This window comes from Lutjanus erythropterus, chromosome 16 (assembly GCF_056507025.1).
Source record: "Lutjanus erythropterus isolate fLutEry1 chromosome 16, fLutEry1.hap2, whole genome shotgun sequence".
Lineage (NCBI taxonomy): Eukaryota > Metazoa > Chordata > Actinopteri > Lutjaniformes > Lutjanidae > Lutjanus > Lutjanus erythropterus.
The window spans coordinates 33,761,437-33,901,746 of NC_139332.1; the positions used below are offsets into that span (position 1 = coordinate 33,761,437).

At 40.2% G+C, this 140,310-nt stretch overlaps 3 protein-coding genes across 4 annotated transcripts in view; 1 reads left to right on the forward strand and 2 right to left on the reverse strand.

The window, feature by feature from the left end:
- LOC146313464 (voltage-dependent calcium channel gamma-6 subunit-like) overlaps positions 1-6,375 on the forward strand; it is an 18,162-nt gene extending 11,787 nt beyond the window's left edge. For both annotated transcript variants that reach the window (XM_084739858.1, XM_084739859.1), the window contains exons 5-7: positions 2,516-2,590; positions 5,442-5,579; positions 5,669-6,375. In XM_084739858.1, the coding sequence (XP_084595984.1) occupies positions 2,516-2,590; positions 5,442-5,579; positions 5,669-5,892 (437 nt within the window). In that variant the 3' untranslated portion in view covers positions 5,893-6,375. The remainder of the gene's footprint in view (positions 1-2,515; positions 2,591-5,441; positions 5,580-5,668) is intronic.
- An 18,199-nt stretch (positions 6,376-24,574) lies between these two features.
- LOC146313465 (voltage-dependent calcium channel gamma-4 subunit-like) lies at positions 24,575-44,773 on the reverse strand. The gene is made up of 5 exons (XM_084738711.1): positions 44,415-44,773; positions 37,195-37,446; positions 32,137-32,220; positions 27,711-27,851; positions 24,575-27,236 (listed from the first exon to the last, which is right to left on the reverse strand). The coding sequence occupies exons 1-5, from the start codon at positions 44,443-44,445 to the stop codon at positions 26,395-26,397; spliced, it is 1,350 nt and encodes a 449-aa protein (XP_084594837.1). The 5' UTR covers positions 44,446-44,773; the 3' UTR covers positions 24,575-26,394.
- Positions 44,774-69,167: 24,394 nt separating this feature from the next.
- cacng7a (calcium channel, voltage-dependent, gamma subunit 7a) lies at positions 69,168-115,996 on the reverse strand. Its single transcript, XM_084739082.1, has 6 exons — positions 115,788-115,996; positions 91,918-92,113; positions 87,373-87,459; positions 84,682-84,822; positions 72,501-72,646; positions 69,168-69,780 (listed from the first exon to the last, which is right to left on the reverse strand). Exons 2-6 carry the CDS (start codon positions 92,111-92,113, stop codon positions 69,268-69,270), a joined length of 1,083 nt encoding a protein of 360 aa, XP_084595208.1. The 5' UTR covers positions 115,788-115,996; the 3' UTR covers positions 69,168-69,267.
- Positions 115,997-140,310: the final 24,314 nt, after the last annotated feature.

Genomic DNA, 140,310 nt, shown 5'->3' on the forward strand with positions numbered 1-140,310 from the left:
TCTACAAACAGGTCAGTGCATCATTCGGTGGTTTCACAGAGTTACAAGGTTCTCTAAATGCACTGTAAACACAATACAGCAATGTACTGATATTAGAAAATGTATTTTGTAATTTGTACTTTTGAATACTTAGTTCTCTAGTACTTTAACTGGGGTAAAATTTTGACTGAGCAACTTTCATGTGTTGTTGAGTCTCTTTGTCCACCACTGCCTACACCTAACCAAATCACACAAACCTGTAATGTTCCCCAGCAAGCTTTATTTAATTAAAATAAAAACCCGTGTGATGTGATATTAAGATGGGTTGTATTGGACGATAAAGTAATTAAATCATTATGCCAGTGCTCCAGCTGCACACCATCATATTCCAGTTGTAAATTTTTAAAGTCAAGTTTCTTATTACAGGTGCAGGAACAGCTAATGGAAATAGTTTTTTCTTGGTAGACTGTGGTGAATGATTGCTAAAGCTATTTGCTCGCTTTTTCCATGACTCACCTGTATTAACTTCCCTTTTGAAGAGTGACTCATGCGAAAAGCAAAATAGAGCCCGACTGAGAAAAGTCCATCGTGTTCATCATCAGTGTCAGACAGGAAACCTCTCTGATTGTCATCAAAACAAGAGAGAGTTTCACAGGACTGCCGGCTGAGTGGTTTTCTTTTAGTTTGCTGACCAGGCTGCATTTAACCGTCTCTCTCCTGCTGTCACCATTATTAATTAAATTCAAATCACTTTATTTATCCAAAAGGACCAATTACAGAGGAACGAAGAGAAGCATTTGACAATGCATATTATGTTATCTAGAAAAAATGTTCGTTTATAAAACCTGTTTTCTACAAAGTGCTGTAAGAATAAAGTTCATATTAAGTATTATTGTTAATATTATTGTCACCATCTTTAGACGGGATTGGCAAATGGAAGACTTGTCATACACAAGGGAAGGAATGAGGTTCTGCCCAGAACCATTTGTTTTGTAGAAAGGGTTAGTCAAAGGTTCTTTGTAAGATAAGGGGTCCCATTAAGAACCCTTTTCTCCTATAAAGGGTTCTTTAAGGATTTTTGAAATCCTTGAAGAACTCTTCCATCAAGACTTCTGTGTGGGCTCTAGATGAAACCCTTGGAATATGGAAAGGTTCTCAGTAGAACCCCCTGGTTGGGTTCTTGTCGGCACCCTTAAGGGGCATTCACATGATAAAAAATCTGTTCTGGACTCACTTTGAGGTAGGGTGCAGAGAGGCAAAGCACAGCGCTACAACCACTCCATCCTGTCTGTCTGGTATACAGACAGCTGAGCAACGTTTAGCTCTCAATTTTAGCTAAGTTCCTAAATTATATAACTCACAAATCTTCCAGCCCGACAGGAATTACGTGTACTGGCAAGACTGTTTTTAACATTTGATTTGATTTGCGAAACTCCTGCAAGATTTTTGTATGTTGTTCCTTCCTTCATTGTGACATTAAAATGATCACTCTTGCGAGATCTTCCACGGGTCTGGGGTTCCCTTCAAGACTCGACCATCAGGTTCTCCCTCCTCTGCTTGTGTCCCTTCCACACATCTGTGGTCTCTTCTGTTATCTCATTGGTTGCGCTTTGAAAGGTCAGCAGCAAACGAGGTCAAAGTTCAAGTAATCTGAACTTTGAGCGCAGCGGTGAGCAGCAGAGCCGAGCGGTGCCACTTGGTCAGGCGCTAACAGCCAGCACAAAGCGTTTTTACCACTGATCATGTGTTGGGGCCTTAAGAAGGTGTAAGGGTTCTGGACGTCAGTGTTGTGCAGGTTCACAGTTAAAGAGTTCAGTTTACACACATTAAGATGAACTAGTTCATCTATCTATCTAATTTTAAATATTTTTCATCTAATCTTAAATAGAACCTCCTCCTGGAGTCTTTATAATGATGTCATACTTGTTTCTGCAGGTGTGATGATAGAACAACATTTTCCTTAATGGATTAAGGTGTACACATGTTCTGTGGTCAGCGAGAGGAACGTCTAATTAATGCCTGACTGGCCGGTTGCAGAGTCACGTCAACCTTTATTTGTTGATTGATGAGTTTTGTCGATGGGATTTGAGAACGGCTCCTCGCTGTAACCCCGATAACCGTTGTGGTGGGGAGAGGGACAACGAGCCAGAACACTCTGCAGATTTGGCTTTGATCACGCTAATTAAGAGTGATGTGTGTGCGTGTTGTGCTTGCTTGTGTGAGGGGAACAGATAGAGGTGTCACATGCTATTTGACGGCCAAACTCTAATTACTGTAACACATCATCAGGACGGCAGAATGCTAATTGTGCAGGAAGCATTGGATTGTCACCTTGAGCTCGTCATTGACGTTCACGGCTGATTACGTTTGATGGAGCGTTATTGAAAACTAAAGTGTGCGGGGCTGAGGGAGGGATGTGGCTCCTTGAATTTCAATAAGATGTTCATCAAGATTTGTCTGCGGATTACCTGTCAGTGTTTGTGCTCCTCTCATTTACAGTAGCTGTGTCTCTGCCTCCATCTTTCTCCTCCTGCAGAATCAAACTGCACCTACTTCAAGTTTTTCACCACGGGGGAAAATGCTGTGTTGTTCCAGAAGACAACGCGGAAGAGTGAGTCACACGCCTCTCTCAGCTCTCTTGGCCTCTCTCAACTGCTGTCCCACCTTACCCGCCCACTCCCTCCCTCTCGCTGCCTCCCTCTCTCCCTGTGCCCTCTTTGCCCCTTCATCTTACGCTCTCTTTATTTTTTAGTCCTCTGTCTTTCATCTCCCTCATGATCCATCTGTCTAGCTCTCTGTCCTTTCCTCTTCCCTCCGTCTCCCTTCACCTCCTCACCGCACTCTTCCAGGTTGGCCATTGTCTGCTCTGTGAGTGTTTGAAATCTATTCCGCCTACGCTGCGTTCAAGTGTCTCCGAGCTGCCGTCTAACCTCTCATTTCACTGGCAGTTCCATAATGTATTAAGATCACACAGTGCCATACGCTGAATGAAGAAAGACAGACGTACATTAAAATCTCTTTGTGCACTGGTGCCACATCACTTTCATGCTGTGAGCCTCAATGTAGTAATTTAATAAATACAGCCAGGAGTGTATGAAATACTGTCACTTCTTGTAAATCTTCTTTTAAGATTAAAATTATTATGAAGTGTGATCAGAAAATCAGCCCAGATATGAGAGATAGTCAAAGTTTTTTTTTTCCTTACATTGAATAATCTTAAATTTCTTTAGCAGGATGATCTTTTCAAAAACCTGCACACCCAGTTTGTCACAGTTCAGTCCAGTGTGACATCATGATCAGTTATAAAGGAAATATTAAACCATGAATTTGGAGTGTAAGCAAACATGCATGGATTTGTTTAGGGAGGTTGGAGGTTTTCTTTCATACCTTTTGTACGGATTTTAGATTTAATCTGTCTGGCTGCAGATCTAGACAGGTTTTAAAACAAGAACCCTATGAAAGTGTAAATGTAAAGTTAGCTGTGTGCATGATATACTATTAATGCTAAAAGACTGATGCTAAAGCTAGCTTACATCTCAGTACACACTGGATGGATGGTGAAATATTGCAGGTATATCTAGATGACACATGACAGAAATACACTCATTAATGTGGAAAAAGGAAGCGCAGCAGACTTTGGCCCAGCCAAACTGTGATTGCAGCAGCTAATTGCAGAAGATAAGAGCTAAGCTAATTCAGTTTAAACCTGAGACGGCGAGCCAGAGAGAGATGCATCATCATCAGCCCACTTTGATTCTGCATCAGCCCACATCTTCCTTCTCAAACCCCCACAGAACAAATGCAGATGCAGTGAGATCTAACAAGTTTGTCTGGAGGTTAAGTTACTGCAGCTAGTACGCTAGCGTTAATTAACTAGACATGCTAATGTTCGCAGGTTATGTTAGAGCAGATCAAGAGTTTAATCCATTCACCAGACGTGTGTGTCATGAAATGCTGAGTATGAGTATAAGCTATGATTGGACAGTTGTTGTTTGGAGGTGGGGCTTAGCGAAGGGTCAATTGCGAAATCTGTCAAAAAGAATCACAATATGTTTTTTTACCTTCTTGTGCAGCCATAAAAAAAAAATTGTTAATTGAAAGTGCACAGTGGTTTATAATGACTGCTTTTACTAATAAAATCTTTTTAATGTTTCTGGAACAATCAGAGACTCAGATGCAGAGAAATACAGGACATGGTGTAGAATTCAATCAGCAGCAGTCAATATCAGTCCAAACAAGCAAACAGATCCAAGAAGAATGGCAAAATACAAAAACCAAAGAACAAGGCAAAGTACAAAAAGTCAGAGTGACTAACAGGAAAACACACGAGGTAAACCAAGGACAGTCTGGCAAGGAGCAGAGAAACAAGGGGAGTATATATACACAGGGGGTGAACTAAGGGCAAAGCCGGGGGCAAGTGATGAATGTGGTTGACTGTTGGCAAAACCCAGGGGCAGCACAGGTGTGGATAATGAGAGCAGGAACTGAAATGACAGGAGATGTTACCAGAATAAACCAGGACATCCAATAAAAAAGACAAACAGGATGTTAGACTCTTGTGTTATCGCGTCCTACTTCTGAAATGTCCATCTCAACAATTGCGAGGTCAACAGAAGTCTGAACCCACTGTGACCTCACCCACTGGCTTGCAGACTGCTGTTTTGAAGCCTCGAGTTTGGCATTATGGGGGTCTGGTTTTTTGAAACCAGAGCAGATGCCGGTACTGACAAGAGCGTGGAGCTGGTGGGTGGCGTGCTATGACTGAGGCGGTGTTTGGTTTTGGTTTCCAGCAACAAATACTGGTGGCCTGCCTGATCACATGGTTTCTAGTGTAGTAAGAGAATATTGATCCACATTTGATCAACACTGCCTAGTTTGACAGTTTGATCCGAGCTTTGTGAGCCGTGACTTCACTCACATGGTAGCACCACCCTAAAGCATACTCTGCTTCATGATCTGTTTTACTCTAAATAGGATCATAATTTACAAAATGAACACCATGTTGTGTTGAAGGAGGCTTGAAATTACTGATTGAGACCATAAATTCATTAGGAAACTGTTTACTGCGGTGATAAATCAAGTGAGAAGCAGAGTCGTTTTCTCATAAGATTACATACAAGCAGGCTTCTTTTTGCGACCAGTGGAGTCGCCCCCTGCAGGCCATTAGAAAGAATGCAGATTTAAGGCACTTCTACATTTTGCTTCATTTCTTTTCGACCTGGAAGCATCATTTACTATTTAATATTTGGTCTATAGGTTGTTTAAACCCAAATCACAATCTTTTCCTAAACCTAGCCAAGTAATTTTGTGCCTTTATTTTGAAGTCTACCTGTAGTTTGCATATTTGCTATTGCTAACTTGATCATGAGCCCTGCGCATGCAAAACTGATGTTTGAGGGATATCAGGTATACAGATGTGGTTAGAGTTTATGATAACAGCACTGTCCTCCCTCCCTGTGCAGATCTGAATGTAGCGGCAGCCATGTTGGCCCTGTTCAGCCTCTTCCTGATGGTGATGGGGGCCATATGCATCACCATGTCTCTCAGTAAAGAGATCCTCTTCTTCCTCAAGCCAGCGTCAGTCTGCTTTATTCTGTCAGGTCAGTAGAGGTGTCTAAAGGCTGACAACTGTGGTCTCATGTGTAAAGATTAGGACGGTGTCTGTAATCGTCCACTGTCTCCTCCACAGGTATCATGGTGCTTCTGTCTCTGACGGTCTTCCACCAGTCCGTCCTGGCCTTCCTGGCCAGCGACCACACCGTTCCTCTCCACCACGAGCTCTCGTGGTCGGTGTCGTGCATTGGCTGCGCGGGCGCCGTCCTCATCGTGGGTGGGATCCTCTTCCTGCTGCTGGCGCTGCCCTGCAGCCCCTGGCAGAGGTGTCTCCCTCAGAAGGACAGCAGCAGCAGCTAGTGGCCTGGAGGCGGTGTCGCACTTTATCTGCCCTTTCTGTTTGTGAGGAGGGAGGGTGCAGAGGGGGCGAGGAGGTTTCCCAAAGACGTCTCAGCAAAGAGATTGTTTTTTTTTTTTCTGTGAACTTAAATAATTAGGATTGTGGGAGAGTGATGGGAGATTCACAGATTCATTCACCTGTTTACCTTTCAGATGTTTTTGTTTAAAATGAAATATCTTTTTTTTCCTCACTGTTTCCCAGTTACTCATTCTGGATTTCTGACTGTTGATTAACACACCTGGAGTTATGACCTCATAATCTGACATAATATTGAGAAATTTATCCAGTTCTAGGTGCTTGAATCTAATTTCAGTGTTATCAGACATGGTGATCTTAATGCTCAGATGTGTTTGGGAAACACTCTCATATTGTCTTACTAATCATCCTGCAGGGTTTGGAGGCAATTAATTGTTAGTTCATTCAATACATTAATTAATTCTTAGCGTAATGCTAACTATTCTCATCTTTGATATACCGTTTAATACAATAAAGTAGCAGTCTCAAAGATTTCAGTCCAGGTTGATTTGATGGCACCTGTAGTTAGTTGTAGTCACAGAATGCAGCAAAACAAAATTTTGTCATTTAATAAAGAAGTTGGGCAATAATTGTCCTCTTTGAATCAATCCATGAGCAAATGTGATCTAACCGAGTCTGTGAACACGGTACAGTGGGAGGAGTTGGTCACATGGCTCAGAAGTTGTAGAAGTGTGTAGTCTGCCACCTGCAGCTCTTCATCTAACAGCTCACTGTGGCTGCTCCTTCTTGTTCCTTTGCTCCCTGCAATATTTCAAACTGATCCACTGTCAAAAAAATGCAAAAATCAACTGTTTTCTTCAATAGCAGTGCTAATATCACTAACATGCATACTGCATTTTCTGACTACTTCAAAATAAAAAATAAAGTCCTGTTTCGACAGTTAAATGCTGTTAGTGTGAAGCTGCAGCAGGAGAGATAGCTCAGTTTGTATTAGCAACAGACTCGAAACCCATCCGCAGCACCCTCAAAAACAAAAACTGCAGCGAATGAACAGAACAGTTTATTGACCTCCAATCTGAGAAGCTCGTTAAAGAAACTCGTTTTTTCTCAGTGATGTGTGAAAAAAGAAACTGTTTGTCCTCAGATACCTTCCTGTCTGCAAAGCCGCCTTTCTACTGTCTACGTGGGATGTTCTGTTGTTGTTCTGTTGTTCACCAATTAACACTGAGACAGACATTAATCAGAAATACATTTCCTGCACAGTCATGTGACAGGACTCTAACTTTGTAATAGTACAAATACATTTAGATTTTTTTCACGCTATATTTTTATTATGTGTGTTTGGTCAAAGTGCAGCAATGAACACAACTCGTCTTTGTATCATTACTAGAATTCACATGCATCATATAGTGGATCTCACATCCACTGTAAGAAGAGTATATATGTCATATTTTAAATCAAGTGCTACACTGTTTAATAAGCAGATAGAACAAGAAAACACTAGATTTATAGTGGCATAGAAGGTACACAGTGTTAAATCAAATTTAAATGTGAGACGCTGCCATGTTTTTACCTTCAGTGTCGATTTATGTCTGAACAAAGTGCTTTCTGTGTCTGAATGGAAGGTGAACCGTTTCTGCAACTTTTTTTTTTGAACTGAATCGATTGAGTATGAATGACTTCATTTTATTATTAAACATGACATGAATATTTAATATCATCCTCTCTCAGGTTTCATTTCTCTCTTATTCTGCACTCTGAACACGTTCTCGGCTCGGTCGCTGCCTCCTCAGTAGCCGTTTTTATGAACCCTCTCACTTTACACCTCATGATAGAAATGACTGCACTAACTGGACAGATATTTGATATGTCCTCTGCGGGATTTTGCTGCAATTTCATCAGTTTTAAATGTAAAACATAAAATGTAACATATGATACTTCTACTCAGAACAATTAGTTATCATTAAGAATAGTTTTCATATTCTTAAATATCTACATATAGAAGAGAATACCCTTAATAAAGTGGGCTTAGAGTCAAACAGCAGTAGTCAGTGATGTCCAACTTTAACAGCACAGCACTGCAAAAATGACATTTAAATATTACAAGTCAGATTAAATAATGGTGGCAGATACATAATGTGGTAAAGTGTATAGAGACAGAGCACATTTAAGCCCAGCCCACACCAGAGAGGAAAACAATCCATGGTTCTCCATTGACTTGTATTGTGTGCCGGTGCTGACACCGTGCCCCGACTGCTGTGGAAGACCAGGGGCTGCAGCACGAGCAGCCCCGGGCTCTGTGGTCGGGTCATGATGCTCTCTGACTCACAAACAATATTTTCGTGCTAGATAACACCATCTTCTTCTTCTGCTGCTCAATTCCAGTGATTCCCTTCTTCCTAAAGCAACAAATGTTTGTCAGATGTCGTGTCACAACGTCCCCTAACGCCTCACAGTGAAAACAGCAATTGACAAGATACCTCATCATTGGCGGGGAAGTGTTGTGGCTTAAATGATGAGATTTCTTGTTAATGCCAGGGAAAGAGTCAGAAGATAAAAGTGGTTATAGACGTGAGGTGTCAGCAGGATGAACGGGAAACTGTGGGATCCTGACACTCAGTAAAGTCATGCCAGGATTACAGTTTAATTTGACCAGACAAATTGAGGAGATTTCAGAAAACTCAGCCATAAAGAAGAGTGTTTTTGATCTTTGTTAGGTTAAATGATGATCAAATAATTGCTCATATTAAAGTATTTCATCTCTGGCTGCTCAGTGTGATCATTTCTCACAGAAAAGCAAGGTAGGGAGAAGGAAGATTTACTGAAATTTCCTGGATATATTGAGTTTGTCAGTTTAACTTCCTCTCTGGTAGAAACAGGGTACTAAAATAATCTGCTGATGTGCTGCAGTCTAATGTTTTTAGCGAGCCACAGTCACTTTATTAGTGTTGCAGCACTTGGTTTCATATCGTGGTGTCAGTCTTTTCCTCCCTGTGGACATGGTTTTCAGAGTGTGACACACTGTGATCTGTCTCTATAGTGACCACCATGCTAATTACATTACCATCAAACATAATCGCCATCATCAGCAGCACAGACAATGTCGATATCCTCACCAACATGTCATATCAACTCTTTGCATAACGGATCACTAAAGCCTATAACACAGCTATAATAATACATGATCAAATAAGTCTAAAGGGCACAGAAACAACATTAGATGAAGTGCAGGTGGCGCTGATTCTTTATCAAATGATAAGATAGTATATGTGCTGTGGTAAACTTTAATTAGAACTTTTTATGTTTTCTATTAACATAACAAGGAAAATGTTGTTAGTTAATGAACCTGGCAAGTCCCAAAAATGTTCATACTGAACATATCAATATTAGTGAAGTTAAGAAGAAGAAGTTAGACACAGAAAAGGCAGGGAGAATCTGCTTAATTTTCAAAATAAAAGACTTGCGCTCATAAAGACAGACAGAAAAGAAAGTATTTAACCATGTATCCTTGGTAGAAGCACAAAGGGCAAGGAAAGAGGACCTAATCAACAAAATCTGAGCAAGGTGGGCAAAATGCTCTGCTGCTAAAATGTTACTGAAACACTGCTAGTGGGTTTGCAGCTGTGTGAAGGATGAATCAGAACTGTGGCACAGACCTGCCATGCTTGGTGGAATGAACCGATAACGTTCCTCAGTGGCAGCTGTGGGATCAGTTCTGGACTGCAGCCCTTCGCTGCATGTCTTCCCCCTTACTGTCCTCTATTTCCTGTCTGTCTTAAGCTGTCCTATCAAACAAAAGCTAGAAAAGACCAAAAATAATCTTATAAAAAAAACAATCTTGCAATCAACTATCTACTCACAGTGACTACAGAGTTTTTAAACTTTTTAATGGTTATGTTTTTGTTCTGGCACTGCTAGAGAAAGTGTCAGCAGTGACTAAGACTTACAAGTCAGTTTCAAAACACTTCACTCAATAGAGACTGAGGAGAATCCCCCAGCTTTTGTCACTAAAACTGTGTGGAAACAATTCGGGAGTTTAAAAGAGTCGTCATTGCAATTTTCTTCAGAAAATGTAAGGGAGATAGATTTGTTAGCAGGTGTTCTTGCCATCATTCAAGCATTGTTCAAGCATTATTGAAGCATTACCATCATACTGTATGGTGGTATTATGTGTCTAGCAATGACCTGAGACATCAAGTCAGCATGTAACCAAAAATCACAATCTCTCCCTAACTTTAATGAGTGTTTTTGTTGCTTCATCACAGACAAAAGTCAGGAGTAGGACCCTGGATTCTGGTGTCACAGTCCTGCACTGTATGCCTGCCATCCATCCCAACACACAGAAACGTCTGTGAAAATAATCCAGGCAGCGATTAGGCTGGTCGGTTTAGAGAACAGCAGCTCTTATTGATGCCATTGGTACATATAGTGCAAGCAAGACCCAACAGCTTCAAACTGGCACTGTGCTGGTTAGGTAAAGATGATGAAAATTATGAAAAAAAGGATCTGTCATTAGGTTATAACAGTCGATCTGCTCTCTGCCCATAAAAAAACCCTTAAATTCCCACTTCCCTCACATTATCCTTTTTTTGGATATTAGATTTGTGCCATTTTCCCCCTTTACGACAGCGAAGAGCAGCAGGAAATAAGAGGTCTGTGACATACAACAAAGGTCCTGGCTAAATTTGAACTCAGGATGTTGCAGTTGCATGTTACATGCTGTTACATGATACAGTACTTAAGAGTGCCAGACCACCAGCATGGTCCTTTTACCTTCTTACTTAAACATCGTCATTAATGCTCAAGTTATGAATCTGATATTTCCGACAGCGTCTGATGGCAGCATAAAAAGTAGATTACAGACATGTGGTAAGTTAATATAATCACGTTACATCCTGAGTCGAATCATCTTGCATCATTCCTTTCAAAAAAATCAACCTTTTTATGGTCACCTTTTGGGATGCTTGCATGACAGTGAGGACCACTTAGGTAAATAGAGTTACAAACTTTCAGGTGTGTGATTTCATGTTTGGATTGCTCTGACTCGTGCTTTCTGCCCCTCTTCGATCCCCTCTCCCTCCGCTAACGTTACCGCCGACTCGGTTCTTGCTATCCTGCTCACAGCACATCTCAGTCAGCATGTTGACCTCCTTCCAGGCTCACGTCTCTCTGAAGCGTCTCCCATGCTGTTTGGCAGCGACCTCCTGGCTAAATATAGACCGTGGCCAATAGGACTGACGTGGCAGGAGAAACACAAACCTGGAAACAAGCTGTGCACACAAACACACTCTCAAATTGTTCAGATACACATGTGTGCGCTCATGTTCGTTTACACACAGTATCTGTGCCCCGAGTGCGCAGGAACACACATGATGCACACAGCGTGAGCACAGGCTGAGCCTACTTTAGACCTAACCACTGACGTCAAACATTCCCAACGTCATCCAATCTACTTTACTGCACCGCAGAGAATCAAATGATCCTCCTCAAATTAAAATGAGAAGTCATGAAGTGAAGTGAGCGCAGATATTAAGTTGTTAAAGATACAACTTTTCTTTTTGAGTCAGCAAAGTGATCCCCCACCCTCCCCCTGTTAGGTAGGGTTTTACTCACAGCACCTGTCACCAGTGTTGAGAGAGTTACTTTAAAATGTATTATGATACAATTACTAATTACCTGTTTAAAAATGTAGCCAGTAACCTAAACCAAATGTCACAATATTGAGCAACTTGATTACTTTCTGCTGCTTTTGGATTATCTCAACACCAAATATGGTGATATTGTTGGTAAAACTTTATTTGAAAGGCATAAGACTGTAATTACACTGTCATAATCATGACACGACACCTGTCATGAACATGAAGGAGTCTTTACGAATGTTTATGACAGTTGCCATTTGGTCAATTGTGCAATTTTTAACTCATATTAAGACTGTTTGAGATGTCTCTGTCTCTGACAACTTGACATTATCAAACTTTAGCGGTTAGCTAGTTTTTGCTTAAGTAAGCTAACACCTGTCTGCTGTCATCTGTAGCTGGCGTTAGCTAGTTAGCTCAGTTCGCTGTGGAGCCAGGTGCCTGAAAATCTCACCCCAGGGGTGCCAGGAGCCAGACCAAGCCAAGAAAGCCTCACCTAACCTTAACCCTGTATTTGGTTCTTGTCTGGCCAGGGTCTCCAGTTCGGCCGACTCAACTAGATGCTGACAACACTAGGATGGCAGGGGACTGTGGCGAATGATACTGTGCATGTACATTTCTCAACAGAGATGAGAAGGAAGGGAGATGTGCCACTCCTTAGTCACTTATATCATCAGCTCCAGAATAAAACATCATGTTTAATTATCCCTGCCAGGCTAAAGCCTTGAAGCCTCAGTGTATGTATGTGTGTGTGTGAGTGAGTGTGTGCATGATCATGAGATCTTGCATCTGGAGCTAATCTTGAATACTACTACATACTTCACACAACCGTTCAGGGAATTTCTTCAAACTTGGCTCAAGCGTCCATTTGGATGCAAGGATGAGCTGGTGGTCAGAGGTTACGGTAACCTCAATAAACACATTTTTGGCCTTAACTCAAGAATTCATATGCTAATCATGACAATCAGTCCTCTTTACTCCTCTGCAAAATAATATCCAAGTGAAGAGAGCATGTTTCTCACTGGAAATTAATCGCCGGAATTCTATTTTTTGACTGCTCTGTTTTATACGACCATTGACAGCTGACTTCTCACTCTTCTTAACCTGCCGCCACAAGTGATCAACAACTGCGTCAGTCTTGTTTCAGCTCAGGACAGCGTATGCGGGGATCATGTTAATGTTGGGAGAACAGCTGGTTCTCTGCTGGTTGCATCTGGCGGTTGTGGTGGCATTGCAGCAGGTGCTTCACCATCTGTTGCCTTGTAGATCTTTCCTGAACCTTAACCAAGTGTTTTAGTTGCCCAACCCTAACCAAACCTTCAACCATACTTAATTTGCCATAACCACACTCTTTCCTCATCCATACCATAATTGCTATGTGTAGAAGAAGAATACATTTAAAAAAAAATTGGCAATAAAAAGTATCATTCTGGGAGTTGCAGAATTGTCCAGTATAACTGCTGTTTTTGGCCACAGGGTTGAAATACCAGAGAGAGAAGGAAAAATTCTGAACAGATGGAAGTGAAGTGGATGGTCACAGTCCCAAAAAATATTCTGAGACATATGCAGACTGTCAAAAAGCCTTTTGTCGCTGATGCATCTGTATTTTGGGTACACATGGTTTGGATGATGGAGGACAGACTCCGTAGCCTGTCTCATGTTGCTTATATACTTCACATATCAAGGTGCTAAGTGCCAGATCTCTACTATGCCGCACCCCCAAAAGCCATTCACTCTCGATGCTACCCAATCCACCGGAAAGAAAATACACTCCTCCAGGAGTGTACTCGACGAAAACTGATCTTAAGTCCTTAAATATTTGCAGCTTTATTGGCTCAGACCCAGAACAGAAGTGTGTGGGAGAAGTTGGTCGGACATTCCTAATTGGTCTCTCTATGGTTACACCAGCGAACGTACACTTAGACAGAAATTTAAACTGTGTCCACAGAGCGGTGTCCAGCTCCAACACACCACTGTGCATGACAGAGACATTAAATTAAGAGCTCTAGAATGTCACACATGTCTAGACAACTGTCATAAATTTAAAGCAAAGTGAGCAATGAGCTAAAAAACAGACTTGTGGTGGTCAGTAAGCAAATATAAGATATCTTTACAGTCTTTTGGAATAGCTGCCTCCTTTATTACATCAATCAAACAGTAAATCCTCCTTCAAATGCCATTTAAAGATGTATTACTTATGCAGCTGATTAATAGTCCAGTGTTGCTCATGTCTAATGGTTTGTTGTGTTCATGACACTAATTCCTCCTGACTTAACCCTCCTCTCACCGAATAAACAGTCTGAGATAAATGTTCTTTGGAATGAATGGATTAAAAAAACTGTATGACCAGTTTCTTAACGTACCGCAGTTGACATGCACGTGATGAACATAATATAACACTAATGTGATGCTGTATATTCATATGATGGATATGATCAGACCTGGAGAAACTGCCACTGAAAGGTTTCATGTGGCCCATGAAGCCGTCATGGAAATATTGAAAATGAAAAGTCTAGTAAAGACAGTCAATAGCATTTTGCTTAAACTGTTATTAAACCCTTATTTTGAAAGGTGTCAGTGGTGTACAACCATGTTGTTTATGTTGTTCTTCTTCTACTGTAGCTGCTACTATCGTTGCAACCTGTATACAGCATGCAAAGTATACTGTGAAATAACAAGTTTAGGACATTGCCATTAAAATATTTGCTCACATTTCAACGTGACACTTCAGAAAGGGTGGACAACAGTAGAAGCACCCTATACAGAACACTTCTGACTTTCATTATTAGAGATTTGGCCATCATTAGGACCTTATATCATTTGTATCTGACCACCGGCAGCCCGATCAATTTCTCATGTGCCCCCCCCACCATGAAAAATAATTGCCCACCGCTGGATATGATGAATTAAATTTTGGACCTCAGGAAGACTAGCTGGTCTCATGGGCATTAACTAATTGGGATCCTTTTAAATAAATAAAGAAAGATCCTTTCCTGCATCCTGCATGTTTGCACACACTCACCAACAACGTTAGACCAACGATACACAACAAAAATCACACAGGTCATGATAATGTTGGGAGGTAAACAGGTAAATGTTCCTGATTTTGGGTTCAGAAATGGATTCATAGTATTAATTATTATTCATACCATTAATTATTATTTTTTTTAGAATTATTTTGCATGTTTCATGTCACTTCTGCTAATTTTCATGCAGTTTTATTTGAGTAGAATGTGTCCTGGTACTACATGAATTACACTTAGGTGAAAACCTAAAGCCCCAACTCCTCAACCTTAAAACTAAATGTTTCACCTTGTGGGATCCACCTAATTTGTAACCAGCTTGCAGGTGAGTCACCACAATGAAGAGATTTTTGGAATTTGTGATACACACAAATACATGAAACACAGCTCTGAAAATAAAGCTTGCTAATGTATCTATCTGGCCTTTAAATGTTTTTTTTCTCTGTTACTGACTCACTCAGGGCCCTCTGCAGATAATTAGTGGGAGAAAACCTTCACAGTGCACAAAACACTGGCCCTCCTCCATTTTCCTGCAGAGCAGAAAAAACAGGCCAACCGGTTTGTTGTCTTCCAAAACCTTTTATACCCGGTCACCTGCTGTCTGCGGCCAATCAGGGAGGGTCTCTGGAATTAATGCCACTTTGACACAGGTGGCATCAATCTCCCCTCACTCGGTGCTCAATTGTTGTACTTTGACAAAAAATAGTCATCAAATTTATCTTCTCAAGAGGGCATAATCAAAATAATGACACCTCAAAGTGCCTCACAAAAACAAAAAAAGGAAATTAGAGGCTGAGCAACAAACGTTAAACATTAAAAAGCAGGCAACCATCTAAAAACAAAAAGAGCAGAGATGAGAGGATGGAGGAGCTGAAGCTGCCAAATGAGAAATCCTGGTTCCATAGTGTCAATCTACAACTACAGCGTAGGATACACTTGTGTTTCCTCGCTCTAAGCTCCTACAGAAACCTCTCTGGTTCACTTCAGGGATTGGAATATATATATAATATATAATATATTTTTTAGTTTTACCAAATTAAAAATGTTTTTGAATTTGCCATGACACGTCTCCTTGGCTGCACCAAGTCAAACTTTGCGGTGCCGATTTGCACCGACTTTTAACACACCGAGCTGTCCAAAGTCAAGACAGACTTGAGCTAAGCTCGACATTAGTTCAAGACACACCCTGAGGCAGGTAGCTTTTGCAATGGAAATGGAAATCCTTGCCTTGCAGAGTCAAACCGAGTCTGGCCGAGAAATCACAAGAGAATGGAAAAGGGGTATCAGTCTCAAACCCACCCTCCAGCCTGCGCCCCTGCTCTCTGCTACCCCTCCTCATGTCTCCCTCACAACACCTGCTATAGAGCTACGATGACACCAATCTATCACCACTAAATGCAACTAATTCAGTCAGTGCCAGTGCTAATTTTGTCAGTTTACTTTGAAGATTCTGTGTTAAAGAGTTGTTTTTACATGTGCTTAACACCTCTAATGTCAGACAGCATGAAGAACAGCGTTGGCCGAATCAGCTCATGCACATAAACTATTTTACCCATGTTTGAACTTAATCTTGAACTAAAGAGAGAATAAAAGGATCATTTGAATAATTCTTGCTTTGTCATTTATTAAAAATCAGAAATCCACATGAAATTGTTTGACCTTTAAATATACAATATCTGATTACACCCTTGTTGAGAAATTGATCAGTAATATAATGAACGCCCCCCGGGATGCCTTTTACCTTGATTGACTCTGGTGTGATCTTTGACTCTGAAATACCTGCAGTTTTCTAATTTTATAAGATGAAGCTTGAGTCTGGACCCTGTCTGTTCAGTTCAGCGTGCGTTTGAGTTTTCGCGATTGAGACAGCGTCGCTCAGACAGCCCAGGTTTCCTGTCGCGGGATCTCCCTCTCCGGGAGTGAGGAAGGATTTGAGGACCGGAGGAAATGAGAGTGTAATCTTGACTGACAGACCTCCCCGCCGGCATACGGCCGTCTGTCAGCGAGCCCGCAGCCGTTATCAGTGACTGCAGGCATGCGCTCTTCACCGGCAAAGAGCCCCGGGAAGGAGAGACAGCCGGTCAGCGAGCGTCGGGCTGAACGAGGAGAGGAAATTAAAATGCAGAATGTGTTCACAGGTGGCAGACTCCTGTTGACTCATGAAAGCTGACACAAGGCGGCAGCTATTATCATATCGTGCTGTATGTACGACAACTGTGCTGCTAGCTGCAGACATAATACAGGAGAGCCAGGTGCACCATGGGAGAGCTCCAGTGTAGACACCAGCCTGCTGTGAAGGGTTGCAGTAAATTAGGCTTTTATTAAATGCTGGACATTTGCCATACAATGGTGATGTTATGAAGGTTACACCTGACAGAAAACTGTCTGCCTCGGGGAAACATGCAATTATGTAGTTTTTTTTTCCCCACATATCCACTAATCCATGTGTCTGGGTTGTGGGCCGCGGATTATGAGAACTCCAAGACAGCACCCAGTAATCCATCAAAAGTGGCTTACCCAGCGCACACACCAAAAAAAAAAAAAATAATAATAATAACACGAGGAACAGTTCTCAGGTTAACAACACAAGAGAAGCCTGAAGTGCATAACTAAGCGCAGTGGTAGAGAAAACGATCCGGCACTGGACAGATGAAGAGCTGGAGCTGAAGTACTGCAAGGCAGATGAGCTGATGGGAGGCAGGTGTGGAGGCTTGGAGAGGCGGCGAGCCGATTGCTGGCAGGTGTGCAGGATGAGCAGAGCCGGGAGCCAGGACGGTGAAGTGAGGGAGGGGAGTCCGCGCCATCACACGCAAACACTGACGGAGGGCGCTTTTCACTGGGCAAATTCATCTCCTTCGCTCGCTTCCTGTCTCCTCCACTCGCTTCCTGTCCTTGCTAGCTGCGAGGACGGAGAAGTTGAAGCTGCCAAATGAGAGTCCCTCCGTTCCACAGTGTCCATATACAGTATATAATATATCCACATGCCCTTAATATTGTTTCTGGTATTCTCTAGTGATTTGTTTTAATATTCCTTCTTGAATATGTTCATAATATTAGTTTATTTACTTTTTTAAAATACCTTTAATGTTTATTTTTTGCCTCTAAAGTTCAATAATTTATGAATTCTCTATATAGTGTGTTCAAAATCATCAACAAAAAGCCAGTTAGACATTTTTGTTTTTTGCTTTGCCCCTTCCTGTGTTTTGAAATGCTATCATGACAGGGGTGTTTCTAAAGGGGGAGGGGGCAAGGGGGGCCATTGTGACCCCTGAAATCTGATTGGCCACCTCAAGTGCGATTGGCTCTGTCCAGCAGGAGGCGGGACCTATGATTGAACCAACTGTTTGACAGTTATTTATAAATGTATATTATGTTCATTTGTGTGTTGCCTACTTTTAATTTTTTATAAAGTTAATTGTTGATTGATTTAATGAGATGTTAGTTTGTAGTTTTTCTTTAGGCAACTCACAGAAACAAACAAAAAAACTTTATACAGCAAATGAGTGAGTAAATAATAAATCATAGAAATTAAACTGTATCATGGTGGAATGCTGAGGATAGAAGTACAAAGGAAGTACAATCTCTTCATGATGACTTAAACAATAAAGTTTACAAGCTTTATATTTCCTTTGTGTGATGATACTCGGTGGTTTTGTTGTTTATCTTTTAAATTAATCCACTTTGGTGCACATTATGATGCCAGTTAGTAAAAAAACAAGTGATGTTCTTTGTCATAAAAGAGATCAAGTGAACATAATTTGAAGGAACTTTGAAAAAACAATTAAACTTTCATGTTACTTTAAAGCGACCATTGTGGTAAGGAATGAAAGAGGAGAACTATTGTTTAAAGTTTTAAGAACATTTTTAACAATAAAAAATATCCAGCCGCCTCACCAGTTTAAAACGTATGCCATTAGAAATTGAAAAACATTAAAAACCATCTCTTTTCAAAACCAGGTACATTAGCTTTTTAATGAGAACGGTGACTCACCCTAACCACATGAGTTCAGCTTAACCTCAAGGGATCCTTTCACATTAGATCAATCGACCTTTGACTCTGAAAACAAACTGCTGAGTCGAGAAAGCAGCAAGAGTCGCGAATCCATGTCCCTAATTCTGCCTTTGCATTAAATAGCATTTCTGATCAAAAACAAAGCTCACATTTTACAAGCGCTGTAAAATTTATCGGTCCAGGCGAGACTCAAAACGTTTCTGCAGGACAACAGTGGTGAAATAAAGTGGTTGCACTGAGGAGAATGAGCAGGTGTTCTTCAGAGAATCAGTAAGTGAAGTGAACCCGCAGAAATATTAGGCTTCTAATGTATCAGTATTGTTAGAAAGGTACAATAAGAATGCAGAAACACAGAGACGACTCCTCACTTTGTAGAAGCTGTCGATGCAGAGCCGCCGCTCCCGTTCCCGCTGTGCAAAGACGTGAAGACGGCGCCGTATCGTCTGGAGGATTCCAGACAGAGAGGCCAACTAATTAAAACTTTGACACCAAATCACATTCGTCGCCGCTTCAACCAAACACATCTCAGTCTCCAGTGTGCTCCGCCAGCAGATCTATTGTCAGCGGGATTAAAAACTGTCACATTTCCCCTGGGCTGACAGTCCCTCCCTGTGTTTTTCTCCAGAGGAGATGTCTCAGCATTATTAAGAAGCCGCACCGTCTTAATTACCGCCTGTCATCGTCTGTACTGCTTCTTTTTTTAGGTCAGATTTGTCTAATTATTCTTTTTCACAGTACTCTATCTATCTATCTATCTATCTATCTATCTATCTATCTATCTATCTATCTATGTTTTTTTCTGGCATGCATGTGTGAATAATGACTCTTTTCTGTCAGTGGTAAAGGTAGAAGCAGTGTGATGTTGTTAAACCACTGCAGCACCTGCAGACAGCACAGTAAAAGGACAGGAGCAGTGATCAAGGGACTGTGGTCTTGATGTGCTGATCCACGTAGTGGAAATGATAAATTTGGAGCTTTTATGGACAGTAGCAGATCCTAACACATTAATGTGTGTCCTCGAGCGATGTCTCAGTGGATTCAACTGAATCCCAGGACAGCACTTCTTGCATGTTACCAGGTGTGTTTCCCAACACATCCTCATATGCATATTACTATGCAGAAATAGGGCTACCAGACCTTAACTACACCGTGACATAACTCATGTAACATTACACGAGGTTAATGTTGTAAAATGGTCACAGTTGGTTTAGCTTTAGGCATAAAAACTACTTGGTTAGGTTTACCAGTTGATTCCACCAAGCACGACACGTCTGCACTACGGTTCTGATCCGTCCTCTGCACGGCTGCATGCGTTTCAGAAGCATTTCAAAGCAGTTTGTCCACCTGATTACTTGCTCAGATTTTGTTGATTAGGTCCTCTTTCCTTGCTCTTTGTGCTTCTACCATGGATAAACAGGCTAGGTGGTTAAATACTTTCTTTTCTGTCTGTCTATGATCGTGAGTCTGCACGAGGTCTTTTATTTTGAAAGTTATCCAGATTCTCCCTGCCTTCTCTATGTCTGACTTCCTGCCTGTCCGATCTGCTCTGTGCTCTGTAATTGATGCGGCATCCGTCAAAAATACACGATCTCTAACCTTCGCCAAGTAGCTTTAGTTGCCTAAACATTCATTTTATGTAGCAGATCAGAAAACGCTAAAACAAAACATGTCATTTGCACTCAGTAATTCACATGACAAGCAAATTTTCATATAGAACTTTATTGAATATATCTATAGATTTATATATATGTATATACTGTATACCTTATATTTTTTGTCTTTTCCAGTGAGGATCAGTATATTGTATTGCTTCCCCTTTTCCTTATTGTTCTTTACATGTATCGGTCTGAGTGGAGATAAACCAGTTTTCCTTTTGAAGAGCTGTAGGTTTGACTCAAACCAGTCAAACCAGTGGCCAGTAGTCACCAGTTGTCAGTAGCCTAAGTGTTGGGAAATGGAGCTGGTGACTTAACGCCGCCTTTAAAATGGCTTCCACGTCAGGATATGACTTAAAAAACGAAGAAACAGGACGTTCGCCTTCGACCATGTTCTCACAAACACTTTACAGAAAGGTAAAAAATGCATGTTTTTGATGCATGTGGGTGTTCATTTGGTGATTCTGTAACAATTCACATATTTCTCAGAAGGATGAGGCTGATTTATGTTGGCGTACTTATTGTTTACCATGTAAAAACCACTGACAAACCACTGACAACACAGACCACATTTAGCCCACTCTCCCAACACCCAGGCTACTGACACTATGTCACAGGCAGGCGTGAAGCCTCCATAGCCCAAAGTTACCGGTGTAGGAACTCTGAAACAATATAACATTAAGAATATCTATACATACCACCACGAAAATAAATAGATTAATATAAATTCTATCGCCTACAGTTATACACTAGTCAGAACATTAAAAAACACTGATTATTAGGCTACGTTGGTAATGTTTAGAAAATAAAACAAAATCAATAGCCTGCAAGGAAAATGATAATGGAAGAGCGACAGTGGACGATGAATATTAACAATCAAAAATTTTAAGAAAAAAGTAAGATGTAAAAAACAAAGGAGGGGAATAAATACATAAAAATATAACAGAAACAGAAACGGTGCAACAACAACATCTACATTAGAAAATAATGTACACAGTAAAATTTAGAGTGATATTTAAAAAAGGAAAGTGCACTAGAAGGACCAACAACCAATATGGAGGAATAAAAAATGACACTTTTGCCTTCTTTAGCAACTATCAGTGTGCCCTTGAGGAAGGCACGTAGCCCCCAGTCGACCCTTCTGAAGTCCCGCCCCTTTTTTCTCTGTGTTCTGGTTAACCAGCAGAACCACATTAAACTTCATCCTTTCCTGTTTCCCGTACTTACATTTGCTATATGCTGGAAAAAACAAACTTTGAAGATGGTTAAAAGATTTTGCTTTGGGACCTGTAAAAGCAACATAGCTTATAAAGTCACATCTTAACTTAGCTAATGTTAGCAAAATGACTGATAATGTGTAATAGAATCTAAATATGGCATTGCAACTCAGACTTGCTTTCAATTTTTCCCAGTGGCCACTCACTGTATTGCAGCAAAAAAATTATCTGTGGCCCAAAAAGCATTTTCTCCATAAGCCACCACTATAAGACAGACAACTGAAAAACTGTTAGCAGGGCACTTCAAACTGCAAACAATTCAATTATGGCTCTTTCTGTGTTTATATTTGTAAAACTTTCCTCAAGCTAAGAAAAGCAACATAAAAAATCTGTGAAGTCATCATATGTAAAGTTTATGGGCTGAGCAGGAACTCATTGGCGGTCCAGCGGGATTTTTGCTAGGCTGCACACTGTGGAAAAAAACCCAGAAGCTATAAACTTTTTTTCATGTATGCACCAGGAATTGAACTGAATGGGTGCCATCTTTGTGTCCAGTACCCATTTGATAATAAACTGATAGCTATTGTTAGCAAAACACAAGCTAATTAGCTAGATAGACCACATCATTTTTTAGCTTGTTACTTAGCTAGCATTTTGCTTAACATTAGCAAACTTTTGAAGTGACCAGTCCTGGAATTTCATCAATTTAGGCACAAGGTCTCTTGGCCTTGGGGCAAAGGCCTAATTCCAGAGCAGCAAGGCCAACAAATAAGCCAATGATTTTACCAAACTCCCTCTTCTGACACATAGCACAAAAATAGTCAGATTTTCCAGCTGTTCATACCAGGGTTACTTAATGTTGAGTCCCAACAACAAAAACTGATGTCTAAAAGCTATAATGACACAGGAGAAAATGGCGACATCAACTGGGGCAATGTGGGCAGGACATCAAGGCCACTGTGGCTGCAGGGCATATCATGCTTTGAAGGGCAAAAGGCCAAAATGAGGGGGCACAGCGGCTAAATACCTGCCCAGGATGTGACCATATATACATATATAACCATCTTCGTAGATAAGCCTGGGATGTAGCTAATCTAAGTACAGGAAAGAGAAGAGGAAGTGTCCGTGGTTCTGATGGATGCTTCCTCAACTGATATTGGCACATAGAGCAAAAAGGGCGGGACTTAGGAAGGGTCAGTTGTTCTAGGGAAGCCGCTCAGTAGCCAGCATCAGACTGGTTTTACTGGGCGGGTGTCTGTGTGAATGTGTGAGTACGGATGACGCAGGGTGTTACTGAAAAAGAGCATGCATGCTCAGTCAACTCTCCCTGTACAAATACATTTATGAAAATAATGAAAATGAAGATGATCCACAGATGAATTTACACGTTATCACCCTCTCACTTTTGTGCACATGCTTTCCACGTGACACCACTGACTTTAGTGTACATAAGCAAGAGAAAGAAAAAATTAAAAAGTCCTTCAAAGGAATATAAAAAAATTACAAAAAGAAAAGATTTCAAAATGTATAAATACCCTGCAATAACCATTACGATCATAGAAACACCAGCAACATGATATTAATACTCAAAGAGTTACAATCTCATGTAACCTAGAGATGATCAATCACTCTGATGAAAAGACAACCCAAAGATTACCATTTACAGACATTATGTGCTTCTGAAGTGAATGGACCGATAATATACTCAATAATACATTTATTATTCTAGTTTGTCAAATAGTATATAGTTATAGCTAAAAGAGAGACGGAGGGAAGGGGAACTGAAGCTAGCTGTTGTGCTCTTTTCTCTTTCCCTCCTCCTCCGACTTGTCGTCAACCAGGGTCGGGTTGAATTCATTTGCTGATTCAGAAGTGCATTAAGAGTTCAGTATATCTGTCCAATAGTCCGATTTAGTACATGTGCACGGTTTCAGTCCAAAATGTTATGCAGTACATCCATTAAGGAAATGTTTTTCCCCCCTCGTATCACCTCAATCTCAAAAATATACTGCGCTCAAAATCTGATTGGTTCTTTAGAAACTCTATTAAGATATTTTATAACTTCTTTAATACTAAATAATGTGCTTCAGTTTGTGTTATTTTTTAAGAATAAGTGAGGATAAAATGGTCGATATCTTATATTGGAGTAACACATGATTTTAATTTTTAGCTTTTGATCTAAGTTCTAACTAAAGCTCCACCCCCTGAGTGTAAACTGAATTGACCCCCACCCTGTTGCCTGTGGTTGCAGCCCTTTGCAGGAACACTCGACGGATGACTGCCCCGTAGCCTTCGGTATCGAATCATCATCGTAAACAGTCATACAAAACCCCGGAGCCAATTTTGGCAATTAAACATCACATAAAGTGCTTGAAAGTCCATCTTCACAAGTACTTTCATCGACTTTGAGAGTGCAGTTAGCAACTTTTCTACTATCTGATGGCACAAAATGAGCATAATTCATGAGAAAGCTGTTGAAAGTGCTTGATCAATAGTAATAGGCCTAATTAAAGAATTACTTGAGCATCTGCTGACATTTCTGAGTTCAAAACCATTTTCCCAGAAAGACTAAATAATCATTCTGTTGTTTTTGAATCTGTGCCCTTTTTTCACACATTTTTAAAAATGTTTTGGAATTGGTGCAGTAGATTTCCTCAGCCAGCAGCCATGAAACCAGCTGCAACGGCTGCAATGTTGCACAATGTTAAGCAGCGTATTCCTGATCCAACCTAACCCTCTAAAACACCAAAGTCAAACAATAACACAGACAACCTATGGCTGCCTCCTGATAGTTAACTAAACCAGTAGTCAATGAGAGACGCCTTAGTTGAAGTTTTCATTAATCAACAAACAAAACAACTCCTCAGAGAGTTGCCCCTTGCCATTTTTTCTCTTGTAACATGGAAGTCACCAGCGCGCTGCTTTCAACTGTAGTTTCCCACCAGCTAGTAAGTTCAGTTAGCGGTCCTATTAGACTGGGATAAATCTTCAGAGACCAATAGAAGCCAGTTTGATGAATGGGAATACAGTACCAAGGTGATTTAACGTTACAGTGGCTCCGACCAGGACTCCAGGGATGATGGGGACCTGGTAAGTCCAAGTGGGGACAGGAGGTGTGAGGCGGGTGACGAAAGAGTTTGTAGTGAGTTAATTTATAAGTTTGCAGCATCCTTAAGTTCATGAGTAGCTGTTTTTGTGAAGTTGGAAGTTATTTATTCTGATGTTTTGAACAAGACCGATTCTGTCTTCTTGCACATTCAGAATCACTATAACTTTTTCCATTAGCATTTAACAGGAGGCTGGATTTGTCGACTAATGGCTTGTACCAATGACTACTGGTCAACTGGGAAAAATCTTTACTTGGAGGCAGCAATAAGATAAACTAACCAATCAAGTTAGTGGTGGATTAGCAACTCCCATGTTCTGCAAAGTAAAATTACTGTTTTTGTTCCTAAATGTTTTTTTAATTTAAAAGCAACTGGCTTCATAAAGAGTTTTGGAAGTTCTTGATGGCTGGATGTCCGGATTTATCCAAGAATAAAACAGGAAATCAGAATTTGTGAGGTCACAGACTTGCAGCAGACTGTCCGAAATCAATATTCTTGTCTGGCTACAGGTTTGGATAAATTAACTCAGTGCTCAATAATGGGCTTAAATCAAGTCCCGCAGATTGAAATGCTGAACATTTTTGTTGGTGTGATTTCAGAAACAAGACACCAGGGAAAGAATCCTGAAACAAGACGAACAGTCTTGTTCCATTTGGACCGAATTCAGCAAACATTTCACACATCCGAACAATGACTCTAGGGACTTAACGTCAGACGAAGTTACTTGTTCAGATGGACATTTGTCGCAGTGTTTAACCAAACTGTGACAACTGGCAGTGGTGTAATGGAGGCGTACAGGGTGAAGCTTAAAGTCTATGGCTGTACTGTTCTGCTGGAGAATGCCCATCTGTCACTGTAATTACCTTTGACACACAATGAAAAATAAATAGGCTCACAGTGTGTCAGCCTCCTCTGGCGCGTATGTGTGTGTCAGTAGGTTAGATATGGCTGAGGTCACTCTCTTAGGACCAGAGGTTAAGTAGCTACTGTTGACCTTGAATTGGCAGTCAACTCGTCACTGAGCAGCTTGTTACTTGGCTGAATGTACCCGTCTGTGGCTCTCTGTTCTTTAAAAAACAGAAATGGAACAGAGAATTGTGGCTTGCACCATCTGGACACTTTTTTTTTTTTTTAAATTTTATTATTTATGATGTTTCAAAGTGATTTACTGTTTAAAGCACTGACTTTGGTGGTTTGTAGGTGAAGAAGACACCACCATGTTTAAAAGTCTCACTTTTAAACCAGATTCAGGTCAGTTTGAACCTCGCGGCTTAGAAATCACAAAATCAATGCTCGGCAGGTTCTTGTCGTTAAAGTGAAGTCGCAGTTTAAATCTCCGTAGCAGCTGATGAAATGTGGAATTAGAGAATAAATTACTGCTGAGCTCCCCTGCCTCCTCAGCAAGGCACTTAACCCCCAACTGCTGCACTGGGAGACTGGTTTTACTGGGAAGCTCCCAGTTGTGCATGGGACAACAATGCGAAATGGTGTGACGCTGAAGTTAAATGTAAAGAAAAAAAAATAAACACTGCGTTGAGGCCTCCACTGCACCACTGCTGCATAATTAACAAAGCTGAAGTCATGACCATTTTAAGGCAGTCGTCATGAATATGCGGATAATATCAGGTGTGTTATGACTGTTTATGATGTTGGTAAGTAATTATGGCAGCTAGATACCTCAGGCTCAAGGACAAAAACATTACCATCTAAGTGTCACCCACACATTTTCAGCCCTACTCATCTTCTCTTTCAACTCAGATATCTCTAACATCTCTCTAATGTCACATAACCTCTGTTTTCTTTCAACACTCTCTCCCTCCTCTCTGAGGTTTAGTTTTAAACTGGCGTAGTTTTCCTGTTGAGTGTATCTGAGTTGCTATCCCTGTCCCTTTTGGCCGTCAGTCGATCCAGGGTTCCCACGTTGCCCCTGTCCCTCTCCCTCTCCATGGTGGCTGTAGATATCGGTGCCGTCTGGGCCGTTGTGGCGGATGACGTGGAGGTGTTCAGCGGTGCCGAATTCTGGGCTACCGCCGCTGCCGCCGCCAAGTTGGACTTGGAGTGAGACGGGAGCGTACCGCTGCTGACCACGGCTCCTCCTCCGCCACTGCCGCTGGAATCTTTCGGGAAGTAGTTGTGGAGCTGGTACAGCGTGGCGCGGTCCACCGTGCCGTAGAGAGGCGGGGCGCCACCTCCCAGGCTGCCCAGCTTGGAGTCCCTTGACAGGGTGTACATGGAGATGTCGCCGCCCCCTCCGCTTCCGCCACTGCTGCTGTGGTGCGGGTTGGGCAGAGTGGCCACAGAGAAGGGCGGGGCAGAGGGTGGCAGGCTGAAGGTCTTGGAGGCACCAATGGGCGAGGTCTCCTGCGAGTGAGGCGGGTCGGTGGAGCGCGAGCTGGAGCGAGAGCGCCGCCTGAAACGGTAGCTGGGCAGTCGCAGCATGGCGTGCGTGGTGCTCTTGAAGAGGTCGGTGCGGGAGCGACAGCGCAGCTCCTTGTTCTTCTCGATGTAGATGTTGACGGCGAGGACGCCCACCATCTCAGCCAGGATGAAGGACAGGCCGCCAAAGTAGAAGGACCAGCCGTAGGAGTAGTGCCACTTCTTGTCCTCGTCTTTCTTGGGGGAGATGTCGCTCAGTGCTGCTGAGATGTAGACGATCACTCCAATGATGTTGCTGAGCCCTGAAGAAATATACAAGACTTGTACTGTAAGTGCTCCTCTGAGACAAATTAACCTGCAGCTTCATTAAATTGTTTTCCAGGCAGGGCACTGGAACTGTTTCCTTTCAATTATACAAAGAAGAGGCGGCATAATATGAAAATCAATCTGCATATCATGCATAAGAATTTCTTATTATGTCTGTATTTGACTGATAGATCTGAAACTGAAGGCGAAATAGCACAGTATAATTTCAGCTTTGAGAGGAATAAGACAGATTGAAAGGACAAAGACGTGCATTAAAGATTGTAAAGCAGCAGACACAACTGGAGCTAAAACGCTAAAGCGCATTGCACATTATGAATTCCTCTTTTAATAAAATTCTAACCCACATTTGCTCTAAACAGTAAGCACATCCTCAAGAAACTCTATCTCCAAACTAGGAATGAAAGAACAAAGTTGTCTCTGTCAAAGCCACGACAAAGCTGTAGTCTTACCTGCAGCTACAAAGAGAATCCCTCCGCCGAGAATGATGTTTCTTTTGCTCTTGTAGAAGCCGCTGGAAGCGACACAGACTCCACCCAGCAGGAGCAGTATGGCACTGAGGATGGGGAAGATGCTGGAGGCTCGCACCACACCTGCAGACGAGGACGCCGACAGAAACACATCACCTCGTGTACTGAAATGTTTCTCAGCTTTCCCTGGATTTTGCTATGTCTAATAAATATGAATAATTCTTTACTTTCCATAGTGTGGTAGAATAAGTGAAGGTTTTTTTTTTTGAGGTTCGACACCATTTGAAGGCGCAAAGTTAACAGCCTTGTGACACTCTTGGGAGAAAAAGTGTTACCACGACGTGCTATAGCTGACACTACAACTTGGCTCTGGAAAATCAGCTATGTATTTATATAAGTTTACTACGTAATATTTAGTACATATGTCTCTTGTGGCTCAGGGTGAGCCTGCCTTACAAACTGGAGCGTATAATCTTAAAGACATGGGTTTTATCAGGCAAGGACAATAGAAATTAAGGATTCAGTGTTTTCAGAGATTGACTAAAAGCCAGAATACCCTCGCTTCTTTAACTATTCATCATCTGTGTCTTGGAAGTCCCTAATCTCTAATCTCTGAAACTGCAAAACTAAACCACTGCAACACTCTAAAAACAATGTTTGAGTTGATATATTTTATAATAGACTGGAGCATGGCCATCACCCTGCTCAACATGGGGCTAAAACAGCAGCCGAAATGGTTTTGAGTTCAAGTACCACTAATTATGAAATGTTTGTTGCCAAAGGGAGCTTCAGACTGTCAGGCAGAAGGTTTTTGTTCCACTGAGCGGACATCACAGTATGCAAGCACATTTCTGCCAATATGATGAAAAAAAAAGACCCCGAAGTCATTATGATGAGAAATAATGACTTAGTATCTAAAAAAAAAGACTTATAATCTAGAAATAATGACTTAATGCATTAATCTTTCTGTGTTTTTATGAATAGCAATCTATAACGATGACATTGCCCAGGCTTTAAATGCCTGTACCATTCATTTGTATGCTGATGATATTATTTTCTATTATTGCACTGATTCCATATAATTGGCTACTGATAATGTGCCTTTTGACTGATGTCTTTTAATATTCTTCAGAGGGAACTAACTGATCTCAAACTTATTTAACAGAAGTTTACTCTGAATAGCTTTAAACGCATTAAATATCGGGGGCATCTGGTTTGAGGATAAATTCAGTTTTAAAGTTCAGACTGATAATCTGGATAAACAGCTGCAGAAAAAAAAAACCTTTCCCCTGTTAAGTAGAATAACAATTGTTTAAATTGTATTACTCCCTGTATTGGATCATGGTGTGTAATATATAGACATGCAGCTGTTACCACTCTTAAGCCTCTGGATGCTATATATCACTCTGCTTTTAGATTCATTGCTGGTGAAACCTACAGTACCCACCATTGTACCCTCTGTAAAAAACAGTCTCTCTATGTAAGATGAGGCCAACACCGGTATATATTTATCTACAAAGTGCTCATAAACAAAATTAACAACTTCTATTACCTCACTGTTAGACCTTGTGACAGGAGCTTATCAAACCCGCTCTTAGGACTGGATTACACTTTATGTTTCTCGGATCAGTGCCAAACACGGAAAGACTACTTTTAGGTTTCGTGCTCCGGACCTGTGGAATATCCTACAGCACACTTTAAATACTGATTGTCTGATAGCTTTAAAAACATGCACAGAAATCTTTGTGTTTTTACAAGTAATTGCTTTAATTAGGAATTAGGAATTTTTTGTTTCTGCTTCGTTAATATTGTATATTCTGCTTTTCTTTCTGAATGAAATCTCAACGTCACTGAAAATCAGGGTCAGTGTTTTCCTGAGAAATAACTAAAGGTTGAATGAACTTTTTATTTTACTGGAAATCAGCTGGAATCAAGGCACCAGGCAAAACATGAAATCAATTCTGTTTATTAGCAACAAAATCATAATTTTCTTTGTTTATCTATTGAAGCCTGAGCTGAAACGTCTGCACACGGTTGCATTACATCACCTAAAGCCCGTCTACAGTATATCCCTCTGCAGACACTTCAAACCTATAAGCAGAAGTGATAACGCAGAGAGACATTATAGAAGATTAAAATGCTGAGTAGCTCCATCTCTGGAATAGCAGAGCCTTCAAGTTTTCAAGGTGACTTTTTGAGCTGCACGAGCTTCTGTTTGCCTCTGAAGGAAGAGATAATGCTATGATAAGCATATATTCATAGAAGCATCTGTCAGATATGTCAAACAGTGACTGCAAATGATTCTATGAATTTGTTTTTAACAGGAAAAGGGTCTATGTGGGTGGTGTTTGCATCTTCAGCACAACTGATTGATTATCTGATAAATTCTGACCTTTGGGTTGCGGGTGATAAACTAAATTTTGTGTTACCACAACAGGATAGGCTTAATTAAGTAATTAGTAATTACTAGTGTTGTTGTAGCGGCCTACTTGAGTTTAGTCTTGGTCTCGAGACCACTCTTTGAAGGTCTCATCTTGAATCGACCAGATTTTTACTCTCAAAGGGTTTTATTTCTATCTCTATTTCTATCTGTTATTTCTTAGCATCATTACAGACTGAATGTAAAAGTTCCAGCTTCAAATGCAACCAATAACTTGATTCATTTCTAATTTGAATGTGGGGGACAGGAGAAGCTGTGGCTGTCTGGGAGAAGATGTCAGCCATTAAATCTTCTGTAATAAGATTTGGCCTAATTTCCAGGGAGTGCTTCAGTCCAAAGAGTTCATCTCCTAAACAACGTCCAAAGAAAAACACTCAGCAGTGTGCAAATTCTGTACTTCAACACTTACCGAGAAAACTGGGATCATGTCAAACTTATGCTAGCACTTAAAAAAGAGGCATAAAGAAAGGTAAGCTGAGTGTAAGGGATGCTATCAAAGCTAACTAGCCAAATTATGCATTTGCTTGTGATAAACAATGACATTACAGGGCCACACAACGTAACTAAAGTAAAGTAAGTTACATCAACGTTAGCTAAAGTCAGCTCAAACATTAACTGTGGTACCACTCACTCATTTGGTAGAGACAGCTAGAGATGTAACAGCACTTTATCTTGAATTGGGTGGCATCACTTTCATACCTTCATACCATCCTGAAGTATACAGTATTATGACAGTATTTCTATAAAATCTGTGTAAAATGGCTCGACTCCACTGTACCGCAGTACTTCCTTAATATAGGTGGAGACGATCGTCATAGCGATGCGATTTCCACAGTTTGGAAACAACACACACCTACACAAAGGAGCTCTGCCTCCACTTTGAGAAGCTGAAGCTTTTATTCACTGACAAACTCAAACCCAAACTGTACATTTACTGCCAGATTGAAAACTGCTCACCTTTTCCTCTGCTCAGCGTGCTTTTACCCTCACTCTCTGCCTGCATAGAGATTAATCGCTGCACCACTCTCATGCTTGCTAAAGTTATGCATGCTGTTGTTTTCATGTTTGTCAGAGATGTTACATGTTATACCTTTAAATTAAAATATCTGTTAGTTGCATCTCATAAACTTATAAAATCAATAGAAGGACCTTTAGATTTGAGGCCGATACATTATAAAAGATTTCTTAATTTTAGCCTTTGCAAGATAAACATTATCACTGTTTTCTTCGACCACGACTTGAATTTAAAAATATCTGGAGCATGTATCCACGATTGCCTGTTACTCTAAATTTTCAACATTTTCTATTATTAAAACAAATCGAATGGACTCTGCAGGCCTTGAGGAGGTAAAAGCTTGCTTGCTCAGTCAAGGTTGCACTGCAAAGCAGACACAAGAAGTCTAAGATAGGATCACAGCCTCCTTCGCAGAAATAGATATTTTTATATAATATATGGATGGAACATATACTTTTCAAACCACAAGGTTCAGGGCTGTACGAACAGAATTCGCTACCACAATGGAGGCAGGATGTGAAACCTGAATCCTGAGCTGAAAATAATCCATTAGTGAAGGCTGTTCTTTCAATCCATCTGTGGAAAAAAAGCTTTCTGTACACCCCCAGACTCCCAACCCCATGCACCTGGGCATTTAAACACACATACACACACTGCAGACACACACACACACACACACACACACACACACACACACACACACACACACACACACACACCTCCAGAAACGCTTTGCTTGAATCTGACATCCGTGCATTGATGTCCGCCCACCATCCCCTTCTGTCCTTTCTGTATCCGCGTGTGATGGAGACTGTAGTGTGTGTGTTGCGTTCTGTTGAGATGTGTGCATGCACACCATGTGTGCTAGGCCCACAGGCTGAATGTGTGTGTGTTTGTTTCTGTGTGCGTTTGTCGTTCAATTGTAAATGTGTGTGTGTGTGTGTGTCACTCACGCAGCAGATACTCTGCAGCATCTTGGTCGTAGTCTGCGTCATCTGGGAAATGGTTGATCTGGGAACACACACCTCGCTTCAAGCCTGTAAAAAGACAGAGAGGAAGAGGAGGAGAGGGTGAGGAAGGAGGTAGAAGAAAGTAGAGGTCACAAGGAAGAGAGAAGGAGAGGGAAAGTGACAGAATGGCAAGGGACAAGAGCAAAATTATGCAGAGAGAAAGCGATGGGGAACACAGTGAAGACAAACACAGGAACAACCAATAAATATGGAAAGAAAAATTAAAAAATGGTGAGGGCAGAAATAAAAGTAACAGGGGGAGGAAGAGATGTGAAAGAAAAATGAGAGAAATGATAGGGGAGAAGGAACAGAGGTAAACAAGCTAACAGATGTAAAGACAAGAGACAGATGAACGGATGATGAGAAAACGAAACAATAGACACAGAAAGTGGAAGAGAGCAAGAAAGATCTGATCTGTAAGTGTCTGGGAGAAAAGGCAGTGTGATTGCATAACACAGAGTGATTGCAGAATTCACTGTGATGCCTCGGCACAGTCACCATGAGCCAATCAGACAAACATCTGATGAATAGTTGCGGTCGAAGAGCGTACAGCCATGCTACTGACTCTCTCACCCCATTTACACCTGGTATTAAAATGTGATCTCTATTCTGACACGTTATCCAGATGAGGAGAAACACATGAGCACGAGGCAAGGGTGGATATTTCATCTCACTGTTGAGGGGTAAAATGAACAGAAAAAATTAGGATGATTTTCATTGCAGATGGACATCCTGCCTTCATAAGCATACACGCATTAGGAGAAATATGGCAGCAGGCGTTGATGCACTTACCCAGGTAGCATATCCAAATACAAATTCTATTTTATTACCATGTCTGAGGCTGTGTGTTGAGCTAAATGCCAAAGTCATCATGGTAACATATTAACACCAACATGTTGACATGTTAACATGCTAATGTTTAGAATGAATAATGTTCACAATGTTTAGTTTAGTATAATAGCATGCTAATTAGCAAGTAGGTGGGGCTGATGGGAATGTATTTTTTTCAGAATCTAATTTTTCTCTTAAACACAAGTACTGTGCCGCTTTCCTCCTCTCCTCTGTGTGGGAATATACAGTTTTCATTTCATACCTTCCACCAGGAGCCATTACTTGACTTTTTGAAAGTTTTAGCTGTGGAATAGCTGCAGCCTCCCTCTGTTTTGTCTTGCAAATCGTAACCGAAATTGCATCTGTGCGCTTAGATTTATTACTGAGAGGGAATATTTGTTTACCTTGATAGCTATTTGTGCATCTCATGGACAAAATACACATAAAGAGAGAAGAGAGATCCCATGTTTCTCTGGCAATAAAATGAAAGACAAGAAAAAAAAAGAATAATAAAAGGACAATTCAGGCACACACACACTTGTGCAAATAAATAAAAGTCAGTCAAAACAACCTGAAACAAAATCAAGACAGACTATAACATGCATCAATGGGACAGAATTATTAATCTAACGGGACGGGAACCAGTTTAAAGAGGGGATATAAATCCACAAATGGACCCAGGAGACAGCAGATTAAAAGACAGAGTATCTGTCTAACACCTTAGATGATTCCTCAAAAAGCTGCCAGGCAACAACAAAAGTCAATATTTTGTCACATCTTAACAACAAAAGGTCTTTTCATATGAAATAGGTTGCAAAAACTAACTATTAAACTTGATGAACTCATTCTGGATGAACAAATTTTCCTTCCATGTCAGATTTGATCACACACACTGAAAAACGCAGTGTTCTCTTTGCCGTTCTTTTGTTTATGATAATTATACTAATACCTGTAAGTGAATGTGGTAATTTAGTGGTGTTAAAATGCAACATGTCAAACCTTTAACTGGGTTCCTTTATAATAAATAGTTGCCTCTGTGTGTGTGTGTGTGTGTGTGTGTGTGTGTGTGTGTGTGTGTGTGTGAGGGTGTTTGTTCTGTGTGTGTCCTCTCCTATTAAACCTGTCTGTCAGCTGCAGCAAAGCAGGAAAACTACTTCATCAGTCACAGAATGAGTCACCGCTCATATCTGAGCTCTGGGGCATTATGATGAGCTTTATGTTGAATGCATAGTACTGCATGAGTGTATATATGTAAGTGTTTGTGTGTCTGTCCATGAAAGTAAAAGAACAAGAGCAGCAGGGGAACAATGAGGCAAAGCTCAGCTCTATACATCTGCAAATCCTCTTATCGGAATTATGCAACAATGCCAAAATGTAGCAAAACAGGAAACACAGGGGGTCACAGCAGCTTTATAACATCCCATTATCATGTTTACAGCATGTCATGTCATCATTATGCATTCTAAATATAGCTCCGACTACAGATACATGGACGGTGTGAAATCCTAATGTTTGCCATCTGTTCGGAGCAAAGGAATTTCGTTACAGTAGGTTTTCGGTGCTTTTAGACGGAGAGCTGCTGCTGCGTCTGCTGCTCTGTGACGTTGGTGTTCTGTGATTTGATTGGGCAGCGGCAGGGTGCAATGCTGTCCAATCAAAGGCCTTCTTGATGACCTGTGCTGTGCAGCGGAGGTGTTAACTCCAGTCACATGACTTCTAGTTGAGTCAGATTCAGCCTGCCTTTACTGTGTCAGACTTCCTGCCCGTTTGATCTGCTCTTTGCTAATTGATTGGTCAACATCGGGAAAATGTCATTTTAACCTGAGTACCTGACCAGTCCCATGTTGAGAGTTTCTCCCACAGCCCCCAGGATACAGAAACCATACTTTAATAGCAATGACTCGTGACTTGAATTTGACCTGAGCCTTTTGACTTGAAAATGCTTGACACCCCTGAGCCCAAAGATGAAAATATATGCTATTTAAAAAACAGGAACTAATTTCTCTACATTTCCCGAAGTGACTAACAGGGTCCAAAATTAACACCCACCAAGCGCAAAAAGTGGGTAGATTTCCCGTTCGGCAAGTAAATCTTGGAAGTCATTCCAAAACACTGATGGGTAAATGTTCGCGCCAAAATAGTCATGCAAAAAAAAAACTGTAAACAGCCTCAGCCACATTTTAGTGCAATTTACAGACACACTGCTTCTGTCCTCTGCTGTCTGTGTCGGAGTTTGACACACACAGAGGGACAGGGACTTCATACACTCATCAATCTATTCTTGAAATAATTTACATAGTTCTACATCTGCCTTTTTTGTTCTTTCTGCAGCATTTTAATTAATTAGATGCTTAAATCATAACATCCCATTCATTTTTATATCAGCAAATCCAACCATACTTTCGTACAAAACCAAAAACCAATTTGCTTTAAAAAAGTGTGGTCAACAGAGTAAAATCACAGCATGGTTGAAAATTAGACTGAGACTCAACAACTTGCAACTTTGTGCGAAATTTGAAGTTGCACAAAGAACGTTGAGTCGAGGATCTGCTGTTGAAATGACATTACATTTGGTGAAGAACGCATAATGACTTGCTTAAGTGTCATAAGTCAAAGTTTAGTACTCGTCAGTCTTGACTTGAAAAGTCTTTCTTGTAGAGTTTCTTGTGACTTGCAAAACACTGACTTGGTCCCACCACTGACAGACAGTATCACATGCTAAATACGGTAAATGTAGAGAGAATGTTTATATAGCAAGTTTAGCTACAGTTTTATCAACGTAACTTATTTTATTGACTTCTTTGTTCACTGTGAAAGCTTCATTTCAGAGAACTCAGATACCAATCACATTCTCTAAGGTTCTGAAGAAAACATTATGCAGACCAGATTCTGTTTTCTGTTAACTGACTGTATCAGTAAAATTTTCTCTGACAATATATTTTATCTGTTTTCCAGTTCAGTGCACAACACTTAATTCCTTTATCAGTCTTGTAAGATTTGCCTCCTCCTGTAGTTCAGTTGTAAAATTAAGGGTTTAACTCAACCAGACTAGAGCTGGTGATTGTTGGAAAAGTGAAAAGACAGACTAAGAAGTTTTTGGTGAGTTTTATTTTGTTTCTGTTGAGTTTGATTGGAGCTGAAGATGATGTTAAAATTATATTCTGATGAGTCTGGCAGGGTCAATAAAACAGCTATTTCTGGCTGATTTTACTCTGATTTTATGGGGATAAACTTGCTTTTAACTATGTGGTTGCATCTATATGCATCATGGCTGCCTTGTGTATCCTGTGCGCATCCTCAGAAACGCTATGCATATGCAAATGAAAAAAACATGCTCAAGCAAGCTTCACCTGCAGTAAGTGCTCCGTGGTGCACTGTTGAAGTGGCATGACAACATGATTATTGAACGTGTTTATTGTTGTGTGTAGACTCTTGCAGCACCTGGTTAAGGTTGGGAAAAGATCACGATCTGGTTTAGGGCAGAAAAAGTCTGCAGCGACATGAGTCACAACATGTTTGACTTTCTGGAACCTCAATCAAAGTGCTTTTATCGTCTAAAACTAACCACAGACTGGATTTTGGATGTGAACCCTGGACTCCGGTGTCAGAGCCCTGTTGTTTGCACGCCCACCATCCACCCACCTGCCTCTGACTCCGGTGTGGTACAAAAGACATGCCTCAAAGCATAATCCAGGAAATGATTACGTTAGTAATTTAGTACTATATCCGGTCAAATTAGGCCCTGCATTGTTTGCCATTGTTCCCATTGTCGTCATGGTGACAAGACGTACAGGCGGCGACAATCTGAGGCGGCAACAGCAGCTTTTGTTTTACCAATCGAGAGACGACATGGTCTTAACTGACCTCATAATGACTCCAAAAGGTTAAAGAGCAGATCAGCAAAGCAGACAAATAAACACAAGTGGAGCAATATATCTAAGTGGTTGTGCGTGTGTGTGTGTGTGTGTGTGATGGTGAGTCAGAGAACACCTATTTATGTCTGTTCTGATTACAATGATGAGCACACTGACCTCAGCAAGACCCTCCAGTGACCAGCGCATAAGAAGACATGCAATCGACCCCCAACGCACGCAACGTTTCCGCAGCCTTGAACACACACACTCAAACACACACACACGTGCGTTTGAACATGAGTACGACCAGCTGTACCTTCAAGGCAGCAGATCCTCCAGAGGCCGGAGTGGGTGAGCGCCCCGGGGTCCTTCTTGTCCTTGTTGTTGGAGTCCTCCTGGGACGAGTTGGCGGTGCTGTTGCAGATGAAGGCGCGGGCGTACAGCCAGTAGTCTGTGCCGATGGCCACTGTCATCAGGGCAAAAGCGGCGAACGCTCCCATGGTGGTCAGCAGCACCTGGATGCCCCGCTCGCACCACACCATCGCGGGGCGGGGAAGGAAACTGATGTCTGAGAAGAACAGAGACACCAACATCCTTCTTCAATAAAAAGCAGAGCACCTGATAATACTTCAGTTCAAACTAAAGGTGTTTTCATATTAGGTACAACTGCTTCATCCTGTTCCTGAGTATGTCTGCCCTCGCTCTCCACTGGTCAGCTTTCACATTAGCAATGTTCTGTACCTGAGTACACTTGCACCATCACCATTTGTTTATGTTGTTGCTATGGTGTAGAAAAGCCTGCCAGTCGGTCCTTGTTTTGGTATGGTTAGTTTTCACACCTGATGTGAACAGCACCGGAGACCACCTTTCCAAGTCGACTCAACCGAATCATTTATGGTACATTCACACTAACCAAACAAACTGGACTCAAGTGTACTCCTCTCCTCACCCAGTCCCTGATGTGAAAGCCCCCTAAATAACTGTAGGTGTGCAATTAATTGCAATAACAATAAAATAGCAATATGGCCAAGTGAAATTGCAGGACCAAATCACACTTTTTGAAAAAGGAAAAGGTGTGAGAAAACAGGATTATTATGAGGTATTGTAGTGCTGCAGAGATGACCTGGCCTAAAACTCTTGTCCTCCAGATGAAGGAAAACATGATTGTTTGGTACAGACCTCTATAAATATCACATCATCACAATTTTATTCATTTTTTTTAAGTGAACATGAAAATCGTAAAACCGATCGTTTCCACTAATCATATCGCATATTGCAATTGCAACATGTTTTATAATTTTTTACCAAATTGCACAGTCAAATAATTTTATCCCCATTTAGGTCGACATTAACGGTCACACTGTATTGACTGCTGACACTTCCTGTTCGCCCTCTCATGGAGGCACCAACAAAAATAAACTGCTTTATGTCATTATGATTATGTTTGATGCAGAAGAAAAACATGATAATAATCATAAGTTCTAAGGTTTAAAGCTTCAGATGACTAAGAGCACTATTTACAGCTCTCACCTTGTTGTAACTGTTAGCAGATGAAAAGTTTGACAGTTACACCTAATCTGCACGGTACAATCACAGTCTCATATTTCTCGTCACTTCAGGCTGCACTTCTTTGCTCGATGGCGCTGGATCGGCTGTGACGAGCGATCTTCTGCTCACAAGCCTGACCTTTATCAGCCTGTGCGAAGGTTATGGTCACTATACCAATCACAATATCTGTCTACACGTTACTGACTGATTTTAAGAAAGAAAAAACTACATTCAATATGAAACTTAATAGACTCTTAATGGGTAATTTATTTCTATAAAGGTTGAAAAATGCCCTAAGTGGCTGAACACCCATGAAATTAAAAATGAGATGCTAAAAATAAGACATGTAACCACTTTTGCATTCCACCCTGTTCACAATTCATTGAATTGTCAAATATTTATGCATTAATAGAATTAGTGTCCCCCATGGGCTTCTGTGGGTGACTGGTTGGAGCTGCTGATGGGGTTCAGTCTTTCTGTTGCATGCTGGGTGAGCACACTGGAGCTGGTTTTAATAATAATAATGATAATAATAAAAAAAAACAAAAAACAAACAGCGTACACAGCCTGAAGCAGTGAAGAAATGTTGGCAGCAGGCGGCCGGCAGGAGAACAAAATGCCGACCCCGCTGCATCAACAAAAATATAAAACATCAAATATCGTTACAGAAATGAAGAGTGGGAGATGGACTGCTGGGAGACACAGAGAGAACGAGCATTCTGCGTCTGCGAGTTTCCCCAAGAACATTTAAATAAAGTTTGAAAATTCATTATTTCATAGGTCAATTGATTCTCTCAGCAGGTAGGCACATTTAAATTCTGACCTTCCCGTCAGAACTTGGATTTCACAAAGACTCGTTTTAAGAGGTGTCAATATCAACAGAGTTTGCAGCTACACTCTTAGAGACGAGGGTTCCAAAAGGGTTCTGAAGGGCTGAGGTTCTGAGGTTCCTTCTGACAAACGCTTTTTTGAAGACAGGGTTCAACAGGGGATATTTGAGGGATTATGGGTTTTACTAAGAACACTTTTCATCCACAGGGCGCTATTTTGAAGAAAAGGTTTGTAAAAGGTTCTTTGTGAGACTATGGGTTAAGAACCCTTTTCATCCAAAAAAACGTTTTTGAAAGAAAGAGTTCTTGAAGGATTGCTGGAAAGCATGGGTGTAGTTGTAACAGAGATCCTTAAAATCTGTCCAATCTGTAGAACATAATATGCTTCTTCGTAGAACCCTCTGAGTCATAGAGGGAACTTAAATATATTCTTAGATCTCAGTGGAACCTTTGGGTGGGTTATACATGAATCTCTTGGAATATAAAAGGGTTCTCTGTAGATACATTAGTTGGGTTCTACATAAAAGGGTTCTTCGTAGAACCCTTGGGTGGGATTTCACATGAAACCCTTGGAATATAAACGGTTCTTGGCAGAACCCCTTGGCTAGTTTCTAGATGACAACTCTTGGAATAAAAAAGGGTTCTTGGTAGAACCCCTTGGGCAGGTTGTAGATGACAACTCTTGGAATTTGAAAGGGTTCTCGATAGAATAACCTGGGTGGGATTTCACATGAAAGCCTTGGAATATAAAAGGGTTCTTGGTAGAACCCCTAGGTTGTTTTCTAGATTAAACCCTTGGAATTTAAGAGGGTTCTTTGTAGATCCTGTGGTGGGTTCTACATGAAACCCTTGGTATATAAAAGGGTTCTTGGTAGAACAACCTGGGTGGGTTCTACTCAAAACCCCTGGAATAGAGAAGGGTTTACCTCCAAACCCCCTTCTGAGGTTCTTGTTAGCACCCTTAGAAGGTAGAAAGATTCTCAATAGAACAATAGAAGCTGTGTTCCAGTTCAAGCAACTAATTTTGAACAGCTCTAAGTATTTCCAGTAAAAATAAACCAGTTTGGAACCTGGAACAAAAAAACATAGCAGGTTCCAAGTATCGGTTCAAGAACCGGAGCTAATTTGGTGAAAAAGGGCTCCCCGAGAGAGTTCTGGGTAGAACCATTACATCATACAGGGGTTTCCTGTAGAACCCAGGGAGTTCTGGGTGGAACCTTTCACAGACTGTTCTAGATATAAATGGTTGGTTGTTATAGATATATGGTTCTAATTAGCACTTTTATTTCTAAGAGTGTTTGGAATCTTGTTGCTGATAAGATCAAAAAACTGTTAAGCTCAAGCAGAAAAGACACTGAAGGGCAACTGCAGAGGAGCGTGACAGAAAAGGAAGCAGCGTTCAGAGGTTTACGTACATGTTGATAAAAAAAGGAGGCAAAAAGAGACAAGAGACGAGTGGATGATGAGACGAAAAGAGACGAGTGGAGAGGAGAGGAAAGACAAGATGAGAGACATGAATCGAAGCTGAGAGGTGAGCAGTGAGAGGGACGACGAGAGGGAAATTGAGATACAACACATCTGTTGTGCTTCAGGAAACATAAATGAAACATCCAAGGAGCATGGAAGGGGAGGGAGGTGGTGCTGGTGCTGGTGGGGGGGGGGATCTGCGGGTCTGCGTAGGTTCTGTTTAACCATTTAGTTCCTCAGTAAGATGTGAATGAAAATGGTGGACAAATGCAGGAAAGACCACCGCGTCCGCTCACCCGATCACAAATGGGAGGTCAATGTAAACAATCGATCGGACGGAGAACATCACTCCCACTGTGGGCTTTTAAACTATTTGGCTAATTCAGCTGGCCTGAGGGGTGTTTCCATGGCAACGCAAATCCCAAAATAACAGCTGGACCACTGGTACTCTGACCCTGAAAATGACCCGCCTGCTGGAATATTCATAAGGTAAGTCCCAAAATGACTGCAGGAAGACATCACTGCACCGGGCGGTGAAGTAACACCGACCCGATCAACCCCAACGGGGGGAGAAATATTCAGACCTTTTGCTCAAGTAAAAGCAGAAATACCACAAAGCAGAAATGTGTTCACAATTCTACAAAAGTATTATCATCAAAATATACTTCAAGAACCAAACCAAAGCTTCTCACCATGTAGAATTGTTGATTTAAATCTAAATTACGGATGTATTAATATGTATGTATGTGACTTTATTGTTGCAGCTGGTAAAGGTGGGGCTAATATGAAAAAGAAGAAATAAATAAGAGAGAAGCTGGTTACTGGTTGTTTGTGTTGTTAATCAGAGAGATGCTCATCTTATTAAAAAATTTAAAGGGAATTTAGGAGAGTCAAGCTGAATGAAAAAAGGTTAAATGCAATTTTATTTTTATTCACAACATGAAGGAACTTTTAATATTTCTAGTCTAGAATTGCAAAGGTGCTGTTTTTCCTGCACTTTTGTACATATTGCTTCTTTTCTACTAAAATTAGTGAAAAGGACTGTTTTACACATTTAAATTACTAAATTTACAGGTCAGACAAATGAACTTAAACACTAGGTCCCTCAGTACTGAACTTTTTAAAATCTGGCCTGAAAAATCACTGAACAAATCAGTTAGAAAGAATAAAGTGGCACAAAATGAAAATACCAAAGTAAAGTATAAATACTTCAAAACTGTAGTTAAGTACGGTTCTTGAGGAACCAATCAGGATCAGTAATGCCGATGTCCAGAATTATTGAGATGAATCATGTTCTGTTGGTGATATTACAGCGATAATGGTTATTTTTCCAGGTAATGCTGACAATATTTAATGTCCATTATATTATTACAGGACCTGTGGGTTACACGCTGGACACTTATTTTATTAGCCTGCTCCACAGAAAGTGAATGACTCACTGTGCATAAGTGTAAGTCACTGCTGTATGTTTCTCTGTTATATTGTGTGCTTTTTTTAAAAAATGTTTAGTTTTATGTTTTTTGCCAACAAATAACACAAACTGCCTGGAGCAAAGAATAAAACTGAATGGAAACTGAATTTGATTTTTTTTTATATTCATTTCGCACTTAATGCATTATGTTTTAAGTGTTTATTTTGTATCTATTATATTTTTTTGTGAGTTGCTTGTGAGTAAGACTTGGAAAATTTACATTTCTGTCTGAATCTTTACCTTTTTTTTAGCCATTTGTGGAAAGAAATACTCATAACGTGGAACCTGAAAGTTGTTTGTGTGATGCTAATATCCAGAATCTCTGTATTTGATTTAAGAAAACCAATGAATTCATTTAAAAAAGATTCAGTGCCCATGTAGAATACCAAAAAAAATCACAGCAACGTTGAAACTGGCATCATATTGATATGTTTGAAAAGAGTGAGAGAGGGACTGAAACTTCCTGCAGTGTCTCTGAACAAAAAATATCTAATTGCTTAATTGTTTAATTGAGTTAAAATGTAAAGTTAAATTAAAAGTCACAATATCAGTTATACTAAGTGACATTATTTATGTACAGTACAGGACTTTTTTCTCTGCTTGTCAACATGTGCAGCCACAGTTTTTGTCAACATGACAATAATTTTGAAATTGTTTAAAAAAGTATTATCACAATTTGCCTCAAGTGTACCACATCCACTATCCTGAGACACTGAGCAGATTAATTTCAATAAATCTTGAATGTCAGTGTACTTAAAAATATATCAGAGGACCAGAGTGTAGGATTTAGTGTCATCAAGCGATGAGACTGCAACCAGCTGAATACCCCTCGCCTCACCCTCCCCTTCCAAATGTGTACACTGAAAAATGAAAAAGTTGGGGAAACTCAAAATTTCAAGGCAAAAGGTTTTTGACTGAGCCCTGAGTTTTTGAGTTTAAGAAATCCCCAAAGATGTGTATTTCAAAAATTACTGAGTGAACTCACTGAAGTGAAAGTACTGGTTAATGTTTTTTATTTAATGTGTTCAGTTAAAACCGTTTAGACTTCAGGCACCACTCACTATATGCAATTTTTGAAATGCATTTTTTTGAGTTTCTAAATCTTAAAGATTCATGTTTATCTAAAGAAAGAAGTTTCAACCAAACATTATAGTTTGGAAAAACTTAAAAAAACAACAAAAAAACTTAAAAATCTATCACAGTAAGTTGCCTTCAAATTTTGAGTTGTCACAACTTTATTTTACAGTGAAGGAGAAACTACGGTGGCCATGAGAGTTGCAAAAAAACGTCGGCCGTTGTCTGGTCAGGGCTACTGTAGAAACATGGCGGTGTAAACATGGTGGCCCACACCTTCTGTAGCTGTTAACTGCTCATTCTAAGATTAAGAAAACACAACAATTCTCTTTTTCAGGTGATTATACACTAATAAAAACATACTTATATTCAATTTGTACCATATTTTGCAGAGAGATACATTTTACAGACTGGACCTTTAAACCAAAATCTGTTAAATTCAAGCATGCCAATAGTAAAAATGTACTAACTGTGCAGAATTGCTTCAGGTTGCAGTGACAAAACTAGTTCTGGCAACAGTGTCAATTTAAATAAAACATTTTCTGCTCTTACACATAAAAACAAAACTCAGTGTAGACAATAAAAGTGGTGACACAGCGCTTTGCATCCTGGCTGTGCTTGATCCTGATTGGTTAGTCTTATCGGATAATGTATGGGATCCAACAAACCAAGGCTGCTTTTTGCATTTGAAAAAATAAAAAATAAAAAATAAAAATCTGTAGTCCAAAGACAAGCTAATGAAAACTGAATGACATCTCAAGTTTCAGGCAGGTCATGTCAGCACTGCAGAAGATGTTTCAATTAATTTGTCTTACAGCATGTTCCCTGAATGTGTCTGCACTCCCTTCATTCATCTCTGCTCCAACAAACGTTTAGCTTGGTTACACAAATGCCAGCGCAGATTAATCAGAACCACTTGCCTCCTGAATCTAGACCTCTGTACACACCCCATCGTGTGTGTGTTCCTGCATTATGTTTGTCCATGTTTGTTTGTGTGTTTAAATGTTGCTTGAATATGTATATACATGTAGTGTCATGTGTGTGTGTGTGTGCATGCATACACATGTGCATCTGGTTGTTTGCATGTATGCCTCTGTGTGTGTGTGTGTGTGTGTGTCAGTGTGTGTGTGAGTGTGTAAGTGTTACCTGGGGGCATGTTTCTGCCTTTCGCCTCCATCTCCTCTCCCCCCCGCTGCTGCTGCTGCTGCTGCTGCTGTTCTTCTTCTTCTTCGTCTGTGAAGAGCGCTCCGTAGCCCCGGTCCGAGCCGCCTCCATCCACCGTTTATCCTTCACTTTCTCTCCCCTTCCCTTTCCCTCGCTCCTCTGCCTTCTTTCTTCCTCTTCTTCCTCTTCTTCTTCTTCTTCTTCTTCTTCTCCCTCTCCTCTCTTTACCTTGAGCGCTCCTTCTCTCTTCAGCGAGCGGGGGATGCTTCACTTGGCGTCCTCTCCTCTCATTGAATTGTCATGGCAGTCATCTTCACTGCTGAGAGAAGGAAGGAAGAAAGGAAGGGAGGGAGGGTAAAGAGCAGATGAGAAAGAGAGTGAGAGGAAAGACTGAAAGAGAAGGAGAGGAGCAAAGGACAAAGAGAAGATGAGGGAAGAGTGAGAGGAGGAGATGAGAAGATAGAGGAGGGGGGAGAAAGGATGGATTCGATTAACGAACGTGACATGAGTCCTGAAACCGGGGGGGGGGGGGGGTACTCCTGTACAGAAGCATCTCCCAAACAAACATGTTTTCTACATGAGAATGGTGATGTGTCATTAAAAAACAAACAAACAAACAAACAAATAAACATCCAAAACCTGATGCTGACGGCAGAAAACGAGCCCCCCTGTCAAACACGAGAAGCTGGTCTGCTTCTACACAGAGAGAGGGAGATATAAAGCAATAGAAAAGAACAGGCGATGCGAGAGAGCGTGCTCTATTCCATCGCCATGGCAACAGTGAATTCCAAAGTCTATGGTGGAGCTGGCGAGCGAGCGTGTATGTGTGTGTGTATATATGTGTTTGTGTGTGCATGTGTGTGTGTGTGTGTGTGTGTGTGTGTGTGTGTGTGTGTTGGAGGAGTAGAGGGATGGATGTAACAGCTGAGAGGATTTTGTTGAGATTAAAAAAAAAAAAAGTGTGTGAATTCCATCAGTGTGTGAGGAGCCTGGATGTCATACATGACAGATGCAAACACACACGCGCACACACACACACACACACACACACACACACACACACACACACACACACACACACACACACACACACACACACACACACGTTTGTGTTCCGGACATGCACGGTTGCATATAGCACATGAAGAATGAACATTCACAGAGAGATGACAGACTTGTGAGTCATTAGCACTGTGCTGACAGTGTCTCGGCATGTTTCATCCATCCAACTTTCGTCCGACAAGCGTTTACTTGCCGTTTCGGGCTTTGAAATGCAGATTTCTCAAAGCCAGAAGATCCAGAGCATGTGGGAATATGATGCCTTGCTCAAGGGCGTTTCAGCAGAGAGGCTGCTTTCCAGCTCAATCTCACAGCCAACATTTCAACAAGCAGAGTTCCTGAAGAGAGAATCCCTGTCAGCGCTGACACCGGGTCAGGTTTTGCTAGTCTTTTTTTTTTTTTTTTTAGCAAACTGTTGCCAAAGCTGCAGGGCACCCAAAATCCACATGAAAGGTATCAGCAGCAACACAGCAGGGGATCCCGATTTTTTTTTTTTTTTTTTACATCAGCAGCACATTCAGAGACGCTTCTGACCAGAAAACCTCCCTTTGGAGACTCCCAAGAAACATGACAGCATTCAAACACCTAAACACGACAGATGTTTGCATTTATTAAAGGACCAGTGTATAAGATTTAAAGGGATCTCTTGGGAGAATATGGCAGAAATTTAATACAATAATCATAATCACCTGAAAATACAAATCATTGTGTTTTTGTTGCAGTAGAATGATGTGTTTATATTCAGAGGGTTTAGGTCAGGCTGCACGATATGCTAAAGAAATCATATAACAATTATTCAAAAGATATTGTTATTGTGATATGATTCACAGTGGGAATGATCATTTTTGTGACAGTTTTAATTTTCACTGGAAAAACCATTAAATCAGGATAATGTGACATTTGTTGGGGTCTATATAAATGAAACATGTTTCCTTACATCTGGAAAATAAGATTTATGGACCAGGGCGTCTCTGCAGCACTATAGTACTTCATACAATCCTCCTCTGTCACACATTTTAACTTTATCAAAAAAAAAAAAAAAAAAATGCAGTTTCTGTGATTTGGTTATTGCATTTGATCAAATAATTGTGCAGCCTTGACTTTTTCTCTACCCTTATCTCAGTAGGTTTTTAAACCCAAAACTATGATCTTTCCATAACCCTCGTCTGACTCTCTGGATTCACACTGAGGATAAAAGTCTGCAATTGTTTGCTTGTTTCAAGAGGCATCGCAGAGTCTGCTATCTACGTTTTCAAAGTCCCAAACAAGAACAACCTCCAAGCTACAACATACACGCTGAAAACAGCAAATTAGTGTTGGGACGCTAAAGGTACAAATAAAACAAGGTAATAGCTGTTACCTTTCTTTTGCAGCGATGCAGTCATTTTAAGTCCAGAGCTCACCTCCCGATGAGCAAAACAATTTCCTCCTCTATGCTATTTTGCAGCGGCACCGTCGCTGCATCCTGCACTTACCACCGCCCAAGATGTGGTTTAAAGAAATGTAAACCTTTCGCCAGACCCTTCTACAAGCGGTCTGGCTATGGGTGACCATAATGAAGTTGTTTTTGTGCCAAAAGCCTGACCAAACCACAGTGTCAAAATAAAACATACTTTAACTGATCTTTTGTAATATGTATTTCTATTTTAGAGGGACAAGACTGCTGTCAGATATGAAAAAGCTATGGGTCACTAGCCTGGCATCAGCAGACTAATTCACAAACAATGCAGCGAATCAGAGCGATGAAATGTGATGTAGTAACACATGCAAGTTGGGGCATTGCTTGGTTGATTTTCAAGCAGAGAAAAAAACATGGCAGCCTGGTTGCAAAGCAGTAACAGAATCTTGATTCATGTTTGATCAGCACAGCCTGGATTGACAGTGAGATCTGAGCTCTGTGAGCCTGGCGTGTTGTGCTTGAAACATGCGACATGAAACTTCTCACACCTGACAAGTGACGCTCTTCTGTTAGTCACTGTGTCAAACAGGCCCCATACTGAGTAAAAAGTTGTGAGGATGAGTAGAAATCTAAATGGGAGGGGTGCGAGATCAAGTCCAACATGATCTTTCTGATGCATGTGGCTCCTAATCTAATGGACCACTTGAAGGTAATTACAAACAGCCTATGTTGTCTTTTAGTTGGGAGGACATTTGGTGAACTTTTTTACCCCCAAGTTTTTTTGTCTGACTTGAAATCTTCACGGGATCTGACACAATACAGATCTGTGGAGAACCTATCCCAGCATGGCATGCATAAGTTCGGACCTGAGAACCATCAGGATCTGTCCGAAGAGATAATTAAGCCAATTAATGTGATCAGAGCCGATGGGTGACACACAGACCTAAAACGACCTGATTAGGTGATGACCTAGGATCTGGGTTGGGTCTTGGTTACTGCAAACCACAAGGACCCATGAAAAACCTTCAAGTCTGTGCTGCTGGTGAAAGAACAGCAAGAAAGGTGTGACATCTGGAATCATTCTCTGCCAGCGCAGCTGTCTCTCCTTTGATGAAATATTAACACAAATGCTGCCGCAGGCAAGACTTGAGATTTGAATAATTTCAACCAAAATTGCTTAGCATGCACCGTAATCGCTTTTTCACTGTTGAAATGATCAGAAATATGGTCATAAATATAAAACATCCCAATTCAATATCACTGATGAAGGATGTTGACGGCAGATTATTTTGTTAGCAGAGGTGTCACTTCTTCTCATTCTGGAATAAAACTCGTGCGTGCCAAGCTTATTAGTCAAACTGGGGGTTGCAACAGAGAAGAGTCTCCAATCACATCCCTTTTACATGAGACCAAGCAGATTTTGCTGTTAAAGAGTCATTAACAGGAACATGTTCTCAGTGAAAAGAAAGTAATGAATCCAAATTACAGGCAGAAATCAAAGCTTTTTATGGCAGCAAGTGAGCAAGGAGTCCATCCAGAGAAAACTGTACACACTAACGCTGGCTGAAAGTCTTCAACACCTCCACCCCCACCAGAGAATAACGAGAAGACATTTTTAATGTTGCCCTGCATGGGTTTTGGCCAGTGAAACCCTTAAAACTTTCAAAAAGTCCTGCCAAGTGCCAAGTGCAAGTGTGAAGTTTGCTCATGTAGCATTTAAATATTTCCTTTTCTTGGGACCCACAGAAAAAAAACCAAAAAAAAAAACACTGACGTACCATCTGAAACGTCACTGTCAGGTTTCTTAAGAGAAGACTGAATGTGGTTTCCTGTTCAGGATTGAGTCTCTTTGAAGAAAAATGTGGGATGAGCAAGCAACACAGCATCACACTGTCCGAATCTTGTCAATTAAATAAACACGCGCTATAATATCCACATGTACATCTCTGAAAGCTTTGCCATTTTCAACAGATTAACTACAAACTACTTTTTATGGTGATCATTACAAGCTAGAAAATAATCACTTTGGATGTTTTCACCTTAATTGGTTGAATTCTGACTCATACTTAATAAAACATAAACCTTGAAGTTCTATGAGGTTGAAGTTCTATGATGCACGTATCCATAGTTCGTGTAGATGGCGGTCAACAAGCCTCCAGTTTGGAGAAGCAGCACAGAAGATAAGCAATTAACTGCTGTGGACAGGGTCAGCGTACACTATATTTAGAATATTTTCTCTGCTTTACTCTGCTGTCAGACAGCCTTTTCTGATGGAACAATACGCCAAATGCCACTGGCAAATAAGTAATTTTACCTCACAGAAAACACGGAGTTGCTGGTTGACTGCTGCCTGTATCAGTTCATTTTCGTTCGTGTTATTCTGTGATTTTGGAGAATCTGTACTAACCTTTTAGAACACTGAAGTCATGCAGTAACACAAACAAACTAACTGATCGAGGGAGCGGTGGACCAGCAGGTCTCATGTACTACGAGGTAAAATAACTTTTTTTTCCATTGGGGTTTTGTAGGTTCAGAGAGAGTGATATTTGGTTTAATTAATGGCGGTTTCCGGTTGTGAAAATCTATCTGACAGTAAGGCAAAGTGCTGAAAATATTCTAAGTATAGCGTACACCTGAACTGATATTTTTTAGGTGGCTAAAATTCAGTTGCTGCTGACCTTGTCCTCAGCAGTACATTGTTTTAGCTTCCTGCACCAGTACTCCTGCAACCGGGCGCGAGCCAACCACTATCTACTGCAGGAAATACACTGACAATGGATAAGTACCTCATATAACCCCACTTCAAAAATCTAAACTATCCCTTTAACTGCAGCGTTCCACAATAAGCTATTCACACGTTATTTCTAGACTAATACAAGTTCTTCTATCAACAGTACAGACAAACTATTGTTACCCTTTTCAAAATGGTGCTGAAATGAGAAGATTTCTGAAAAATATCTAAATCCTGTCAGGGATTATGAGGCCTTTTAACAAGAATGAACTCATGATCATTGATAAATGTATTGTTTTGCTGCAAACCTAATTACTTTACATTTAGATTTGACAGCGACTGCATTTTGTGTTGCAAAGTTATGGCAGTTGTGTCACATGTCTAATAGAACATGCCTGTGACCATTAATTACAGGAAACCTTAACTGAACATCAAAGTAAACAAAAGAATGCAATCAATTGTTGAAGTCATAGAATCTTGTGGAAAAAATTGCTATTCAAAAGAAAATTTCAGGGTTTTGTCAATAGAGTAACACAATCTGAGTTTTATTGTATGGCCCATCTAGTGGTCATTCGATGAACTGCAGGTGAAAACAGCTCAGTCTTGCACTCAGCATTTGTCTGATTGCAGCTTTTTGGGACCCCTCAAAAGCCCCGGAGGACCCCTGGGAGGCCCTGCAATTAGTATCAACAAACAAAACAAAAAGAGTAACCCTGACGTTGTTGTTTTGTGCTCAAAAGTCCTAAAATAAATCTGCTTTTCAGGCTGACAGCGTGGATTATGAGGAAGGCTCCTGCGGCACGACATGGAACAAACACACGCTGGAAGGGTTCGCCGGCGGCAGCACAGACGCACAATGCAGAGAATAAAAGTTCAAGGACAAATCAGCCATGCTCTGCATCATGAATGCAGCGGTGGTATGAATCCTGATGTGAATACAGAGCAGTGGCACAACATGGACCGAGTGGAGCTGAGCTGGTTAGCCATGATTATAATACACTGTAGTGGAGACCACAGCCGTGGTGAGAACAGAGGCATGATGGGATAAATGGTCCAGTGTGTGAAAAGATTGTTTACATGTTAGAAATACACCATCATACTTTAAAATACAAAATGTACATCTACAGAAAAGATTTTATGTACGCTTCATCGAAAAACACATCATGAGAACATTTTTCAGATTTGTTCTCTTTGATTGTGTGTGTTTGTGTGTGTGTTTAAAAATATACAATACTGCAGTATTTTAAGTAAAGTAAAATACCATATTAGTGGATGTTTATGGAGGACAAAAACTTCTGAAATAAAAAATAAATAAATGTCCCAGTAAATCAATTAATATGCCACTAAATGCACCAAAAATGATATTAAATAAATTTACATTTCTGTTTTAATCTGCTTCTGTATTTATTTACCTCTGTATTAATCATGGGTCATGGGGTCAACTTTTGACCTGTGGGTTGATTGACATCAGAGTTCACATGTAGGCAAATTAATACAACAGTAAATAAAAAAAATGACATTTTAAAAAATAATTATTGCATACATTTATTTATTCAGGTACATTTAATGGAATATTAATTAAGTTGTTTAATCATATATTTAATTTATTTATTTTTGATTTAGGCAGTCTAGGTGCTCCAAAGATTTTAAGGGGGACTTCAGTATTATTTTAGTAAAGTATTGAGTTTTACACACACACATTGCTGCAGTATGAGTATTAGACATACAGAAAAAAATCAGCTCCTTTGCAGCTGTATTGTACTGCAGTTATTTTTCTATATAGGTTCACAGGAGTAATAAAGTAAAAGGGACTTGAGAGAAAGAGAAGTGAAACTTTTTCTCCTGTACTTTTGTTATGAATCAAAGATATCGATATTGTGCACAAACTCCAGCAGAGTGAAACTGGATAGGCAGCAGGGAGCAGGATCAGTAATATTCAATAGTCAGACAGAGAAATCTAAATCCAGACTCCTGCTGGAGCCCACACTCTGCACAGCCTGTCCTACACATACTATAACAAAGACTGTTCTCACACAGACAAAGGACAGAACAAATGAAACACGGCAGACAAGTTGATGCTGTCGTGTTAATATTATTCTCATTATCTTTAGAATTAATAGGCCTACTGATTAAACGTTTTCTTCATACACTGTATATTAGTTATCATCGTATATTAATAATTCATACTGTGCATAAACGATCTGTGATGATGAGTTTATTCTATGTGATGTTTTTATCTCTTCTTCTTCTTCTGAAACATCTTCACACACTGCACAGTTTTGCTGTGATATTGTGTTGTTGCATTTCTCACATATTTGCTTTTTTCCCTCTAAGGTTTGTCTTACCTCACAGAACGTCTTCACACACACACACACACACACACACACACACACACACACACACACACACACAGGTCTTCTTCACTGTGTCCCACAATATGCAGCTGTTTGATAAAAGCAGGATTGAAACAGTTTTAAATAAAGACAAACGCAGCGCGGTGGTTCCCGGCTGATTGTATCAGAGTACAGTGTGTACATGTACATGTGCTGCTCTCAGCTCTATGCGTACACCGCTCCGATCAATACGCTGCTCTGTCATCAATGCATTGGAATAACGCAGTGGGTTATTGGCGATCGGTTTGATAAATACATCGATCAGTTAGAAGCTTACCTTTGCATGAACAACTTTTGCAGCCGGTGCTGATGCAGGTGGCGGCGCGGCGCGTGACTGAGGCGGTGAGGCGCGCGCGCGCGCATGTGTGTATGAGAGAGAGAGAGAAAGATAAAGAGAGAAAGTGAAAGAGAGAGAGAAGAGTGATGGATTAGGAGGTGGGAAGGAAAGATGTCAAGTTTGGATGAATGTGTTTTTGTGGGCAGGTGTGTGTTGAGGGAAAATGAAATGTGATCAGTGGTGGACTCAAGGGGGGTTGAGGTGGAGGTGTCCCCATATTTGCAGCAATAATACTTTCTTGGATTCCCTGTGATAAAACATCATAAATGCCCAATGTCCAAAGCCCAGGACAATGTCATAAAGTCCCTCAATGGTACACTTTCAATGGACAAAACAACTCAAAGCTCCCTCTAAAGTGGCCCACTGTCCACGGCCCCCTAGGGTACCTTTCTAGTGGACAAATTCTGATAAAGTGCCCTCTAGGATGCCCTTCCAGTGGAGAAAATGTGGTATAATGCACGCTAGCATCCCCTTCCCATGGACAAACTGTGAAAAAATGCTCTCTATGGCGTCCCTCCAGTGGATAAAACATGACAAAGTTCCCTCATGTGTGGCCCAGTGGCCCATGGCAACATGATAGTGCCCTCTAGCATGCACTTCCAGTGGAAAAAAATATGACAAAGTGACCTCTAGGGTGCCCCTCTAGTGGAGAAAATGCGTAAAAGGGTCATCTAGGGTGCCTTTCTAATGGATAAAACATTTGAGTTTTGTCTTAACAGCTGTTGCAAACATTCACACCAGTACAGAGAGTCCATTACATCATTTTTCTACCCTGCTCTGCACCTGTGAAGATGTGAATGTGAGGCTGCGGCACACTGAAGGGTACAGGTGCTTTAATATTAGTTCCAGACAGAGGTGTGACCAAATCATTTTAATGTCTTCAGACAAAAGTCATAAGATCTGACAAATCCATCTCAAAATGTGTCTCAGGTCTAAATGTGGAAAACCGGGTCAAATCAGAACACAACAGCAGGAGGCCTGATAGAAGATTCTCTCCGGCTCCCCTGGAAACCGGCCCGGTCTCGCCAAATCAAGTATGAATGAAGCGCCAATGTCTAAAGTCATTTCACGTGTTATCAAGACGCCTATTTTCCTTTTCACAAGTAATTTCACACAACTAAGTCTGTAATGACTTATGCAGAGACAGCGTGTCAATTTATGCCCAAATGTCATCAGGAAAGAAATCTCAGATGACGTACGTGGGATGAATGAAAGGGTCAGACAAACACAGGACTTTCACCCAGGAGGCAAAGTTAGATACTTACTTTAACTTTAGTACGTAAGTAAACTATGTACTTAACTAAGCAAACATACTTGTTTTAAAGGGATAGTTCACCCCAAAATGAAAGTTCAGTCATTATCTACTCACCCTCATGCTGATTGAAGGTCCAGTTTATTTTGTTAACCTGCAAAAAAAAAAAAAAAAAAAAAAAACATAAAATGCCTCCATACAGCTTGTCTGGCATCATCCAAGTCTCCAACAGTCCTGATATGTTGTTTGCACGCCGTCTCACACACACATTCAGTTCAGACAGTATGCATTTGCACATGAACGTGGCTCCAAGCTGAAGGATCTACAGTGAAGATTCAGGCTAAAACCATGGTGTAAATCAGTGTTCTCCAACCCTGGTCCTCAGGGCCCACTGTCCTGCATGTTTTAGATGTTTCCCTGCTCCAACACACCTGATTCAAATGATCAGGTTGTTGTCAGGCTTCTGCAGAGGCTTGATGACGAGCTGATCATGTGAATCAGGTGTGCTGGAGCAGGGAAACATCTAAAACATGCAGGACAGTGGGCCCTGAGGACCAGGGTTGGGGAACACTGGTGTAAATAACTTATTTTTATAACTTACTTAATTTCTTTTACTCAGCTTGGCATGTTGAGGGTGTAGGAGACTTGGATTATACCAGACGAGCAGTATGAAGGCATTTTATATTTTTTCTCTGTTGTTTTTTTTTTTTTTTTACATTTGAAAACTGGTCACCTTTACTTCTGCAATACTTTTTTTCTGTGAAACTCCAGCAGTGTTTTGTGGACTAAAAAACTAAACCTGACCTTCAAACGGCATGAGGGTGAGTAGATACTAACTGAATTTTCATTTTTTGATGATCTATCCCTTTTTGCCAACCCACAATGTTTTTTTTAAACCTAGCCAAATAGTTTTGTTGCCAGACGTTACCAAACTGTGACTGTTTCACAATTTTAACTACAACGAAAATCGCCATGATGTCAAAAGTCACCTGACTATTATTACCATGTCTATAACTCATAAAACATGCTGAACTAAATGTTGTTACGTGACGTAAAATGTTCTTAAACGTGGTTTGTTATTTAGGCTTTATGTCAGGCCTGTTCAACTGGTTGCCAGTGGGCTAAATCTGACTCTTTAATGACTTTTGATCATTTCATTTAAGTATGACAAACATATTAAATGTAACATTAATATAACAAACTGTTTCTAAGTTTGTAACTTCATGTGTAAATGAAGTGAATGTGACTTGTAAATTAGCATAATTAACGCCCTAATGATACCATATAAAGCTATGCCTCCTGCCCCACATGTCAGGAAGTGTTCATGAAAACAGCATTGAAGAGTAAAAAGAAGAACTTCACAAGTTCAGAGTTTGGAGTCCAACTTTCAGAGATTCATAAAGGAAAGTCTGTCATTTTAACAGCGTGGAATTAAGTGTCCAGCTAAAGCCAATAACGGGAAGATCAAGTGCTGTTAATGCCGCGTTACCTGAGGGTCGGACTGTCGCTGAAATAAAGAAGAAATATGTAGATATGAAAATGACTTAAGAGAAAAATAAACACCTCACTGCAGCAAGGGGCGATCGATGTCTGCAGCGGGAGGAAGAGGAGGTCAAGTGTGATCTGCACACTATGATGGGGCAGGGCAGGGGCAGTGATGAAGATGAGGAGGTGGGTAACTTTTGTTTTAAAGTCCTCTTGACAATCAAGATGAGTATTGAGCACAGTGGGGTGAAACTCAAAAGTAGGTAGGAGTGCCTAATGTTTTAAGAGTGTCTACGGGGGGTTGATGATCACTGAGTCACTGCTGGGGCAGCTGCTCAGATTTTGACTTTCAAAAAAAACCTCAACAAACTTTCTTTGCGATTTTAGGTCACAAACTTTATTTGGTTATTTAATGTAAAAACAAAAGTCAGATATGAAAACAAATGTTTCAGCCTTCACACCTTTTGTTGAGTCGGTTATGGACTATCCACTCTCAACCACTTCAATAACTGCAATTTTTAAAATGTTAAAATTTTAAGGTTTTGTTCACACATCAAAACAAACTCAAAACAAAAGTGTCTTTATTAATACCTTCATCTTCATGTAACTGGAACAACATTACTGTGGATTATATCATGAAATTATAGCAGTGGTATTAAATTACTTCATACCTCGCTGTGCATGTAGGTACACAGCTTTTCAACAAACTAACAAAAATATATATTATAATTCTATTGTTTTCTAGCTATCTAAAAGTCAACTAAACTTTATATTGTTTGCTAGCTAGCTAAAAAGTTAGTTAGCCTAATTAGCCTAGTGATGATGGCTGGCCCCCCCTTTTTTTTTCGCTGACCATCTAAAAAAAGATAGTCATTTTAAAAGTTTGACCCCCTCAAGTGCATTTCAAAAAGGAGTTTAAAGTTTTGGTACAACAGAATTAAATTTAATCCAGGTTTAGGATAAAAACTGAGGTTTAAATTTAATCTTTTTTTTATTTAAGCTAGGTTAAAAGCTTGGTCATTTAAAGTTTTAAAAAAGACTCCTTGTTGGTCCAACCCAACACACTTAACAGTTAATTAACAGTTACTTGATGTGAATAAAATATTTTTGGCAATGTTTGAAGAGGGGAATCGAACATTCTGACAATATAAATGGATATAAAGATGTCAGTTAAACTGCATAGAAGTCTGCCGTTGCTGTAGCAACAGAATTCTCAACATGGAGAACCTCGGACGGCCACAGAACTCATGAAAGAGACTTGTTAATGCTTTGATCAAGTGCACACCTACTGTAAATCCAACACATTCATTACCAGCTTTATCAGCTGTAGCTGCGTTGTTTACGTCATGATTTTTATTCCAAAAAAAATTGCAAACTCACAGACAGGTCTGCTGTTAATATGTACTTTAATATTCAAAGTAATGGCCATTCACTGTGTGCATGAACATGACATCGCTTCAGTCAGACAACTCACGTTTAAGGATGTTTATTGCAGCTGCAGAACATAGTTAGAGTTTGGCGTCTAGGCTCCGACTTCATCACTCCTCTGCAGATTATGTTTACACAGAGATATTGAGGAGTGATGAACACATATCTGGGACCCCCTGTCGGAGCCTGCAGGAGGATGCTGGGGAGGTGATGAGGTTGAATGAACAGGCAGTGATGCTGTTGGGAGGTTTTAGCGGTTTAAACAGACGGCCAGATTGGAAGGTATGTATATGATGTCTCAGACTATCAGCGATGGTGTCAGGATAGTGGCTGATCCAAGTCTTTTTGACTGATTGGTATTTGGTACCTGAAGCATAGTCAATTCCTCCACGTCTGTCATAAAGCATGTGTGCATTATGTGCAGTAAAAAAAAAAAAATGAATTAATACTGAATTGGACTCATCATGAATGCGTAACAATTTAATTCCCCCGTCAGGTGCAGATTGTTGTGATGGTCTTTTTTCTTCTTCCAGCAGAAGAGACAAGACAGGGTGGCTACAGAACTTGGAAAGAAAGAATAAAGGCAGACAAGAAGAATGAGCGCAGAAAGGAGAACAGACAGGTAGAACAAGACAGCCTTTACAGGTTTAATAAGGAACAGTGAGGGAGCTAAACTAAGACGGATAGTCAATATGGATCACAAGGCTACCAGGAGGAGGAGAGAGTGAAGACATTTGTGTGTATGTGTGTGTGTGTGTGTGTGTGGTGGGGGTTATACACGGGAGGGGAGCCAGAGTAATAAAGACAGACAGAAGAAATCAATGGCCAGGCCAGAAAGACAAACATTTAGAAATGAAGTGCAGTCTCCCTCTGTAGCGACAGTAAAAGCCGGTCGGCCAGAACTTCACTGACATTCACAGTCCAGTCACACAGCGGGCAGCAGCAGATTACACAAGACTGCGGACACTGTCATAATGTGGCAAGCACTGAAAAACTTTTCACTTAGGTAAATGCAAACAAACATCGGAAGCAGAACGTGCCAAAGTACCTAAAAGTAAAAGACCGCCTGTTCTGAGGATGAGAGGAGTGTGTTTGCACAGCTTCCTGTTAGTGCATCAGTTTCTTTTGTAGCAGGGAAAGCTACGATGAGCATGACCTCGGTCACATGGGACATGCATGACTTGATTTGATAGGGTGCTTCTACTAAAATGTAAAGTTCAACTGCAGCTTCCAAACTTAAATAAGAATACTAAAATTCCTCATGAGTATAATTATTTGTATAATTACTTCATGCTGCTGGTACGATATGCAAAAACCTGAGCTGCATTCTGCAGAGTTGAGGTTACAGCTTTCGTAACACTGCGGCTGGATTCGGTTGAGCTCATGGTGCCGGAGCAGCTTGTGCACATCCCAAACTTGTCTGGTCTCATGTGGTGAGAGACAATAACCTGTTACCCTGGGAGCGATAAGCCAAGGTGAGACTAACAAAATCAACTCCTAAAAAAGACAGAAGCGGTGAATGGTTGGGTGTGAGGCTAGTAACCTCACATTGTTAAAAAAAAAAAAAAAAAGAAAGAAAGAAACCACAACAACTCCATTGCAGAAGATTGTTTCTGCCTTATGTCTTCCCTGGGAGAGTGAAATGAAGTTTATTAGTTAACTTAGGTTCGGGAGCAGGGTCACGCCTCAACCACACCTCTAATCTCCAAACAAGACTACTGAGACCTGGCAAACCCACACACTCTTTCCATTTTTCTTCATCCTCTCCCCTTCTCCTCTCCTGATTCAGGAGAGTGCAAACCTCTCCCACGTCTCATTCTAGGTACAGTCCGGGGATCCATAATCAGCTCGGGAAGAAATACGAGACCGAACCCCCACGCTGAGTCTCCCTCCGCCCAGTCTTCAGAGAACCCTCCATCCCCCTTCACTCCTCCCCTTTACATTCATTAATCATCATCATCCTGTCCCTCTAAATGCTCGTTAAAATCCCTATAGTTGTGGCGTGATCCTTGGCGTGAAGTAGGTAAAGTTTGTGGAAGTAACCTCTGAATGGTCTGCACACTAGAATTATAATTAAGTTTGCCATCATTCTTCCTGCCGCTCGAGTGAGGTAGAAAAGCGGCTTCAGATATTTCAGCGCTGAACTGCATTTATCTGACGTCTGATTAAGTCAATCACAGACTGATCTGTGTGGGCGAGAGCTGCGAAGACGCTAAAAAAATTAAAACATAGTTCATAAATAATTTCCATCTATGTGTTTGGATAAAGAAGAATAGGTAGAGTCAGCAGCATCGGGTGCATTACCACCACCCTCTGGGTTGGAGTAGAACTGATCCTGATCATCATGGAGCCTGTAAAAATAAAAACAGATATGATCAAGGGTAAAATCTTTGAAAAGTGGTGAGGATGTAAGGAACCAGATGAAAAAACTTGATAGAGTCTCACCACACAAAGTTGGAACTTGCTTAAAACTTGGAAGTTAAGACTTGAGACTTGCAAATTGGTGACTTATTCCCATCTCTGGATAACATCGAGGAAAAATGTTAATATTGTGAGCTTAAGATGATAAATCAACCTTTCATGTAAGATAAAAAGTCAAACTGCCTTGATGTTTTAATGCTGCCTACTCCTTGTACTATGAAATATTCTTATCTAAAGCCATATAAAGTGTTATCATTTGTTAGTTAACATTTCTTGGTGCAGGCTATTTTTCAGAACATTATGCTTTTAAAAAACAATGGGGACAAAACAGGAAATTTCCCTAGCGTCCCCAGTGACACTTACGGATACAATCATCATCATCATCATCGTCTGGATTTAATTAAGGCTGCACAATTAATCAAACTTTTATTGAAATTGCAATATGGCTTTCTAGAATTTTCAAATCACAGGAGGTGCAATAGTTTTTAAAGGTAAAATGTGTGTCAAAAACTTTTAAATGAATGAATGTCATGATGCAGAGACGTCCTGTCCTACGAATCAGATTCTACAGACATAAAAACACATCTTCATTTGGTACAGACAGAGGTGGAAGTAACTGATTACAAAAACTCAAATTACTTTAATGAAGTAGTTATTTTTGGGCACTTGTACTTTTATGAATAGATCTTCAACATGACATTGTTTTGTCTGGCAGAGTCGTTTGTTGAATAAGGAGAATTAAACTTAGAAGAAAAAAATGACAAAAAGAAAACAAAAAAAACATGTTTTTTATCCTTGCTATTGTTGATGATTAATCAGTTAGCGTTTTCAACTGTTGGTTCAGGAAAACAACAAGATTTATAACCCTACTTTGAAGAGTTGACTGTGACATCATTGGTTAAAAGTAACTTCTTAGTAGTGTTTTGAGATGAGTACTTTGTACTTCCACTTCTAACACCAGTACTTTTTACTTGTAAATGAACAATATTATATTAATATGACAGTACTTGTACTTGAGTACAGATTTACTGTGGCTCCCTGTCAACTTTATATCATTTTAACATATATCATGAGTTTATTTTCATGATCTGCTCACCTGCCCAGTAGGTGAGTTTGAGGCTCCTGCACACCTGATTCCAATAAACTAAGCACCCCTGTGACCTGCTCCCTGCTAGCTAAGTTAACACTTATTGGCTCATGAGGGTGCCTAAAATCTTATAAACATATTAAAGGGCTAAGTCGCCCTGATGTTCAAGCTACTCTAAATAACTTGCCTAAATTGGGACAGAGCAGCTGCCCGAACAGGGATCTGTCCCCACAAAATGCTCAGAACTGCCTCCTCTGATCAGAAGAGTCTGTTCTGCTGCTGAAATGAAAAGTGCAGCTGTGAGCTCAGCCAGCATTACATCATCATTCTCACTCCCAAGAAACATCAAGTTTGAGCGGAAACTCGCAAAAACTTTATAATTAGTGTCAGGCCAGTTATCTGAAATCACAAAGGGATTATAAGGTCGTCCAAAATAAAATTGGACCGGAGAGTTTTTCAGCAACAGCTCTGTTTGCTCTTAGACCCCCTATAATACCCACGGTGCACCAGCGCTGCAGGTGTGCTCTGTTATTTTGGCTGATTAAACTGAATTTCTCAGGAACATCTAGGTGTGAAAACAACATGCTTGACTGACATCTCTCTAAATACCTTCTAAGATTGGCTGCACCTCTTGTGTCAGGCAGGACAAATGATTCTTCTCATCTGCAGTTAAGACCCACCCAAGTTCAAACTGAGCAGAGGTCTAATTAGCTAAATTTAAAACACCTGTGACGCCTTTCGTAATTTATCCTCTGGGATTTCATTGTAAACACATTGTTCAGTTCACCTATCCTCACAAATGCATTGCATGTTATTTATATACACAGAATTTACAAGCTTTATACAACGCAGCAAAGACTAATATATGAATGTTTTAAAGTTTGGTTGTGAATGAACAAGAATATCAGCCACTTTTTAACATTGTTGTTAAGGAAAAGAAAGACATTTCTGCACTTTTTTTTTTCTGGTCAAGCATTAAAGAAAAACTACAGAAATGAAATTGATGTTATGAACTCAAGACAGCCACCTTTTCAAACCTCTTGTTTTAAGACACACATTTCTCTTCTTGAGGGCGTAGCTAAAGAAGCTATATGTAAGAACTGACCACCTGTTGAATTCGTGGTTCAAACACCAATGAGTAATACACGATGTAAATATGACAGAGTTAGCAGAAATGCTAATTTACATCTGTAGTCCCTGAGCAGGTGACAGAAAAAACAAAAGGAAAGCTAAAACAAATGACCAATATACTAGAAAACATAAAAAAACATCACTTTAAATGTAGACATCAAACATAACAGACATCCCACAGGATCAACACTGTAGAATAGATGTGTTGACCCCTCTCTGCTGCCAATGACGGCCCAAGACACTGGACACTCTATACAACAAGCTGCTACACTGACATATTGCACATGCATACAAGAAAACAATACAAAGGACATGATAAATGCTGGATATGATATCATACAGTCATACGGTGTCCACCCATAGATGTGTCATAATAAACTACATAGTGTATGCAAAGATGGTGCTCTTTCAGTCCAGTGAGAGTTGCTCGCCTGGTGCATAAGCCAATAATGTCTTCTTGTGTCTGAGTTTACTTCCTGGTTATATGCCCCACTAAATATGAGCAGTAGCCTTTCCCTCCACTTTTCCCTCGGCCCACAGACTTTTCAACAAACTAACTTAGCAAACATATTAACACACAACCTTTATAGCCCAAACTATCCCTAAATAGCCAAATAAATAGCCGACTTCTCATTACCTCTATACTGTTGTCCTCCTTACCACTCACCCAATTTCCTCCCTTTTTATTTATTTTTTTAATCCCCTTCCCCCTCCCTACACCTGTGCAACCGAACCTGGACTCACAAGAATAATTTTTTCACACTCCCTCTCCCCTCCCCCTCCAGTTCCCCATCAGGAATCTGGGAGGTGGCGGGGAGACACAGTATGAGCCTACTCCGGCCGGGTTTTGATCGAGGTTAACCGACTTCTCATTACCTCTATACTGTTGTCCTCCTGACCACTCACCCATTTTCTCATATGTTATCTCACACAACCAAGCAAGTAACATGCGTCGGCCAGTGCATTGCCTTTGACTATCCACACCAAACTGAGCCGGTTACACAACTGACCCAGGGAAGTCATCGAGATAATAATTCCTACACCCGATGCTAAGACTTGTCTCCATGTTAACTCTGTTGCTAACACCTCTTTCTTCGCCACCAAATGTTGTTTCTTGACGCTGCGGATCACAACATGTTACTACACAGACTGGGACAGTGGGTTGGATTTTTAGGTATGGTAATCAAGTGGCTCAGATCATACTTAGCAGACATTTTGTTTTGTTTTCCTGAAAGTTATTGCAGCTATCTAGGCTAACAGACAACACACCATTACCATGAATAAATTCTCTGGGTCTGACTATTGTTGGAAATATTTGGGATGATATAAGTTAGCAACTCAACAAAGGACATTACTTATATCTAAACATTTTAAATGCAAAATGTTATATATTATAGGCTTAAAGTGTCAGTCTAGCAATACACCCACTAATGGTAATATCCCTCATCTACCAGTCACCATCTTCCTTCACTCAATAAAAATGCAACTCTTCATCTAATAATCTGAGTAACAAGAATCAGATAACAGCTGCCCACCATGTCATATGATATCCATCACCTACGCTAACATCAATGATAGTGCTGTTATGTTTTCTAATAAAAAACAATGATTCAATATCACTTAATATTCCACATACATACAACCACAAATGTGTTATGCAAAGGCTGAGTCATACTTTAATAATGCACCTAATGCATCTCATTTTTAGGCCTCTGAACGTTACGTAAGCGCCGGTATCAACATGCAAATATGTGTGTTGCACTAATCAATGTGTGACTCATTTTGCGCCCTATATTTTGTTTTCTCCCCCCTCATTTCAAACACTCTCCATGTCCTCAGAGGGTAAGTCAAATGACTAATAATACAACAAAGTATTGGAAACGAATCACTATAAAAAGTAATATCAATTTCAGTTTCTGTTCTCATTTGTACCAAAGGGACAGTTTGAGTAATTAGCAGATAAAAATAAACTGTATTTGAACATCTCTCTAATGAAAAGCAGCACTGTGACCCTGATGTATTTATCTAAGTGCTTAACCCATGTAGTTAATGCAGATTACAGAAGTGAATCAACTTAATCATAATTAATTACTGGAAAATTGATTGAATAGGTCTGCTGTACTTTACATGACCCACAATGCATTTTGTAAAACATGCAGTGTAAATATGAACAGTGACTCATCAAACAGCATTATTATACCATCTGGAAAATTATGATTTCTTGTTCACATAAGTACGGCAGACTCACCAGAGTAACCACTAACTGCTGCTAACTGTAGCCACCACTAGCTAGTTAGCTTAGTTAGCTGTGCAGCTAAGTGCGGTCCTATTAAATAACTGCTGGGCCTGGGAGCATGAAGTAATGGGTGTAATGTAATTTGTGCCCCAGTAGAGAACACTGTTAGGGAGTGGCACCAGAATGAGCACCAGAACCGGAGGTGGGAGAGTGGTCAGTGGGGCGGGGCTAAATGTGACAGGGAATACAGTACCAAGGTGATTTACAGTGGCTCCGACAAGAACTGTGACCGACAGCAGGGAGCCAGAATATTTTCACATGTAACTCTGTGAGTGAAGCGTTTATTTAATTCAAACCAGAGTTGGTAATCGTTGGAACAGTGGGAAGACTAGCCAAGATGGCTTTGGTGAGTTTATTTTGTTGTACGATGAGTTAGCAAGGCAATTACTCTAGTCTTAGTCATGTAAAAGAGAGAAAGCTGAATATATTTTTCTGTTTGATAAAGAAATTCTGCATGAGAATATTTTTTTCTGAACATTTTGTATGTTAATTGTGTTTATTTATTAGACAAAGTGGAAGTATTATGAGACAAGGTGAGGCGGGGCTAGCTGGTTAGCTTGCTAACTCCAGTAGATATCTCTGCAAAACAATACAATAACAATTGTAAATGAAAATTCTTACATATATTGTTCCTTTAAATAACAGATGTTAGATGTAATTTGAATTATTTTTAGAACAATTCTTTCGAACCACTGCTTGAATTCTACAAGTGAGCAAATGTGATAAACACAAAATAAGCAAATAGGAGACTGGAACCAGGCAAGCTTTATTGGTTTTAAACTTAACAAAACACCGCTGGCAGATAAAAACCACACCCCTGCAAATAGCACATTTGCCGGAATGATGAAAACAAAATTTATTTAAACTCACATGAATTATATTGTCTGTTTTGACAGTCAGTCAGTCATTGGACTCAAATCATATAGGACCATGTAAACTTCTCTACCTTTATAATGTAAACACGTCTTGGGTAGACTGCGTACAGCGTGTTCAGTATGAATATTTACACCTTTATCACAGTTTGAAGAAATGTTTGCATTGAACAATGGAAGTAAACACTTCAGAAAATGGTTCACTGCATCAGAGTTCTGCTTCTCTGCTGTGATGTCCTCAAAAACTCTGATGTTTCTGATTAATCTGTATCTGAAAAAAAAAAAAAACCTCCTCAGAAGTCAGCTACATAAATATATCTCTGTGTACGTCTGTTTGTGTGTCTGTGGTGGTTGTGTGTGCTCACTACACAGCATGAATGCTCAGCTTTGGCAATTAAAATAAACATCTCAAAACATCTGCAGAAGCTCTCATACTCAGCTGCTAAATGATTTCCTATTTAATTTCCACATAGCAAATATTGATAAAAGATGCTAACACTGCAGTTAATTTGCTACACTGTTTTCCTGTAACAGTATCACAGGTTGTAAGCTTAATATTTTTCCCCCGTAAGTCTAAAAATGGCTACAAACAATGCCCTATACTGGGCACAATTGTTAATATGCTACAAAACCAAGCGTTCTTTAAGTTCTTTAAGTTTGTCACTTTAAGTCACTGTGCAACTTTAATGGGAGTCAAACTGAAAATCTGCTGTCAATATCATTGTTAATAAACTCATACAAATGTATGTGGACACCCCTGATTGTTTTATCAACTGTTCCATTCAAAGGTCAAGAATGACCTGATAACCTCAACTTTTGAGTCAACATTAACAGGAGATGCTGAAAATCTTCACTCCATGGTACCTAAACTTAATCTGCTAATGAAGACCATGTGATAGGATGAAAAGTTCCACAGTAAGTTGACCTTGAGTTTAACTAAAATCAACTAAACAACCCTAACCTCCTCCTTGTAACTTCTCACTGCACAATAAGAATGTCACATGACTTTTCACCATGGCATGAAAGGTAAACAAGGGTCATTCCTACGTCCCCAGGGTCCTATGTTCCCTACATTTATATGCAACAATATGGGACCATGACAAAGGGTCCTAAATTCCCAGGGTCCTATGATTTTCTGTGAATATGTGCTTTCCTATTGTTCTATGTTCCCAAAGTTCTAAGCTTCCACAGTCTGTTCCCCAGCTCTCTACACCACATAATTGGTTAGGGTTGTGGGTTAACAAAGACTTAGGACCCTGGAAACCTAAGAAGTTTGGGACTCTGAAAATATCAGACCTTTGGAACTTAAGACCTTCAGAACTTAGGACTTGGGAACATAGGAACTTTGGAATATGAGACCCTGGGAACATCAGACCTTTGGAACATAGGACCCTGGGAACATAAAAGACTTTGGAATATGAGACCCTGGGAACATCAGACCTTTGGGACATAAGACCCTGGGAACATAACAGACTTTGGAATATGGGGCCCTTGGAACATTAGACCTTTGGAATTTAGGACCCTGGGAACATAGGAACTTTGGAATATCAAATCCTGGGATGATAGGAACCTTGAAACATAGAACTCTAGGAACATCAGACCTTGGGTACTGGGAACATAGGACATTGTGAAGATAAGATCCTGGAAACATACGGCCAAGGGACCATAGGGACCTTGGAACACATGCCCCATGGAACATCAGATCTTTGGAACGTAGAGCCCTGGGAACATAGGACCTTGAGAAGATAAGATCCTTGGAACATAGGACCCAGGGAACATCAGACCTTTGGAATGTAGGGGCCTGGGAACATTTGATCTTTAAAACTTAAGATCCTGGCACCATAAGAACCTTAGTACAAAGGACCCTGGGAATATCAGACCTTGGGAACTTAGGAACTTCTTAAGATAAGATCCTGGGAGCACAGGACATAGGGATCATAGGAACCTAGGAACATAGAATCCTGGGAACATTGGAAGAGAACTACATTTCTCAACGGACCTTCCAGAATGGCTCAACTATTTCTAGTACTATTCCCATCCCATCAACAAACATTGGCAAAACTTTCAGGCATTTCCAACAAGGTGATATGAGCCCACTTGACTTGAATGAATCTTTCCTCTCATCAGAAGACAATGGACCTTCCGTCTCTGAAATAAATGTAATAGGAAATTTTCACGTCCCCACAAAATGTTTGTGAAAAGACGTAGAATTTACTCAAATTAATAGTTGCTGAAATGCAAAGCCATGTTTCATGATGCACGCAGGTTTTCAGTTTGCTTCCCATGTAAGTTCATGTTCATCAAAGTTCTACAACTGTACTTCTATCTATTCTTTATATAAACCTTCTATTTGTTATGGAAGACCAGGAAGACTTGGATTCCATTTTAAATCAGTGTCAGTTCAGGAAGCACATTGTCCTACAAGTAAACAAAAATTAAGTTTACTTTCAGAAATTGCAATTATTCTGATTAAACCCTCAAACTGTCAGGAATAACACGGCGGGAGCTGGCATGAAACTTTAAATTTTCCCCTGACACACTACCATTATTCTGACATATTTTGTAATCAGTTGAGCAGCAGAGTCAACATGTAAATCAACTTTTGCTGAAGGGTTTAATTAAATTTTCTGAACTGAATGGATTCAAATGGAATCCAATCTGAACCTGGCCTCAAGAGGTCTGGTTCCTCTACCGTCTATCATTATGTACACATCCATGAAAGTTAATTCTCACTTTCATGGCAACAGCGTCAAAACTCCAAGGCAGTCATTTTGATTGTACCATGGATGATCACCGTGGAAACAGACAGTCCCTGCTCCGTCACTGCTAATGTTGCGGAAACCTCCTGAAGCTCCCGCAGAAGCTCTCCGGCTGCACTCGGCACTTGGAAAAAAAAAAGTCTCTCAGTTACGTCTTCGGTTTCATTCCACAAAATGTTGAACATTCATCCCCAAAGCTTCCCTCTCAAAGTACAAACGGCTTAGAAAATCCAATGGCTAAAACACCTAAAACATACTGTAATATTTACACCCCATGATAGTCATACAGGATTAAGTTTTTGTAACATTTGTTTCAGCAAGAATGCAGGAGAGGGGGACGGAGAATTTCTATACAGCTGAAGTATAAATCTCTATGCATATACAGATTACCTCTGACTGTGTGTATTATAGTTGTGTTTGTAGGTCATGGTACATGGGCAAAAGTTGTAAGCAATACTGATTATTAATAATGTGGACGTTCATTATGTTATTGGTATTTCTACTGTTTCTTTTCAAATATAGATTTTCATGAACAGGGTTGGGAAGTAGGAGAACACGTGGTGTAAAAGTTTTAATCTACAAAATAAAGGAGCAACACGTTCTCATACCCAAACAAACAGAATACGGTGATGACTTCCAATACATCTTATATGATTGGTGGAGAGTAGTGGCAGTGACAGACAAATCTAAAGGACTTTACGTCACGTGATGCAGGCCAGGTGCCATTGTGCATGTGGTTAAAGTTGTAAAACAACTAGCTAGCTATTATAAACCTGGGAAATCTGGCTGCTAACACTAAAACGATGCGTCTGCTGCTACAAACAAATGTATAAAAATGCCATGAAACAACAGGATCCGCTGGTCGATGCAGCATCATAAGTACCAACCAGTTTTTACAGAAGTCTGAAAAAAGTCCAATGTCTGACACAGATTATATTATTCCTATCTTACACAGTACGACATGTAGTAAGCCTGCAAAATCACAACTACTAGACCCATCATGCACCTGAACTTCCTGCTTATTGGCAGATATATGTTTCTGTTCTGACTCATAACCACAGATGGACATATTTACTAATTTGCCTGTTTTAACTTCAAATTGCAGCTGTTTTAATCATGTCACACAACCAAAATTTCTATTTTTTAATGTTGTAATATTACTTTAGCTCTCAGCTCTCCTTTCAGCTTTCAGTTTATAGTTTTATCACATTTTTGCATCCTGAATAAATCTCCACCGCAGAAAAAAGTTTGTTTTGAAAGAGTTGAGTGGGTCCCTCTTTGACAGACTTAAAAACAATATTTCACAAAGATTCAGTATTTGTTGCAGGGTCGATTGATTGTGCTACCTGTATCATACAGCGGTAGGCGTTTTTGTTGCTTTTAATCCACCACCTGTTCTCTTCCATATAAAGAAATGCCATAGTCACAGCTAACAGTCTACTTTTAATTTAATTTGAATTTTATAGGGGTCACTCTACATATTTTTAGAATGTAATGAAAAGTATAAGTAAGTATATGTAAGTAAGTATATGTAATAAAGTAATCTTCCCAACCATGTCCATGGAATTACAAAAGATGATTATTTTTTTATTTTCTAAGAGAAGTAAGTGTCCTCAGTCTTTGTTTGATGACAGAATAATACATGTTTATCCAGATATACTGTTCGACTGTTTTGTTCTTTTTGTGAATGGACAGTGTTTTGGAAATGATTCAGCTTTCTGTTTCCGTGCTGCTTCACACTGTTGCCTGTGTATCACGGCCCTGATGATGAATGTACCCGTCACAAACCCCACAAACGTCTTGTTGCTACTAATCATCGTATCCCTCACTCCTCCCCTCCCATGTTCCCTCCCAGCGTGTTAAAAGTTTTGTTAAGTGTCTGTCTTCGTCTCGGGCTCGACATCAGCAGTGAGTCATCCCTCCGCCCACCTGCCTCTCCTCTCCTCTTTTCTCCTTTCCTCTCCTCTCCTCCCCTCCTCCCCTCTGTTCTTTTCTCCTCTTTTTGATCTCCTTAAACCTCTCGTCTTCATCCACTCTGCTGTATCCCTCCTCCCACACACTTCGAGCATACAGGATTTGTGTGTGTGTTTGTTTGTGTGTTTTGTTGAGCGCAAGAGCCATAACGGAGCCAATCTAATCCCCCTCCCCAAGTTGTGTTTTCCCTCCCCTCCCCTGCGTATGTAACCTAGCATGGCGAGGCGCTCATTCGCATGTGTGTGTGATAGCGAGGGGGAGGCACGGCTGAGGGTGGCGCCGCCATGGGCAGGGACTGGGGCGGGGGCCCGCTCGGGTGTGGGTGAGGATGGGCGTGGGCATGGGATGCTCTGGGTAGGGTGGAGGTGGCGGCCATGTGAAGGGGGTGCGGGTAGGAGGAGGAGGTGGAGGAGGACGAGGCCGGTTGGAGCTGGTAGCTGGCCGCCGACGAAGGCCCAGAGGAGGAGGGCGTCGGCTGGGAGCTGCTGCCGCCCTTGGGCGGAGGCTGCGGCGGCGTCTGGTTGAGCTGGATGGAGATGTCGGAGGAGACTTCAGAGGCGCTGCGGCCCCGCTGCGGTGGAGGCCAGGAGTCTGGATGGAGGAACTGGCCGCTGTAGTCGCTGCAGTCGGACATGCGGGGGCGGTAGAGGGCGGGGTGAGGCCTGTACAGCTCCTCCTCAGCGTAACGCTTCATGAAGAGGTAGACGGACATCACTCCTGCACCCTGAGACAGACATGTGGTACATACAAAGATGCATTATCAAACAGTATTGTTTTTAAAGTTTTCTAGATAGCACTACTTGAGTTGTGACATTTTGGTCTACTTCTTTTGTCAACACCAGAACACATCACAGCTGTGATGCTAGATGTGGTCAGAGGTTCAAGAGACGTTCAACTAATAGCGGTCTACGCAGTTATTTTTCTCCTTCCAAAATCTAGTGTGTGGTTATTTTTTAAAGACTCCTTAATTAATCGCTGTGTTTCACTTCCCTCTGTGGCAGCATCCCTGTTGCTGTGATGTCACAGCTTACTAACACACCTTGCGGTACACTTGAAGGTCAAACAAGAGTTTCAGAAACATGTGTATAATATCACCTGTGGCTCTGGAGGGAACTTTCTGAAGTCTGAGAAAATCACCTTGATGATGTCATCAAGATCACAGATCGGGATTGAAAGATTATTAGCTGATAGTTAGATGCATTGTGGGAACTGTAGCATCCTGCATTTAGGGTTAGGATAACTGGGCCTCTGCTGCAGAGATTTGGGCCAGTGTTGTTCTAACTTGTCACTCACGAACGAACAAATCTTTTTTTTAATTACTTGGCAGAAATAAATCTGTCCAATACATCTCATGAATGTCTTTCATATCTGAGCATGATCAGATGAAGATTACAATTTTCAGTAAATAAATATATATTGCCAAACATTTTCCACAATAAGTTTAAAGGATTATGAAGCCGTGGGTACCTGCGGGTGCTTTCCAGTTTTTATTACTGATTTTATGTTGCTTTTATGCACTGAATTCAGCTTGTTTTTTATTACTCCTGTAGGCACTTTCTATTTTACAAAACATTTATTGTTCTGTTACACCCTTATTTGTTTTATGTTATGTTCTTATGAATAGTGAAGCATATTGATGGTATTTTGAGAAGCAGCATGGGTGGGTTCTCAAGACAGATTTCCCACTGGGGACAATGAAGTTGTCTTTGAAAGAGAAAAAACTTTTTTTTTTTTAATTAAAATACATAGTTTTGACTTTTTTTCCCCTCTGGGGACAAATTTGTTTGTAATTTGATATTTTACAAACAGATCTAGTTATATAAAGTAGTTTCTGATAGATATTCATGCAAATAAAGTGGATCTGATAGATAAATCAATACATCAGACAGTGCTGAGAGTGTCTGTTGGGAAACATAAATTGATATGGAGAGAGAAGAGACCCCTGTCTATTTCCATCTGTGAAAATTTATTCTGCATTACCAGGGGGAATCAAAAGGGACTTTTCAGCAAATTCCCCGATGCAAAAAGCTTTTATAAAACATCAGAATCAGCAGCATCCTCCTCCTCCTCCCTGAACCGCACCACACCACCATTAGGAGGGGAAAAATTACATCAATCCATAGTAATTTTGCAGCGAGTTGACAAAAAGGCCTGGCACTCCTCTGTGGAATGAGCCATTATCAAAAATGTATTCATGTTTTCACTCGGGCATCCGCTGAGCATTCACAGCTCATTCACTATTCATCCACAACATCATCGCTACAACCGCCCTTAAACTTTACAACCCTGATGAACGTGTTTGTGTGGGAAAAAAAAAAGAACATGTTTTGCAGCTCCAGCGCAGATTAGAAGAAGAGGAGGAAGAGAGGGGAGGAGACAAGAAAAGACAAGAGAGAAGAACAAATAAACAAAAGATAGAAAACAGGAAAGGAGGGATGACACAAAAGGAAAAGGAGGAGGAGATAGGATGAAAGGATGGAAGAACAGAAGAGATAAAAGAAAACGAAAGATAAAGGATCAGAGAGGGAAAGCTGCAAGAAGAGAAAAGTAGAGGACAAAACAGACAAACAGAGGGAAAGCAGGAGAGGAGGAGAGAAGGGCCACAAGATGAAGTGGGAGAGGAGGAGACAAAGAGGAGATAAGAAGATGGCAAGAGGAGAGGGAACGAGAGCAGAGGAGATAAGACGAGAAGAAAAGAGAGGGGAAGGGACAACAGCCGATTAAAGAACCAAAGATAAAGGAAAAAAAGGAGAGACAAGATAAAAGTAAAGGACATCAAGAGAGAGAGAAGAGACTGGAGGAGAAAAAAGGAGGAGAAAAGAGAGGAGGAGGAGGAGGAGAGAGATGAAAAGAGAGGAGCGAAGGAGAGGGAAGAAGGAGCAGCGGAGCCTCCGCCCGCCCCCCAGCGAGGAATATTCTGATGCATATGAAGCTGTGCTGCGACAGAGCTGCTGCCCTCAAGTATTCAAGCTATTAACATTTATGAATATTGATGCAGGCAGGATGACGGGCTCCTACGCAGGCACTTTTTAAATGTGTGTGTGTGCGTGTGTGTGCGTGTGTGTGTTTTGCTGAATACGTCTGCATTTCAGCAAGCTACAAGCAGTTTGTGTGTCTGTGTGTTTATACACATGCTGGAGTGTGTTTAGCTAAACGGTGGTTGGTTGACAGCCAAGGCAGATTCCAAACAATCTGTGTGTGTGTGTGCATGTGTGTGTGCGTGTGTGTGTGTCTGTGCACATGAACTCTTTTGTCAGTTGCATAGCGTCTGTAAATGTTAAGCATCAGTACATATTAGTGTCACTGTGAACTGCTCTGTGTGCCTTCGTGTGTTTACTAGGATACATCTGCAGAGTGTGTGTGTTTGTGTAGTGTGTGACTACTTGTAAGTGTTGTACGCAGGCAGGCTTCTGTGTGCGTGTGTGTGTATTGTTATTCGATTACCTCTTTAAGCAGGAAGGAGGAGGCGGCGAAGGCAAAGGACCAGCCGTAGTGGTAGTGGAAGAACTGTTCTGGCTCTCTGGGTCTGTTCATCACCTCGTCATTGATGCTGGAGATGTACAAGACGAGGCCGACCACCAGACTGAGGCCTGCAGACACACAAACACACACACCTATAATATTTATACTGTTATTGGTACTGCATTCGGGTTTTATTTGGGATCTACTGCACTCTCAGGAGGTCCTCTCTCCTGTTTGCTTCTAAAACGGGGACACAAGCTCTGTCCATGGTGCTGATCCTACTGTGTGGCCATGACAGGTCCAGACTCCATGATATCAGCTAGATAATAATTTTACCTGACAGAAATAGGGCATTGGGAATGAAAATGGGTGTTGATAATAACAACTGACCCTTCCTAAGTCCTGCCCCTTTTTGCTCTGCGCTCCAATAACAGTTGAGCAGGCTTGGATCCCTGGTCAGTTTTCTCCTTTCCTGTTTCTTGTACTTATAAGAAAAGAAGTTTGAAAAAATTCTGCGCAGGGTGAAAAATTTTGAAGATAGTTAAAAGACGTTGCTGTAGTTATACTTTAAATCACCAGCTCTTCTCAGTATACAACCTGGGGACACAGTCTGATGGTGGATTCCAGACAATTTGGATCTTAAATGTCAAACTTCCTACAAGGAAAAGTACGATGGAACGCCACTCAAAGTCGGAGTTCCTACTTGCAAATTCAGGGATAATCCATCTACACTGAGTTCATGAAGAAGAAGTGGTTGTCTGACGTCACACAACAATGGAAGCACATACTGTAAACGGTTAACCAACAACTAAAAGGGACCGTAAAGTCATATATTTGCGTGCATTCAAATAAATGCATGCATTTAAATGGATTTCAAAATATGTCACCAGTGTTATAGCTGGGGTAAAAACTCGAAAAAGCTAAAATATGAGAAAACTTTGCAAAATATACACAATTTACTGACTTCTGCAAACTACCAACCAGTGTAGCTCAGTGGGCACACAATTGCACACAGAGTATTTTATATTTATGCATTTTTGCTCCATGCATTTCCATTTAAATGGATGCAGAACCAAGGGCAGGAGCCTGTTGCAGTCAACTATGTTTTAGGTCTATATTTGGAATGTGCACCTGGCACGCCTGGAGATCGGAAGCTAGAAACTTAAACTAGAAAATTCCAACCTCTGGAATGTTGCATAATATACAACTATATATCCTACATACTTCCTTAAAATGAGAGTGACGTGCCAGCAGTCGCTCTGAGTGAACAGGGTCAAATGGAGGTTGAATATGTTTCAGTATTAGTCAAAGACAAAGCAGATGAGACCACAGTTGGACATGGCAGACCAGGTCAATGTACAAAGAAGGAAGAGGCAGAGAAAGACATTTAATTATTTTTATTTGGTCCGTCCCTGACAAAATGTTTAATGGCCCTGCAAAGTACAAATAACTAGAGAATCAGGAGGTGCGAGGCTAATGTTGCATTACCCCTGTTACCCTGTAATGCCAATCCCATTTCAATGGGGCTTTAGTCTCTTTGTATTTGTGTATTTCTGTGTGTGTGTGTGTGTGTGTGCGTGCTCTATAGCTAGAATAGTTAATGATAACGTGTCCTCGTTGTACTGTAAATAGGCTGAGAAAACCCCAACAACAGGCTGTGCTGTGGTAAAGAGATAAACAAGGACACACACACACACTCACACACACACAATAATGTGCACTTGTGCTTGCGGTCAGATTCGTGCACAAGACACACAAAAATGCAAATACACACTGATGTATACACACACACAGTGAACCCTCATTAGGAGTGTTTCACTGCTTCCTCCCCTGTCGACTAACCGCTGCAGCTGACCTCCAAAATCCTCCAGCAGTGAAACTCATACACTCTAAACACAGCAAAGATGCTTCTCTTAAAAAAAAAATCACCTCACAGTTAATTTTCTCTCTTAAATATTCACTGGTGCACTAACATACACCACTGTGATAAATGGGAATGAAATAAATAATAAACACCGGCCTGCATGGACTTTCATTTGAAAATGTGTTAAGCCGGATTTAGGCCTCTGTGTCAGGGTGTCGCAGAGGCTCTGTGGCTCAGCAAAGCCGATGTGCTCCTCCTTAAAAATGTAGCAACATGTCAGAGCTGCAGACAACAACAGCGACTGGTCAGCCTGAGCTGCTTGGTTCCTCTTGTTTAAACGCTACGGAAGCAGTTCACAAAATAATGTTGATGAACTTAATATTTTCAGTAAAACTGCAAATTATATTTTGTGATCTGGCATAAGCATTTCTGATGCAAACTTTTTCTTGCTGTTTCCACTCCCTATGATGAACTGAACAGCCCAGAATCACACCGAAATGTGTACAACACTACATCTGCTGATTCACAGGTCATGTCAGTGTCATATTTCGAAGGTGCAGTACCAGCAGGGGGTGATAACGATGAGAGTAAAGGATAAAGGTAACATAGACCCTTATAGCTGGAAAAAAAAGAGCAAGTAGCGCACACAGTTTGGCAACGGAAGTATGGTGCTGCAAACATGAGCAGCTTTGATCGCATCCTCAGTCCAGTCAGCGTGTTCAATAGCTTGCAGCCACAGACGCCACCGATTGCTCTGAAACAGTCGTGATGCTGTCGGAATTCTGAGCAACTTAAGTCGACCGGTGGAATATTGATTCTGACATATCATATATGCAAAAAACAGACATATTGGTGATTTTGCAGCTTGATAACTCGTCTGGGTGACTGGGGGAGAACACTACTTCTGTAGCTGAAATCCATGCGCAGCTTTTCGATGACATCCGCTGTTAAAGGGTCTATAAAGAGAAACAGAGTCTGCACAGAGAGGTGGGTAGGGTGGAAGGGTCACAAGACTTTCAGCACACAAGAGATCAGGGTTTGTGCGAAACCAAAAGTCAGTGCTGACTAATTTTAATTTGTTCAATTAAGTTTTTGTAGTACATGTCATTTATGTAACTTAATGAAACCAAACTGCGACCGTCACTTGAAATGTTTCTCATTAAGCTTTATTTTGAAAGTCTAACTGGATGTTGCATATTTATTATTCTGCAGAAAACACACTATGGTTATATAACGATTGCATGCCAGTATATTTTCAGAGGCTAATGCAGTGGTGCAGCAATTAAAGACATTCTGTTCTTAGAGTTCTGTCAAGTCTAACTTATAACTTGTGCAGCTGCATCAATGTTATGAATGTTTTGCAGTCACTACATCGAATGAATGTACTACAGGTTAATTTCAGCAGCTATAGGAAGAAAACATCCCCACTATTACTCCCATCTACAAAACTCTGCTGATTGTTTCTCCAACTTGCAGAAATAACTGTCAATGGCACGACACCAAAGTGCATTTAAGCATCATTTGAGAGTTCTGGCACCAGGCTACTGTTGTAATGGGGTGATTATATTCAGTGGGGAAAATTGAGCCCCGAACAATAAATCAGCTGCTGATTGCTTATATAATGTACAGAGTGAGAGCAAGGACATCTTGATAGAGAAACATAAATCTAGATTAAATATGTAGCACTTTAAAGAGTGAAAAATGTTTGGCAGCTCAAAATGAAGTCATGGTAACTTAGTTTTAAAGGATAGAACATCTGAAGAAGTACATCTGTTAATATTGATTGTGAAGTAAGGAGGGCTGTCTTTAAGGCTGGATTATTTCTTACATACCTTTTACTTTTTTTACACTGTTTGTTGTGGGATTCAGAACTTGCTCACATCAATAAAAGTGAGATAAATAAACACTCTTTTTACAAACGATCGATGATGTGCATGCAGTCGCACATCATCGACAGCAACTCGGAAAAACAAGGGATTGCTCTTTAACAAACAGAACCGTTATCTGAAAACAGATTAGCAGATACCATCTGCCCCTGATTGGAAATACCTGTTCAAGAGTGAGGTTGTTTTGGTGCCGCAGCTGTGTGGTAGGGGAGTAATCAAAGCAGGAGACACAGAGTCCTCGAGGAGGCATGCTGGAGATTTGTCGGGTATACGACAAACAGCTCCCCCCTCATCCAGACAGTAAGATGTGTTCAGATACACTGAAGTGATTCAGCAGATATGCAGCTACAAAACACTCTTCGCAGTTTAAGATTTTGGATTAACAAAAGAGGAAGAATTGTGTCAGCTCCCATTAGAAAATTATAACAGGAAATATTATAAAATCCTTGTTTTCTTTCTCTTTTTTTGATTGTTGACAGTTCTGATGATCGATTGGTTTCAAATTTTGATAATCACTGTGTGTACTTTAAAATGGACTCATCTTATTCTACATGTAGTTGCTACCACAAAATTATATCTAAAAACTTAACTGGCAGTGACTGGTTATTATGAGAAGTCACAGCCAGACAAATGGATGACCAGATAATGAGGAGATCGCCACTTACAGAAAGCCAATAGGCCTAAAAAATAAATCAAAATACAAGAAAATTAATATACAAATACAAATTCATACATAAAGGACTGATTAAAAGTTTCTTTTATGTGTCTTTCAGTGCTGTTAGTTGTTTTCTATTATAGTAATTATGGAGAATACATTAAACTGGTAGATATGTTGCAAAACAAGACTGAGATGTAATTCCTCTTCTTCACCATCAGATGGCAGTGTTGTGGCTGAATGCTCATCTCAGCCTCTTGGACTTGGTTGTGAATGTGTGTGTGTACACATTCATACACATGTGGCGTCCACACAGAGAGAGAGAGAGAGAGAGAGAGAGAGAGAGGGGAAAATCACCCGAGAGGAAAAAAAGCGACAGAATTGGAGGAGAGAAATTACTGGAGGAAGGACAGACAGGATAAATGGGAGGAAACAGCTGGTCCACAGCCACCATGCTGTAACCTCAGGCTGCACGCTGGACCAGCACTTTTCATGATGGGCACTTTTCATGACAAAATTACACACACGCTGACTGAGACAAACAGTGCCCTGTTTTGTTTTGTTTTTTTTTTTCCTGCAAAATCGTTCTGAAATACCTCTGATTTCTGTGTTTTTCTCCCCTGCGGTGTGTGAAATAATTGCAGCTCTGCCTTTGAAAAACATCTTCTTTTATGGTAAACAAAAAGAAAAAAAAACAAACATGCTGCTGTTTCAGAGGTGAAAATGGCAATCATCGATTTCTTTCTTTGTGTTATGAACTCTCAGGCAGAAATCTTTCTGACAGGGAACAGGTTTTTATTCTTCGCAGACGCTGCCAAGCAATTACTATCTGTTGAAATTACTTCTTAAAAGACGGCGCTGCTCTGTAGCGACTCAGGCTCATGCTTTTGCTACTGGTTTCCTCTCTATATGGAAGAATTTTAGTCTAAAACGTTCAAACCTGAACTACAGCTATCAGCAGAATGTGAAGAAATAACCGTTTTGACTTTATGTCAGAAACATCTAGTGTGTTGCAGAGGTATCTCCTGAAGTTAGCATGATAACAAGCTAAGCCCACCCTGTCCTGTTTTATAATACCACTTTGTACCTCAAGATGAACCATGAACCATCACATGAACCTCGACAGTGAGTCACTGCAGTGTCCAGTCTGTCCTCAGTCAAACAACAGAGGATGAATAAAAAGCGCTGCATTGAGGGTAAGAAACCACGTCTGGCAGCAAAGAAAGAAGCAAAACAAGAGTAAACACTGATGTTGTTTTCCACTGCAGGATGTTTCACATAATGTTTCTTCTAGACTGGTGATATCTCATAAAGGTAGCTACAGTGTTCCTGACAGTTTTAATATGTTTGCAGAGTTAGCTGTTTGTTCACAGAAAGACAGAAAGGCCTATTGGAGGGGCTGCACATTTCCTTGTTTCTTCCTGGTGATATGCTGACCCCAATTTATTTGGAGCATGAATTCTGGGGTAGACTTTCTAAAGTCTGAAAATGGAGCCAAGAGCAGGAGCAGAAGTCTAGTTTCCTCTCAAACCACTTGAATTATGTTATGCTTAAAGAATTATTATAGAACTTTTGCCATATGACACCAAGAATAAATTACCTACCACGGCCATGAATGTTGTTAACATTTGTCATTTATAATAAACTCTTAAAACAGAGAAACCTGAAAGCAATGTCAGTTTCCACATTATGTCTACATATAAATTAATTTTTATCATGTTTTGCAAGTACAATGTTGTAAAAGTCCATTTTTTTCACATGTGAAATGTCTGAAAATATATCCTACAGGCTTATGTGAATTTTTTCACATAATAAATAAATAAATAAAATGTACTTAAAATTGCAAATTGCTGAATGTGCAGGTCTTTGAGTCTGTCTATATGAATGTGAATGGGTGTGTGTGTTCATTTGCGTGCATGTGCTTTTCTCCATCTTGGCTTGGTGACATTACTATGACACTATGGTTGTCACGTCTGTCCAAATGTCCACTCAGCAGTCCACCATGCTAAGCTAGCATCTGTGAGGTAAAGCTCCCTCATGCAAAAAGAAAAAAAAAGTGGGATGAAACAGGAAGGTGATGTCATCCTGTCTGCTCAGAGGAAGAGAGAGAGACTAACAAGGTCCAAAAAAAAAAAAAAAATTCCCAACAACCACTTCATCAGCGAAACGCTCGACCCTGCACTCGAGGTAACCGACCAGAAACGTCACCCAGCTGTCCTGCAGCGACACGAAGAGGTGATGTCACCCTGCTGGCTGCAACGAGTCTCCTTCCCAACAGGACTCTGATTCGAACGAAACGGAAAGCTCGGTGAAAGGTTTCACAGGGGTGTGACAGGGAGGAGTTTGTTTGGTTAAATGTTAATCCTCAGTGAAACAGGGAGATGGATCACAGGTGCAAACTTTGTTCTGAGAGCTAAACTTTTCTTTGCTGTCTTTTCACCTCATTTGAAGCACACAAGGCCTGCAGACAAAGTCCCACACTTTATACGTAGCTTCTTTATTATACGCCGTTTTTGTGACATACTTGAGGAATTGTAAAATTCTAACCCATCATGAAGAGGCATCAAGTTTTCTTGCTCGTCTCCAAGCCTATAGTAAACTGACAGAGGACCAGGCCTGGTGATGAGGGTGCAAAAGCATTCATTGCACCCTTGGTTAAAAGGTTATGTAAAGCAACAATAAATGTGTGCTTCAGGTTCGTCAAATCACAGAAATGTCTGTTATTAACCACCCAGCCACATGTGAACGATTAAAAGAATGGTAAATGTACAAAATTAGGTCTTAACATCATGAAGAAATGAGCAGTTTCCTCTGCTCTGAAACACAGCGGAGTGAACACGCCTGTGGTCTCAGCTGTCTCACACCACTATGGCCTGAAAACAACCTGAAAATGGACACTCTGTCTCTTTTGGAGCTTTATTGGACATGTCCAGACAGGTTTGACCCACCAGAGCCAGAGGACAGTGACAGGACGGTATTTTTTTGCTTCTGTGTCGGATTGTTGGAACTACAGTGAACTGAAGTGAACCGCTGGGCTGATGTGGACTGACAGAGTCGCTGACGGTTCAGTTGGTTGTGCTTATGCAGTGTTGAGAACCGCAGCTCTGGCACGTCATCATGCCATGTTTCAGGTCCAGCTAAAAACTCCTGTGCACCCCCACAAATTTCAGATGCACCCAGAGTCATTCTGTTCTGGAACCAGGCCTGTGGCGTACTGTGGTTGACCAGTTCTGACAGTGATACCGAAGGTGATAAAGTCTATCAAAGACTAGCTGGTAAACTTAAAATCATGTCAGTTACGATCATTTCTAGTGATCATAACACATAACACTAGTGATAGCATCAAAAGATCTAAAGAAATAACTTAAAGTACATTCAATTTATTATTAGAAATCAACTTTTGTAACTGTAGATATTAATTTCGTCAGACTTAACCAAATAGCACCATGCTGGAGGAAAGTTAAATTGTTGTTCTTTGGCAATGTTTCTGTAAAAATGTTTCTTTCATTATCCTCTACTGTTTGCACTACAAGGCTCCACAGTTTCTTGTGCTTTTCTACGTCTGCATACTCTGAGATATGTGTCAACAATATCCTATTTGGCAAATATGTTAACCAATTAAGGATATTGTTGTTTGTCCAAAACACTATTTCAGACCCTTGGTCTTCAGATTTTGGTGTCTCATCTTGGGTTTTTCTCTGTGTATTGTTGGAGCGAAATAAACTTGTTCTTTTTCCATAAAATATTGGGAAATATTCCAGAACCTGCAGTGTTTATATCAGCGTAACAGCCTTCTTGTTCCCTTGTGCTGGCCCATTGCTTTGTTTTTTGGCACGGTAACACCACAGACTGTCGTTTAGTGGAGCCATTGGCAGGAATACTGTGCCACTGGCGTACTCACGCACGTGCATATGCTTCCTCAAGCATGTGCATGAGATAAAAACAAAATAGTGACCTGCTCACAAACACATTGATTCATAGTACAACTAGCTTTAATTCCCCTGTGGTTTAAGTACAAGCTCCATCCTGTCAAATGAGTTGAAACTCATTGAGTTGGTTGTTTTTGGAACAAAATACGTTCTGGCCAAAGGTATATGGACACCAAAAAAATGACATCCATGTGTGATTATCGAACACGTCATTCCAAAACCATGGGCATTATCTGCTGCTCTAACAGCCTCTTCATCCCGTCTGGATTCAGTCTTTCCATTAGATGCTGGAACCTGCTGCAGAGATTTGCTCCCATTATCCACAGGAGCATAAGTGAGGTCGGCCACTGATGGCGGCTGATAATCAGGCAGCTGGCATTCCACTTCATCCCAAAGGTGTTGGACGGGGTTGAGGTCAGGGCTCTGTGCAAGATCTTGTGCACAAAAATGGGAAAAAAGAATTTCTTTATGGAGCCGTTTTGGACTTGTCATGCTGAAACAGGAAAGTGACTTAAATATTATTGTTTTAAGGACCTTTTGCATGTCATGGCAACATATTATAAGCTTAGTCTTCATCGTGGTTAACACGAAATGGTCACAGCTTGGTGAGGTTTAGGCAACAGGACTACTTGGTTAGGTTTACGAAAAGATTACCAAAGTTTTGGGTGAAAATAAGTATGCAGACGATGCGAGTTAAATTACCAACAGTTAAGTACATTATGCAAGTTCACTTGGGTACTAAAGTTAAAAAAAAACTGTTTACTTTTGTTGAGACAAAGGTCTCCTGGGTGAAAGTCCTGCGTTTGTTTAATCCATCCATCAACCCCACTTCCTATGCAGATACAAGGAGATTTATCACTTATAACAAGGTTGTATAATGAGATTCCAGTGTAGGTCCCTCTTTAATTGATTTAATTTAATTGGATTTCTCCTCCATATGTGGACTATCTCACTCCTTGCACTACGTCACTTGTCATTTCTTTCCTCTGCATAAGTCTGTATCAACTAAAATTACATGTGAAAAGCAGAAAAGGTGTTGTGATAAACACGTGAAAAGACTTAAGACTTTGGAGTGTTATAAATACACCTCATGAGGTGGGTCAGGCTGAATCACAGGACCCAAAAAAACACGAAAAAGAGCCCCAGATCAAAAGGGAACCAAAGAATGTAGATTGAGTTGCCTATATAAAGAATAAAGGTGGTAAAATTTTCCACTTTCAGGTAGGTAGAACACTGTCACTCCACTGAAAGCTGGTGTGCAGTCCACTTACTGCAGTGGGAGATTTTTGTCGTCCTGAAGAAAATCAACCTCCTCATTACAGATTTTCAGATAAAAAAAATGTGAAACAAAACCTACAACAAAGTAAGACTATTTGGTTTAAGTTTAAACTTTTTACCAAGAGCCTGGAGCGAGACATCAAATCTCTGCTGCCTGCAGCTCCTTCGGCAAAGAGCAATTATTTGGAATTAAATCCCATTCACTGTTCTGCTAGCAGCAGAACAAGGTACCGTCTGACAAGATGTCAGCTGGGAGAAGGAAAGAGGAGCTGCAGCGAGTCTCCCATCCACTGAGCTGTCTTTTTATCATTAACCTTGAAGAATGTTGACTTTTAACAAGCTCTCTTCTCCTCTTCTGCTCTGCTGCTTTTTAACATCTTATTTAAACCGACAGGTGAAGGAGGAGCTCGACAGGTCTTGTACCGAACCCCAGTCCTGTTTGCCCGTTTCTACAGTCTTGATGAACTGCAGTCCTGCAGTCAGAGTTGTTTCGGCAACACAGAGCGTTCATCACTCAGACAGACAGGATTCAATCCAGCAAGTTTTCTGTTCTCATGCGTGACCAACTCTCTCTCTCTCCTACAAAATACCTTTATACTTAATTTGATTACATTCTGGAGGAAACACACTGCTGTCTGGTAAAGTTTTCTCAGATCAAGAAACTGTGGCTCCCTATACTGAAGAGAAGTGATAAAGAAGAGAGTGGGGTGGGTGGTTGAACGTACAAAAGCACAGACAGGGTTTGTGAACTGCATCTCTCCTATTGTTAAGTTTAAAGTCCTTATTTCTTGGTAAAGGTCAGGAAAAGGTTGCTGTTTTTTAAATTCTAAAAAAGTTGACACAACCCATTTCATCCATAAATTCTTTGCAGGTAAAACTTTATGCACACGTAAAAGGAGCTGGGAACAAGACATCAGTGTGTGCATACATTTTACATGTTTTTCAATCAATCATTTATTAATGGCCACGAATCCAAGGTCGGTGGAATTCAATTTCAGTATTATTATCTCCATGTGGCGCAAGCCTGGAGGGTATCATGCTCTTGTGTGTGTGTAGGTGTGGGTGTGCTTGACTGACAGACCTGAGGTTTGTCTGCAGCTAATCTCACACACTGCAGGACTAATCAGTTTAATGTTGTTTGTGCACATTCGTAATAATATGCTGAAGGACCTCTGTGACCAAAATGTTTTGAAAAACCTTTTTTTGTAATGGCTTCAGGCATTATGTCTTTGGGTCATCCCATTCTTGTGAAGGCAAGAATACGTTGTGAGAAGTTTAGCTCATTTTTCATCGCAAACATGCCGTCAGGAAACACCACAACACAAGTGAACAACACAGCCAGCACAGTTAAGGAAGAATGTAATGCATGTAATTTGCTTTCTCTAAATTGTTTTTACAGGGTCACCAAAAATGCACATTGGTCTTTTGTACTGGCCACCAAATTTAGGGGCTTAGAAATATTACCGTCAATCTCTGCTAATGCTTACTTTATAAATCCAGAGACACAGTATTTATACCATAAAGCTTGTTTTTTTGCACAGATTAAATTAAAATAAAAAGAGATTATTGTTGCATTATAGAAGGATTACTGTTCCTGACTCTTTGTGAGGTGTAACAAACTATTTGCACATATATTGTGGTAATATAATGTGTAGCTGTGATATAATCTGCTTGTACTTGAACAAATATATAATGTTCTTCAAGGACAACCAGCAAAAAGTATGGAGTTGCCTCCAAACTGTTTGTGTTGCTGCAGGATGTAAAAAGAAAATAACTTTGCAACAAGGCAATAAACAGTTGGGGGACAAGAAGGTCAAAAAGCAATACCAGAAACCAGAAAGTAACCTCAGTCGTTCCTAAATCTGTGATATAACGCTGCTCCTAAAGCCGTTTTATCTGCAGAAACAGGATGAGTTTTAAGTCTTCGGCATCGTAGTGCCAAACTGTAAAGCCTGCAATTTAAAGTGAGGGAAGAAAAGAGCGACCTGAGAGCGGCTGAGGAGAGTTCGCGGTCGAGCTTAATCACTTGATCATAAACCTCTGAGGTTGACTGGGCGAGCCAAAAAAAAAAAAAAAAACCCAAAAAATATTCCTCACAGGAGGAGCATCTGTCCCATTAATTGGATGGAGCTCTCTTGATTTGGCTTTTGGCATAAATTCACTGAGCAAGATGCAATTTTGTATTCCTTGAAAATGCGTTTGTTCTCCACAAACCTTCCATCCACAGACTCTCTGACAGCTGTGCACTTGAGAGGTTTGTCTCCCAGGCTGCTTTGCAACACCACATTGCAGAGTAATTGGAAAATATGGAAACAAACCGTGACAAGAAAAGCCTGAAGTCAGTCGTCGTTCCACAAGAGTATAAAATTTGTGTTCTGTGAGTTTTTGATTGTTTGCAAACCTTGTTTCTGTGCACAAAAACAAGGTCTGTATGAACAAGACTCACCGTGCGGGAACTGAGGATGTCTTTCCTCACTTCAGGCTTTAAACCAAACACATAAAACAACCTCACAGCCACGCTTTTCCGTGACAAACAAGCTCGGAGTTGTACCTGACAGTATGAAGAATATTCCAGACACAAAGGCGAGGATGGTGCGCTGTGGTCGGATGTGTCCGATGTTGCTGATGACAAAGGCCGTGAAGACGAAGAGCAGGGAGACCATGGGGAAGGGCGTGGCAGTCCGGACCATTTCTGCAGGTAAGAGAGGATTACGGGAGAGAGGAAGAGCGAGAGAGAAAATGTTTATTAATGAAGAGAATTTACCTCAGAATGCTGTGAATTACAGACTGGTGCCAAAATCCCATTAAACGTATAATTCTGGCACGTGTGAAAGATTTTTCCCCCTTTTTAAGAGTCAATTTTACGACTGTGAATCTAAAGTGCAGCACACTTCACACCTAGAGAAAATTTACAGTGAATCATAAATAATTCAACTTGCTTCCTGAGTTCTGAATTCTACTGTGTTAAAACCGTCGAAGGCAAAGGTGTGACCAAGTTTGATATGAAAAACTATGAATAATAAATTTCCCTGTGTTAGGAAGATTATGAGTCTTGTTCCTTCATGTGCACTGAAACATGGCAAAAAAAAAAAAATCATGTGTGAGAAACTTTTAATCTTTTATTTATTTATTTGTCTAAAAGGAATCTAAATGGTTATTTTGTGTTTGTGGTGCAGTGCAGGTGCTTTATTTTGGGGTTTAAGAATAGATTTATTAATTATTAACCTTAATAAATGACCAGAACCATCAGAACAGACCAGAGGCAATCGTCTCTCACGGCTGGGTAAGGTCACTGCCCAGTAAAACGAAATTAGCAATTTAAAATAAAATAATATAAAAGAGGAATACTATACAATAAATAGATCTGTACAGATCTAACAGCATATACACAGTTAGAATAATAGAATATCTATTTTCTGATGACAGGATTTTTTTTCTTTCACAATATGTTTAGAAAAAGTTTTTATAAGTTCTAACTGCAGACTTCTAACCAGAGGTGCGTTGGAGTTCGCTCAGGGTTCTGTGGTGCAAGGCAGCGTGTGATTTATTGAGCCACTTCTTCCACAGTGCCACTACAGTGTTATGACTTGTGCGTCTACCTGAGGACATTTATCTGGCATTAAACGGACCTGATGTCTCCCCCTGGGTGTCCCCGACAACAGTGCATGTCTTACTTCAAAGAGACAAACACGGAGAACAAACCGAGCGCTTTGAAGACGCCTTACAGTGTCGACATGGTAAATCATTTAAACAGCTCAGAGACAAAACAGGTCTGTGGGGAACTTGATTTAATGTTTGAACCAAAAAAATATCCTCAACACATACAGGGTTCTTTAAGAATAAATATGGTTTTCCACAGCTTCTTGAGGTAACCTTTAGGTGGCAAATAGAACTTTAAATCAATGAGATTGTGTTGAGTATTAAAATCTGCTACCTCTTATCTACTTGCATCTACTTCAATTCAGGCAGAAATCTGGGACTTTTTACTCCACTACATTTATCTGACGACGTGGCAGATTCAGATTATTCATACAAAATTTAACTGACAAATAAATTGTCATGTATTGATCCAGGGGAAAATTCACAAACTACCCAGTTTGACTTGACTATACCGGCTTGTATTTGTGCAAATCTCATCACTAGAGAGATGTTTTCATATCCCTCTACTGAAGAGAGAGATGTCAACAACAACAAATCTGAAAGCTGTCTAATGTGTCTAATTAAGATAAAGAAACCTAAAACATCAGGTACAGAGAGTTAGCATTAGCTGTGTCAGCCACTGCTCGTTACAAGCTGACAGCTAAACAAATAAAAGATGCTAACTTTACTTACCATCCTGATACGTCTGCTGGTTCCTCCTCATCTGAGTCTGGTTCAGACTGAGGCTCAGTATCTACGCCTCTACTCCACTGATAATAAGATTTTAAGTAAATTTAACTACAGTCACAGACAGAGTTGGAGTTGAGTTTTTGTTGGCAGGTGGAGACTGAGGTCTGATTAAATAATCAATGACACCTGATCCTTATTAAGTTCACTCCTCTCCTGTCCTGTCAGACAGTAGAAGAGAGACAGGAAGTAAAACAGAGATTCTGATTATTTGGTGTTTTTCATTGATGATGTTTTTCACAGGTAGTTTTATACATTAAGGACCTCTTCAGTCTTCAGTTAGACCTCTCTTAGTGAGAGCCTTAGTGAGAGCAGTTTCATGTAGGAACTACCACCTTTCTACCAAACTACACCCAACAAATGTATCACTGTACAGATGGAAATGTGCATCTACTCATGCGTGAGAGGGTTGGACGTGGTTAATGTTTACATCCTGCACCTTTAAGAGCACAAGCATGAGCATTTCAAGCATGAGTAGATGCACGGTTCCCTCTAAGTGGCGGTACGGTTCGGTAAGAAAGTAGTTCCTACGTGAAATTGTTCACATTAAAGTCTGTGGATTAACTCTAGTAACTGGGTCATGATTTCTGGAAAGAGACATTGCTGTTGAGTTTCTTCTGAGTGTCATCTTGTTCCATTATGTTGGAGAGAAGGCAAAATATTGTGTTTTTGCTTTGGGGGGATGAACTGTCCCTTCAAATACATTTCAAGTTTTTTCTTTGATTTTTTCTCAGTTGAACGAAATAAAAATGAAGGACATAAAGTTTTTGTTAATCTGTTTCTTCCAACTAAACGTAATGATGGTGATGACGATAATAGGATGTTTCAGTTTAATCTATGCATGTATGCGACTTACTGAGTATGTTGGCTGTATTTTCAGTCGTGATTTCTATCTCTGGCTCGGTGAAATACTCTGATGCCACACATCTGCCCTTCTCTGGTCCTGAGAGAGAAAAAAAGAAAAAAAAAGAATGAAAATAGGAAAGGAGAGAGATGAAATGATGAAAGGGAGATATCTGGGTCTTCTGTGGGTCACAAGCAATATGGAAACATTAGCATATGGAAAGAAAACCTGAATAAACAAGCGAACCAAAAACAGCGATAAAAAAAAACACAGAGAGAAAGGGCAGACGGAGGGACCGAGACAGAGCGACAGTGGAGACAAACAAAGAGATTTAGAAAGGACGACTGAAAAGAGAGGTGAGAGAGGACAGAGAGACCCCCAAATAGATGATGAAAAGAGAGAAACAGGGAGGCAGAGGATGGAAGGGGGAGAAAAAAGTGAATTAGAGGTAGAGACAGATGGAGGTCAGGAGGTACGAGAGAAAACAAGGTCTGAGCTGCGAGAGAGAGGGGAGCTGAATGCAGACAAGACGATTAACCTCAAACTGTAGCCACAGAGAGAACACACAAACACACAAATATATATATACATATATATATATATATATATATATATATATATATATATATATATATATATATATATATATATATAGACATAAAAAATGATGCATATATGTACAGACAAACATGATTTCTTTCCAACACACACACACACACAGGCAGACACACACGCGCACACACACACACACACACACACACACACACACACACACACACACACACACACATAGCTCGGTTCCAAATGCCACCAGCGTTCTCCTCCTCTGACCTTTTGTACCAGGCGTCAGACAACAGGGAAACACAAACATGGCCGCCTCCCCAGAGCAACACCATCATGACCCGAGATACAGAGACAGCTACTGCAATAAGGACAGCTATTTGTATCTGTGGTGTCCACCCTGCTGTGTGTGTGAGTGTGTTTTTGAATGCATGAATGAAAGCTGATCCTTTTTTTGGTGCTGGAACACCATGATCTTTGAAGGCAAAATTTAATCACTACTTCACCGACCACTTCCACAAACTCTCTCTGCATTCTCTATTAAAAAACACAAAAAGTTCAATTTAAACATGGGCTGTAAATCATTCAAAGTTTAGAGTGCTATTTGCTTCTGCATATTTACATGTTTCCTGTAAAACAGGAGGCGGGACTTGCTGGAGTTTACAGTAGCCAATAGTGCTGAATGAGCATTAATGCTATGCCTCCACAGATATGCGGTGACAGTGGTACATTAACTCTTTCCCTGCCACTGACAACATATCTTGTCAATTGCTGTTCTCACTGTGAGGTGGTAGGGGACGCTGTGCTGCATCATATGACAAAAATATGTAATATGATGCATCACAGTTGATGCATCACCCTACTCTAAGAAGAAGGGAACCACTGGGATTGTGCAGCAGAAGAAGAAGATGGTGTCACCTAACATAAAAACACTGGTGCTGCAGATCCACGGGTCAAACAGCATCATGACCAACCAACATTCAAGTGCTTATAAAAATAAAAAAGAATGATCAGAGCTAGAACAAAAAAGTTTTTTTGTGTCTGAAACTAGAAGTGGGGCATCCCAGTGAACACAGCGAGAATGGGACTAAACAACGTCTCAGAGACCAACAAAGATTTGGCGTTAGGTTTTATTTCTGCCATTGACTGAGCTAATGACAGTTAGCAGTTAGCTACTTTAGCAACAGACATAAAATACATTCCAGAGTTACCCAAAAACAGTGAATAGAGTCACTGCGTTTTTGTGCAAGTTGTAAAGCTGTGCCAGCCCATCATATGCTCCATGTTGCTAACGTTAGCTGCTAAAGCATTCCTCTGTAAAGTCCACCGTAAAATGTCTTGTGCATGATCTACTGTCACAGATACCACTTTACTATGTCCAGTTTAATAAATTCTAGTCAGTTAGTCTGTAATGACAGTATTTTAGGGAAACAGAACAAGGTTTGAGGTGACAAACACCCAAAGACTCACCAATGAACCACACTGTTGCTAATGTAGCTAACAAATGAATCTTAGCCTTAGCTCTGCAACCTTAGTTAAATATTGATTGACAGGCGGATGTGATAATATCATTGGTTAGTTCTACCTTTTTTAAGCATGTGTCATATTTTGTTTTACAGGGAAAAAAAAATATCGTTTTTCCATGAATTTTGTATAAAAATGCAAAGAAACATATTACTTTTTTGGATATGCTGTTAAACAGGTGCAAAATATGATTGGGGCATGATCTAAAAGGTTTTAAAAAGACTTATTTCATTATAACCCAAACCTCTGACCTTAAAGTCAAGATGAAATGGACATCTAATGCCAGTGAATCTGACCGCTCAAGCGTGTTCTGTTTGGAATCAGTGGTGTTTCACCCTGAAATAAAAAGCTGTTAATATGAGCAGCGCTTTAATATGACCCCCCTGAGTCTTCCTGCACCCAGAGGTCTGATTGGTTCCATTCAAACCCTGATACGGTATTTGTGCAGTCAAAATGTAATCTGTACTCTCAGAGGAGTAAAATGTCATGTCATGATGATATTATTAGCAGCGTTCTTGCAGTCTGTCCCTGGTCACAGGAGCACAGCGAAGCTAATTTGCACGTTCTTGCAAAATGGGTGGTGACTTTCCTTTATTGCATTGACCTCTAGACGTAGTTACATGCTTTAAAAACAAAAAGAGGCAGAAATTAATTAAGAGGGCAGTGACACCTATTGCGTAGTAGTTGAAATTAAACACCAGACAAATATAAAACAAGTATAGTGTCACAATATCAGCCATCCTCTTCTCCCACCTTATTCCTTTACCTGCACACTGACTTGATGGTCATTTAAAACCCTGCCACTCCCTCCTGACTCGCAATAATCCCTGTTCACCGCCACCGGACTGACCCAGCCCCCTGCTTGCTTTTTCCCACGTCCCTCATCGCCCCGCAGAATATAACCATTGGCCCATTTCCACTTATTCCCTGTCAAATTGTCAATGTTGCTTATTACTTTGATCTCCAGCCACCTGCACCTGTACCGTTAACCCTGGAACCAACCTGTACCTTCCTGCCTGCCATCTTATGTTTCCTTACTTTATTAATAAACTGAAATCTTGCCTACTTCTTGGACTGTCTGCATTTGGGTCCTTTCCTTGTACCCACCTTACTTTGTATGCAAAACTTTTAGCTCCAGGAACTACCTTTCGAGACACCAAAAGGTCTTGACATGATCGTGATCAGTCCATCCTTCGTATTCTTTTAGAACTCCATGCTGGTGTGTTCCACGACAACGAACAAACAACAAACTGGTTTGCCACGGCAGATTTTTTAAAATCATGGCTGAAATGCAAGTTCAGTGTAAGTCCCATGCCAAAAGTTCCTGTACTTTTGGAAAGTACTACAGACGCAGGGACTCTTTGGGGAGTAAAATAATGTCCTTGGAGCTTAATTTAGACCCTGGTCTCTGTAGATGAAACTTAGCTTTTTGTGAGTTGTCCCTAGGGAAAGTTCTTGCAGCGGAAATGCGGCTTAAATAAAGTAAGCAAACAGGCACACACTGCTAAATACTCATTAATTCCTTTCAATAATGCATTATCTTTTTAACAAACAGTTTTTAAGCCTTCGGTATGTTGGCATAATGCCTAATTGTGTTCTTGGCTGTTAAATGGACAGTACTGACCCCTGTCTCATGACTGTTTGCCATCTTGTTGCATCTCTGTGTGGAGCTGCCTACTGCTGGGAAATATACATGTAAAACTGAATGATGCGACACAAATTTTATGAAAGCTTCCTTACATTTGGATTCTCCCCCTCACTGTTCCCTCAAAAGTCACCACTGTGACAATGGTTTGTTGGTTAATAATGAAAATATGCATGTCTTGGTGCAGAATTCACCAATTCATTCTGCAAAAGCATTGGTCTGGCTCCATGCATACACATTCTACTAGGAAAAAAAAATGCCCCGCCTTGTTTGCAATTATTTAAACCAATCACAAATGTCTTGGGGGTGCTAAGCCCAGGATGCAAAATAGTGTTGAGGGGAAACTTTTGCACATCAGAAGGTGAGCTCTGGCATTAAAATGATTACATCATTGCAGAAGAAAAGGTAACAGCTGTTAGCTTCTTTACATTTGTACGGTTAACATCCCAGATGCCAGACTTGATGCCAGACAATATTTAAAAAGGTAGAGTTCCTGTTTTGGTTGCACTCCATTCCCATACTTTTTTTTTTACATTTTGCCCCAGTGTGCTGAAACGGCTGTCAATTCTGTCTCCAAGCAGCAGTGGTGAACAGTCACACTTTGACAAAAGGACTTTAAGTCAATTGTAGATTGAAACAACAATAAAGAGTGTGGAAGAGGACAAGTGGGAATATGTGGAAAAAGGACTCAAATAATAAACTCACAGTGAAAATGGCCTTAGCCTCTTGGTCCACATACTATTTCATAGGTTTATCCTCAAATCAACAGAGAATTACAATGACAGCTCAACATAATCAGCAGACAGTGACATGAAATCATTACCAACCTGCCACGAAGCAGACCCTCCAGAGGCCAGAGTGCAGCGCCATCTTGACCTCAGTGGTCTGGTTCTGCTGCAGGACGATGCCTTCCTCCATCAGCAGCCAGTAGTCTGTCGACACGGCGACGCCGACCAACAGCAGACCACAGGCCCCGAAAACTGACGAGAGCAGCGTCAGAGCCCTCGTACTGAAAGAACTCATCTGCGGAGAAAAAGAAAACACTTGTACTGCTGCACGCTGAAGAGGCAATGAGAACATTTATACAATTTTTGTACTTAATTCAGTTAGGAGTGGATAGAAAGGGAGAGCAGGACAAAGGAAAGTATTCAGTTTGTTTAAGGATTAGTGAGATGGAAGACTTAAAAAAAAACCCGTCATGATGTGAGAAAGAAGAGGTGACAAGAGGACAGGCAGAGATTGATTTAATTTATTGATTTTTAAAGTTTAAAATATGCACAAGCAGATCAGGGACGCACGAGAGCGAGGCTGAGGAGCTTTTGATTGAAATCTTTCTTGACTTTCATTGACTTCAGCTGTTAAATATGCATGTAATATTGGACAGGAGAGGAGATGAAAGGAGAGGGGAGCAGAACAACCTTGGACGAATAGAACCATTTTCACGTTGAAAGTATGAAAACTCACTTCAGTATGAACAAAGTTTTGCAGTTCTCATCAACATTTAAAGAATTAGGAGCATGAACTGCTCCTCATACTAATGCTGAGGTTTCAAGAGTTTTTTTTTTTTACACATATCAGGAGACTTTGGTTGAAAGCTGTTACAGAAAGCATAACATGTCAGTAAAATTCAAGGACTGGGAAATAGAATAAACTGAAAATAAGAAAGCAGGGTGGAGAAGGAGGCCATGAGATGGTTACTGATGCTCTGAGTCTGAGAAATTTCAGAAATTCTAGAAAAACTTTAAAGAGGCAAAACAGGCCTTGAGGCAACTGAAGCCTAGCACTCGACATAAAGTCTGAGACGTCTGCACATAAAACTAAAATGTAATAAGGGCTGTGAAAGAGGTCATGGTCCAATAAAAGGATTCACTGACACAAGAGGAACTGGAGGAAGACCTTCAGGTGATGTAACGTATTATTATCAGCATGTTGGATGAGAAAAAAACATTCAGTTTCTTCACACCATAATGGAGGAAGAAGGAGGAGAGTGGGTGGTTTTGAATACCAACAGCAAGAATAAATGCAACAATGAGTTGGACTCCAACAGCATATGGCAGCATGCAGAGGGAAAAGAAGAATGAACATTTACTTTAAACCTAAAGGGAAGTCCTGCTGGCTCAAGAACGATGGAATATGACTCAAATATTTTTCTTGTAGATGCTGCAGCCAGCAGGTCCTTCAAATTAACAAAAACAAACAAAAAAACACTTGTGAGCGTTGGAAAAAAAGGATGCTTTGGGATTTGATTAAGGCGCGGCAGACCTTGAGGCGATCAACAATGCAGTCTGCATATTTTGGACGCCCAGCCAAATCAGCCGGACACACCGCCGCTGACCGCCCCACGAGAAGTGGAGGAGAGCAGGGACAAGAAGTGATGGCTAATGTCCAGCCAGGAAAATTAAATTAAATGGTAAAAAAGGGCACCCAGGCTGGCCAAAGAACAGGAAAGCAGAGATTGTTGTGCCCTCATCCTATCGAGATCTGCTCAACCACAACAATCTGGATCGAGGTGGAAAAAATGCACTTCAGAATTATTGTTTACGTGTTACGAATGCAGCCGATCTGCATGTATTATTCAGGAAAACACAAATAAGGCAATGGAAACATATATTTCTTCTATCCAGAGTCAGTACTCAGAGTCAGTGATTACTGACAAAGTTAAAATCATTGAATCAACCATTGATTTAATGCAATAACCCAAATTAAAGAGGAGAAGGAGATTAATTAAAAACTACAGTGTTTAATTATGTGCTAATATTAAATCATTTTGATGCTTTGTAGGCACAACAATTGCATTGCCGATGGATATTAGGCTAGAAAATAAAACATTTTCCTGATTTAATGTGACTTTCGATATAAACCATGACCACTGCTGGTCTTGTATATAGATAGAGACCATGACATCTCTGTGCATGTATGTATGTGTGTATGAATAACTGTACATTTTCTTATATTTTTGTTTCATGCACATAAACCTCCCAACTCTTAAAATACAGTTGCAAAATACAAACAGTTTCCCTTCAACACAAAATTACAGTTATGTATAATGTTTTGAAGGAACTAAAACTTGCTTTTTGTAGTGCAACCTTGCTGTATAATGATGATAAATTACCCTGATACCCACATCATCAATCCTCTAATCAATAAAAGATCAATCTTTGAAAATGACATCTTGCTGTAGGATCCAGAGACGAAGAAAAAAAAAATGTCAATTGACTTGAACACAATGAAAAATGTTAAACAGTTTGGCATGCTTTGATAATAATGTTAATTAATTTAAAGGGAAACATTATGGATGAATTCTGGTATGAATATTAAAATGTTTTAAACATTTAGGAGTGCTTTTGTTCTTGAATATTTTAAACTAGTAAAATGATGACTCTGGCCGTGATCGCAGCCCCAGTGTCTCTGCTGATCATCTAATGAGCCTGAGTCGGTCTCCAGCAGGCGAGAACCAGCCTGTCAGGCTTCCAGGTAACATGCAGTGCAGTTTGACACTCACTAGGTGGCAGAAACATTGCCTCTGCCATGCATCATTTCAGCTGTTGACACACTGAGAAGCATCTCCTCTCTCTCTCTCACACACACACAGACAAACACACACAAACACACACAGCTTCTCATCCATCCAGTCAAAATGGAGGTCACATTCACTGTGCTGTGGTCTCTGTAAGTGAAGCAGGTGTGAAACAACACAGACGACCGTAGAGCGAACCAAAAACTATAAACACAGACCCGAAATGCTGCTCGGCTCCGGTCAGACAAACAGGACTGGACTGAACACAAACCGGCATGTCTGGATCCAGACACTCTTCTCTTGTCTGACATTTGTGTCCAATAAAACTATTTTCATATGAACATGAATTATAATCTGCCTGTCTCTGCTGTGAGCCTGAATACAGTTCTATTAACAGCCAGACAACATGTGGTTCACATCACCTGCAGCCACAGAGCAAACTATTAATTAAAGCTGACGTTGGAGCATGTTAATAGAGTTTGATAAAAACATGCCGTGGGCTTCATGTACATTATAAATATAAATTTGTCTGCAGTACTCTGAAAAACATGCAAATACTGACTCATATTTGAGCTATTAATGTAAAAGCTCTGATTTTAGAAATACATGATGGAAAAACTAGGGTGTCAGAAATGTCAATATATTATCAGAATCATTTGTTATGTCTAAGCTGTGATTGCAAAGTCATATTCAGTTTTGCTATATTCATTGTCTTTTTTTTTATTATTATTTTCGAGGTGGCTTATATGAAGCAGCTGACTTACACACACACCTGATGTAGAACAGAAGTGAAGAAGAAGAGTTTGGAACCACATGATGTTTTAAAGTTTTAGTACAGATTTTATGTGACGTCAGTCTCTATATCCATAAGAAGGTTGTCAAAAGTATTGATATACTTCAATACCTTTCGAAAAAATGTGTTTAAAATGCTACAGTTGCAGCAGTACAGTACAGTTACAATGTCTTTGTCACCTTTTATTGTCCTGCCTGCAATTTAGCTTGCAGGACAATCGCTTGTCTTTGGCACGATAGAGAAACCAGACTGATTGGTGACTTTTTTTTAGCACTGTGTGCAAGTTATTAGAAAAAAGAAATCCTAATTTTGTGTCTAAGACTTAAAAGAAGGTAGTGAAAGAAGTATAGAGCATCATTTTTACTAGCGTTGTATCACAGTTTAAAATTTGGACACTTTTAATTAAATCTTAAGATTTAATTGTCTTCTGCTCTTGCTTTGTTTGTCAAAGCACTTTATAAACTCTGTTTTAAAGGTGCTAGATAATAATAAGATAATAATTATATATATAATTATTATGAGACATCGTTTTAACATTGTTTGCACCACCCTCCCGTTTTGTCATTTAACCTGTTTTATTACAATAATACTCTGTTTTATATAAATGCCATGATCATTTGTTTTATGTCGAGCACTTTGTTTTGTATTTTTTCATGAATTGTGTGATAAAAATAAAGTTTTTTGATTGGTTGGTTAAAAGGAAGATTAAAAAAAACCTACAGTCAGACAGAGCTCAACCTCTTGACTTCAACTGAACTCAGTGTGAGAAGAGTCCAGCAGCTGCTTCAGGTCATGATTTACACGATGTCGTTTTGTAAAGACGCGAACCTGCTGAACAAACGTCCTTCAGCTCTGAGAACGGGACTGAGAGACATCTGGCGAAGCAGGGAGACGACTTGGATTACTTTGTTAAAGTGGACAGACTGAAGTATTTCCATTTGCCTGAATTAGATCATGGTGAATACTAACATAGGAATATACATTTGATTTTTTGCTTTTCTTTTCATGTTTTTGGGTTCTTTTTAAAGAGTAATTAAATGCATTATTAGTATTTTATTTTTATTATTTCAGATGTAGGAGCCACTTGATTTGTTGACAATGTTTATATGAAAATTCCATTCAGATATGTGACATTTGTGTGTAAATTAACAAAACATATGTAAAGCAGATGAACACCCTGTACTGCAAACTTCTTTTTTCAGTTGCTTTTCCAAAAGAATATTTCCACTTAAAGCATGGACCTTTTATATTGATATAAAATGGTAAACACAGAGGTTCTTAATGATACTAATTAAGGTCTTGTTCCATTTAGTGCAACATGGCCTTTCCAGTGAGCCAACAAGCACAGTAGCAGCACCCTAACTCTGTTTGACCTGAATGGACAACAACCTTGGTAAAACCTGTGTTTACTCCACTATTTCATATCAAAATGGCAGCTGAAAGTCTTTTTATATCACGTTTTACTACCGATGACTGACGTTCAAAACATGATGTTGAAGGAGGCTCAGAGACTTTTAAAGTCTTGTTTATGAGGCTGAGAAAACAGAGGAGCGACGGCGATAAGAGAACAGCCGAGAACAAAATGAACTCAGCAGACAAGATCAGAACCGAACAGATAAGAGGCAGAAAAGAAAGTCGCTGTCAGGCAGGAAGAGAGTGAGGAGTGACCTCATCAGTCGAGCGAAACGCTGCAGAGCACATTCAGAGGATTCGCTCACTCAGACATGACTCACACGCTGCGAATATTTGATACGGTAAAACACCCCTCGCCTCGGGTGAGCCCATCGAAATCCCCCGCGGAGACGGTGGCAGACACGTCAGGTGTGTGGCGGTCGGTGTGCTGACATGTGACCAAAAACAAACATGAAGACAAGCACATGTGCGTGCAAACATGAGAGGGGGCAGAAGTGCAAGTATGCAGTATAAGTACAAATACTGTGTAAAAAAGACTGGTAGAAGAAGTATTGATTCAATTTATATGCTCAAGTAAAAGTGAAAAAGTTCAGGCTCTGTAGAGTCTCTCTCTGAAGGACATTTATTCTGTCACCTGTTTCAGTGCAAAGACAATTGAACCTCAACTTTGTTTCACCTCTTTTTTGTCGTTACATCTTTTACACATTTTTTGTCTTGTTATTTTTTTGTCTTATGTCATTTTCATCATGTTTTTCATGTTATTATGTTCTTTTCGTGTTATGAGACTTTTACGTTATCTGTTTCATCCTGTTATGTCTTTTATGTCTTTTTCATCCTGTTATGTCATTTTGGTCATGTCTTTTCTGTCTTGTTGCATCCTTTTCACCTTGTTACGTCCTTTTCATCTCTTTGGTCTTCTTATGTCTTTTTCATCTTTTTCATCTTGTTACATTGTTTTTGTCTTGTTACGTCTTTTATGTCTTTTTTGTCTTGTTCTGTCATTTTCGTCGTGTCACGTCTTTTACCATGTTATGTTATTTTCATTTTGTTAAATCTTTTACACCCTGAGACGCCCTTTTTGTCCTCTTAAGTCTTTTTTGTTCTGCTATGTCTTTTGTGTCTTGAGCCTTTTTGTTTTTTGTTGTGTTTTTTTTTTTTTGTCTTGTTATATGATAGATCCACCAAGGAATCATCTTTTCAAATAAAGTACAGATACCTGAAAAGTACCATAACGCAGTATTTGTAGTTACTTCCCATCTCTGGCAAACAAACACACACGTACACACAAAAGTAGAGGCCTGATCCCCGTCTGAAGGTCCTTAAAATAGTTGGGATTTCAGGTTTGACCTCAACCAAGGACCATGTATAAATCTCAAATACTTTAGCTTGTGGATAAGTTATAAATATTTAACACTAGAGAGAGGGATATGAAGGAGGAAGCCAGACATTGCAACTTTTATTTTTTCAGGCAACACATGCATTTTAAAGCAGGGCCTACAACTCAACACAGTCCCCAAATATATATCCAAACTGCAGCAGAACATATACAGAGTTTTATAAGCTGGCTGAAAGTTGGTTAGAAAGACAGAGGAGAGACAGAGTGCCGTGACTTTCTGCTGTCTGCAGAGTCAAACATGAAGACGTCACCGAAAGGTGTCCGACACTTTGAGAGACGTCAGCATTTCGCAGAGTCACATCCTGCGAATAAGACAAAGGTGATTTGTGCTCGGCTCGTGTAAATAAGCATCAGTCTTAGTGCTGGAAATGTCAGGCTCAACATGAGAGGCAGTCAGACGCTCGGCGCTGCTGAGTCAAAACACACAAATCCATCCTGCACTCAGAGCAGAGGAGACAGGGCTGAGTACCTGCAGCACTCAGATAACTGTCTCACCCTGTGGACGCTCAGATTGCTTAATTCATGCTGCTTCTCTGGACTAAAACATACGTAGTATCATGACTTTTAGACTTTCAGGCAGGGCACCGTGGATGAAGGCTGTTTTCTCTGAATTGAATTTGGAGGTCTAGCTGTTCATTACACTGCATTTTGTCTGAAATGCACAAGTCTGTACTGTCCTTCAAGGGCAGAGAGCAGTACTAACAGAAGCAGTGACTTTGAGGACAAAAGACTTTAAGGTTTTAATGCTGCAAATTGCAACACATCGAAAGGACAATGTCTTCTTTTTAAGCCCTATTATTTCCACCCAAACAAATCAATGCCATATAATCTATATTCTGTATTATCCTGCAGATGAAAATACTGCATTCTGTCAATAGTTAGGGCTGGGTATCGATTCAGATTTGATTTGATTCAATCGGGAAATATCAGTTACCAACTTTTCTTGGATTTGAAATATATTCTCAGAGAACTAATGATGTAAATTGTTTGAAGGATCCTCTAACTGTAACGGTTCAGGAATTATCGGGTTTGGACCCAAAGGCAGAGAGGAGCAGTCTTGAGATGTTTAATAATCAAACAGAACAAACAAAAGCTCACGCAGAAATAACGCAGGGAGAGACCTACGTCCGGGCAGGGAAGAAAACCCAACCTAAACCAAAAACCCATACAAGGGGGGAACCAAAAATCACGAGCAAACAGAATATCAGGAGCAAACCAAACAAGTGAGTAAGAACCAGCAGCTAAGGAGAAAAGGACACAGGGTTAAATACACTATGAAGAGGGAGGATAACAAGACACAGGTGAGGGCAGTGAAGGACAGGTGGAAATAATCAGTGAACAAAAAGAGCGGGAAAGCAGACAAAGACAGGAAGTAAAGACAACAGACACACAAGGGAAGACACACCAGAATAAAACAGGAAGTGACTACGAGAAACCTAAAACCATGACACTAACCTGGTGCATTACTAAAAATATTCATGTTTATATTAAGAACTGACCTCAAAGCAGTTACACTAACAGTGTTTTCCCTATCACCATGCATCCACAGGAGAAAAGACATATTAAAAGATCGATCGAGTTTGATATTTTATGAATCGATACCTGACCATGCAGATACCATGTCATTAATCAATGATTAATGATCGATCATTAGAATCTCTATCTACAGAAAATATGTCTTCTTTCAGCTCTCTTGTCGTTTTTGTTCAATTTAAGAAAATAAACTTTAAAAGGTTTTTACTAAAACTGATACAAGACATTAATTTAACATTTACACACACATTTTAAGGTGTGATCAAAGGACCGGTCTGCAGGATTTAGTGCCATCTAGTGGTGAGCTTGCAGATTACAAACACCTTGCCTCACCCTCCTCTTCAAGCGAGTAAGAGACAGTGGCTGCAAAATAGCCCATGTTTGGTGAAACATGTTTTTCAGGCCATTATACACTGATGAAAATATACATTCTACATTCTGCTAATAGATTCCCAGAAATCTTAAATACCGGGGCCACAGGCTGAAATGTCAGTTACTCAGTTTAGCAAGCCAGGTGAGGCCTCTTTACTACCCGGTTAAGTGGATTAACAACCTTTTGGTTTTGGTTAAACAAATTTGATACTTACAGATAACAGCTATGGAAAAATCAGAAGCTGCTAACTGGCTAGCTCATTAGCTAGCTTTACCCTGATATGCAGCTGTTTGATTAGCTGTCTGATTGGCTGTCTCCCAGCATCAGAGATTACCATAATGCAGTCATTGCTGTTTGGCTAGGTTTTTAGCTGTGTTTCGTATTTTTCATGGCGATAGTACATTTTTGTGTCATCATTTTTTGCATTAAAAAAAATGCCAAAAGGAAGTCTTGACTCAGTTTTGACCAAATCTGTGTTTTCTACATTTTTCCCCTGCTGTTAACTATAAGAAACACACAAAAAGAAAACTTTAACTGATAAATTTTTCAACATGGTGAGTTTTTGTTTTACCAGTAAATAATTAATGGAAATTGAAGTGCCTTTACTGATGTATTTGATGATGTATTGAACACAAACTCGTGTCAAACTACAGACTTTTGTGGGCATGCTGTAATTTCTGTTTCTGCAGCCAGGCTGTTAAACAAAGTTTTAAAAAGTCTCAAATATACACAATGTTTATTAGTCCTAATATTTTCTAAAGTAATTTAAACATTACCTCTTTGGCATTTAAATTTTTTTACTGTTAATTTCAAAGGTCACTGTCAGTTTCTCAGAAAATTAAGTTGTTTGGCCGACCCTGACATAAATCTTTTCTACATGTGTGGAATCATGTTAACTGTAAAAATATGTTGGTCTTCTGTTACATCTGCATCTACAAACACCAAAGATAATTTTAGTCATGTTTATATTTGTCATTCTTGAACTGTGACTTTAAAAGCGTTGAGAGACGGAAACCTGAAGAAAATGTGGGTTTGGAGGACAAGAACTGCTGTAATGGGTCAGTGCACCAAATATTATAGAGAGCTCTCTCTCACACACACACACGCACACACACACAGAACTGAACCAGGCCTGTGTTTGCTGAGATAGCTCACAACAAATGGGCTGGGATGAGGTTCTCTTTGTAGTTTAAGCCTTGAGAATATAACTGCAATTCCCAGGTCGCATCAGCCGCTAACTAACTGTGTGTGTGTGCTGGGAGAATCCCGGAGCAGAGGCGATGTAATGAATTACAGATGAATGGAGCACTGGTGCTTAGGAACAAACAGTCAGAGGTAATGATGTGGGGAAGAAGGAGCGAGGGAAGCTGGGAAGAGAAAGTAGAGGAGGAGAGAAGGTGAACGCTCACGATGAAGGATTAGGAAGGAGAGAGATGAGAAAGTGGAGAAGGAGTGAGATGGAAAAACAGTTTGACGGGAGATGAGAAGAGAAACGGTGATGGGAGGAGGAAGGAAGATGGAGTGGAGGAAAGGAAGAAAGGAAGGAGAGGAGAACAGTGGGGGGGCAGGATGAAGGAAGCGTGGGTGAGGAGGTGTAGAAAGGAAAGAGGATGGATGGTAGGAGGCAAGGTTATACAGGAAGGAAGGAAGAAGGGGAGAGAGAATGGGAGGACGAAGACCTTGAGAGAGGGAGGAAGTTTTGGAAGGAGTATTATTAACTTAAGTTTACACTTTACTGCTTTCTTAACGGGGGTCATTAGAAAGAATGGTTTTGGATTGATCGATACTGACTTCAAACCTGGAAGCTGAAAGTTTCTTCAGTGTTTATTTTGCAGGTTCACCTGTTGTACTTGGTTACCATCTTCGTAACAAACACAAAAAAGTATGATGACATAAATTTGAGGTTATATCGCCCAGCAATGTGCTAACAGGTACAAAAACTACTAATAAACACCACCGTCACACATGTTGACACGTGTTAAACCACCAAAGTCTTATGATAACACAAACTAATCAGTCATCAAGGCAGCAGTTTTGAAGAGAGTGGTGTAACAGTTGTTTCTGGTTGAACAAAAAGGATCTCACTCTTAAACAAAAAGACCTATCTCTAGGGATCCTTTACATCCGGTGTGTCCAGAGTTTTCCATAAAGGGCCGAATGGCTGCAGACTTTTGTTCCAACCGATTAACAGCACGTCTGATTCGACTAATCAGCTGTTTGATGACTGAAATCAGCTGATTAAATGAGTCGAGCCTGGTGTGCTCCGGCTTGGTAGGAATGAAAACCTGCAGCCACATGGCCCTTCATGGAATAGTTTGGACGTGCCTGCTTAACACAATCCTGTCAGTCACTTAGAATAACAATTTGAGTCAGTAGCAACACCAAGCACTTTTACTGGATGTAGTTTTGACAGGTGCATTTGCCCCCAAGATTTATGTTGAAGCCACTGCAGCCTGTTTGGTGGCAGCTGGCTGAGGCGATCTATCAGTGTTTCCTAAACTATTTTTTTTCTGGTGATCCACTTTTAAAACAATAAAAAAATCATCATGCCTTAATCTCAATCAATAAATCTTGGGAAGACTTAATTTGTGCCTAACTTAACTTTCCTGACTCCATTTTTACTGCATCACCTTATATTATCTTGATGTCTGTTATTGAAAACATGTGCACATGTTAAATATTTTAAAAATGAGAAATACATGCTTTTAGCAAACAATACAAAACATTTTACCCTGCTTTATAAATGAGACAAAATGAGTGCATTTAGGTGGAATTAACAGTTTGGTTTTTCCTGTCATCAGTAAACATACATTTTAAATGCTTTATAATGCATGTACATGTACTGCAGACAGAAATTTTAAATTTCCAACCAAATTATTTGGCTGTGACCAACCTGTAGGTCATGACCCAGTCTCTGAGAATAACTGATCTATTGGACCACTTCCAAAACTGTTTGCACTTTTGTCATTTAGCTTCCAAAATATGTTAAAAAGAAATAAGGTCCAGGTTTAAAAATATCAAATTTCCCTTTAAGATACATATTTCTTTTGCACAATTAGGATTTTCCTAATTCATGTTGAGGGATTTGTTATGTTCACATGTTTACGTCACTGTAGAAAATGGAGGTCAGTCCAGCAGTGAGCAGCATGCTGAGGAGCTGTCCACCGCTGTGGTGCTGAAATCCTTCACTACACCCAACAGCCCTGATTCTCTTCTCTCTCTGACCAAACACTCTCTGTCACTCATTCACCTTCTCTGTCTTCCTCTTGATACTCCTTTGGTTTTTTTTTGGGCATTTTGCACATTAGTCTGTTTTTGTTTAAAACAAAAAAACAAAGCCATGTGCTGTTGGCTATTTTAGATGGAATGGCATCAGCTTTCAAAATCTCTTGATATTTTCTTGACCCAGATTCTGTGCGATGTTGACACTGCCCTTGTTTGTTCAAACGGTTAAAAGACCTGTTTACCTTCAGCAAGTGTCTTTTGAAGTCATGTGACTACTGACTGTTGAGGAGAAACAGAGGAAGTGGCATGATGCTGTTACAGCACCACGAAACCTCTGAAGGAGCAGAAAGTTGGGTCAACAAAGCTGCTGACTTTAACACAAGAGACTGCTGCTGTACCACATATTTTTAGAAGTAAACATCTGTTATTTACACACTTATTTCTGTGATGGGCTCTTGTTCTGACGGCGAGTTTCCCCTCTGGATGGAAGTGGAGGTCAGGGGTCAGTGTCAGCGGCAGAGCTGCATGTCCCGTAGATCACAGCGCTTATTTTTCTTGCTCAAGGGCAGAAAAAAATGCTCACTGTCACTGATTTAATTTGATTTATCCTTATTCTTGCTGTTGCCTGTCATCTTGTATTGAATATTTGTCCATTTTCTCTGTTAGCTGACTTTAAAATAGCACATTAAACGACTTTACATAATCAAAGACCTGAAGCGTTATTATCATACTGTGGCCCCTTTCCAAAAGTAAAAACGAACACCACCGAGGGTTCATTTTAATCCACTTCCTAGCTTCTTCATTACAAAGCAACAGGCTTGACACAATAGTCCTCAGCGCTATTTAAATTTTTTATTTCAATTCATTATTAATTCTCTTTAATTTTATTGGAAGCTTAGACGCATCCTCAATGAAGTCCAACTTAATGAATGAGTGTGCATTGCTAATTAAGGCATTAAAGCAGGGTTGTCAGTGTAGGAGTGATAATAAGTTCCCTTAATCAGGAGCTTTGTACATATGAATTAATTTCCGGAAATAGGCCATTTACTTAATAAAGAGCCCATTGTGCCGTACAGTCTGAGAGACTGTTTTTTATCTCCTATCAATGAGCGTCTTTATTGGTGATTGTTGTGATGGGTTTGTGTTGGTAATTGTGCGTCTCGCTGAATGAACAAAGACACGATTGTAACTGTAATCAAGCACAAAAACAAGGTGGACTGAACTAATTAGTAATCAGATTTTAAAAAAGAAGGGATAAAGAGGGATTAATATGGGATGTAATGAATTTGGGCACATTAAAAAATGGGTGAATGAGTCATTACATAAAAAAAGGACACCTCAGTCTGTTATAAAAAAAACTTTCAAACTTTATTTGAAGTCATTCGGAATAAACTTATTGACAAAGTCATGAAAAGTTGGAGTGATAGAATAAAGCACAGATATGAGATATGACAAAAAGTATACCTCTGGGGTTTGTGGGTACCCCTGTCGATAGGATTAAGGTTAATCAGTTTCTCATGAGCAGTGTGATTTTAATTGAACACACTAATTTCTGATAAAATTAGAACAAGTCCTGTATTTCTTTTTTGCTCTGCTCTTCTCACTGGTTTGAAGTTGGTGGAGCTCAACTGAAAATTCTCTTAATAAATCAGACCTGTGAATTTTCTAGGAGTCTTTGATTGTTGCTTGCAAGTTTTCATGGGTTTTCATTTGCAGTTCTGCTAAAAAAATGTGTTCAAATTTGGTCGAAGAAATACAGAAAAGTTTGGCTTATCGCTGCTTTCATATGCAGCAACATCAGGGCAAATCATGGCTCTGCAGGGCAGAGCTGCACACAGCACTGAAGACAGAGGTCATGTCCCTCATGACATGCAGATGAGTTTACAGTTGCATAGGCTGATTTTTAAAAAATCTACCTCTCATTGACTTGATTGAGTTTTAAATGTTACTATTTAAGGCAAAAGCTAAATAAATTAAAAGGGATTTAGTATTCAGCAACAGGATTAAGGAGCTAGTGATGCAGAGAAAACTTAAAAAAAAAACAATTAGAACATAATTTGGGGAACATCTGCAAAGATATACTGTAACCAAACATTTCAATGAGTTAATCAAAAATAAAAAATACTACACAACTTAAAGCACCAGTGTGTGCAATAAAACTGAAATAATTTTATAAAGACTAATACTAAAAATAGATATTTAAAAATTCTCTCAGGTGGGCGGGCTGTGGACTCCTGACCTGAGTCTTTCTTAAATCTTGGCGGCGGCCCATCTTGCTCCAAGGAGGCGAAGTCATCCTCAAACAAAAACCCAGACACCATTATGAATCAATATGTAAATATGTCACCTATGACTTCTAGGAAACTTCTTGCTAGAACAGGCACCCTGAGATGACTGAAATCTTGGCTCCCAAAATTAAGAAGCGGCAAAGAAAGAAAAAAAAAATGTGAATCAGATGAAACAGAGATGAAAGACTCTGCAGCAATGACGGGTCAATATGGAGCGGGGCAAAGCAACTGCTGAGCATCACGAAACTACACGTCCCATGGTGTCGGGCGGGGCTCCACAGATGGCGTTCCCAGGTTAGCTTGCTAGCATTGGAGGTGGGAGGGGGGGTGGGGGGTTGTTTTCTGTTGAGAAGGCAATATGTCCCTCTGTCAGCAGCGAGGGGCTCGTGCCAACTGGCAGGAAAGGAGATGGATATTTAAAGATGGGAAGAATGGAAGACAAGATGAAGAGAGGAGTCATGCAGGACAGGATGATGAAAGGAAGGATGGAGGGGATGAATAGAGAAGGAATGGGGAGGGGAAGGAGGTCAGATACTTCTACACAGCCCTGCCTCCTAGAAATTACATTCATATACAACTCATCTACAACTGCAAATATGTTTTTCGGAGAAATGCAGCGCTAACTGAATTACGTTTCCTATCAAAGTTGGTGTCATTGTGCAAAAGTACCACAATAACCATTAAGCATAATGAAATTCAAGTGGTCTGAGAGAAAACTAGACTCTCCATGATGGCCTATCAGAGCCCAGTGAGTGTCAAATTACAGACACTTTGGATTGGACACTCAAAGACAGTTGATTATCGAGCCTCATTCCCAGTTTGTGAAATATCAACATTTTAGGGAATGAGACTCGGTGATCAATTCATTTTCATTTTCCAGGTTTACAAAATTGTAAAAATGAAAGTATTTAACTTGTTTATTGTTATGTATACGCACTGGCACTAGCACAGAATATAGAGTTGGTTGAGGTCAGAAAAATCTTTCTCTAACCACAACCAAAGTGCTTTTGTTACCTAAACCTAACCAGATACAGGAGTCTGGATGTGATCCCTGGATTCTGGTGTCACAGTCGTGCACTTTGTATGTTCGCCATCCACCCCAACCACCTCCCTGTGACTACAGCACGGTACCAGACCTTTCTAATTCACAACTCAGTGTTTTTATCACCACCCTTTGTGACTCATCCAAACCCACATGTTGCCCATTAGTGACCAAATGAGATGCGCCAGGCTTTCGACAGAGTACGTCCAATGTGAAAACCAAAACGTTAACCAAATTAAAAGTTTTAAAGGGACCGTCATAGCTTTTTTAGTTTAGTTGAGCTTCTCTACAATCTTTCCACGGACCTGACCTGACCATCAATAAATTATGGGATGAAGGAACTCCAGAATAATTTGAAAAAGGGAATAAAGAAGGAGGAAAAGAAGTGAGTGGTAGGGCGGTGAATGCTATGAGATATAAGAACTGGTCAAAGGGATTATGGAAAGTAAGAATAGATCAAATTGAGCTGAAGGCAGTTAAGTTAGTAAGGAACGAGGAAAGAGAGGACGAAACAGAGGAGAAAGAGGACAAGCAGAGGGAAAAAACGACTGAAGGAAGAGGACATTTACATCTAAAATATCAAAACAAGTTATCTTGTAAAAATAGCATCAAATTCTCCAGACGAGACGTTCCCAAGAACGACTCTGAACCACGTTCACGTCTCTGGGAGCCGTAAGAAGACTCTCATTTCTCAAAGCGGTACTTAAGACGATGAAAGCTTTGGGAAACAAACCCTCATCCTGTAGTCTGTAGAACGACTGCTGGACTGATAAAGATAATTAGCTTATGCGGCGGGTAAGAAACAACACACACACACACACGCGTGCACACACTCTGGTGAAAATGAGGGGAGGCCTGCTGTTAATGTGCTGAGGAGATAAAATAGAGGGAGAGATAAGCAGAGATATAGTGGGAGAATAACAGAGGAGAGGAGAAGAAAAGGAAAAAGGGAGCTCACAGGGAAAGACCTTGGCCCAAAAACGGAGGAAAGTCCTTGTACCACACGCACACATACTGTATGTCACACACACATACACACATTCACATGCACCACGGCTGGCAGGCAGGCAGTGTTAAGTGTGACACATCCTGCATGCCTGTATGTGCAGAGCAGCGTTCACAAAACCCTCCACCAGCACCATCCAGTCACACACACACACACACACACTCACACACACACACACACACACACACACACACACACACACACACACACACACACACACACACACACACACACGTCTTCATTCACCTTCACTCAGTTTGAATCTTGTGTAATTTGAGGTCACATTTGGCTTTGGCCAGAGGGGGAATCGACCTTAACTGTGCACGATACAATCACTGAAAATATATCACTGCCGTTGGGCGGAGAGCTCGCATCTCCAAAATGTCTGCTTGTCAGAGAAAAACAGCCTGTTTTCTCTGACTGCGCTGGTTTCTCTTTGGTTTGGGTTCTGATTCACACAGATAGAACCTGAAAGGACTCGACCTAACAGGAGAATCTGGGCCACGATGAATAAAGCCAGATTTTGACTCTTGCTTACCTCAAAGAAATGGTCAGTCACTCTGAAGATCTGTCTTAAATAGGATAAGGGATGTTTATGATTAATCATTAATTAATCACTGTTAAGAATGTACCTGGTTAAAAATGTATGAACTGATAATGCATGTTTTTGTACTATTTCATGCTGCTAGAACTGTTTAAACAAAACTTAAAATGAGAAAAAGACTAATCTATTATTGATCAGCAACATTTTCAACTATTGGTTTAAGAAAATGCATAAATTTGCAAGATTTGAGATTAGTGGGAATTATCATTTTTGCAGTTTTGCATTACTATTTTACAATTTTTTCTGAGAAAAAAAAAAGATTAAAATCATGATGTGACATTTATTGGGGTCTGTATGAAACAAACATGTTTTCTTTTATCTGCAGCACTAGTACCTCATTCTTATAATAATTATTATTTACAATTACTGAATCAGTTTTTTCTTATATAATTAACAACAGCTTGGTTCTTTGGCTGAACACTAAACACGCTTGTGGAAATCAACATCACAGTTGTGTCATTATTATCTTTATAACTGAGCCATGCTGAAATAAAACTCAGAAAGACCAACCAACATGTGATGTGCATTGTTTTTGGAAATATGACTCAAACAACACAGCCTCTACAAGCGTATGATTCAATTTTTCCCATGATCTGGTGTTTAAAAAAATCCCAATGGCTCGTAATATTGTATCACAATATTTGTAGAATCGCAAAATCAAATACAAATCACATAAGCATTATGTTGCATGTGCAGCACCATGAATCCTTCTGAGCAGAGAGTGTAGGAAAGTGTGTTCCCATCCCTTATCCTCATTTGTACAGGATTAATTGTGCTGAGACAACAAAGATGCAAAACACACAGCTCTTGGAGAGAGATTGGAAAGGCAGTGTGATGCAGCCAAAAGGAGGCTTTGTGCCCTGCCTTCAAGTGTGGCCATTCAGAGCGAAAAAAACCCCCCAACACTTTTGTCTTTAGAAGTAGTTGGACTGTGAACTAATTTTTTTTTTCAAGCGTACTAAAACCCCTAATTCCAGCAAGTCCTTCAAACTTAACAAAAGAACAGGTCAGGAATTATCAGTGCCTTCCAAAATCAGTACAAAAGGCTTGTTGCGGTGGTGACGAGTGTCCCAGCACATGTTAATTAGCCACATTACTTGCCCACGGCCCTCACTGTCTAAGAGTGTTATCAATACTTAGTTGGTCGCCGGACGCCACAATTATAAACTGACAACATACCTCAGCAGAGTTGCAGCACAGAGTAGCAGGAGTAAGATTTCACATGTAACGCTGTCAGTTAATCACAGCCTGACGTGAGGTTTCTGTGCAACTGGATATCGTTGTAGAGACTGAAATCCACTGGAAGGGCAAATATACAGCGCCCTAGCATCGCTGAACAGTCATGGGATGCGCGCTAGGTTTGGGCGTTGCCTACCAAGGTAGCATATGACAATGCTCACAGTGAGACATTGCAGATGGACGATGACATCATTGTTTTTTTGGGGGGGTGGCGGTGTAGCCGTCCCGTAACAGAAGAGTCGACTTGCTTACCAGTTCACCACTGTTGCTCTGATCACAACCTCCAGTCGTCTCATTCAGCTGAAAAAATCTCCATTGAAAGGAGCAAGCAGATTAACTGTCACATCCCTGCCAGGTGAGCGTCCAACAAACATCCCTATGCCGGATTCAAAAGGGACATCGTGTTCTCACCACATGTCTGTAACTTGGTTAGCTTGTAACAAAGGTAGCCAGGTAGCTATACTGAGGAAGCAATGAAAACAATAGCAGTATGATTGTAAGACCAACACTAACAGTGACCTGCAGAAAAGAAACGCCGCTGCCACTGATGTAACCGACCATCTTGGGTTCATCTAACTGGGCAGGCTTAAAAAGAAATAATACACAGGACATGGAAATGTAACGTTAGTGCAAAAACCGACAACAACAGCTTTTTTACCTCTCTTACACAAGTAAAAAACGGAATGAAATTCCTGCCTTGCGGGAACTCTGAGGGGCTCAAATACAGAAGGATTTTAAATCACGATGTTGGGACGGTAGAGGGCTCAGTGGTCAATGACCGTCAGCCATCAGTGTCATCTATCAGCCCAACCCTCGTGTGCACAGACATGAAAGTGAATATTCTGTTGTTCAACACATTACCATGAAGGTGGACATCATCTACAGTTGTTGGCGAGAGTGTTTGAGATGTCTGACAGCACGAACCTTAATAATGAACCAACTTTGTGAACATTTCAAAATAAGGTGAAGAGTTCAGCGTAAGCCAGAGATCTAAAGCTCTGACATTTAATATCAAAGTAAGTCCACAACAGTACTGATATTGAATATTGTAATTTCTAACAGGTGTGTTGTGAGATTATTAAGTGAAAATTTCTTCACAATGGCAGCCCTATCTGTGATCTGATCTGCCTCCTTTGTACTTGAGGTTTGCTTAAGGTGGCTGAAACCTGCTTGCTCGATGTTAGGAGAGGGCTGCGGTTATGAGAAATCAGTGTTGACAGTCGGGAAATGGGATGCAAAGCGCAATCTCTAATGTCTGAGTCAGACGCTCTCCCGACCAAATGTGTACAGGGTTATGCAGCATTAAAACCACCATCTTCTCAGAACCAACAGTCACACAGCCACAAGAGTTTGTTTGTCATAAAAATGTAAAAACACCAGTTTGCTTTAAGCTTTCAAAGAAATACCAGTGTTGTTGTCTTTCTGATGGGTAATTTAAGACTCCTGGGAGTGAAAGACATTGCAGACGGAGCAAAAGCTTCCAGCATCATCTCTGTGGACAAACTCAATCAATCGGCCATTTCTGCTTTGCTGTATGTCTCTGCAGACTTCCTGCAGCCAACACAAGTCCTTTCTCATTGCTGTATCCTCATTACTATTATCTTAAGACAAATTATGTCCAGAGTTTCTTTCATTTTACTCAATTGTCATTGCATCAGTGGGATCACTGCTCTTCATTCAGAGACATAAAAACTGAAATCACTACTTATTCTCATATGATCTATTAGGTTGTGTCCCTGTTTAGTTTTCTATTGTATTTTTAGCTGCACTGAAAAAAACTAAATTTGGATTTAATAGTGCTCAGGCTTGGGTCAAACTTAAACACGTTTCGCCAGACTTGCGAGTTTTTAATTGATTTTTCTTTGATGAGGTGAGCTCCAGAATTCCTTGACCTCGACGAGATTAAAAACGGAAGAAAATCCTGGTTAAAATGTGGTTATAGGCCCAAATTAAACTCTTCAAATTCTCTGATAAGGTTTCATCAGCCATGTGGTTTTAATTTGTCACGAAACATACAATCCTGTTGCTGTAAAACTTGAAATCCAGAGTCACAAGGTATTAACATGACAGTGGAGACGTGCTGTTGTCTCTCTGTTGGACAAATGTATCTCAAGGACTTTGCAGTACCTCGAGTAACCCCCGGTGGGAAATGAAGCACTGACCCTGTCTTTCATGGTGACTCACACCATCAATCAGCCATTTAAACAACTGAAGTTAGAGAGTGATTCATCTCTCTTCACCTCAGACAGTGACGCCCCATCTGATCATGATGATACTTCATGTCTTGTGCAACCGGTGTACAGGTCTGTAAACATCTCTGCAGTGAGCTAAATGTTTGTACATCACACCAGACCTTCAGACCCTCCTGCACAGGCCATTTGAGCTTACATGAACACACTCATACTCACACTCATATTCTCAAGAGGAACTAATTATTAAATCCAAGGCATATTCTACAACACTGTAAGCATGGGTCTTAAAGGTAAACCCATTTTCTCCCAACCAACCCTGTCTAATTCTGCTTCAGTTTACGGCTCTCCTAAATTGTACTTGTGTTGTCATTGTGCATTTACTGTAGCTGGGCATCAAACATGAGGTGTAGCAGGAGAAAGCCTCAGTGCTGATACAGAAGAACGGGACAGCAGAGAGCTTTTATTGTCAAGAAAAAACAGAACTGATCTTTGTTTTCTCTTCACAGATGGCTTCAGTCTCTTTCTTAGATTGTTGGAGGATTGCAGCAAAATGTCAGCAGTGTTAAGATACCTTGTCCTTTGATTTGGGGGGGGCTGAAACCCACACTTTTAGGCTGAAGTATGTATTTGGACATGTTCTATAGTTAAAGCTAAGCAAGTGTTTTTCTGTGTACATCTTTGTAGTAAAGTGCAAGTGGCCAAGCATTTCCAAAGGAGCATCTGTCAACGATGTGGGCAGGACTGTAACTCATGTTAAAGTCATATTGTGATTATTCTAACTAAAATTGCAGTTGCATCATGCTATACGATTAGTGAGATTAAAATCATGATGATATGTCATTTGTAGGCCAGCAACAATTATTTTCATTGTTGATTAATCAGTTATTTTCTTAATTTATCAATTAATAATTGTTTGGTCAGTAAAATCTCAGAAAGTTTTGAAAAAAGATGAAGTCCTCAAATGTCTTGTTTTGCCCACAATCCGAAGGTATTCTGTTTATCAAAATAGTTGGCTATGAATTTAATAATCGATAAATCGTTGCAGGTCTAGTCATTTGTTAAGAGTCTGTACAGAACAAACACATTTTCTTGCAACAATACTTACTGGATATTGCAATTTTGATTGGTTGCTAGTATTGTTCCTGCTAACTATTCTGTTCTACAGCTTCTTCAAAAGGAACTGGTGTTGAAAGTGAAATACTGACTGCAAGCACTTTTCTTCCAAGGCCACTCCCAGCAAGGCCTTCAAACCTGGGGTTAACTTTCTCAATATATTCACAACAAGCCATAAAAAAAGATCTAGAAATGTTTCACAGTAATTCAGTCACCTAGAAAGTCATAGAAGAATTATTCAACTCAGTGTGCAGCAGGGGATTTTCCAAAAAAAGTCAGTTTAGTCTGTATTTGTGTCATGAAAGGTACCATTAATGAGTGATAATTAGAGTTGGGAAGTTTTGCATTGTTACAAAAGGTTTGGTATATTCAAATATGTCTTCAAAGTAAAGAGTTTCAGTCAAACAATCAATGCAACTGCACCATCTTTAATGACAGTGAGGAAAAGACACCAAGACCAACTCTGCTCATCATGGAAGAACAGCTCATTAGCTCAATGTCCAGTTGCTTGAACATTTACAAGCTGGAACCATGAGGAATGTTTTCTGTCACTGCCGTCCATATGACATAAAAGCTCTCACACACTAGCTAAAAATCATGTTACTCCACTGTGATATATATCTGTAGTGCTTCTCGATCAACCTGAAAAAACCTGTAAAAAGTCGGCAAACCAGGAAAGTTTTTAAGCTTCCCTGGGGTGGAAAACTTGTTGTATCCGTAAAAAGAAAATGCACCACAGTGTGATGGAAACAGATTCAGCGACAAAATTATAATGAAACATGTGACTTAAATGTGCTCTGAAGCTTCTGCTCTACTGGAGAGATAAAAGATGAGGAAAACATCAGATTTGTGTGGAGCGATGAGAAAAAATGTTGTATGTCCATCGTGTTTTCTACATTGCTTTCTATCATTTGATGTTTGATCATCGCTCTTTTACTATGTCATCTCGATGCTTCTCTTCTACGACAACAACATTATGGCACAAGACAGCAAAATTAGAACCACCTACTGCTAATTAAAACCGCAACAATTATTCGATTAATCAGTCAGTCAATCGAAAGAAAATTAGCTGCCATCTATTTTGATAATTAATTATTCCAGTCACTTTTAAGCATTTTTGTTGAACATTTGCATCCAGCTTCATACGTATAAGAATTTGCAGCCTTTTGCTGTCATTTTAATAATAGTAAATGAAAATTATTTTTCTTTTCGGACAGTTGGTTGGATAAAAAAAGGTGTTTGAGAGCAGGGAAATTGTGATAATCATTTTTCATACTTTTTTGACCCTTATAAACTAAACAATTAGTTGATTAATCATGAAATTAATTGTCAGATTAATCGATAAGTTTGTTGCTGCCACTCTGGTTATCTTGATCAACCAACTCCTAATAATTGCATAACCACAGTAGGTGAACACATTAATTCATTCTTATTTTCTTTTGCTAATTTTCTAAAAATTTGGTCAATTAAATTTAGTTATTTGCACTACATTTGGATGGAAACCAGACATATGAGAGACACAGACACATATTTCATGTTATAAGGTCTACTGTAACACGTCGATATAACTGTGATATAATTTACAGTTGGGCTGCTAGATTAATTGATAATGAATTGATTATTACATTAATTGCCAACATTCTGATAATTGATTAATCAGTTTTTTTAAAGAAAAAAGTCAAATTTTTCTGATTTCAGCTTTTTAAATGTTAATATCTTCAGGGTTCTTTAACCCTTTATGACAGTAAACTGAATCTCTTTGGGTTGTGGGAAAAACAAGACATTTGAGGGCATCACCTTGGACTTTGGAAAACAACGATCAGCATTTTTCACCATTTTCTGACATTTTATGGACCAGACAACTAATCGATTAATCAAGAGATTAATCGATTGTACATTATAGAGTAACGGACGATAATAATGGTTAGTTGCAGCCATATATTACAGTTTATGTGCCGCACTGTTTCTTCCTTCCAGGAGGAACATCTCTGCAGATTTTCTTTGTCTCTAACAGAGTAGACAGTGGCTCACACTGGTTCACTTTAATTACCAGAATGCAGACTGGAAATAAAACAAGGAGCTTCCCTTCGTCTTTCACTCCTGTCAGCTCTTCATCCCTTTTTCCTCTGCTACAACACACACACACACACACACACACACACACACACACACACACACACACACTATGCATATGTATGTAAGTATAGAGGGAGGGAAAGATGGACCCAATAACAAGTGCTGCAGTCTGCTGGAACAGTATCACAGGATGGGTTCCCCAAGAAGGAGCCAAGAGTTTTTAGAGCACACACACACACACACACACACACACACACACACACACAAATGTGCACACCGTCTCACCCTCACACATGTTTGCCTCACTTCTGCTCTCTCCTCCCTTTCCTCTTTCTCTCACTGACACACACACATATGTACTGTAGTGACACAATCACATCATCCACACACACTTTGCCTCTCCTCCCCTCCCCTCTCCTCCCTCCTCTCTTCTCCACGCGCCGCTGGGAGCGAAGCTGCTGCTCTCCAGACTCTATATTGACTGTACAGTGTTAGAGAAATGCGCCACACACACTAATCACTGTACAGCACATTCCTCCGCTAACAGCCGTGCAGACACACTCATCATCAGCGACTGTCAACCAAACACTCCTCTCCTCCTCAGACCGAGGGGAGCACACAGACTTCAGGCTCCTCTTCTTTTATTACACAACATGCCCGTCTCCCTAAAATCACATGTCAACACACAGTCACATGCATGAGCGTCATTTCTCCTCCCTGCAGCCGAAACTGAAGTCCTGGCGTGCGCATGCAGCCAAAGAAGCGCCTCAACAAGCCCCAAAGAGTGCGAGATGCGAGAGGGAGTGAGCTGGGGTGAGATGATGAGGGTGGGATGAAGGGTTTGGTGGGTAAAAAAGAAAAAATCAGGCAGCAGAAGCTTTACTCACCCTGCAGAGCGGAGAGCTGCTCGGACGGTGCAGCCGACGAGAGATGTGTGCGCACTGGGAAGCCTGGCCACCAAATTTGCAGTTTTCCCCCCTTATCTCCTCTCTCCTCCTCCTCCCCTCTCTCCTGCTCTCACCACACACACTCTATCTCCCTCTCTCTTTTTCTCGTGTTCCCCCGTATCTCCCCTCTTTTCTCCTCCTCCTTCTGCTCCTTCTTTACTTCACTCTGCTCTTCCAGCACTGCGGAGAATCGGTTGAATGGGCTTCACTGTAGTTTGGGTACAGGGAGGTGGGACTGGTGTGTGTATGTGTGAAGGAGGAGAGGAGGGGTGAGGAGAGGAGTGGAGGGAGGTACAGTGATGTAGGCTAGAGGGAGAAGACACACACACGCACACACACACACATGCACACGCACAGAGACAGCATGGCACAAGAGCGTGCCGGCTGGAATTGAGGACACATCATGCGCGCTGACAGCATGACTGATTCAAACATACAGCAACAATTAGCATCGTGTAACTCATTAATGAACAAAACAGCCAAACACGGATCTGTAGTGTGAGCGTATATTCAGTTTTCTTCGCTATAATAACTGAGAGGAATGATTGACAGCTGGGAATAAACCTCCAGCAGAGAGTCAGAAGAATGAAACCAACTCAAACGGTTTGATTTGACAGTCAAGTTTCTGTATGGAGCCACTGCAATCAAAACTTACTGTTGGAAAAGGTCCCTGCACGAGTCGAACATGTAATTAAAACTGTTTAGTTGTAATAAATGTGTGGATAGTGTGGCATTAACCACTTATTATTACTTAATAAGCAAGTTAATACAGTGGTCAACAGTGGTGGACTCAAGCTGTCCGAGGGTCAGGGGAAAAAAAAATAAAAAGGCCACCAGTGCATCAAAAGCCACGATGCAACAGTTCCAACCCCTGTTTTAGTTTAAATTGTTTTTATGTTTTGCCCCCTGGAGGGGCACCCGAGAGGGCACTTTTTTTTACATTGTCTTCACTGGAAGGCATCCTAGAGGACACCACCATGTTTTATTTACCAGAGGGGCAACAAAGAGTGCACTTTTACTGTGTTTTTCACACATGGGGGCACCTGGGAGGCAACTGCCACCCCTCAGCCCAGTGGTGTCCAATAATGTAATACTGTTCTTGTAGTCGTAACTTATGCAATTTGTTTATGAGTTTACGCAATAAGTTTAAATCTAATATGAAGAAATTTTTAGGTATTTGATCATGTTATGGAACTTTTTTCATGGTTGGCACACTGTGTAGAATTTAGTGGCAAGTTGTGACATTGCAGATTGCAAACACCTCGTTTCACTCTCCCCTTCCAATCGGAAAACTATTCTCATCCCGACTCATCATACACTGAAGTCACCTGAAAACCTGATGTGTCTCATTCAGCTGCTAACAAGTTCTGTGGGCGACTTAAGGAGTCAATGAGGGGCGGTGACAAAAAATTGGTATTTGAGGACCTACGGTGGCCAATAAACTTATGCAAAATGAGAAAGACTGTATCTAAAGCCAGTGTTTGGTTTGTCCATTCTGGGCTACCGTAGAAACATGGTGGACTCAACAGTTTGAATTACAGGGGAGCAAAGGGGAGCTCAGCTCCCCTGAAAACCAACTCTGAGACTGAGAGATTTAGCCGAAAGAAATAGTTAAAATATGTCAACAGTGTGTGTTTATTTGCTCATTACTATTTCTGACCATTTGTCTTTACTAATTAACTCAGTGCTGTTTGCTGTGTGTTTTAATTATTCCAGTTAATCATTCCTTCCGATCTTCCTACACTTATTGAAAGGCAAAGCAGTAATTAGCACCGTGTAACTAATTATTGATCAAAAAGTCTTAAAATTGCCTCTAAAATTTAACCCACCGTTTTTCAGTTTTCACTGAAAATGTGAATGTATTGTGTAGAAACATGTCAAAAATTATTAGGCAACTGGGTCTTGTTATGTAAAAAGTGCTGCTGCGTGTTTTCAAGCAATGATGTAATAATAAAAATGAGCAACAATGTAATATTGTGTAAGAGAAGTGGAAATTAATAACCTACATTGGCAAATGCCATTATGATATTATCATTTGAGAACATGCATGAAAGAATATGTAATTATTATAAGATTATCACGACTTTAAGCGTCCTCAGAACTATTTAAAAGACAGCTGCCTGCTGGGGCCTGAAGGCTTAAAGTCCAATCTAACTCAAAATGACCAGGGCCCTCTAGACAATTAATCTGGACCAGTTAGGTACAAGTTAAATCCAGTCGGACCACTGAAATATTTAGAGAACAGTTCGATTTACGGGCTCCGCAGTATTAATTTCAAATCCTGGCAGTCTTTGACCCTGACTGGCCAACAGCAGCGATGGAGAATTTCAAAGTAAAGCGCCTCAGACTGATCAAACTGGACAACCTCATCTCCTGCAAAATTTGCTTATAGAGCACTAATATTCTTTGCCAAATTACTGCTGCCTGGAGGTTGAAGAGACCAACATTCACGACCTGTACACTGCATCTCCTTTGTTGTTCAGTTTGGTCTTGTGCTTCATTTTTCTTATTTAAGCAAGACCACAGTATTTTTTTTTTTTTTTGATCACATAATTACAGGCACGTCAGTGTTTTCACAGCACAGCTTGTGTTTAAACTTTTTAAAGACATTAAGATACAATCTCAAAACCACACATGAGAGAGAGAGAGAAGGAGAGAGGAAGCAGGATGTCACATATTTACTTGGGCAAGAAAAAAAAATTGTGCGCATGTGTCTCCCTGTGCTTTTGCATGTGATATTGTGTGTGTGCACGCGTGTGTGTGTTTGTGCGCTTGTCTGTTATGCCTCCCTACCCTCTTTCATGGTTGAGTGGCCCCATCAGCCCCTGGCGACCCACAGACTGATACAGTAGGCTGTGTTGCCCTGTGACTCACTCTGTGTGTATGTGTGTGTCTGTGTGCATGTGTGTGTGTGTAAATGCATGGGTGCATGTGTGGGCAACAAGGGAATTCATCCCACCTGCCAACTTCACACACACTCACACACATATACGCACACAACTGGGCCTCCTGTTTGTGCCCAGACAAAGATGTTTGCTGGTTTGTTAGTTGTCGCCGATTTAAGCAGCATCCTGAGCTAAAACTGGAGCACCATCATCGCGATTCCAATTAACGGATGTTAAATATATGTTCAGTTACAATTTGAGCTTTAAGTTATACACAAAAGAGGTAGGTACTGCACAAAGTAGGGACCAAATGGACTAAAACAGGATGGCTATTACAAAATAAGTCTAGTCCAGCCAAATGAAATGTATAACATTAGTAAAGTGAACGATGCTGGGTGGGATTCTTTGGTTTCTTCAGAGTCAAGACTTTTCACCTTCGCAAGTAGGGTATTACATGAACATTTTCGCTCTTCAAAGAACGGATGGATGGATGATGCTGTGAATAAGACACCGAAAGCCAAAGTTGAGAACAGGTGATTTAACTTGCTTTGATATACATCTTGTTTGGTCCAGACTTTTCAGTTTGATCCGGACCAAACAGTTGAATCTTGTTCCGACAGAAAGAGCTGGTCTCAGTCCGGATCAAACTGGACCATGGTTTGGTTCAGTTTTCACGTTCCCAATAATTACCCAATACCACCACCACCTTTCCTTAACCTTTCCCTACAGTTTTAGTTGCCTAACCTTAACCATAAAGTGTTTGGTATAACCACTATCTTTATCTAACCTTAATCATACCATGGTTTTCTAAAAAAAAAAAAAAGACTTCTTGTGACAGAATTGAGAATTGAGACAACTTTACAATTTCTTTGTAGTGCAGCTACAATGAAATTTAATGAAAGCTATTTTTTTTCCAAATATCTAAGGGCCTTCCACAACATCAAGTCCAAACCAAGGTCCACATTTTGTTACACTGCAGACTTTTGATCTGGTCATCATGAAGTTGATCTGTTTTAGACAGGTGCTCATCTGACAGGTGTGCATGTTGCCAGTCCCTCTGTCTCTCATGCTCTTATATAATAATTGTAAAATGTCTGGATTTTTATGAGTTTTCTTTTTCCACCTCACTCTCTACACAGTTTCTGGGCAAAATTCCAGTTAAACATTTCCTCCTTCTACCCATGTGCTACCCATTTTGTTTTGCAATGTTTTTTTTTTCCTGCCAGAAGCTCATGTAATTGGTCTGAAAGGCCAAACCAACAAAAAAGAAAAATTTAAAAAGTTTTGAACCAAGAAACAAAATTGAACCAACCACCATCCCAAATGGACTCAAAACAGATCATTGATCAAGAAAATTGAACAAGAAAATAGAAACAGCTTAATTCCCTTTCCTAAAAAAAAAAAGGTTGAACTTTTGATAGAGATAAACAATCATCTGCTGTTGCTGCCCTGCTTCTCGAACATTTCTTGCAGATCTAATGCAGCATGGATACAGCTGGAGGACTCCCGCAAAGAGACCCAGTTGCAAGCAACCAGTGATGCAGTGGCAAATACCACGAGGAAAGATCTATATCATCTTAAAAACTGCATGCCTGGGTCCTCGCTCATTCCTTCAAGTGCAACGGGAGCCTGATGTGAGCTGACATGTGCCATGTGGTCTCTATAGGGTACAAAGTATATGGTAATAACATACCTCGGAGCATGTTGACGCTCCACAGCCACTGGCCTATATTCGCACACATGTTTCAATAGTATCCGCCTTTAGAAAAATGATCAGTTCAGCCTCAAAATGGGTCGTCCCCACTTCAGGTGGGATCTCATCTGTCTGCACGACATGAGAAGCAATCTGCTTCCATAAATCCCATTTCCAGGGGAAAACTCTAAACTTCTTATATCCAGGGCGGAAAAAAGTGTGGGAGCTGAAGGGAAAATGGCTTCATCATCTGCGCAGCTCAGGCTGTTGAGAGTGTTGCTGTAGTTATTGCGAAATGTTTTATTTTATTTGACCAATTATCTGTTAGCATCTTTAAATTATAGGCAAAGTAATTATGGTTTCTGTCAGAATTATTTTTTCTCATGTGGAGTACAACAAGGTTCAATTTTAGGCCCCTTTTAATTATCTTTAAATCGCTGGTCTCTCTTTTTAGAACATCCCTTATCTCTGTTATACTAATGCCAATCCTCGAGGAAGTTAAATGTCAAATGGCTAAAAATCTCGCAAGTTAAATGCGAGAAGCGTCTACCATCACCATGGTTAACTGACGTCCAAATCAGTATCAGAATGCGGCAGGATTTTTTTCACAGTAGGCTGCACTGAAGGTGCAAAAGACGAAAATGAGTGAGAAATAGAGCTCCACTGAGGCATTCGTTTTCAAAACCCATGTGCATAAAAACTTGGTCACACAGAAAAGGACAGGAGATGTGAACTGAGAGGCAGCCTTGTGAGGGAGCATTTTTACTCGACATGCACCATGGCTGGGAAGTGATACTCAGTACCTTTAAAGTATTGATTGAAATAACCCAGTACCTTTTAGTATCAAAACTTCTCCAGTCACATGACACCTGCTATTTATATGAGTTTGCCCTTCAGTCAATCACTGCAAGCGTTCCTCATGAAGAAGATCCTTCAAAGAAACATATCCAATGAAGTAATCCATTAGTATTAGTATCACTGTAAGGGTAGTGGTACTGGTATCGTAATTTTTAAAATGATACCCTACCCCAACATGCACAACCCTGTCTCCTAGAATTTATTTTTGTGTATTATTAAATATGGATTATGCTTACAGATGTTTCTTCAACATTTATATAAATCACTGGAGTCACTGAACTCACTTTGTGAGCAGGTGGTTGGGCTGAAGTGCAGGTGTACAAAGTGCAGGACTTAAACTCCACAGTCTGGAGTGCAACAAAAGTGCACTGGTTAAGGTTAAGGTTGCGATTTTGGGCAGGTTTAGGCAGCAAAAACATTTTTGGTCAGGAAAGATCATTTCTCACGTCACTCACACTGCTGACTTTTAAATAATATTGTAGTCACTCACAGAGGGTAGTGTCTTATTTTACCACTTGTCAGGTACATTTATTGGCATTTCCTCATTGTATTTATATAAATGCTTTTCAGTCAATGTTTCCCTCAGAAAAGTGTTTGCTGTTGCAAATTAGTTGTATATAGACATAATTTCTCTGAGACAGAGCTGGCAGGAACAAATGCTGTCCCACATGCACATGTGAGAAAGAAAAGCTTGACCCTCTCTCTGCTTACAGCTGCTGAACTCGCTTGGTCAACAAGTTGACTTCTGAGACGGAGATGGAATAGATATTGGTTGATATCTCACATCCTGTCCCCGTCTCTCATTAGACTCATAATTACAAGTGTTGTCGGCCCCCTGGTCAAAGCTTCAGATATTCTCAGGTAATTCTCACTGAATGTATTTGGGACAGGCCTACTGAAGTCCTAACCTTTTAGCCCAGTGAATTCTCATCAGCAGTTTCGCTCTGACATCAGCTTCAGATCAAGAAATCAGTGCAGAATTTTTGGAATTTGTTAACAGATTAACAAACAAACTCTTTGAATAGTCACTTCTTCTATCTTGGAACTATTAAATATATTTTTTTTCTTCCATGGACAGTGTTGTACATCCTTTTATTTCTTTGAGTCTATACAAATGATCATTACAGTTTATATTGGTCCTTTAAGATGTTTTAAAAATGCCTTGAAGAAATATGTCATTAAGGGGATATAAATACACTTTGGTCTCCAAAACTTCTACATAGTTTTTTGTTTCTCATTGCAGAAGATGCAGCTTATTGTCCTGTCATTGTAACCCACTTTGAACAGAGGCCGTAGATATATCGTTTTAAATCATGCAAAACTCAATGGATTCAGTCATTCCATGGTGGAGAACTCAAACACAGTTGAACATAAAGTGAAACTCGGCTTCCCAGTGAAAACACTTCTAATGAGGCCCAGAAAAGCTGAGGGTTAAGGAACCTCCTGCCATTTATGGAGTAATGTGTGACTCATAATCACAAACATAGTAATAGCGAGGGAGCACATGGCCTATATAACTGGTTATTCCCGCGTCAGGCCAACTGGTCCTGAGTCAAATTGCCTTCTGCTGCTGCACAGATCAGGGAAAAAATAACTACTGATGCAGCTGTCAGACTTTGCTGCAGTCTTACTGTTTCACAACTGCCCCAAATCCAACATATCTGTAAGGGAATTTCACACTTTTGCGAGGCAGATAAATATAGCTGTTTGAAAGCAATTTTGCCAACTCAGAAGCCAAAATGGAAGTGAGAGGTAACATTGCTCTTCCAAAGTTGGGGACTTGCAGAAATTATAGACAGTGGTGTCAATACACTCTTTTCTGACTGAAAAGTCTCACACGTTCTCATCCCAACTCATCACAACGATTTTAACACGTGATTAACACAGTGAAAGGGCCACAGGTTGGTTAGGTTTAGGCACTAAAACTACTGGGTTAGGGTTAGGATGAGACCGTGTGGGGTTACAATAACTGTTACATTCAGTATGTCAGTGAGGCGAATTGCAATATGAAAGTCACATGCTGAAGCTGACAAAACAAATAACCACTATGACTTTTACAGACTTGAAGCAATAAACATTGAGGTTGTCAATCTCATCAGTATCAGCTCACTGAATTTTGTTCACGACTGCAAGATAAATATAAAGATATAGTTATACAAATAAATAATAAGAAGTGTGCAAAAAAATTTCAGATGATATCTAATCTGGTCATGGTTAAAGACCAGTAGTTTTGATCCCACTGAACTTGTTTTGCTGTAATCAGTCACACCAGCATTAAAAATGGTACTTTGAATTCCGTAAATTCTAATTAATGAAGGACTGAATCTGTGCAAAGAGCTGGAAAGTCCAAAGTACACCTCCCTTGTTGGAGTGAATTGTTCAACAAAAGAGCAGGACAGATAAGTGGCAGGAGTTCATGGTAGAAATACATCTTTTCTTGAATAAACTGTCTCAACCTACTATCCCTTTAATGACTAAGTTGAGCTAATAAGCTTGCAAACTGACCGTTACCAAACCTGCTAGCTTAGAGAGCTCTATTTCCCCTCCTCAGCCACTTTTTATTGAATGAAAAGGTGCACAGTGGTGAACAAAATGCCTGTGGGAGTAAACAGAATATGAACATTCACAGAGAATGAAAGAAAGCTCTGCAGGCTTTTGTGAATTACCAGTGCTAGGACGGCCAACTAGCATGTTAGCTTGCAAGCTACAACAGTTCATCAACCAACCATGTGAGTTAAATCACTATGTCCCTCAACTTTGGACCAAATATGTCTCAAAAACATGCAGATTGTTTTTGCTGGACCTCTTTTTAGTCTGACCAGGCCTCGACACTGAGGAGTAAACACAGTGGCCCCTGCAGTGCCAGTGATGTTTGAAGTGACTTATCAAGTACATAAATCAAGTCCAAATCTGATTTTTTCCAAAATTAATTAATTTGCTGTACTGGAGTGAAAACAGTCCTGATTAGTATTGAGTACATATTGGTACTTTAGACTTCTTTTCTGTTTCTACACTGGAGTAAAGACCCTTTTTATTTTCCTAAACTTTTCTATTGTACAGTTAAAGAAAAGGGTTCTGTTTAGTGCGACGGTAAATATCACTGAATCAATACTAATATCCCTTCAGAGAGGCCAAAGTCTATTTTAAACGACAGAGTAATAATCAATAATTATACAAAGGGTATAGTTCAGAGAAAGATGCTGTATTGGCTCAGAGGAAATCTTAAAATGGCTATTTACAATCAATACACTCATTGATCCAATCCTAATAAAATGATGTATGAGCAAAGTCACAAAGCAACATTTCAGCATCTGAAGAACTGAAGTGACCCACCGTAAGATAAAACATCATACACCCTAAATGTTAACATGTTGTGGTAACTGCAAAAGTATGTTTTCACAATTAAGTTTCAGGGTTTTTAATATTTGGTGAGAAACTTACCCATCAAAATTCATTTTAAGAGCATTTCAACTGCACTTTCAGTCATCCAGCCAAATGCAGCCCAGTTGTAACCTGCACTTTTCTGGATCTTAAAGTCAGACTCTACATCTAAAACACAGTGCGATGGCCCTCTGGTCAGCTTGAGTGTACCTGCTTGGTTTGTCCTTTGTGTCTTGGAGATAATTTGTAGGGGTGGATGTCCATTCAGTGCAGCTGGCAGCACCTGGGCCCAGTGCTCCTCAAGCACTTCAAAAACTGCCACCTCATTCCTCTTGGACAGGCTCAAAAGCTGCATCTGAACACTTTATTTTTTCTCACACAGCACATTTCTCACACATCGACTCACCTGATTTCCACTGTTCTCGTATCTTTTTTTACCGTTAAAAGCTGGATTTTGTCAACACAGAAATTAAGATAAGCAGAGGTTGGTCAAAAGCATGTCATATCAATGTTCATGTCATATCAATTACAAGTTCCTGACCTCTAAATAGCGTTCATGCCGACATACAGATTTTTCTGAAGTATTTAATACATCCCGAGATGGACTGAGAATAAAAAATGACCCTTCCTCTCCTGACTTGGCACATGCTTGAACACCAAACAAACACTGACATCAGCCAAAGTCTGTCCTTCTGTGTAATTAAACCCAAATTAAATGGATGCTTGTCAACACAAAGTATTTTAATCCTCATATAACAAACTCTGTAATCGTACAGCTGTCGCAAACGTGGGAATCTTTCACATCTCTTCCATCCGTCCCATTTGATGTGATCTGGCTTGTTCTGTATGAAAAGGCATACTTATATTAGCAAATCTTATGACTGATCATCAATGACTGTCTGGGCCAATCATTATAATAAAAGTAAGGGTGGGTTTTCCATTAAGGCCATTGCCGCTAGCACTAAAATGATGAGTTAAATTGTTCTGTCTCAACAAAAAACATGAATGCAGCAGTTTTGTTTTTGTTCCTGAGCTGAAGTTTAAAGATCTAAAATTATTATTATCTAAATTATCTAAAAGGCTTATTTCTCTCAAATTCACTCAAACACCATTACGACCTGAAATATGGACACTCCATCAAGCAGCTTTATTGGACATGTCCAAACAGTCTGAGCCACCAGAGCCAGAGGACGGTGACAGGATGGTATTTTTTTTCTTTTCTGTTTCGGGTTGTTGGAATTGAAGTGAGCTGGGGTGAACTGCTGGGCTGATTTCGACTGAGAGACTCGCTGAAGGTTCGTTCATAACTGACTGGTGGGAAGGGAGAGGAATGAGGCTAACATCGTGCTGGGGAACCGTGGCTCCGGCATGTCAACGAGCCATGTTTCGGCTCCACCCAACATCCTGAACACAGGACCGGCCTATCTCAAGAATTCCCTTACAGGGACTTTAAGAAATTTGTGCTCGTAATTTGAGAGAAATAAACCTTTTGTGTACAAAGAAAAAGTCAACTTCAACTTAGCGTGTAGCATTTAATATTTTTGTTGGGGTTTGGACTGGTAGTCAGCCAAAAGAAGAGACTTGAAAATGTCACTTTGGGCTCTGGTTTTTTTGTGTGGGAATTTTTCATTAATTCATTTGTTCTATAAAATGTGATCATTTATAGTCAAGGAAATAATCTACAGAATAATCGATAATGAAACTAATTAATAAAATCCTTATTAATCCTTACACCTATTTCCAATTTATCTCAGAGAAATGATGTAAGGATGATAACCACGTCTCCTGAATCCCAATCAACCTGATGTCCAGATGTATGACATGAAGCTGGCAGCCTCGGCCGGCAGACAGGGAGCCTCCTTGCTGCAGCAGCAGCAGCAGCAGCTCGATCAGCACCGAAGACGAGCTTCTGCTTAGCACAGCTCGTAAAAACCTCCCAGTGGACATGGAAACCTACTACTTCTGCCTGAGGCATCCTTTAAGAGCTCCACGGTGGAGTAACTGAAGTAAAACTCCCTCGGCACCAAGGTGCTAAAGGGATAAGTGGGCAATGATCCACAAATGTAACTCAGCCCAGACCTGAAACAGCCCTGTCACACACCACTGTCATTAAGAATTTTGTTTTTTGTTTTTTTTTCAAATCAATGACAGAAAATTTGTATGTGAGTTTATATAAAGAGGCAGAGTTAATTCACTATTTTACTTCATTATACCATGTTATAAAAAGGAAAACTTTGGGAGGAGAAAATAAAAGCTGCATACTAAGGACAGCAAGCCCATATAGATCTCTTTCCTCCTGCCTCTCCTCCTTTATCCTTCTGTGCTTGTCTTATTCCTGTGGGGTCCCTCTCGCCCCCTCTTTCCTCGCCCCTCACTCTATTTTTAGCTGCTTGCCAGGGAAATCCAATACACGAGCAGGGCTATATATAGCCAGCTGTACATTGATCTACACATGTGAGCTAACGCACAGAAATGAGGGATTTCTACATCAATGGACTGCAGACGCTGCTGGTGCGGTAACGAGGGGCAGTTACATCTGCAGTTAATTGGTGTGGTGCAGTGATGTACTGTGTGTTAAAGTGTGGGGTTTTATTTCAAAAGGTTATATTTCAGCAGGTTTCAAGGTTGTTTGCCATCTGAAAAGACCTAAAGTGGTCAACAGTTTGTTAATAATCATTCTAAACTGTTATTTTCTTTTATGTCTTCTCTTGTTTTGCATTCATTTATTGACTCATTCATACATTTTATGAAAATGAAAATACACATGCAAGGAAGATGACATTTTCCAGCCCGTTCTCATTCCCTAGTTGTCAGATACCGACATTTTATCATGGCCCTCAGCAAAGCATACAGATGCAGCAGCTACCCTTTAGCAGCTGTGCGAGACGCACCAGGCTTTTGACGTCACGTAAAGAGCGAGAAAGTCCACATATGATGGAGGTGGGATGGATGGATGGGTCACAAACACAGGACTTTCATGCAGGAGACTGGGGTTCATGTCCCGCTTGAAACTAAAATGTTAGATAAGGTGCATAACACAACAACATACACATTTTACCTGAACCATGACCTTTTCCCTAAACGTAACCAAGTAGTTTTGGTACTGAAACCTAACCAGACTGTGACCTTTCCACAACTATAACCACATGCTGAAAAGGCATCAGGGCAGCGTGTCACACGAACACTAAAGGGTAGCCCGTACATCTGTAGGAGATGCCGAGGGGCCGAAGCAACATCAGTATCCAACACGCTGGGATGAGAACAGGTTCCATTTCCTTTGGGACATGCAATCATTGCAAACACACAGTGAAAAACAAGCAAATAGGTTTGCACTCCACTTGGAATAAATACAAATTATTTACATTAATAATTTATCTACACATGAATGTTGCATTGCTGACACTTCTGGGCCATTTGCACAGCAGTTTGGGGCCTCGGTACATAGATGCAAATGTCACAGCTACATGCACAGAAACACACAAACATCCAAAACAAACATGCGTCAGGACGACAGTTTCACAATATTATTATAAGCTGCATAAATGTCAAATGACTCAAGTGTGCTTGTCTGTATATTTGCATGTGTTCATGCATGTGTGTAATCTGCCTGTGTACATTCTGCTCACGATGTATACAGTATTTGTGTTGCGCTCGTGTTTGTGTGCGCTTGCACGTGGCATTAACATACACCCTGGGTGATGTGACTGTAGTCAAGCGGAACAAAATGCATTAGATCTTTATGTTAAACCACCCAGGCTTGAATAGTTTTACTTCTGTTAGATGTCACACATTTTCCAGAATGCTTTCAGAAAAAAATAAAAAGAATAATGGCTTGGAAGTAGCATCCCGCTCTGGGTTTTATATGGTGATGCAGAAAGCAATACTGAGGTTTTTAATAGCCGAGCAAGCAATAGTCAATCGCGTGACATGAAACCCTCCCTGTTTTGTGTCTGCATTGCATTCTGGTCTATTGACGCTTCTGGTGGTGTAGAAAATGAGTCTTTCTGCCCCCTCTGCAAAATGGCTGCAATAGAACTTTAAAGCTCCCCTAATCAGTTTTAATGTTAACATTAAATCAAGTGACAATGTGTGATGTGAGAGGTGTTCCTCATAATGAACCAAATATATTATCAAACAAATCTGCCCCTCTGAGCCGCTTTACACAAATTGCTTGTGTTATATGGCACATTCATTGTAGAATTCAGTCTCGGCACTCATATCAAACCCGTTTTTTAGGAGAACCAGGGAGCAGCTAAAAATCTTGGATAAAGCCACTGTATGCAACCTGCCCCGCACAAAAGAGCAGACAGACAGAGGTTAAGTAGAGACTAGCTCAGGGGTCTTCAACATTTTTTGGGCTGTAGACCCCTTACCTGATGGAGACATGGTGCAGGGACCCTCTACTATACTGCATTGAATATTTTTGAATTCTCTGTCAGTTGTGTGTACCTGTAGTCAGGGCTGACCCTCCCTGTAGCTGCTGGCTCAGTAGCAGTTGTAGGATGGCTGATGGTTAGCCTCACCCTCTGCATTTCTGCCGGTGGGTTTTGAAGTAAAGGGTACGTCAGAGTCTCATGCTGCATGCTGTTCATGCACTTACAAAACAGTCCACTGTAGCTTGCAGGGGTGCATGTGCACCTTGGATAATAATACAGCGAATGAGCTAATATGTTTCAATAACACATAGCTAATGAGTTTGCTGTTATACATAGGTGCCATTGTTTACATGTTTGGATTCATGGGTAGCCCTTTGTCATGTTATGCAAATTAAATGTTTCATGTAGTTTTTGTTTTTTTGTTTTTTTTCAAAAAGTTTTTTTCAAGTTTTTGAGCTGGTGGAGAAAAGGAATATGAATATGTACCTCCATGTAATGGTGGAAATTATCCTTATATTGTATATACTGTTCCTGTTTTTATATTTCCTGTGTTTATAGTGTTCCTATTTTTATTCTTATATTATTATCTTATATCCTCTGTTTAAATTGTTCAGATTTTTTATATTTCCTCTTGCTGTATTTTTATATTTTATTTTTTTTAGATTTATTATTGATGCTTCTCTATATTTTTGTTATCCACTTTGCTTCTGTAGCATCGTAAATTTCCCTGTTCTAGGACTAATAAAGGAATGTCTTACCTTAAATTGAACAGATAAAAAACTTTTCATGCTTCTCTGTGACTGCTGAGTCTGTACCATATATCTTTTCTTCAAAGGGCCAAAACAATCTAATGATTCAGGTTTACAGCTTAGGGGGATTGTACAAGAAATGTCCAGGAATTCACCACACTGCCATAGAAACACGTCGCATGTTTTTCCCACTTTAATCACAAACATTGGAAAAAAGCACTTGTGTCTGATGCTGCGAGCACAATAAATGTAAGACGAATGATGTATTGTAGAACAGTAAACCTGGTTGAAAAACACCACCTTTGCTTCTGCGAAAGCTTATTTTGAATACTTTCGGAGTCATTATCTGGTTGCTGTGACAACAGCGATTTCAGAGAAATTCCAGCAGGAAAAATAAGACGAGGTGGAAGAGGTGAAGGATGGAGGGCAGGAAGCAGCGAGGGAGAGATTATAAAATCAGAGGGAGAGGTCTGACAGTGAGCGAACGAGGTGCTGATGTGATTAGGGAGAGGGAGGGGAAAATGATGGAAAACATAACGGAGGTGAAGAATTAAGAGAGGAGGAAGAAAGAGAGAGGAAGGTAAAGAACAAAGGAAGGATGGAGGAATACAGGATGAAAATAAATGAAAAAAAGAGGAAGAGAGGAAACTGAATTAGGAAAAGACGAACAAATGAAAGGAAGAAAGTCGGGGTGGTGCGAGGACAAGAGGAGGCTGATGAGGAGCAGTTGGAGCGGAGAGAAGAGCAGCGGGAAATCAGACGAAAAATGTTCAACAAAACGATGGAAATATGAGTCGAATACTAACAGACAAATTAATTATGTTTATTAGACATGACTGAGGCTGACTGACAGACGGAGACGGACTGGAAGACATATGTCAAGGGACTGAGTGATAGAAAATGAGAGCAAAGTAGAGGCTAATACTGTTAATGGAGAGAGCGCCGTCCTCTCCGAGGAAACACGGCTGAAAGTTTTCAAGGCTTCTTTTTGATGAGGAAAAATCACCAACAGCGCTTGAACTGGAAATGACCGCTGCCAGGCTTTCAGCCCTACAACTGCACATACTCTATTCACTCTATAATAACAACAGTGGAAGATTTAAAAATTGAAATTCACTATTTTTTTTAAACAGTGGGTCTTCAGTTTCAGAATTAAACAAAAGAAGACTTTGCTAAATGTCTTTAAGTGAATAGCATTAGCATAATAGCAAGCACAGGGTAAGGTTTGCTTCATTTTTAGAAGAAAAAAGGATTTGATGTAAATGTCCAACAAAACAAATTAAAGAGCAGGACTGAACAAAACCTCACAAAATAACGTACTATTGTAATTAGCTAACGACACACTGCTTGCCATAGGAAATGCAACGTTAGTGGCTGCTATAGTGGGCTAGTTAATGAGGCCTGATGAAGTTTGCATCACTGGCTGCAAAATAAAGACGGACAACACGTCTCCACTTACTCCCAATGTATGAAAATTAAGCCAGGATATGAGTGCTGCCATCGTCTGCGATGCTGCAGCCGCCATCCAGCCAACTTAGTTTTGAACAGAGGTCACCTGCTAACCATGACTTAAATCTCTCTTTTTATAGCATCAATAACTAATTACAACCAAACCGATCAGAGATTGAACACTTGAATAGACATCAGTGTGATTAGAGCTACCTAAAATGACAGAAACCATCTTTGGAAATGTCAGGGAGGAGGTGGAGTTTGTGACATGTACTGCAGCCTGCCACCAAGGGGCCAACGAGATGATCTGGCTTCACTTTTGGAGAGCCCTCGTGTTGACAGTCTTTATTAATGTTAATCGTTTGCACCTCAGCCAATAAAGAAATTTAAATCCCTTCATATGCTGCATCCACATGCTCCACAGATGGTTTAATTTCCCAGGTTGGGGAGTTGCTTTTCCATCTTTGGTGCGTTCATGCAGTTATAAGTTGTACTGTGGAAACAACATGAATGCTACAAAGGGTAGGACAGAGTTGATGTACTTATAGAGTCTGGGTGATGGTTTTGCTGAGACTAGCATCCCAGTAAAGATCCATGTTGCTATCCAAGAATGCTGAAGCAGTTTGAAGCTGCCTAAAATATTACTTTATCTGACTTGTTATCAGTAAAAACACTAATAAAGAAGTTTGCTGAGTATCTATGTCACTCTACGTGAACAGTTACAAACTAATACCATCTTACAAGTTATGTTAGAACAATCGGTATGCAATGTGTGAATTAATAAAAAGTTTCTTACCATCAACCAAACATTTATTTTCATCCATGTTTTTGCGTAGGCCTATGATGTCAACGGCTCAATGTGTACACCAGAAAGCTCACCTGTTTTGCGCAGTGATTGAGTGGGAGTGCTGAAACTATGCAGGATATCAACTTTTCAGCCACTTTTCCCGTGTCCAACACCATGGATGCCTGTGTGAAGAGACGGTTGGTGCCTCGTTATGCCTGTTTGTAGGATTAATTGTGTCTCGACCCCTGTTTGATAGCAGCCTTTCACCCCACCTTTCAGTGTGGCCTTTTGATCAGTTATCAACATTTTTGCCTTTCAAAATTCCTTGTGTAATCTAGTGTGTTTGAAGCATACTAAAGCCGTAACACCCCACATTAAGGAATCTAAAATAATGAGATACTGATGTGGTAAAAAGGCTCCACATCATCCTCCTTTTTAAAATGCATTTTCTCTTAGACTGTACTTTATGAATTGGCAAATGAAGCAAACTGGGCTAAACTACAGGATAGATAGAGGAGGAGGGATGACAGAGGCAGATTGACTGAAGAAGAAAAGAGTGATTTTGCTGCTTCGACAGTCTCAAACAGGAAGGTCAGCATCTTCAAAGGACAGTCAGGAAAAACGAAAGGCAAGAAACAGGGAGGAGGATAGAAAGACGATAGGTGATGAGAACAGAGGTATGAGAACATGCTGTGGTGCAATGTGTGCAGATTTTTATCAAGTTTACATGCACAATACATACATAATGTGATTCAGATTATAATTATATTTTTTGTTGGATCAATCACAGTGACAGTCTGTTCAATACTGCATTTTTATTTTGGCTTTAATCAAGACAAGGCAGAGCACATGATCAGTTTTTATTATCACTGCCAATAAAATACCTGTACACATTATTGCATGGTTTGTTTGAATACACATAACAGTACACCACAATACTTTCTCTGGTTTGTTACACCCTATGAACCAAATAATTCTCCTTGAATTAGCCAGATATGGTCCAATAACAGCCTACATTTTAGCAAGTGTGGAACAGAAATTCTAAAGAGCAACTCTAAAGTTCCACATAGAAAACTTTGACAATGGGACAGTTGTTAAAGGAATAGCTTGAATTAAAATTCAGTCATTATCTACTCACCCTGATGCTGATCGAAGGTCGAGTTTATTTTGTTATTCCACAAAACGCTGCTGGAGTTTCACAGGAAAACAAAGTTGCAGAATCTCTCAAACAATGGAAGTGAATGGTGACCAGTTTTCAAATGTAAAAAAAAAAAAAAACATAAAATGCCATTATCCAAATCTGCTAAAGTCCCAGCATTCCATTTGCACACAGTCACACCGCACACGCCCACATAAACGTGGACCAAGCAAAAGATCTACAGTGAAGATTCAGACTAAAAACATGGTGTAAAAACTATTTTTTAATCAAACTGGCATGTTGGGCTTTAGGAGACTTAGATTACACCAGACACGCAGTATGGAGGCATTTTTTGTTCTTATTCTATTGTTTTTTTAAGTTTGAAAACTGGTCACCATTCACTTCCATTGTTTGAGAGATTCTGCAATGCTGTTTTCCTGTGAAACTCCAGCAGTGTTTGTGGACTAACAAAATAAACTCAACCTTCAATTGGCACGGTAATAGTAGGAGGTAGTAGAAATTGACTGAATTTTCATTTTTGGGTTAACTTTTTCTTCGATTAAACCATGTTGGGTATTTTATCCCGTAGACATGAAGCTCATACAAATGCAAAAGAGAAACCAGAGAGCTTTCCATGCAATTTAAACCTATTGTTTGGATGAATTTGTTTCCCAGTAACCTTAGGTAGACAGAACTTCCATGTTCTGCTCCAAACTTAATACAGTAAAAAGTAAGGAAACCACATTTAAAAAGTTTTAAAAACTAGAGTTCTAAAACTCATCTATAGCACCACAAACTACAATAACTTTGTCTAGACAGGGATTGAATAAAAACCATGTAACATGATTGTATAATATTTCTGTTTTTAGTAGTCTTTAAAAACATCATTCCCATGCCATGGAGCCAAGACAGGTGCATGAGTGAAATGTCAGCAATCAAGAATCATGTTGAACTGCCATTTCCAAAAAAGTTGGGACGGTGGGTAAAACTGTAATTAAAACAGAATGCAATGATTTAATACGTTTCGACTTGTACTGAATTGAAAACTGGACTTGGAGTTAGACATTTCATTAAAAAAAAGTCTGTTAATGTGCACTTCAACTCTATGATGAATTGCTGGAGCAGAATATGTAGTAAAAGTTGTATTGGGTCATAGAAAGTCAGTGGCGAGGCCTGAAGCCATGTCAGAACTTTGTCTCTCTACGTAACCTTTGTCAACCTCTACTGGAGACCAATACAGATTAAAGAAAATCTATATGACTTGACTTTTTTCCACAGTCACTTTCTCTGTATTAGCGAAGTGAAAAAGCTTAATGATGCCCCTTTTCTGAGTGTCAAATATATAGATACCTTCATATGTAACCTGTGCACTGTTGCCTTGTGTGTGAGTCCCTGCCGTCCTTGAAAAATGTGTGTCAGCATGTGCGTTATTGTTGCTGCTGCATGAGCTGTCAATACTGTATTGTACGTCTCTGCAGCACCAATTATGACTGTTGCCGTAGAGCGAAGAAGAGGAGGGAGGACGAAGGAGAGGTGAACAGGAGGAGAGAGGGAAGGGAGGTGGCGAAGGACAGAGAGAACAATAAGAACAGACGGCAGAATGGCTGCCAAGAGAGAGGGAAAATGACGGCGGAGATGAGGTGGAGGCTAAACCCTCCGAAAACCAGTTTCTCACATTGGCAGAGCAGCCTTTAGTTATGTGTCATTTTCCTCTGAATGTCAAAAAGTCTCTAGTCGCAGTCATAGTAGGTTATGTCAAGCAGAAACAGAGTGAAATGGCTGACAGAGCAAAAAGCCAATATTTTTAAAGTGGTAGTTGCATTAAGTGTGCTGATACTTAAAGATGTCTTAACTGTTGTATGTTTCTGCACCAGTTTCTATTCACAGAGCAGCACATTCCCTCCTCAGTTTAAATGAAGGAAATCAGCCGGCGAGATCAGCTTAGTCACAGGAACACAAACATCATATACATGATGTCAACACGATTTAGCATTGACATTAAGAGCAGCGCAGAGAGATGCGAGGAGACAAGACGGCAAAGAGAAGGGACCCGCCATGGGAGAAGCAGAGATAGGGAGATGGAGGAGGAGAAAGATAGAGAGGAAAGGAGGAAGACACAGAGGGAGAGTGGATTTAAGTAGAGAGGGAAATTAGTCGTCTGCAGAGGGTGCAGAGGATTTCAAAGAGGCATTATGTCTTGGCTCAGGCTTTTCTCTTTCTCTTAATCCTTCCAACTTCCATGTACTGTATCACAGCAGGAAGAGACTCTGCAGAAACAACAGTGAGGATCCTCTTAATTTATTCACACTATGGTGGCAGTCCTTCTTATCACTTAACTTTGGAGCCTCGCTGATAAAGCAGCAGGAACAACGATTAATAGGAAAAATGGTGAGACGCCGCAAATGTAAAAGTGCCCAGTCAAAGCATGTAGCACGTAAAGATACCCCGCTGCTGGAGCTTTAATATGCAAACCGATGTGGACTTTGTGAGTGTGTGTCTGTCAGAGGCAGCAGCAGCCGCCTCGGGCTGCCTCTGTCCAAGAGCTTGCAAACACTTGAAGTGAAATATGGCAGAGATCAGACTGGAGGCAGAAATGAGGCGCACTGACGTGGTCGTAGTTACATAAGAAAACATGACACTGTCCCCTGTCCCCAAGTGTTTTCAGTGACTCTGAAGTAAGAGTGCCAATCATAACCCGGTGATCCAAGTCTTCAAAAGTCAATGTCTAATGACCAACACATCAAATCCATCAGCTCCACTCTGAATATTCCATTAAAACTTTTTTTTAAATAATATATCCAACAATAATTCTATTTGGTGCGGGTTTCATTACTTTGCTGATATGCTTCTGGAGTCCGTTAAATTACCCGACAACTTCCCCAAATTCCCCGTCAGCTCAGCTTTCTAAAACTCAGCTGAACATTTTTGAGTTTTCAGTCATCAACAGTGAGAATTTGAAGTATATAGGGACAAAGCAAAATCCTACTATAGCTTATCATTTACATTAAAACAGGGCAGAGTCTGCTTGATATGTGATATTCATATTCATCCAGACAAATGTAAATGAATTCACTGACATCATGCTCCATATGGTAACATTAGTATGCAGTATGTTGAGTGAAATTAGGCTCTCCATAGGAGGTGACGGTGAATAATGGAGACTGTGTACTGCTAATAATCACTGCACAGCAGGCAGACACATGGCTGCTCACCTCAAATAAGACATCAAATAGATCTAATGACTGACTACATTAAATTGATTATAAACGATTAAAAAATAGTTGACATTACACGTTGCATTTAATAATGATCATGAGAAATGCTAAGCTAGGTTATAGCCACGGCTAAAGCACCATCTTTATAGGCTAAAAATGACTTAAGTTGAAGAATATCAATCAGAGTGATTGGCCAAAGGTAAAATAAGTCACCTGCTGACTGAAAAAGACAAACACAAATGTATAAAATGTCATAAAGGTTAAACTGACCAACAAGTCTATTGTTCGTGTCTAGAAGGGAACCCCAGACCCGTGAAGTGATCATTTTAACCCAAAAGCTGGGTTATATATTAAATTAAACAATTTATACTTCTCTCAGCCAAAGTTTAGTTGATTTTTGTTTTCTTTTACTTTTATTATATGACCATTTTGCTCCATTTATTTGACAAAGTTTTTCTCAAAGGGGAAGAAATTCAAACTTTTTAGCTAGCTAGCAAACAAAGTAACATTTACCTTATGAATGCAGAGCAGTGAAAATTTGGATTGTTTCACCGTTTTCCCACTTTTCATACTTATTAAGTCCTGACAGCACTCAAATTATTATGTATTTATTTTTTATTTATTTATACATTTTCAAATATCTCTATAATGATTAAACTCTTTAATTTTGGTTTGATAAACTTCATTTACTAAACAGTTCAGTTAGTTCTTAATGCATAGCAAAGCTTTGCTTGATTTTAAACCTGGATTTACTCATTTTAAACTTAAATTTCAAAGTTTTCCTAAATTCAGATTATAACTAATCTTAGATGAAATCTTCTTAGTGTAACCAAGTCAGCGATTGTTGATCCTAAACCCACCCAGATTTTAACCATGATAATGTGCAACTTTTCCTCCAAAAATGTGTGTTCCTCATCCTCACATCCCATGAAAGCAAAAAAAAAAGAAATGCACAGATGTCCATGTTTTTATTTGTTTTTATTTATATAAGTGGAAATGTTTTGATTTCCATGAAAAAATAACTCTGATAAACAGCAGCTTCCTCTTGCTCGCTGCTTTCTGTGAGAGAAACGCCGGCAGACACGTTCAGTCGGCAGACGCTGCCAAGGCCTGAAGGGACCAGCAGCTCTGAACTGACTGCTTCCCTCTGCACTCACTATATTTACCCCCCCCCCCCCCCCCCCCCACACACACACACACACATACACACACACATACACACACACACACACACACACCTATTCATATGCTCTTTCTGACACGATATTACGAATTGAAGCTTGCTAATGCTAACACTCATACTAAATCATATTATAACTCACTATTACTTTAAGTTACATAATGAGAGAATGATGTCATCAGTTCTGTCAAAACTAATGAGACAGAGTTTAAATTCTAACCTTTTAATGACAAATTACGTTTTCCAAGGTCACCTCTATGAAATGTGACCTATGAATACTTAAACATGGCTGCTTCACTGTGTGTGTGTGAGAGAGGGAGAGAGAGAGAGGGAGAGAGAGAGAGAGAGAGAGAGAGAGAGAGAGAGCGAGAGAGAGAGCGAGAGAGAGAGAGAGAGCGTGTGAGAGTGAGAGTGTGTGTGTGTGTGTGTGTGTGTGTGTGTGTGTGTGTGTGTGTGTGTGTGTGTGTGTGTTCAGGTCTGTGATGCCTCTGACCCATTTAGGGCCTCCTGCTCAGCCAGATGAGAGACTGAATGTCTGAATGTTTTTTAGCCTTCGGCCACTCGGCTCAGGCACATCTGTGACAGACTGCACGACTGCAGGCTGGACCTCGAGTGTGTGTGTGTGTGTGTGTGTGTGTGTGTGTGTGTGTGTGTGTGTGTGTGTGAGTGAGTGAGTGAGTGAGTGAGTGTGTGTGTGTGTGAGAGAGTGTGTGTGTGTGTGTGTTGATGATCTGAACTTGAACTTATGTGAACTCATGTCCCCTGTGCAAACATTTAATGGGAATGTTTAAAGTAATTTATGCACATTTGTTTGCATGATTTTATACAGTGCTTTCATTAAAAAAAAAACAAACAAAAAGCTGAATTCACTTGTTTTGGGATGATGTGTGTGCGCGTGTGCGTGCGTGTGTGTGGTATTTTGCCCTTGCAATGAGACACAAGGACCATCATTCACATTTCAAAAGGTGTAGTGGCAGAGTATTACCACTAGCTGGCAGCAAACTATTTTCCTATTGATGTGCTCATCATGTACTGTGAACAGTATTCTGTCTCATCTGTGACTGAGAGAAGAGGCCCGTCTTTAATCACTAATGTCAACTAAAGCATGTAAGGAGACACTTTCACCATAAAGATCTCCTGTAATCAGTGGTGGAAAGAGTGCTGAAAATCTGTAATCAAGTAAAAGTACTATTACACTGCTAAAATATTACTGAATTACACGTAGAAGTACTGATGTTAGAAATCTACTCAAGTAAAAGTACAAAGAATTCATCTTAAAAACTACTCAGAGTATTAGTTACTTTTAAACGCTGTTGTTTATTACATTATCAATAGGGATGTTCATTTTCCTTAACCATTAGTAGAAACTGCTAACAATCAAATAATCTGTAAAGAATCGTCACAGATCAATCAATTATTCACTAATAATTTGTAAGATATAAAACTTTTTTTATTTCTATTTTCAACTTTTTTCTGGGTTTTTTTCTTTTTTCTTTTCTCTTTTTAACTCAAAGTTTAAGTTTCTGTATTCAACAAATGACTCCAAAGACAAAACAATGTCTGATGCAGTTACTGCCTTGTCTAGACTTTTGATTATATATTAATGGATATAGTTTTAATTGTTAAATTCTTAATGTTGATAAACTGATCTAAACTCCAAGCCTGTGCTGCTGCAGGGTCTCGTTTTGTTTTTCATCTACGTGCCTGTTTGCAATCAGATCACCTGAATGGCTGCTAAAATGGACACTGTACTCAGTACTCAACTATGATTAAGTAACGACGTAGATTACATAGTGTAATGCATATTTAAGTACGAGTAAAAGTACAGTCTTGTAAATCTACTCAGAAAAGTACCCCAAAAACAATTTAATTACAGTAATTTAAGTATTTGTAATTAGTAGTTACTAGTTACTTTGACCCCGCTTATAATGAACATGTTTCATATGAATTCATATTTGAGGCAGACTGCCAACTTTTTAACTTTTTTATTTTTAGATCTATGTTTTTGTCCTTTTAGATCTTTTTTTGTCAGAAAATGAAATGTGTGTGTGTGTTATAATGGCTGATGGTAATAAGATCTATTCTATAATAAATAGAGGAGGGATTTTAGAGTGGCTGTCTGACACTGGAGGTGAGCAACAAAGGAGGCAGACCGTGCAAAAAAAAATTGTGGTTTTATTAACTAAAAAAAAAACAACAATGAAAGAGGAGTATAACTAAAGTCTCTTATTAAAAATAAGCTGAAACACAGCCTCACCACAATCTGCTACCCGCAGCAACTCTCCCACAATCAATGCCTAAGGGGCTTTTTCTACCCCTCCTGGCCCAACCCTAATTGGATTAAACCACTGTATGAGGGTTAGGTAAACCAGAGAGGGAAATCGCCGTTGAACCCTGGCTGTGATCCAAGAAATTTAAATGGAAACAATATCTTATGGTGAGTAAATATCAATAAACTTTCCCCACGGATGAATTTATGCTCCCGACTTTAAAGGGATAGTTGGATTATCTAAAGCGGGGTTGTATAAGGTACTTAGATAGTTTGCGTATTTATAAATATTTATTTATACATTTTTACATGCTAGAGGTGCCTTTCTGCACACCCTCAGTTTGGAGAAGCAGAACAGGGCACTAACACAGAAGCTAAGCAATGTACTGCTGTGGATGGGATTAGCAATAAAATGTATTTAAGACACTTAAACAACATCCAAAAAAGTATATGCTTTGCTATTTTTAGAATATTTTCTCCACT

Excerpts from the sequence above, each read along its gene's own strand:
- LOC146313465 (XM_084738711.1), bottom strand. The coding sequence starts at position 44,445 with ATGGAGGCGAAAGGCAGAAACATGCCCCCAG. Across the intron at positions 32,221-37,194 it reads GAGGATCTGCTGCCTTGAAG|GCTTGAAGCGAGGTGTGTGT; the intron begins GTACAGCTGGTC and ends GTCTTTTTACAG. Across the intron at positions 27,852-32,136 it reads TGCTGCAGAGTATCTGCTGC|GTGTGGTGCGAGCCTCCAGC; the intron begins GTGAGTGACACA and ends CCTCGTCTGCAG.
- cacng7a (XM_084739082.1), bottom strand. The coding sequence starts at position 92,113 with ATGAGTTCTTTCAGTACGAGGGCTCTGACGCTGCTCTCGTCAGTTTTC. Across the intron at positions 87,460-91,917 it reads GAGGGTCTGCTTCGTGGCAG|GACCAGAGAAGGGCAGATGT; the intron begins GTTGGTAATGAT and ends TTTCTCTCTCAG. Across the intron at positions 84,823-87,372 it reads AAATACAGCCAACATACTCA|AAATGGTCCGGACTGCCACG; the intron begins GTAAGTCGCATA and ends TCTTACCTGCAG.